At 40.8% G+C, this 144,179-nt stretch overlaps 1 protein-coding gene across 2 annotated transcripts; it reads right to left on the reverse strand.

Annotated features, from left to right (window-relative positions):
• Nucleotides 1-13,964: 13,964 nt before the first annotated feature.
• On the reverse strand, nucleotides 13,965-96,638 carry WDR11 (WD repeat domain 11). Of its 2 annotated transcripts, none has more exons than XM_045024826.1 (29): nucleotides 96,463-96,638; nucleotides 93,846-93,957; nucleotides 88,143-88,296; nucleotides 81,867-82,040; nucleotides 80,316-80,502; nucleotides 74,499-74,664; nucleotides 71,478-71,592; nucleotides 70,099-70,294; nucleotides 68,774-68,877; nucleotides 67,459-67,635; nucleotides 64,591-64,675; nucleotides 52,178-52,284; nucleotides 46,393-46,468; nucleotides 44,323-44,431; nucleotides 43,922-44,046; nucleotides 43,265-43,412; nucleotides 37,833-37,939; nucleotides 36,123-36,237; nucleotides 34,629-34,800; nucleotides 32,550-32,658; nucleotides 29,960-30,022; nucleotides 28,644-28,709; nucleotides 22,677-22,848; nucleotides 22,207-22,302; nucleotides 21,049-21,214; nucleotides 19,835-19,932; nucleotides 18,046-18,191; nucleotides 17,510-17,589; nucleotides 13,965-16,371 (listed from the first exon to the last, which is right to left on the reverse strand). In XM_045024826.1, the coding sequence occupies exons 1-29, from the start codon at nucleotides 96,546-96,548 to the stop codon at nucleotides 16,214-16,216; spliced, it is 3,669 nt and encodes a 1,222-aa protein (XP_044880761.1). In that variant the 5' UTR covers nucleotides 96,549-96,638; the 3' UTR covers nucleotides 13,965-16,213. The 2 variants fall into 2 exon arrangements, with proteins under 2 accessions (XP_044880761.1, XP_044880760.1); XM_045024825.1 differs by having other exon boundaries at nucleotides 67,459-67,638.
• Between the last annotated feature and the right edge of the window lie 47,541 nt (nucleotides 96,639-144,179).

The raw sequence follows: 144,179 nt of genomic DNA on the forward strand, positions 1-144,179 counted from the left end.
AGTCCAAATGAAGGACAGCTCCAGAGGAGTGAGGTAGATTAACATATCTGATCATCCATAACAATTCTGCAGGGTGCTACCACCCCCTTTTTATAGCTCTTCTGCCTGGAAAGCAGCACGCTGCCCTGTAACCCTTGCAAATGCAGTAATGCAATACAAACTGCTACTGACTCAGACATAAAAAAGCATGTACTGAGACACTGCCACCTTGTGGGAATTTAGACAGAACTAAACAAAACAATCACACATTAAAGAGTAACTTAAAAACAGGGCTGTGGCCAACCAGTATTCAGTAAGGAATAGAGGCACTGTCTAGATAATCATTTCTTAAGTCCTTAGGTTTTTCAGGGTGAGAGTAATATTAGGTCTATGTTTTAAAATATAACTGTTTCATAAAATTAAGGGTAACTGTGTTCAAATTTGTTAGTCTCTAAGGTGCCACAAGGATGCCTCATTGTTTTTGTGTTCAAAGAAAATCTTATATTTTACTCATCTTGATAGTTGTCACAAATCCTTGTGGTAGAATGACTTTACCTGGTATTTCCCCTTAGCCCGTTCTGTGCCTACAAATGAACAGGAGAATCACTTATATATCAAAAATTCAGAACTAGTTCTCTCTAATGCTTTTCTATAGTACCTCTGCCCAGGATATCTAAGGCCCCAATCCAGGAAAGCACTTAAACACATGCTTCACGTTAAGCACACGAGTAATCCTATTGACAGCCAACTATCTACCGTTCAGTTAAACACTGGGACTGTTCATGTGCTTAAAATGAACTATGTACTTAAGTGCTTTGCTGGATCAGGGCCTGAGCCTCTACAATGGTGAAGAATTTCACCAGTGCCTCAGTTCACAGTTAGCTAAGATTAAGTGCTCGTGTATCACAGTGAGAAGTACTGTAGGAAATAACTTCAAATGAATTGTCACCTTGTTAACCAAATCTATTTTCCATGTTGACTTTTACAGTTGAAAGTGCAGAGGATCATTTACTATAATGTGCTAAAGCTGTTCTTCCTATATCCTCCTAGGGGTTCCAAATAATTTCACACAGGGCTTTAAATTATACAACATGCATAGACATTTCAATGAGGAGGGGATTTTGGTCTGGGCGCCTCCTCAAAAGAAACATAAACTGTGCAGCCAACACAGCATGTTTACCATGTGATGCAAGAGTCAGCATGTTTAAGAAACCTGAACTTGAAGATTAATTGAGCAAATAGATTGTCCAGCACTTATTGGTGCCTCTCACCTGAGGTCAGTTACACTCCCAACTTTTCACAGTTTACTTAAAGTTCTTAAACTGTAATCAGTCACCCAAACAACAATTCACTACTCATCAGTAAAACATGTAAATACATGTATTTTTGAAAACTGACACAGAAAGTCCTTCCTGTCATAAATTTTCAGTGCCCCTGTCTTCCTCCTACACACATATAATTAACTTCTGTAATCTATGCTTGTACATACGAATGTTGTCCTGACATTTTAAGGTGCGTTATCTGATCTCAGTGTACTCCAGTCCAATATGTAAATGATGTAATGGTTTGCTTCAATTCAAGACATATTTGCTGCAATTCATGCTTAGATGAGAGGGATATGTTATCTCTATTTTCTATTCTGCTGGTAATTCTTTGTAAATAAAACAAAAACAAAATCACGATTTCCAGATCAGCATAATTTGTCTGAAACTCTCCCTGTAGCTTAGAATTAAGCACAGCTAAAACCTTCTATGCTACCAATAATGAATAGAGATATCCTTCCTTTATGAATGATGCTTTAGGTATAGAAGACAAACATCTGACTTTTATAATAAATAATGACTACTGAAAAGAACCTTTCAGCAGAGGGATAAAATGAGCTAGAGTTGACCATGATGAGCTAGAAGATTTGAAAACACATCTTTGCTCTGTCTGCATAAGGTGTGTTTAAAATCTTGACTTATTTTCCCAGCCTAGACAAATTCCAAGTTAATTGCGGCCTCGTCTTTGCATACAACCAGTCAATCCCTACTTCTAATTCCTTTTTATGGGGAGGGTTAGTGTAAGACACCAACATGATATCCTCCTTTCCTCCCCAGACAGTTATAAATTAAACTGAATTTCATAATTATTAAGGAAATAGCTACTGCTTGGCTAGTTGTTGCCTTGGAGCTGCCACATTATTTAAAGTAGATTAGGGAGTATATACATGTGGGTGGTTGATCGTCAAAATAACTTCATTTCATACTATTCCACTGTACAGTAGCTAGTTCGTCTCCTCTTCCCAGTCCACTCTATTCCCTGATCTCTGCTGCCCTCTTCTGCATGAAGCAACATTCTCTGCTTGCTATTAATGAAAAATGACACATGGTTAATATTAGCTGGGTAAGAAAACTGACAACCAGGGGGAAGGAACACAAGCCAGAATAGGAGGGGGGGAAGTGGTTCAAGTATATTTAGAAAAGTTAGATGTATTCAAGTCATCAGGTCCTGATGACATTCACCCTAGGTTACTTAAAGAACCAGCTGACACAATCTTGGAACCATAAGCAATTATTTTGGAGAACTCATGGAGGATGGATGAGGTGCAAGAGAACAGAAGGGGAAACATAGCACCTACCTTTAAATGAGGTCTACTAGCTCTAATCTCTTTTCTGGCTCCCCCCTACAGAGTGCTGGTTTCTAGCCTCCCATTTCTCTTCCCATCTGTCCACAATGTCTTGACTCCCTAACATGGAGGAGAGGGAGAATAAGAGCTACATACTTTACTTCAATTACCAGGCCGTCCTGAGATTATGAATTTGTCAGTATAATGGAGATTTAAATTTTCCCCTAGGTTCAGCAGGTGGCATCACATGAAGAAATGTCATAAGCCGCTCGAAGTGCATCAGGCACACATACCAGAAGGGAAAACAGTATTCTTTACAAGTAATTGCCTTAGAGTCTGTGGGGGATGACATAGAAATAGCTAGACAGGACAAATGAGTCAATGAGGTTTAGTTAAAAGATGTGTTGACTTTTTGATGAATGGCTTAGATTCCACTTTAAGCAAGATATTTGTGGTAAAAACAACAACATGCAAAAGTCTTATTATTGGCCTGACAGTAACAAAATAGTGAAAGGCCCTACTGGGATTAAAACTGGTACCAGAAAACAACACACACAGGACAAAGCTTTCAATGACAAATTACCTTCCGGCTTTCTCTTCATATAACAAGTGCTGGGTTTTTCTTCCTGCAATGAACTCATGTGTCTTTCAGTTTGCTTTTAATTGAAAACAGGCTTATTTTACAGCATGGGAAAAGCAACCAGACCAGTGGTAAACCGCAAAATAGAGCAAGGAGCAAGAGTCAAAATAGAAAGTCATTTTGATTTGTTAAATACTATTTAGGAATGGTTATTTTTCTCAAAAGATAGAGGGTAAAGAAAAATATTCCACTCTATTCTATACCACACCCATTTAGGGCGGAAAGATGGTCTCATGGTTAAAGACCTGGACCGGGACTCAGGAAATCTTCAGTCAATTTTGAGTGCTGCCACAGACTCTGGGACCTTGCCACTAAGATGCTCTGTCCCTCAATTCCCCATCTGTGAAATGTGGATAATCCTTTCTTCCCATGTCTAATAAAATCTGAGAGCTTGAGACTGTCACCTACTATGTGTTTGTACAGTGCCAAGCATGTTGCAGCCTCTTCTATTATAGTAATACAAACAACATAACTAGTTACTGAAATACGAGGGAAAAAATCCATTATAACTAATAGATGTTGTTCAAGTGAAAAGTAAAACTGGTACTAAAAGTTATTTTTCTGGATATTCAGAAGCGATATTATGGAAGCAACTGGAGGATGCAATATAGAACTTCCTGTTGAGAAAATTAGCAGCGAAACTCTCAGAGAAGGTAAAATAATTGTATAAAGGATGTTGAAAGCTTCATTACCACAGTAGAACATTGCATAAGGCTGATGTATAGCTGCTGTTGACCGTGCACAAAATCCACATAATATGCATTCCCAATGGTTTGGCTAGTGTATCCAAATCATTATGAAAATTCAATTTATCTGAAACTTTAAAGAAATAAAGTTCAGCTTAACCACTTATATACATGAGAAGAGTTGGTTCTCTTTTATCCTCAGATACTTGAATAAACCAGTTGAACTAGATGAGCCTATTCTATAATACCCCCTCTATTCATTGATCCTGCGACTGTAGGTTTTAATTTTAAAAGCAGAGGCCATAAACCATCAGGTACTTCCATATGTGATGTGAAAATGTATTCAGAATGTTGAGAGAACTAGCCAAAAGGAATGGATTTTTATTGGCTGGTGGTTTATCATCATCATTATCATTGGTCTGTTTAAAACAGGCCTGGCAAGTTTTACTGAATGAGTACAGACTGACTTTCTAGGCAAAGCTAACACATACAAGAGAACATAAGAATGGCCATACTGGGTCAGACCAATGGTCCATCTAGCTCAGGAGCCTGTCTTCGAATAATGGCCAATGCCTGATGCTTCAGAGGCAATGAACAGAACAGGGCAATTATCACATGATCCATCCCTTGTTGTCTAGTCCTAGCTTCTGGCAGTCAGAGGCTAAGGGATACCCAGAGCATGGGGTTGAATCCCCAACCATCTTGGCTAATAGCCTGTCCTCCATGAACTTATCTAGTTCTTTTCTGAACCCAGTTATACTTTTTTGGCCTTCACTGCATCCCCTGGCAATTCATTCCACAGGTGACTATGCACTGTGAGGTACTTCCTTTTGTGTTTTTAAAACCTGATGCTTATTAATTTCATTGGATGACCCTTGGTTCTTGGGTTACATGAAAGAGTAAATAATACTTTCTTATTCACTTTCTTCACACCATTCATGATTTTATAGACCTCTATCATATCTGCCTTTAGTCATCTCTTTTCTGAGCTGAACAGGCCCAGTCTTTTTAATCTCTCCTCATATAGAAGCTGTTCATAACAACAATTTTTGTTTCCCTTCTCTGTATATTTTCCAATTCTGACACATCTTTTTTGAGATGGGGTGACCAAAACTGCACAGAGTATTCAAGATGTGGGCATACTATGGGTTTGTATAGTGGCATTAGGATATTTTCTGTCTTATCTAGCCTTTTCCTAATGGTTCCTAACAGTTAGCTTTTTTGACTGCCACTGCACATTGAGCAGATGTTTTCCCCAATGACTCCAAAATCTCTTTCTTGAGTGGTAACAGCTAATTTAGGCCCCGTCATTTTGTATGTATAGTTGGGGTTACGTTTTCCAATGTGCACAACTTTGCATTTATGAACATTGAAATTCATCTGCCAATTCATTACCCAATGACCCAGTTTAGTGAGATCCCTTTGTAACTCTTTGTAGTCAGCTTTGAACGTAATATATCTTGAGTAATTTTGTACCATCTACAAACTTTGCCACCTCACTGTTGACTCCTTTTTTCAAGATAATTATTGAATATGTTGAACAGCATTGATCCCAAGTGCTGAACACAGACAGTTTATTCCTACCTTTTGTTTCCGGTCATTTAATCAGTTACTGATCCAGAAACTACAAACTAATGACAACAAGAACTCTTGGCCTGACTGGGATTAGACAATGTATGTCAAAACTCTTTTTCTGCACACAAGTTCTGTTTTGGGGAATCAGACTACTACTCTGATCAGTACAATTCCACAGACTTGATGGCTAGACACAAGGTCCTGTCAAGACAAATTCCCCTTCAGGCCAGGGAGCATGCAGAAATTGGGAGTGGCATAAAAAAATGGGAGTAGGCTATAAGATTTGTGCTGATTCCCATCAATTTCACACTGTGGAACCAAGCACTCTGGATGCAGTAGTAGGGGGAGGTGCTAGGGACTGCTGAACACTAATCAGAAAACACTGACTTATAGTAGTATTAGAGAGACAGGCTAAAAAAAATAAAATAAATAAGCTCCTGAATCTTGTCAGTTAGTGAAAGCCAAAAATAATCCAGAAGCCATAAAATATGTTTATGATTAATAGAAAAGACTGTCTCATCCTTGAAAAGTCTACTTGAACTTATGTTCACTTACAAATATTCGAAACCCTACTCCAGTTACAAAGCTACTTTTGGCAGTACTGAATGTAGAAATCTTAAAGTAAAGGGGAATAGGGTTGTTGAATTCGTATTTGCATAACATTACCCAGTATGCCTTTCTAAGTCACAGATTCCTGGTGTTCGAAATCTGGGGGAAAGGTTTAAGGTTTGTTATGATGACCTGTTTGCAAAGTTTTATCTAAGGCAACTGAGTTTTATAAAACTTTTAATATTTTACATTTAAACTGTGCTTTATATCTCCAAAGCTCCCAAACAGCTTTACAAACCATGGGTATATTTCTTCCCTGGTATCTCCATGAAACTCCCATTTGGCACTCCGGCCATAGCTCCTTCTGAGACAGAAAGTATCCAACAACCTAGAATATAGAACAAGAATATTTCTGGGTGCTATGGAGGCAGGGATAGTGAGCTAATCTCTATTTTTAACAAAAGCGCCAAAGGGACTTATAAAGTAGCACAGAGCAAATAAGAGCCTGAGACTGAAAAGTCTCATTTGAAAAACCTAGATGCAGTAAATTGTATGGGACACCTCTGCCTTGGAAAGAAGAAGGAATAAATCCACCTGTGTTTCTGGGAAGTCTATGCATTTGATAACTGAAGTTTAGAATACAAGCCATCACCTGCATTCATGCTTAAAACATTCCACAGGTGCTTTAAGGAATGGGCCAAATTAATCCCTGGTCATTAGACTGATAGATTTGATCCAATGTTTTGGATACTATTAGAGCAATGTCCATGTAGATAAATATGGCAGCTATTTTAAATTCAGCAACAGTTCATAACTCTGCACACTGGAACTGACTGAGAGATGGAGTCCTAGTCAAAGGACCAGGGTCAGCTGCTGTTTCTGAAAAGTGTCTTGGAATCTTTAACTCACACCTGGAGAGTTCAGGATAAAAGTTTAAGTCCCCATCCAAATGAGACATTTTCTATTTTATGTTTTTTTCCTTTAAGGAGCAAAGTAAATACAAAACCAAAGAGCACAAAATAAAATGAAAATCAGAATTAACTGGAACAAAATACGATTAGTAGACAGTTTTATAGGTTCTTGTGGAGGCTTTGAATACCTAGGTACATGACATTTTGTAATTGAGAAGTTGTTTTTAATTCACGCAATATTCAGAATTTTTAAAAAAGTGTATTCTGAAAAACTGGCATCAGCGATTGCAATAATTTGTTTAAGTGTTAGGAATGCACAAATGAGCCGTCCAAGAACTTATTCAGCCCTGCCCTTATAGAGGCTGCCAATTCCTTGGCAAAAACATAAATCAAAAACCCTTCTACTGCAGCAGCATCTTTCAGTAACTCAGTCATTTGCCTGTCTCTAGGGTCTCTAGGATTTGCACTTCCATAAATATCGCTGGGGTGTGTTTTGTACAGAAAGCACAGATTTGACCTGGAGTAATTTTAGAACGTGAAGTGCCAGATTATAAAACAACTCTTACTGGGGTGTGTATACTTCCCCATAGAACTTCCTGTCCTCCCTGAAATACACACCTTCCCTTCCCCCGTCAAAAAACAAAGGCTCTAGGGTTTCTGTTTTGTGGAAGATAAACATAGTTTGGGCTGATCAAGCCTAAAAAAAGCAGTGCATTTTAAACACTGAAATCAACAATGTAAGGCAGCTCTGGAATATTTTGGACAAAGCTCTTCTATTTCCTTGCTTATGTATAAAGGATGGTAAGATAATTAGGGGGTGAACTCTAGAGTTAACAATGACACTTTAAGTATCAGCATTAACTTTTTCATTGGTGACCATTTTAATAAATGGAATAGGTAAGGGAGTTCTAACTTCAAAATAAAACGGTAACTGGACCACACTTAGCAAGTGAAATTAGCCAGTGAGTCAAAAATGGCCAAGGCAATATCCTAATTTATGTTCAGTTGAGATATCACGTTATTAAATTGGCTAAAAATATGTACCTGACTGAAGTGGGTGTATAATTTGATGACTGACCCACAAACTTGACCCATAGAAAGGAATTACTTTCCCTTTGGAAAGAACAACAGGGCTCAGGTCAGTTCGCCAAGCACCAAAATTCACTCAAGTGGACTTGCTGCCAACGATGAAAAACCAGGGAAGTTAGATAATACGGTCCACTTACTTCAGCAAAGAAAATCTGGCTTCTCATCTCTAACCCAAACCACTACATTATCACCGTGACAACATTATTCATAACTGAGATCTAGATTACCTTGTTGCAAACCCCATAGTGACTGAACTGTTCAGTTGCAGAGTGTATTCCCTGCAAAATGTGGCTCTGTGAAATGCCTATTAATACGAATATGTCCTCAAGAGTGAGACACTATGAAGCAGACCAGCTCTTCACAGTTAAGCCTGGGGATTTCAGTTTCACTCTGGTGAATTGTGGTAGTTCAGGAAATGTTACCGGCAAATCTCTTCATTAAAAGTCTGTATTGCTATTAAAAAGTATAATAGGTTAAATCAAAACTCTGATACACATTGGCTTCTATTAGAACAGGCACATGCCCAGCATTAAATTCATTAGTGGTCTTGTTCACTCCAAAAGAATTCAGACCAGTTTTTCTATACAGTTGGCACATTAGTTCCATGTTAAAATGTAAAGGATAAAGCATCCCCAAATATTGTTTTTCTTTAGTTGTGACTCTACTTAACACAAACATATAACTGAACCAAAATCCAACATATTTTGGAGTATGAGGAGGGGGGGAGGCAAGAATTTGAATAAAACAATTGTTTAAAGAGAACCATTTTATACTCTTCCAGGAGATACAATTTCCATTTAGAAATTGAGCACTACATTTTTATCAATACCTACAAGTAAGATATTATGAGACACAACTGCCTAATCAGGAACATAGTAACAGAGCCATCTGAAATGTTAGTGGAAATTAAAGAGACTAAGGTGGGTGAAGTAATATCTTTTATTGGACCAACTTTGTTTCCCCAGCTGCAGACAGGAATCCGCTCCCCCTCCCCACCCAGAAGCAGATTCCTGCTCGCAGCTGGGGAAACAAAGTTGGTCCTGTAAAAGATATTACCTCATCCACCTTGTCTCTCTAATATCCTGGGACCAACACGGCTACACCACCACTGCATACGACAGTGGAGGCTAAGTCACACAACACAGGATTAATTTCCTGCTTGTATACAACAACACTGCGACTGACAGAAACTAAAAGGTAAAAAACTAGATGTGTCCAAATGGCAGACAGATGTGAGTAAGGAAATTACAGAGAAAGCACGGGCACAAATACAGGATCATCATCCTCAATGTGGAGAACAACTAGGGAAAACTGTTATAAAATCCTGTTCTGGTGGTACACTCCACTAGATTCTGATTAGTCTATAAAACTGGCTTGGGGAAGTGCTAGATCGTGTGGAGATTCTGTGTGGATTTAATGGGCATATCCTAACATTTAAGTATTGGGCTGCTGTTAAGAGAGCAAGTGTGTTTGATAACTTCCTCCAATCTCCCAGATGGCCCAACAGCTATATTAGAAGAGGAAATGATCCTACCTCTAGACTGCAGTCAAGTGATCTTACACCTGTATTATTAAGAGCAACAAGATTGGTCTTGCCATGCTGGAAACAAAATGACCTCTCAACAATTACCCATTAGTATGGCATGGTCTGGGCATCCCACCATCCCAGCCACCGATGCAGTGGGGCCCCCAAGCTGGTGGGGGCTGATTTATCCAGGGCCCCTCACCCCCCCTAGGGATGGCCCTGCATATGTGAATTAAGTTACATTGCCTAGAGTAAACTATAATTGAAAAGACATGAGACACAAGACACTTGTGACCTATATAAACAAAAATCAAACTTGGGAGGAGGAGCAAAGGAGAAAAACATCCATGAAAACTTAATCAACAAAACGGTTACTCACCTTCTCGTAACTGTTGTTCTTCGAGATGCGTTGCTCATGTCCATTCCAATTAGGCGCTTGCACACCTAATTGGGAATCACCTATTGGGATGGACATGAGCAATCACTTGAAGAACCTCACTTTCTCACATCTCCCACCTAGAACCACTTACAAATCACTGCTGGAGCAGCTCATAGAACCCACTCTAAAAGCAAAGGAACTTTCTTAAATACTTAGATTAAGACACTCGTTTTTAAAGATCATATATAAATAAATTGGAAGAGCTCTTTCATTTTGATCACTGATACAAGAATCTATTCAAAACTAAGTATTGTTACCCATAAAAGACATAAAAAAAACCAAGAACCTTACTCTTGGACTTTAAGTCTCTCAATATCATTGTTACATTTGGTCAACTTGATCATACATGCAAATAAGCAATGTTTTGATTAAGTAAGCTCCTTGCTTTGTTATTCTGATCCAGTAGACAAATGAAGGCAAAGTTCTTCCTGGTCTGCACTGTAAATCTCCACTGTATATTTTGCACTTGCTCTGCGCACGTTTACATTGTGAATTAGGTGTGATGTACGAGTGAACAATCGTAGAGATAGAGAAGAGCTTTTAGCTCATCTATCATCCTTCTACCAGTGATGGATTGCTCCCTATAGTACTGTTTGTCAGAATTTTGTCCAGTCTCTAATGAAGTGTTCCAATAAACAGGACTCTCACCAGTTATAACTTGGTGGAGTATCCCAAAGTTTAAGGTTGCCCTATGTCTTTAAAACAAAATGGAAATATCTTATGTTATTAGATATATTAACTGAAATTATCCACTTCAGAAATTACATTGTTGAGATATGTCAGCTACAGATGAGCTCCAATGCGGCTAAATTTAATAGATTAAGTAGTTTCTGGTTTGTGTGTGATAACTGAGGTTTAGATGCTTTCGTTAGATACAGACATCTTCCTCATACATTATTACATCATAAAAATATGGAAAGTTTTTTGGATACAAAAATTAATTTGTGCATATAGCAGCACCAAGAAATCGTATAGCAAGCTAGGCCACATTGAAAAGTGCTGGCATGCAAACAGTTTTCTTCTGTGCCTTAGTTCATTCCTTTTTGACTCTGCTTAAATAGGCACTCTGCCGTCCAGCACTACTCGCTAAGAATGAAATAACGGTTGCTCATATCAGACTTCGGCAACAGTTTCTACTTAACCCCTTTGCACCAGCCATCCCAATAAACACATTAAGAGGTCAATATCACCATGACTAAAACGCATTTAGTGCCTTGATATGAGTTCATAGGTGCTCCTTGATAAACAGGTGCCATAAGGTTGATTACCTCCCATTCCAGACTCCTTAAAGGATTCCATTCTCCAGCAGGACTCATTCTAGTAACAGTATTTTCCTGAATTCTAATCTGAAGATAAGTATTTATAAAAAAACCCCAAAACATTAAATCTTTGCCAGATTGTAATTATTCTTTTACACTCCAAATGAATTGCTAGCTGAATCCTTACTGCATTGCATTTAGCTGCAGCTAGTGATCATCCAGACTAAACAATTCATTGTTCAAGGGTCATGAATGTTCTCTTCTCTCTGTCCCCCGGGTCAACTCGTGCAAAACAACTAAGATCCTAGACTAGTTACTCAGGCATTGATCACATCATCATCCTGGATTGGATTTTCTGGATGTATAATAATATATGTCTTTATCTGGTTGCAAAGTCTCTAGATTGGCACACTCTCAAAGACGTTTTAAATTTCAATAAATTTAATAAATGATTCATTTGCAATATAGTACTAATCATTTTTGTACTGCTATAAATCCTAATAGTCTGTCATTTTCCACAGATATATGCCCATCATATATATATATATATATATGGCTTTAGAGTTGATTTATAAAATATTACGTTGCAATTAAGGTAGTCTGTAAATTGACAATTACATGCATTAAGTGTCTAAAATTGGGTAGCCATCTGAAATACTTTGATGTGTATACTATATATATATATATAGTATACATATATATATATATATATATATATATATATATATATGGCTTTAGAGTTGATTTATAAATATAGTATACACATCAAAGTATTTCAGATGGCTACCCAATTTTAGACACTTAATGCATGTAATTGTCAATTTACAGACTACCTTAATTGCAACGTAATATTTTATAAATCAACTCTAAAGCCTTGCTTATATTAAAACACAGTTGTTAAAGTACGTGCTGTACTTTCATTTAATCTTAAAACAAGATCATCATTAATATAGGAGCCATTTTTTAAATAGTTTGAACTTCATTTGTTTTATCACAGGATCTGGAGATCAGACAAAATAGTTTCAAATTAAAATCTTACTACAGAAGTCCCACATTTATGCAAACCTTTCTCTGATTCCGAAAACAGTAGCTGGGACTGAATGAGCTTCATATAACAGCTGCACAAATTTAAAAATGCATCCCAGGGATGGAAAAAAGCTTATGTAGAGTCATACACAAGTAATTCAAAGAGCTAGAAAAATAGACAATTCTTCATCCTATGAGACTAAAGGCTGTCTTCAATGGGTGAGAAAGAAGGGATCACTACTGTAAGCCTGCTTGTGTTCTAAAAAGTGTATTTTGCAGGCTCCCCATCAAGACACCCAAACAGCTTGGTCAGAGTCTCCTTAATTAGAGGCAGGGGTTGTGGTCCTTCTGAAGTAAATTTCAAAACTGGCCAACGGCATGTTCAGAAAACCAACAGCAACCTTGATTTGATATAAAAAAGCTGCTAGTTATATAGATATTCTAAGAATTATGGAGCATATTGGTTTGCAGACTTAATTCCTATATGGTTTCTTCACTGTTACTATGGTGCAACAGCATCATACTTAAGGTTGTGTTAGAGAGTTCAGTTTTGATGGGTGCTTTAAATCTTTATTTTGTAAAAATTTCATTGAAATGACAAAAACCAAAACCACAGAATGTAGATAGCAAACACCATTTGAAATTCTTCATGGAGGTTTGATGATAAAAGAAATAAAAAGAAACAAGATACATGAAACAAGAGTTTAAAAGTCACCCATTTTGGCAATTATTTCATTGGACAATCTTGCTTTTATTTGCACCATTTTACAAGAAAACTCACATACTCTAGGACCTGTCCTTTGGCCACATTTTGCTCGTGCTGATTTGCAGAATTTCAGTTATACATCGGGAATACCTGTCTACAACGTATTTTACATTATTTTAGCCATAATGGCAAGTTTGTTCACCAAAATGAACTCACAGATTTTTAGTTTGATAAAGAATCTGCTGAGTTCTGAATGCTGTCACTCACTCATGAGGGGGAGACACAGCACACCAGAGCGAGAGTCCTTCACTCAATACCCCTGCAGCCTAGACAAAAGTTCTCTGAGCTGAGAAAGAAGAGACTAGGAGCTTAGTGACAGAGACCTCAGAGTGTTATGGCAAGGTAACTTCTCAAATGCATGAAATGTATGACAGTCAGATGTGCTGATATGTTGATATAATTGGTATCAAGGCACATAGTCATCATTAAGCTTTCGTGTTAGAGTGCAAATTTTGAGGAAGCTGAGGTACATAATGCTTTCTGATATCGATTGGAGATGGAAATAAAAGCCTTATGGAGCGTTTGAGTGTAGACAACAGAAAGGTGTAAAGGAATACACATGTCCTCCTAACTTCTTTCCATGCTTTTAAGGTTTTGAGTGTATGGGGCTGTGTCGTACTGTAATTTTAACTGCCACTAAATTTAGGCTTTTTTTTCCTTTTGCTAATAAAAGAGTAAATTTATGAATACCAAAAGTAAAATTTTCAGTCATAATGTGACATATGCAGGAAGCTGAACTTTATTTTCCCTCACCAAAACCGGTCCTGATCAGTAATCCACCTTAGATGGCTTTATAATAAAATAAAAATAAAATAATAATAATAATAATGAAGAAAAAGAAAAAGGAGACAGTCAGCATTTGGCTAAGTATAGTGATTGCAATATTTTTTAATTAAATCAAACACACCACAGTGGTTTTCAGAGTATTTTTTAATTACATTCTGTGACTGTGTTCATATCCAAATGGATTTTAGGAATGATTTTTACATTGTCCATAATTTGTGCAAAAGATAACAGAAATCAGATAACATTGTGCAAGATGCACAACCTTCATACTTAAAAATGAAGCACACAGAAACACATCCAGCAGGAAGAAAGCCTTTTCAATAAGTTTTTTTTTCATAACGTCAAATCACAGATTTAAAACTGTACACTAAAGCATATGCAGAATTTTTTCAGACTTACTGAGAAATACCTATAGGGATTTGTCTAAGGACAGATTCTGATACACTTACTAACACTGAAAAGAACATGAGTAATTTTGGATATACTCCGTGTAAGTAAAGGTGCCAGAATTTAGTCCTTAGTAGTTACATTAACTTTTATTCAACTACGAGTTAGGCAAAATAAATGCTTAAGGCAAATTTTGTTGTATATATTTTTCGAAGCTAACATAATTATATGTGCTTTGTTTATAATACACTAAAGGAATGTACATTATGGTATGTGGAACATGTGGCAGGAAGAAATCAGATACATTATAGTTAAAACATTCAGTTTCCTGTTTACAGAAATGAAACTCAGATTTTCTGTTTGTATAAAACCCACGCTGTATTGAAATTTTATCATAAATGCAACTTGCACTTACAGTTAAAAACATTTCTGGAGTTAGAGATGTAAACAAATATGGAGACATATGGGGAAATTTTATGTTCTGTTACTTTTAGTGTGTAACGCATGAAGTCAAAACAACAGCTGAGCTACCACTTTGAAGATGTAAGTGATATGCTTCTTTACGATATCACATATTAAATTAGTTAGCAACAGTAACTTAATTTTAAGTGATTTTTAAAAGTAGCGGTTCCTTAGCTGACATAGGTTCAGTATCCTTTACCTTCATTTTGTGAGTGCAATGTCACAATCCAGGCAAATTGTATTTCAGCAGACATTCCTTTCTTGTAAAATGTTTCTTAATCAATGCAACCGTAAAATAGACACATCTGCCACATGCAATAGTAATGCAAAGAACACAGTCAAACAAGAAGCTAGGATGCTATGGAAACTACCCAATGCTTAGGCTCAAATACTGTATGGCTGGCACAGCAATCAGGAGCAGAGATGCTTCCAGAGGCATTATCTGTTACATAAGTCCGGTCAACCAGGGGAGCCCTCCTCACAGTAAGGGAATGACATACTGAAGTCTATACTTCGTTATTCTGTAAAATGCTTTCTCTACCAACTGATGATGGCAGCACATTCAACAGCTAACTATGCCACAATAGCTCCTGAACTGCAGAAGAGGTGCAAGAGCAAGCATGTTAGCAGCCCTTTCTCTTAGTGACCTTGAATGCTGTGGAGAGATCCTGCCCTGCAGCTTGTGTGGTAGGCTCTTTTGATCTTAAGGACTGACCAGTACAGTGCAATGCAGCATTTAGTCGTTAAGGTGTGGAGGTTCACATTTAAAATGATATGGAATGGAACGTCTTTAAAATTATAACCACACTAAAACGCTGAAGAAAACACTTTTTGATGGGTTTTGAAAACTTAAAAAGGAGAAATTTGTAAGTACTTTTTAAGGATTTCTTGTACTTAAAGCTTTCAAAGGTAATATTCACAGCTAACTTCAAGAATGTCAAAACACGCTGGACTTAGCCAAAATAATTATGGGTCTTGGGCAAAACATATGGCTTTCATGGCCATATGCATGTTTTTGTGATCTACGTTTATTCCTTAACTAATTTTTCTTAATAATGTACAGAATCCATAATATATGCATATAAACTCACCTATGATGAATTCCAAATGTCTATAAAGGTCTCTTAAAAAAGTAAAAGTAGCCCTCCCTCAAACTTAACAAATCTTTTAGCAAATTCTGGAACCTTGATCTCTATGCCTAGGATCAAAAAGTTAAAAGCATTTCCAGTTCTATGAATTTTCAGATGTTTCTGTGCCTCTTCTCAGAAGTGAGGATAATTTAAAAAAAAAAAAATCTGAGATAACTTAAAACTAAGTTCTGTCTTAACTAGTTATTATCATTGTCTCCACATATATCTTTTTTTAAAAAGTCTTGTCCAAATGAAACATCTTATATATATGATCCCCAATGTAATGGTCCAAGAGAAAGGATATTTTCATACAATGGAATCTCATCAACCTTGGAAATGTAACTAACAAATACCCCATCTAATGGAAATCTTATATTTTTATGACAAATGAAGTTGTCACTCTTCAGTCACTTCCTCTTTAGGTTGTTTAAGCTCATTCAATAAATCTTTACCAGCTGCTCCTGCTTTTGAAGCAAACAGAATAGCACCCTGCTTAAAACCCAATGTCTTCAAGCTTCTGGCATAATCCGCAAATACCATGTGGATTAGTTTATGTAAATGATGGTTAAGGAAAACAGAAGTGAGAGATAATGGAGAAGGCTCAGAACCAGGCTTCTCTTATACCCACCCATGTCTAAGCAGGAAATGCTGAACACTGCTGTTAATCACTTGTTCACTACTGGAACAAGATACCAAGTATAATCTAAAAGCAACCTCTAAGCACAAATTATGGCAAAAATCCTAATGCAAATGATTTTACAAATAGCTGCTCAGCACCATTATTTCAGATCACCTAATGGCAGCAACAAATTAAATACAGCAACATTTTGATGAGGGTCTATGGAAATTAATTTGAACACCAAGATACAACAATACAAATGTAATATCTTATCTTGACATATATTCGTTTTCTAATGGTACAAAGGTCCCACTTTTAGCAAACAGACTACAAGATATTGGCAATAAAATAATTGGGATGATCTATAGGACTCATTTGTGGCTTTGCCAGCTGGGAGCACCCAGGTCATCCCAAAATTCATGTAAAGAAAAATCTTTATAATGGTTACAATTTTCAAGATTCAACACATTAGCAGAAGTGTACACTGGATGAAACAAGTTCTCAGGTGGCTTTTTTATTGTTAAGCTTTCATCTCACCTACACTTCAATCTATAACTTACATAATTCTTACAAGCTCAAAACTGATGATCCTTTCAGTAAAGGAAAAAAAATCTTGCTAGCACACACTGCAGGGGAGTGTGCCAAGAGACCTGAAATTTAATGTACATTGTGGTGTTCAATTTTTAAAAAGATAACTGCCTCATTAACCTAGTTAGCTTAACCTAGCTATGTGCCCAGCAGTAACCAGCAATTTAGCCCAAGTTTCATCAGCACCAACATTCTGCCATCTGCTCCCAAATTTAAAGGTGTGAATTTAGGTAGTAGCATGCACAGGTTTGCTCTTATTCTTGCTCCCTTGTTTGTTTCCCAGTGCCACTGATTTAACAGAATACAGGAAGAGGCTGGTATTGTGATTTGGGTGTATATTTTCTCTCCACTCATTTCCTTATTCTGTTCCTTCAAGAAGTGCAGTACACACCCTAAGGGACATAATTATTAGGAGTTTCTTTTCCTGTACAGACTAGCTAATTTTATATATATATACACACCATATGTCTTTAGGAAAAGGATATTTGTATCTTCATTAACTTCAATTGTGCCATACTTCAGACACACCTCAACAAATAAGGCAGCTCTATCAAAATACCTCATGCTGTTGAAAAGAAAAAAACAAACAAACTTGTTAGGACAGGAAGATTTAAAAGTTCTTCAAAACATTTTGATCTGGCTTACATAACTCTAATTCAAGAGTATTCAATGAGTTGATCTTTGATGCTAAAGTTTTGAAAGGACAAGGTTCAATTTACTAGCTCTGAGTAACAGCTGTTATAAAATGTTAGCACTGGTTTAGATGCTGGCACCTTTAAAAGCTGCTGAAAATTTAAAATGCCAGCATTTTTCTTTGAAATTACAGAAAAAGCATCAGTACAAGCACATAGACAAGGATGACATGCTGTTGAGGTAACTGTCAACTAAAGGAAACAGAATGAATTGTTCAAAAACCGAATTAAATGTAAGAAGTTCACAGAAAAACACACATTTCCTGAGCATACATTCAGGTGACAATTTTGGACAAAGCAGTGTAGAGAATGTGCTCATTCAGCTCTACCTGTGCAGCATCTCTGCAACCCTTGTAAAACATCCTAGTGATAAGAGGACAAGGATGGCCTTGGATTTCTGGTTGACTTGGGGAGAGCAAAGGTGATCAACCCAACGTTTCAAGACATCACCACACTCCTCTGAATTCAAACGAACCTTTGGGAGATAAAGAAGGCCCAAGTCTGAATGCACCAATTGCTATATAACTAAAGAAAACATTTCTGTGACAAGCCAAGTACAAGTTTCCTACAAGATTGTATCTGATTATAACTTCATTACAACTCAGCAGATTCTTACTCAGAGTTTATCTCAAGTTACCACTTCCGAGATCCCAAATGCATTGGTCCCTACACTGATAATAACGAGGAAAATGAGAAACACAAAAAAGTTCTCAGATCACTTAAACCTTGACATAGGAAATCAGGCTTGCTTGCTATGCATTCCACTACACGTACTCCTGACAGTATGCAGAAGTCTTCCAGGGGGTACCTCAACTCATCTAGATATTTGCCTAGTTTTACAACAGGCTACATAAAGAGCACTAGTGAAATCATTACCAACTAAAATTTCATACGACTTGTTTATACTGCTCTATATTCTGTACACTGTAATGTAAGTGCAATATTTATATTCCAATCGATTTATTTTATAATTACATGGTCAAACTAAGAAAGTAAGCACTTTTTCAGTAACAGCGTGCTAGGACACTTTTGTATTTTTATGACTGATTTTGTAAGCAAGTAGTTTTTAAGTGAGCTGAATCTTGGGGATATGCAAGATAAATCAGCCTCCTGTAAGGGGTACAGTAGTCCAGAAAGGCTGAGAGCCACTGCACTAACAGGCTTCACTGCAATCAAAAGTGTCAAGGAATTAAATACAATAGGAGAAATCTCAACTTCTCCTGAAGATCTAAAAAACCAAAACGGGCAAATAAAAAATAGGACTCATCTATTTGGAAAAATCTATATTGCCCCTTTCCCTTACCTCTTCCAGTGAAATAGCTAAACAGATAGAAATTTTTATTACTTTAGGATAGACACCTGTGAAAGTGAATTATAGCATCTTTTTATTATTTTATTTTTTTTCCAGACATTAGGGATATACATTTTTGCAAAAGAAAAATGTAAATAATCAGAACAGGTTATTAAAATGACAAATCTTTGGTCACAAACTAGAAAACTGGGAATTCTGACCATGGTTAGTCCCCAATCCTATAATCTGATCCATGCAGGTGGGCCTCTGTACGCATGTGGAGACCTTCTGGTATTCCCTGTGGGAGAAGGAGTCTGCCTGCAATGATCCAGTTGCAGGGTTGGGACATTATAGCTTAATGCATTGGAAAGAACTTTTCTCATTGATATGTTTCTGAATTGATACTGTAAATTCTTCAAGTCTGAAGAACCTCAAAATCCACACTAATTTCTATAAATATACATCTTGAGGCAGGCCTTTTATGTTCAAAGTTAAATTTATGCTTATTTTATTTCCAATGTTCTGCAAGCAGTTAAGGTAAAGAAAATGTCTTTTACAACTAAGTAAAAGACATAGGATACAAGATATCTTTTGCAATTTTAGTTACAGGTGGCATTTTTGACAGGGTCATGAGAAAAAATGTAGACAATAACCAATCAATAGAATATCAATGGAACAAAATCATCAGTGTATTTTAGTTGCAAGCTAACTGAATCATTGACAGTATATAAACAAAACCAAATGCCACTGGAGTTTAAAATAAGCCAAAAATTGATGCAGGGCTTCTTTGTACTATGGGTAATAATCTGGATTGAGCAATTACATACTTTTGCCAGCCATGCTGCACGGTTCCATTCTCCGTAGGTTTGCAAATAACGACACGCATCAGCAGCTTTATCTATTAGACTGAGCAACTGCACTCCCTCTGGAAAATAAAAGTAGATTACCTAAAACTTGACTCTCAACTAAGGGAAAAAAAAGTTGCTATTTAAATGCAACAGATACCCCCCAGAAAAGGGTCCCTTGCTGCCTTTTGGGATACAGGAGCTCCACAAAGTCCACCTCTTCATGCATTGTAGAGCTTTGGAGCTCTGAAGGTGATCCCTTTGCCTTACATGACATCTGCAGAGCTTAGAAATGCTCCACAAGGTCCTAACCTCTTCTCTGCTTCTCTTTGCCTCAGACAGACATGCTAAGGAGATCATTGGACCATGTAGACTTAATCAGTGTCACAGAATTATACCAAACAACAAGCCCGATTTCTACAAATCATCCTTTAACTTTTTTTCCCCAAAAAGTAGCCTAGGCCATAAAATAAAAAAAAATATATTAACAAAACAGAGTAATACGCTTAAGAAATGCCTAATCACCTATAAACTTCAGAAATTCCAGTCAGTCACCTTACAACAAGCATCTATTACATTAGGTAGAAAAACACAAAAATATAGTTCTAAGAGCCCATTTATATATTAATGGGTTTGAAACAAACTGAAATATAGAAGGACTTTCATTTCCAACCTGTGTGTTTTAATTTTATCCAATAAATATGATGTTGTTTTCATTAGGAATGTGGCAGCAGTCTTCTTTGATATTAGCAATAAATTGCAAACAGGCTCATTTCAGGAATATGGTTTGTAATAAAAAAATACACCGACTTGTTCAGTCTTCATATCAAGTACTTACGATTATGTCTAATGCTTTTTGTACATCTGCAAACCCTATAAAACAAGCACCCTATATGGTAATAGGTAATAACTGGAGATATACCAATCTCCTAGAACTGGAAGGGACCTTGAAAGGTGATCAAATCCAGCCCCCTGCCTTCACTAGCAGGACCAATTTTTGCCCCAGATCCCTAAGTGGCCCCCTCAAGGATTGAACTCACAACCCTGGGTTTAGCAGGCCAATGCTCAAACCACTGAGCTATCCCTCCCCCCTATATGGTTTACTGTAAAAAGAGGTTTTTTGTCTAACTGTATTAATTTCCATAACAATTATCAGTGTTAATTGCTTACAAACAAAAGGAAAACACACATTTTACCTGCTAGCTTTCCATTTGCTATCATGTTGGTTGCTACCAGTTTAATGGTGCTTTGAGAAGGACCTGAAGAAGTGACGGTAGTGACCAAACATGCCTTGAGTGAATCACAGTAGTAATGCGGGTTTTCTGCACTTGTCTCTAATAATAGTTGTACTGCTCTGTCAGTCTGGTGAGAAAAAATAAAATTAGATCTTAAAAATCCCCCACTTTTGTTTGGATGTTTTAACCTTTAAAAAAAAAAAAAAACCTCAACGAACAGTTATAGTAACAGAGATAAGAGGGAAAAAATCTATTTTTTCAAGTTTGTTTACTAACTGCTTATGGTCCCAATTCAAGAATGCATTTTATTCAGGACACTTCTTAAGAACATATGCTCTGAATAGGGATAGGGTTAAAGCACATGCTTAAGTGCTTTCCAGAAAGAGGGCCTATAGAGTGGAATCAGTAAACTGAGTATGCAGTTTTCCCTGTTTGTGTGGTCCTTCAGAGGAATAGACGACAGAAAAGCAACTTAAAAAGTAGGAGTGAAATAAGATCGTATAAGCAAGGGAACTGGTCAGAGGTTGGTACCTGCAATAACCTAGCACAATTTTTTTGAAATTCACTATATTTAAAGTTGATAGGTTAACTAATTATGGAGAAATATGAAAGGCATTATATATACTTAGTAAAATCTGATTTTAGGCTGCACAGGTTGTGTTGGTATATCTCTTTATTCATGGCAAATCTTTTAGATCTGACAGGCATCATTGACGCCACTATGTTGTCTTGTCAACTTGCAAACCAATACTAGCAGTTTTTCCCTGCAAATACTAAGCTATCTGAGCAGCTTGATTATTTTCTTTCAGAGAACTCAAAGGGTAGTATCTGTTTGGTCATCTGACTGAAGAAAGACCCACGTGGAGTTCCAAAAGAAGGATGTGTGTTGAGGTGCTTTTCATATTTGGATGACACTTAACTCTGTTTCCATTTCATTGGGCCCAGATGGTGCAGTGGAACAACATACCCAACTGTCTAGCCAAAACTGGGTCTTGGCTGTAGGCTAGCTTGAAGAAACTCAGCCCAGATAAGACAGATATAATGTTGTCTGGATAGAGGAACACACAAAACCTACAGAAACAGGTAAGGACATTACAAATAAACAAGCCACTCACAAACCTGCCCCAAGAGAAGAAGTTGGTCAGCACATTTCCTGGTGTGGTCATAGGTTGATCTTTTAACCTCCTGTAGATGTACCCTTTCAAGCTGAAATTTCTGCAGAGAAAAATTAAAATGATTACAAATCTGAAAATAAACTAGCTAATATAATATGAATTCGAAACATCTGCAAAAATACGTGAGCTTAAAAATATATATAAATGTGAAGGACATATGAATGATCTTCTATTATTTATTTATTAAACTACAAAAAAGCCCAGCCTTTAAATAGTACTGAATGCTTTAAGTTCACAATAACAAATACACTGAGTTAAGGGTAAAACTTCATTATTAAAACACAGTCATACACCTTTTAATTTGAAATAAAAGTGAGGCACTTATATGTAGGAGCTTTAAAATCAGAAGGGAAGAAATGCTCATTTTGTTGATTTAGTACCTACTAAATACTATTTATAAACAGTTTTCAATACCTGGAAGTAGGAATTTTCACACAGTATGTCATAGCATATATCCAATGGGTTGATTAATTTTTCTTGAAGACTATCTGTAGTTTTTGCAGTTAGTGCTTTTTCCTGAGAGAAACTGTGCAAATAATGGGAAGCAACACTCCAAAAATGCAGTTCTGATTCATCCCCATAGAGTCTGAGAAGTCAAAAATCAAAATGAAGCAAACCCTACCATTATACATTATAGCTACAACATGAGACTAGTTTATTCCCAAACCCCCAATACTTGTAGCCATAATACTGATTCATTGTAGATTTCCCCCCCGCCACATACTACTAGTAATTGTTCTGTATTTTAAAATAATTTCTTTATTCAGAGAATAAAGGTACATTCTTTTTGGAATCACAAATATTGTGGGTTACCAATAAAACTTCTTATATATGACATCACAATGATCTCTTTTGAAATATGTTTGACAAATTAAGAAGTAGCAAGTTGGAGGAAAGACTTTTACAAGGTTAGTTAAGGCTCAGTAAATCTCTCCACAAACTAGTTTAGCAAAGGCATTCAGCACTTAATCTATCCTTAACTTAATTTTCTGGATTGCTTTATGCTTCACCATTAAGACACCTTTTCAACTTTAGGGAAAAATCAATCATAAAAGCTTGGAAGCAACTAAAAAATGCAGAACAGGTTAAAAATTGTTATGATTTGGGCAGAATAACAACATGACAGTGGTCATGGAATTAAAAAAGAGCCCACTTTCTCTTTTTCTTTGCTTGCATATGGGCCTAGGTCTTAGGTTATACCGGTAAGCTCTTTGGGAGAGAGACTGGACTCTATATTCTAGTAAAGTACCAAATACACTTTTGGGCATTGTACGAGTAACTACTACTATTTCAGCGTAGGCATGGTAGTTTCTTACACCTTTCTAAAATTCAATTCTGTTCAACCACATTAAAGAAGTCTTTTGATTGTAATATAAAACTCAGTGCAAATATAAATACTTCACTAAGGCCTGGTCTACACTAGGACTTTAAATCGAATTTAGCAGCGTTAATTCGAATTAACCGCTCAACCGTCCACACCAGGAAGCCGTTTAATTCGACCTAGAGGGCTCTTTAGTTCGAATTCGGTACTCCACCCCGACGAGGGGAGTAGCGCTAAATTCGACATGGCTATCTCGAATTAGGCTAGGTGTGGATGCAAATCGAACTTACTAGCTCCGGGAGCTATCCCACAGTGCACCACTCTGTTGACGCTCTGGACAGCAGTCCAAGCTTGGATTCTCTGACCAGCCACACAGGAAACGACCCGGGAAAATTTGAATTCCTTTTCCTGTCTGGGCACTTTGAATCTGATGTCCTGGTTGGACATCGGGGCGAGCTCAGCAGCACCTGCAACGATGCAGAGCTCTCCAGCAGAGGAGTCCATGCAATCCCAGAATAGAAAGAGGTCCCCAGCATGGACAGACCGTGAAGTCCTGGATCTGATCGCTGTGTGGGGCGATGAGTCTGTGCTTTCGGAGCTGCGCTCCAACAAACGGAATGCAAAGACCTACGAGAAGGTCTCCAAAGCCATGGCACTCAGAGGATACAGCCGGGATACAACGCAGTGCCGCGTGAAAAGCAAGGACCTGAGACAAGGCTACCAAAAAGTCAGAGCGGCAAACGGACGCTCCGGAGCCCAGCCCCAGACATGCCGCTTCTACGAGGCACTGCATGCCATTCTAGGTGGGTCTGCCACCACTGCCCCACCAGTGACCGTGGACTCTGAGTATGGGATAGTGTCGAGGGGCAGTTCCTCGGCGATGTTCGCCGATGGGGAAGATGAGGAAGGGTTTGTGGAGGACGACGCAGGCGACAGCGCTTACAATACCGCTTTCCCCGACAGCCAGGATCTCTTCATCACCCTCACAGAGATCCCCTACCAACCCTCCCCAGCCGTTAACCCGGACTCAGAATCAGGGGAAGGATCAGTCGGTAAGTGCTATAAACATGGAAACATTTATTTTTTAAAAAACAGGAATAAAAAATATGTAAAAACTACATAAAAACTTTTCCATAAAAAACTATATAAAGAGAAGGTCCACACATATAGGGATGGAACAGAAATCCTCCTGGGACACTTCCACGAAGCTCTCGGAGAGCAGCTCGAAAAGTCTCCGCAGGAGGTTCCTGGGGAGAGGTGCCTTATTTGGTGCTCCGTGGAAGCACACTCTTCCGCGCCAGGCCATCCTAATGTACAGCGGAATCATTGCCTCGACCAGCATGGCAGCATACGGTCCTGGTCTGTGCAGGGATTCTAGCAGCATCCTCTCTCTCTCTCTCTCTCTCTCCGAGTGACCCACCTCAGGGTAATCTCGTTCGGCGACTGCTGCATCTAATTAGGGCAATTAGTGTACTGTTACTATTGTGAATGCTTGACTTTTACTTTGCATAGCAATGACCTTCGTTTAACAGCCACGTGTTGGAGGCCGCAGAGGAAAAGCATACAGTGATCTTTCCCGGGCACAGCCGCGAGGGGCTGGAACAGGGTCAGACTTTATGCTTTACAGATTGCCTTCAACGGGAGGGCACAGCTATCCATTAACTGTTAAGCAGCCTATAGTGTAGTGCTTACCAGGCCTGGCTGCTACACGGATTCAGCTGTACCGCCCCGCTTGTCCGATCTCCTGTGCAAGACCGCAGCCAATGAAAGCGTATTCCGAAATCTCGAACTTGTCCTGAGAGCTCGTGAGACTAGGTGCCCTGTATGGTCTTGTTCACAGAAACTGACTAGACTGTGTTCAGTGTTCGCAAACATGTATCTTTTCACGGAAATCACTTCCTTTTTCCCATCACACAGCTGCGGCTCTTTCACGAACTGCCCCGGCATCCCCCTCACAGAGGCTGGCGCAGATTAGGCGGCGAAAGAAAAAGACTAGGGACGACGTGTTCTCGGAATTGATGGCTTGCTCCAGAGCCGAGGCGGCCGAGCAGAGACAGTGGAGGGAGACCCTATGTCAGCACCAGCGCTCACACAGCGAACGGGAGGACAGCTGGCGGCAGGAAGACCAGCAGGCGACTCAAACGCTGCTTGGGCTAATGAGGGAGCAAACGGACACGCTCCGGCGCCTTGTAGATGTTCTGCAGGACCGCAGGCAGGAGCAGAGAGCCCCCCTGAACTGTATCTGTAACCGCCTTCCCCCGCCACAAAGTCCTGTCCCCTCCTCACCCAAAATCACAAGAAGGAAGGGCGCTAGGGGCCGTGAAAACTGTCACTCCACCCCAGCAGAGCGCTCATGTACCAAACAGCTCTCATTCCCTAAAGTATGAGAAGTGCTTCCCTTCCTGGATCACCCAGTCCCAAATCCAAGTTTCATCCCCCACTGTGTAGTTGAGTATTAAAAGTAGTTTGTTGTTATTCACTGTTTCCGTCACGTTTTCCTTGTCAGAAGACTTTGTGTGAAGGGGGGGGGGAGGGGTTTTTTAATTGCATAGGACAGCCTCCATTACCAGGGTACAGACTTGGGGGCAGGATCAACAGCAGGACACACACAGACTGCAGTCACTAGGCACTAGGGTCAGTCTGTGAGGTGTATGCTGCCCCAGGGTCCTAGCGCCTGACATCCACAAATGGCAAGGCAGGCTGCCCTTACCATGCCCTTCCACCCTAGCCACGAGCCTCTCCGATGCCCTGAGCCCCAGCAAGAGCCCTCATCCACGGACACATACTCACCCTTCCCACACACCCCTCACCCCTTCCTACGCCCCAACCCCCAGCCCAGAGCCTGCATCCAAACTCCGTCCCAAAGACGGCACCCCTCACCCCTTCCTGCAAACCCACCCCTTCCTGCACACCCACCTGCAACCGCCCTCCCCCCAGAGACCGCTGTAGGAGCAGGAGCCTGTCATTCCTCTAGTGTAGAAGCAGTCTGTACATCAGTGCACACCGTACCCACCACAGTCCGCGTCCATGTTTCAACCCTTGAACAGGAATTCATTATTAAAGAAAACTTTATTAATAATCAGTGTTCCATTAAAATTATTTTAAAACGTGTGTTGGAAGGGGGGAAACCTGGAGAACGGGGTATGTAACCGCAGATCGAAGTCAACAGTCCCTGAAACAGGCTCAGGTTCAGCTTCTCTGTAAATCAACTGGAGAGTCATAGGTTACCCTGCTCTTCGAGGAACCTATCTTTCAAAGCCTCCCGGATGCACAGCGCTTCCCGCTGGGATCTTCTATCAGCACGGCTGTCTGGCTGAGCATAATCAGCAGCCAGGCGATTGGCCTCAACCTGCCATCCCGCCATAAAGGTCTCCCCCTTGCTCTCACAGAGATTGTGGAGCACACAGCAAGCAGCAATAACAATGGGGATATTTTTTTCGCTGAGGTCCGAGCGAGTGGGTAAGCTCCGCCATCTCCCCTTGAGACGTCCGAAAGCACACTCCACCACCATTCTGCACTTGCTCAGCCGGTAGTTGAAGAGCTCCTTCTCACTGTCCAAGGCGCCTGTATAGGGCTTCATGAGCCAGGGCATTAGCGGGTAGGCTGGGTCCCCGAGGATCACTGTAGGCATCTGCACATCCCCAACCGTTATTTTGTGGTCCGGGAAGAAACTACCTGCCTGGAGGCGTTTAAACAGACCAGAGTTCCTGAACACACGCGCGTCATGAACCTTGCCCGGCCACCCGACGTAGATGTTGGTAAAACGTCCCCTATGGTCCACCAGTGCTTGCAGCACCATAGAAAAGTAGCCCTTTCGGTTAATGTACTCGCTGGCCTGGTGGGCTGGTCCCAGGATAGGGATGTGAGTCCCATCTATAGCCCCACCGCAGTTTGGGAATCCCATCGCGCCGAAGCCATCTATGACGACCTGGACGTTTCCCAGGGTCACTACCTTTGAGAACAGTTGCTCAACGATTGCATGGGCTACTTGAATCACAGCAAGCCCTACGGTAGATTTGCCCACGCCAAAGTGGTTCGCTACTGACCGGTAGCTGTCTGGCGTTGCAAGTTTCCAGAGGGCTATGGCCACTCGCTTCTGCACAGTCAGGGCTGCTCGCATCCGGGTGTCCTGGCGCTTCAGGGCAGGGGACAGCAAGTCACAGAGTTCAAGGAAAGTGCCCTTACGCATCCTGAAGTTTCGCAGCCATTGTGATTCATCCCAGACCTGCAGCACTATGCGGTCCCACCAGTCCGTGCTTGTTTCCCGGGCCCAGAATCGCCGTTCCACACCATGAACTTGACCCATTGCCACCATGATCTCCACTGCGCGGCATACCCTGCTTTGTGAGAGGTCTGCGCCACTCTGTGACTTCCTGTCCTCACCGCGCTGACGGAGCCTCCTCGCCCAATTTCTCAGCAGCTGACTGTGGAAGAGGTGTTCGATAAGGTGCGAGGAGTTGACAACGGCCATAAGTGCAGCGATGATCGCAGCGGGCTCCATGCTCGCAGTGCTGTGGCGTCCGAGCTGTAACCGACCAGAGAAGGGCGCGAACAGATTTCCCGCCGGCGCTTTCAAGGAGAGAGGGCGGGAGTGACGGTTCAATGACAACAGTTACCCAAAACCACCCTCGACACATTTTTTCCCCCAGCAGGCATTGGGGGCTCTACCCAGCATTTCACTGGGCAGCGGGGACTGCGGGAACTGTGGGATAGCTTCCCACAGTGCACTGCTTCCAAAGTCGACGCTGGCCCCGTTACTGTGGACTCAGACAGTCGAATTAGTGTTTTTAGTGTGGATACACAAATTCGACTTCATAAGGTCGATTCCACAAATTCGAATTAAGTAGATTCGAAATAGTCTTGTAGTGTAGACGTACCCTTAGATAGTAACTTAGACCCCATCCTTGAAATACATACACATTCTTAACTTTATGTACATCATTAGTGTCATTCTTTTTAATAATACTACATACATGCTTAAAGTTAAAACACATTTGTAAGTGCTGACAGGGTCAGGATTATTTAGAAAAAGCTTTTGACTTTATCTGAATCTCTGTTACCTTGCAACCAGTAAACATCTCTGCAATAGAGCAAATTCAGGATCAAGCACAAGTTTCTTGATGTCACTGCAAAAACAGAAAGTCACATCTGATCTATAATATGCTGGGAAAGATTTTTAAAAAACAAGTACTACACATTACATCTAGGATACATCTAAAATTTAAAAATGAAAACAAGCCTTTTATATCTTCTTGTCAGACAAGGAAAGTAGAAGTTTATCTCATGCTGACCTGAACAAGGCCTCCATGAAATAATATTTAATCATAGCAATAGGAACTATACAAGTTTATGTATGCCTAAACCTTTACAGGAGCAATTCACTGTTTATCAGTTTTAATAGTTAAAATCAGTCTGTCAAGAATGCCTTCTGACTTACATGTATTGCAGAGTATACCAGAATAGTATACCTGAAGCTGTAATATTGGTTTGCAGCAATTCTATATATTATAAAATTAAATTAATAATCATGTCATAATTATGTAAATATAATCTGGATGGTGTCACTGGACAACAAATACATGTATTATAAATCTATGAATTCAGGTTTTGCATGCATTTTTCTACATACAGAAGAAAATTAGTTTTTTTTTTTTTTGCATGTAGGGGAGGAAAGGGGAAGTGCTTCCAGTTTCTTCGCTGCAAAGACTGCCTTAATAGTTTAAATGAATGTACTGCCATCTGTTGGCTATGCAACCAGGGAGACTGATGTAATATCGCCAGAAGTATGAACTTCACCCATGAAAGGGTAGGATTTTCAAAAGTGCCAGTGTGATATTTTTCTGGTCGGGGTTTAAAATTCTGCATAATGTTTTAAATTATACATTTTTTTTTAATAGGCTGCACTTGTTTGGTCCTGGCAGCACTCTGAGGAGCAGACATGTTGAGAAACATTTGCCAATAAACTGTGAATGCCGTTTGAATTTAAATGCTGAATATTCCTGGGCCTCCTGCTGGCAGCCACCATCTTCTGTGGCATCAACAATATGACAAATTAGACACGAGTTTCATCCCACTTTAATGTTTAATACAGTAAATTATTCTGTCAAGTCAATATTAAACAATGTATTTTAAGAAAGATTTCCGATTTGGGAAGAATGCTACCATTCACTTTTCATTAGACAAAGCAGGTCATGAAGTAAGTTAAGTACTTGTTACAATAAATGAAATTTATCTTTAAACACAGAAAAATGTTTTAATACAAAAATAAAATTATTCCAGATTGGCTGCTAAATGAAAAACCAATCATTGAAACTTTTGCTGCTGCAATCTCATTCAAAGCAGTATTTTGTTAAAACATTAATAAAATGGTTCTTACTTGGATAATGAATTCAGCTGTTTTTGAAGCAGATTTTTAATATTGTCATTCTCTGGATAATCACTGCAAAGAAAACATTTGATTTAACAGGAATATATATTCTAAGAATTTTATATTTCCTCATAACTAAATTGGCAATATTATCTGAAGTGGCGGAAGAGTGATGGCTATGTACAACACAACGCATGGAGGAAGCAAACTTAATGTTCTCATGTCCTTAATAAAAAAAAGAGTTTAGACAGAAAATCTTGGACATCAATTACTATTTCCCAAGTACTAATCTTGGCTAATCTTCACTCCTGCTCACCCTCATTACTCTCACTTCTTTGTTATTGTCTCTCTTCTCTTCGCATTTCCTTCTTACCCACTCACCTTTAGGTCTCCCTCTTTTTCATGTTGCCTGCCCATTGCTAATCCTCAATTCCACTTGTCTCACAAGTTCTTTTCTTATCTCCACTTCTTTCTCTATTGCTTACTCCTGCTTATATTCAGCAACAATAAATCCAAGCTTGACCATCCTCTTATTCTTATCCTTTATGCCCAACTGTCACCATGGCTTTCCCACACTGGTCCCTCACTCATCAATCTCACCCCCATTTCAACTACAGTAGAACCTCAGAGTTACAAACACCAGAGAGACGAACTGACCAGTCAATCACACACCTCATTTGGAATCGGAAGTATGCAATCAGGCAGCAGACACGGGGGAGGGGGGGGGAAGCAAATGCCGTACAGTACAGTACAGTGTTAAATGTAAACTACAAAAATATAAAGGGAAAGTTAAAAAAAGATTTGACAAGGTAAGGAAACTGTTTCTGTCCTTGTTTAATTTAAATCAAGATGGATAAAAGCAGCATTTTTCTTCTGCATAGTAAAGTTTAAAAGCTGTATTAAGTCAATGTTCAGTTGTAAACTTCTGAAAGAACCACCAGGTTTTGTTCAGAGTTATGACCAGCCTCCATTCCAGAGGTGTTTAGAACTCTGAGATTCTACTGTATTCTAGAATCCCCGCTTTCATAAAAAAAATCCCCAATCTCTTCACCCCTCACTCCCCTTCCATCTCCTTGAACTCATAGAAACCCAGATTTCCCCTTACAACATTGTAGCCTTAATTTTCAGAAGTGGTTCATGATATTGGGTGCCCTACTTTTTAGGTGCCCAACTTGAGAAACCTGAAAGGGGTGGGTGCTAGTTTTCAGAGGGTGGGTACTCAGTACTTCTGAAAACCACTCCCGTTTAAGGAGTCTCCAGTTAGGTATCCAAAAATAGAGGCCCTCAAAATCACTACCCACTTTAGAAAATGCAGGCCAGCATGTTTGCAGCTGTTTTTTCTTATGGCAGTCTTTACTTCTCTCACATCCTCCCAACTGAGGGGTTGCCCACACAAACACTTAGTTGGCAGCAAGCTGGTGTGTGAATCTACCCCATACTGGCCTGCTGTACTGTAAGTGTCTGTGTTGACCCTGCTGCTGTGCACTAAAAATTCCCAAGTGAGCTTTAATGTACTCTGTTTCAAAGCACCATAGATCAAAGCCTACAAGGGAATTTTTAGAGCATGGCAGCACAGTCCACATGGACACTTAGAGCACGGCATGCTAGTGAAAGGTATAGCTAGTCACACTCCAGCTAGCCATGAACTAAGTGTCCATGTAGACAAGCCCTGAGATGGCTCCCAAAGGCTGCAGTGGAAGTGTCTATCTTCTCTTCTCTTTTGCTGTTTGCAGCCCCTTCCTCTTTCTCACTCCATTTCCAATCAATACCCCATTCAACTCCCTATTCCCTTCCTTTCAAAGCTGAAATCATCTGCTCCCCAATGGACTCACTGCTCTCCATCTCATCACAAACCATCATGCTTCTCTTTGGAGAGCTCAACTTTCATGATGGTGTCCTGCATAACCCCTTTAGCTTCCACCTCCTTACCATCTCATTTGACTTATGTACTTCATATTTCATTTGCATAAAGGCCATAATAATATATATCATGCAAATAATACTGCCTATATTGACCATATCATTTTGCACATTGATTATCGTCTTAGATTGTACACTCTTTAAGGCAAGGAGTGAATCTTCCTATGGTCTGTATGTTGCCCTGAACAATCCTCCTGGGGTCTAAGCTATTGACCTATAAATAATAAATGTTACATCCTGATGAGGTGCTCCATTCTGATAGGAATCTGCACCACTAAAGAGGAAACATGATCACTAGTGTAGGGGAAGGGACACTTGGAATTACTCTCTTGTGGCCACCTCTAACTTTGAAATCACCTGCTTTTAGAATGAAAACATTTTTGGTTTTTGATGCAATACGTTGCATGAGTTTCTAATTCTGACTACAGACAATTGCTATTGTCTTAAAAACTTAAGGTCTGTTTTCAAAGATGAAGGTAGGTTGATGCCACTTGAAATAAAACAAATCTTTGACCTCACATCCCTCTTGGTTGATTACAGAGAAGTACTGCCCTCCATTCCGACTGCTCCTTAAGTGCTGAAGTTCATCCATTTAACAACCTTCTCCCAAATAATACATAGGAGATCTGCATGCGATAATAGTTAAAAGTTTGAACAGAAAATGAGAACAAAGCCTTACATGTGTAAAATATCTAGAGTATATTTATCATTCCATGGCTGATGCAGCAAGAAGGCTTTTAAAGCTAATGAGGCCCTTGGAACAAGGAGATAAGGGCACCACACAGGCTCTGAAAAAGAAGAAAGGAAGTGAGGAGGGAAATGAGTCATAGTCAAGATCTATGAGTAGCTACCCTCTAATGACATAGCCTTTAACAACTATAAAATGTATTGGTAACTGCCTGTGCGAGAAGAAAAAATATTAGATGTTGGGACAGATTGTAATCCCAGATGTACAGCATGGATCATTGCACATGAAAGTCTGCTGCTACACCTGAGCAAAAACATTTTCTAGGACATACAGTTAGTCACTATACATTTACAATCAGAACCTGGTCTCCTCTTTCTTTGGCTTTTAGTTTGGTTAAAATCTGGTTGCAGATGAATTTGCAAAGTAAAAGTGAAATTTGAGTTAAGCAGAGATGTATGTGGCGGAATGCTTCTATAAAGCAGATTTGAAAAAAATTCACACAAGATATGCCAGAATGCCTCATCCTTACACATCACAATTACTATGTACTCCAGAGATACTGAGTCTTTATCACAGTATTCAGGAATATCTGCAGTGAAAACAGGAAGCATCAATATGGTTTTATAGGGAGGGAATTAAGCTAAACATATATCTATCCTGAATGCCTCAAAAGTCTGATCAGTAGGGATACGTGTGCCTAACTATTGCCATAATGAATCCAATTGGTGGTCCATCTAGTCTGGTATCTAGTCTCTGACACTAGTAAGATGCTCCAGAGGAAGGGGTTAGATTCCCTGTCCTAGAAAATTATTGAATTACTATTACTGAAATTATTGAATTATTGCTCCTATGGGAAGTTTCTTTCTAACCTCCACCTGTTAGTGGTTGGCTTAAACACAAAACTATGACAACTTTTATTTCTTATATTTTCTATCTTATCTCATGTAACCTGTGAGTGTTTTCATTATTGCTATAAATGTCTAATCCTTTTTTGAATCACACTAAATTCTTGGACTCAGTGATACCTTGTCCTTTAAGCACCACAGGTTAATGACATAAATATGCATTTACAGTTTAATTTTCAGGTCTCAAAAGATAATTTATGGTAACTAAACTTCAGTGATGCTGATCGCACTGTTACTTGTCTTTCGTCAAAACTATAGCCTTCATAATAGGAAAAAACAATCCATTTTTATTGTAGACAAAGTAAGCGAAGTACTGTATATTAAATCAGAATATGTATCAAACACAGCATCAAATGATGATACCCTTACTCTCACAAGTATCAGAGGGGTAGCCGTGTTAGTCTGGTTCTGTAAAAGCAGCAAAGAATCCTGTGGCACCTTATAGACTAATGCTGCAAAACGTCTGTTAGTCTATAAGGTGCCACAGGATTCTTTGCTGCTCTTACTCTCACAGGTAGTCCCAATGATTTTAATGGGATTGGTCCAGAATTTGAAAAATCTGGATCATCTTCAACTCACGATTTAATGTATTAATCATTTTAGCTGCACAGTTCACCCCAAAGATGAAATAATGTAAAAGCATTTTTATAAGAACTTATGCTAGCTAAAAACATTGTAAAAAGTCAGATAATAAGGCTTTCACAAACTGACGCACTTCTACAATTTCATGGAAACATCCACTTTGGCCATCCATTGAACCAGTCAATGACTAGGATTCAAATTCTGGAAATATACAGCAGTATAACAAAAGCAATTTTTCATGTATCACAAACATGACTAAAACTCATGCTGTGTTTGTGAATGACTGTTCTGATGCAATGAATTTATACATTCATTTGCTGCATATTTATGCAGATAAAACTAAAAAAGCAAAACATGAGTTATTTAGAAATATCAAAAGCTGTATAACCTATTATAAAATTGATTCACTTTCCCAAAGTTTCTGGTTTTCGGAGCTACTTCATCTTCTGGGTTAGACTGATGTCAATTTTAAACAGTAAAGACTACTTTGCACACCTTTCGAAATGAAATATACTATGGTCTGTAGCAAAAGGGAAACAATTCAAAGCACATGAGCATTAGGTGCTGTTGAGATCTCTCAGACCTGTTAATACTTGTTCATCCATTCTAAAACATGTTGACTTCATAGTTGTCTCTAGAACTCTGATGCATCCATCATCTGATGCCAGGATCACTTTGTCTGAGGTACAGCAATCCACATCCAGTATTCGGAAGTTGACATTTCTTCCACTTCTTAAACTGCTTACCATCTGCACCTTGAAATATTAAGACATTTTCACTTTTAGTAATGCTGTTAATTACACTGGTCAAGATTCTGTGTTGTGCCTCTCAGAGGCGTTTCACAGAACTCGCAAGACAGGTGGAGCTGGAAGGGCTAAGGTGGCATCTTTGTACTCTCCTGATTCTGGAATGCTCTGTGGGCTGGAAAGGCCTCAGTATAATTTAGAGAGCTGTAAGGGCCAGCCCAAGTTAGAGTAGGCTGCCCTATGGGCCACGGCGCTCTCTGCAGTGCTGCATTCTGAGGTCCTGCTCTGATACATGCACCCTGTCCCCACTCCCAACCTTGCCCCAAGGGCTTGGGAAAGGGACTTTAGAGAGCAGCTTAATTCTGCAGTGCCTGCACTAGATATAGTGCTTTTCAGACACCCTTTACACTGGTCCAGTATACTAGAGTGGCTTGCAGTGAAGCAGTAGCTCTGTGGCATGACACTGAAGACAATGAAGCTCCAATACAGACTTACAACGGAGTTGGAGCATCATAGATAAGGAAGAAGTTCTAGAGACAGATCTAAGGAGATGTGGCTCTCGCAAGTTGTTTTCCTGGGGACTTTGACAGATTTTCGATTGGAAGTCAATGAGCATTTTAAGGCTTCTACCTAAAAAACCTTCTTTCATGTACAAAAGGAGGGAGTGAACAGCTGCAGGGAGAAATAACCAGTAGCATCAACATTCCTCAGACATCATTCCTGGAGGAAAAGATTACAGAGTCATAGCCTTGCTCTGCCTGGGGAATCAATGGAGTTTGAATGTCTATGGACCTCTGGAGGGAGGAATGCAACTCCAACTACATAAGATGAATCCCAGAATTTTTAAGAGCAATTTCCCCTCATACAGATTTTTCTTGCAGGAGAGGAGAAGCAGGGCCAACGTTAATATCAAGTGTCTGGCCTTCTCATATCCTCTAATAAGTAAAACCAAGCTCTGAAGAGAAGATAACTTTACAATTCCATAAATGTAGATGTTCATTAAACGTTGATAAGGTTTTTGGAAGGGAGATTTTTCTCTTTCTAAGTCTGAGTTCAAAACAACATATGCAACCCAAACTCACTGGAAGAGTGGTAAAATTATATATTTCAATAGAGCATCAGCTTTCATAGTGAAAGGCACTTCTCAACTGAAAACAGATTGAAAAAACTAAAAACTAAAAGTCTTTTGTGAAAGGCTGGGTAACTATTACACAGATGTCAGCAACAGATTAAGTATTATTTTAATCAGATTGCCTGGGCACCTGACCTTCTCTAATTCAAAGCAGCATATTTTGCACACAAGTGAATACTGATAAGAAATGGATGTGTACCTCTTTTGTGTCCCAAACTTCAGCTCCATCATTGTACATTGTTATCACTTTTTGATTTCCTTTCCCAGGGGCAAAGCGTATTTTTCTCACCCAGCTTCGGTGTGTGGGGATCCCCCTGGGGACAAAAGGACAACAGGTTCAATTTCATTCTCAGGAACAGATATGCCATAAATTGTTAATATAAATTCTCCCTTAAGCATTTACACTTTGATCCTGTATAAATTTGTAGAACTAATCATCCAAGGCTATATAAATAGATTAGCAAAAAACCCACAAAATATCAAAAATTGACAGCGCTATTAAAAAAAAAGTGGTCGCGGGGAAAATGTCAGAACATTTAATACTATTAGTTGTCAAAATTTATTATGAAATAATCTTGCTTGGATTAAGCATAACAGGCAAGATCTCTGGTCGGTGTGAATGATCATCAGTTTCATTTAAGTCAGTGGAACTATACCAGTTTACACCAGTGAGAACATTCTATATCACAGAACCAGAAATTAATGGTGAGTTTGGTACAAGTGATCATGACTTGATCACACTCATCATGTCCAGAACAGTGATGTATATACTTGGTGCTTTAAAAGGGTCAATTTCACAAAGCTGAAACCAATTATGAGCCAGATCAGCCGGGAAGAAGAATTTAATCAGAAAAATGTGAATGATAATGGGGAATTGTCTAAGGAAACTTTACTAGATGCCCCAAAAGCCACATTCCCACACTGAGGAAGACAGTCATATTGGTTAAAAAAAATACCTGGTTTAGGGGGTAAGTGAAGGCAGCTATAAAAAAAATAATCATATAACAGATAGAAAAAAGGAGTGACTTGATTACAGTCTAGAAGTACCTACATGGAGAACAAATATTTGATAATAGGCTCTTCACTCTAGCAGAGAAAGGAACAACAAGATCCAATAGCTAGCTATTGAAGCAACACAAATACAGACTAGAAATAAGGTATAAATTTTAAAGAGTGAGGGTAAATAAACATAGGAGCAATTTATCAAGGGTCATGGTGAATTCTCCATCACTGGCCATTTTAAAATCAAGATTGAATGCTTTTCTAAAAGATGTGATCTAGAGCAGTGGTTCTCAAACTAAGGCCGCTGCTTGTGCAGGGAAAGCCCCTGGCGGGCCGGGCCGGTTTGTTTACCTGCCACATCCGCAGGTTTGGCTGACTATGACTCCCACTGGTCGCGTTTCGCCACTCCAGGCCAATGGGTGCTGCAGGAAGGGCAGCCAGCACATCCCTTAACCCACGCCACTTCCTGAGGCCCCCATTGGCCTGGAGTGGCAAACCGCAGCCATTGGGAGCTGCAATCAGCCGAACCTGTGGACGCGGCAGGTAAACAAACCGGCCTGGCCCACCAGGGGCTTTCCCTGAACAAGCGGCGGCCCTAGTTTGAGAACCACTGATCTAGGAATTATTTTAGGGGTAGTTTTATGGACCGTGTTATACAGGTCAGACTAGATGATCACAATGGTACCTTCTGGCACGGGAGTTATAAATTTATTAACATGGCCCAATATCTCTCTGGTTAATCACTCTCTGCTAGGACATGACTGAGAATTTTCTTTTTAAAAATACAATCTTGCATAGTTATCTCAGACAATACACAATATCTACTAAAGAGAAAAAAAAAGAATAAAAAATGATTTACCTTTCCTTCATTTTATCTGAATTAGTAAGATTTTATTCACACTCATACCTGGATACTCTTGCTTTCAAATCCCAGAAGTTTAAGTTTCCATCAACATCTCCGAGAACCAATGTATCTCCTTTCCATGCAATACAAGTAATGCTACCCATGCTTCCCTGCAAGTATTTAAGAAGAAAAATGAAACTGTGTAATTAATAATAGCATACATTGGAATAAACATATCAGTACTGATATTTCCTCTTTTTCCACAATAGGTAAATCTAATGGGCCAAATTCTTCTCTGGTACAACAAAGCAATTCAGCTGAATTTAATGGAGTTGTTCTGGGTCAGAGGACAGAATCTGCCACATTATATTTTTGAAGACTTTTTGTCCTGAATGAAGTGTTTTGTATTATCACCTTTGGGGTTTTAAAGCAATGAAAGATTTGGGGTTTTAAAGCAATGAAAAGCTTTTGTGTCTCTAGGTGTATGTAAACCCCAAGTGACAGGACTCAATTATCAAACACTCACAGGACCAACAAACAATACTAGGAAACAGAAATAAGAGGATTCCAAATTGATAGATACATTTATCTGAGCCTTCATGTTTGATGCAGGAAAGCGGCGGAACTTCAGAGAAGCAAAAAATTGTTAAAAGGTCACAAAATGAGAGCTCTGACCCATTACAAATCTGCAGACACCCAAGCCCTTTCTGTTCAATTCATGATTTGATGCCATTACAAAAGAAATTACAGCTGAACAAACGACTAACTTAAGAGAAACTCACACGAGGGTTAATTATTAGAATGCAACATTCAGTTTTTGAACACTGAAATACAACATGAAATTTTAATCTAAAATGACAAAAGCTATAATTAGTCTGCACCTAGATATTAATATTTCTTGTTCTACAAATTGGTATCAAGCTTTCTTTTTTTTTTTTCCAGGTCACAATATAAAAACGGTGATTGAAACAAAGTGTTATGTGTAGCTCAGATAATGCATTTTCCAGCCAATAATTCTGTTGTGCCTCAGAAGAAGGAAAAATGATGATCTAGTAGACAGGCCACCAGACTTGAACTCAGGAGACCTCAGTTCAATTCCTAGCTCAGTAAAGGCTGCCTGTGTGATCTTGGGCAAATCACTTACTCTGCCTATGTATCAGGTGGGAATCGCAGGGGTGATGTGAAGACAAAATTTATTAGTGACTGTGAGGTGCTCAGATTCTATGGTGACGAGGTCCATGTAAGTACCTAGATAAATAGTTATGTTTTCCACAAATTTACTGATATAAAAACAACCCATCATATCAACATGAAAAGTGACATCCTCCAAACTTATGACTAAAAAGTGTCTGCAAACATTTTTCTCCTTGTTTGACAGGTTATAATGTATTATTTACCTTTAAAACTGTCTCTGAAAAAAATCCATTGTCTGGCACAGACAGTGCCAATGCTTAAAGATTCCTGCCTCACTGTGGGTAGTAGCCATAAGCAAGAGACACACAGAGCTATGCGTAGTGTGTTACAGTCTCCAATGAGCTTTTTTCACTACAACCATAATAGAGTCAGGGAACCTATATTCTAATTTGATTGTTATAACCTCTGTAAAGTGAAAGTGAGAACTAACAGTCATTTAATCTTCTAAAATAGGGGTTGTCAAGCATTTTCATAATTTGGACTGCATCTTAAACTGTGTCAGAGGAAAGAATGTGGGCCCATAACAATTATATGGAAAAGTAATTTTAGAAAAATATTTAAAATAGTTATAGCTTCTTTTAATAAAATTTAGAAGCTGAAAACAAGGAGATTCAGCACCATACATCCAGTCAACTCTGCGTGCACCATCAGCAAGGGTTCCATTTACCACTGTCTGTCATGAACCATAGCTTAGGGTCATTATTCAAAAATGATGAAGAGCTGGCCAAAACCAAGACCATGCATCAGAACTTTGGACTGTCTGAAACCCAAATTTTGTGGCTTAAGCACACCTCTAGAAACAGGTAAGGTATTTGTGTGTATTTAAGTACCTTTATCCCAATATTTTGTATTTGCTTTACTCCTGAACATTTACTCTGTTGGGAAATATTAATTAAGAGAAAAATAATTCTCAAGAGACATCTGGCCTGGAATACTTTTATGTTACAGGATTATGCTGAACAAACTTTATAGATTTTTTAGTGAACTATTTTTCTCTTAAGCTAAAACTCAAAGTATATGAAGAACATCTACAAAATTGTTCTGTCCAACTTGTAATGCTCAGATATATTTTAAAATTTCTGTCTAAACTACCAGACATAAATATCATACAATATCTGTATGGTTAAATGGGTAACTTTTGTATTGTTAATGGTATATTCACACAGTATACATAAATTAAAAAAATATTTCAGTAGACCTCTGTCTTTAAAAAAAGCTTTGGTTATGTAACAGCAGGTAAACACTCACTACCTTTTTCCTAAATTCTGCAAATGTACTCTTGGAAATACATAATTTTTCACTAAATCCCGGGGGAGTGGGGGAAAAAAAATCACACAATAAAACAGCATTTTTTCCATTACATGTGTTTTTCTCTCCCCTGTGCCCAAGTCTGCTCTAAATTATTTACTGAAGCCATCAGAGACTGGATCCTTAATACCTGGTCTCTCTTTGTGAAAGCCACCATTATCTCTGAAAACAGACAACCTGTCACATGGAACAGAAGGAGTTTTGCAATATTTGACTGCTGGCCTAAACAAGGAGAATGGGATAATAAAATAAGCAACATTTAACAATGTTACTTAAATGTTTTTAAATGTATGGGGTAAGAGGAGTCAAATGGAGAAATATTCGGGTTTCTAATGTTGCAACATGTGTATTTTTAAGAAGCAGTCTGAAGACAAACAGCTTTTTTAAATAGATAGGGGTATAAGTACCTGCAGGGCAAGCTCCATTAACTGTTCAACAAGGAAGACTTCATCTTTCCTAGAGCAAACCGATTACTTTAGGAGTCACAGGAAGCGTGATCTTGGGTTTCAATCCGTTTCAGAGTATATATTACCAATTATGCCATAAAATGTTTTCTAGTAAGACTGACTACTAGCCACTGGGGGCTAACCTGAGAATGTCACATGTCACTTATAGTTATGAGGGGTTATAGGGATCATTGGTTTAGCCACTAAATCACTGCATAACGATTGTACATAAACTGTATTTTTTCTGTCCCATGAAGAAATAATAGGAGGGAGGGATAGCTCAGTGGTTTGAGCATTGGCCTGCTAGCCCCAGGGTTGTGAGTTCAAGCCTTGAGGGGGCCACCTAGGGATATGGGCCAAAAATCAGTACTTGGTCCTCCTAGTGAAGACAGGGGGCTGGAATTGATGACCTTTTGGGGTCCCTTCCAATTCTATGAGATAGGTATATCTCCATATATTATTTTCATTTAAGAAAAAAATTAAGACTTGGCTATTGAACTGTAGGATATTATTCTGTACTCCTTACTACAGCAAATTTGCATTCACTTCATTAATAAGCCCTTAAGTAAGTAGAACTGCACATGCTATTAGCAAACAGAGCAACTGAACAGAACATCTGCAGCTTAAAGTATCTTAAGAATGAAAATAAAAATAAATGGAAATCCACTCCGACTACAGATCTCTGATTCAAATACATAACTATGACCAGTAACAACATTCTGTACTTAGGCATGCCACTATAAGCTAAATTCAATCAAGTCTTCCTTCAAGGTACAAGTTAAAGCTCAAACATTTCCCCTATCTTAAATCCAATCACATGCATTTAACATGCAGCATTGCACAACTGTTTAGCAGCATGTGATAGTGTTTTGGGCAAAAGGTAGGCTTCACTTTCTTGTGAAGGAATAGTCACTGGCCACTACCAGAGGCACACTACCAGAACTGATCGACGAGTAACCTGATCTAGTGTTGCAAATCTTGTATTCCAGGGCTATGACTGATGTACTGGTCCCCGCTGAAAATGAGAAAACAGACTTAGACCCCAATCCCACAAACACTTACATAGGTGCTTACATTTTTACATATGTGAATAGTTCCGCTGAGCAAAACAGGGCTGTTAATACATGTAAAGTTATTCATATGTGTGTTTGCAGAAACAAGTCTAAATATGTTTATATTAAATGCAATTAACCATTTAGTGAAACGTTAAGGATGAATGGTTAAATCACAAGTCACACAATGCATAAACTAAGGCTCCGGCAGAAATATCAACCTGTTCATTTTGAACATCTTGTATATTTACTGGCATGCATCTTATGACATATATAATGTACACATTTAAACAGAAAAACAGGAATACTACATGTCTAAGTCAACTTTGCTGTTGGAATATTAGAATCATAGTCAGGAAGTGTAAATATTAATGATGCAGCCTTTAATGTTACATAAGTATTTTTTTTAACCTTTGTTTTCCTTGTGATTTTCAAAAGTAATAGAAAGATTTTTCATGCTTAAGAGTCAACATTTCAAAGTTGACACATCATCACCCTGGTCAGGTCTTATGGGAAAAGTGTGCAATTATATCACAAAATGGGCAGGGCTTCATTAGGCTCAATTTAAAAAAATCCAGATGACCAAAGATGCCCAACACCCCCTACATACATCCCACTCTATCCAAAAAACCACAAATATTCTCTGAAATACTTTTTATAAACACACACTATTTTAAAAGTGTCTCCACCCCCAAACGAAGCAAAGGCGCTAGTGCTCACTGAGGACCACGGTTACACCACATTTGAAATTTAATTTCAGCTGTTTTTGTTGTCTTGCCTGAAAGAATATACCCCCATTTCCCCACAAAACAGTGGGATAAAGTATCTGCAAAATCAAAATATGTTAATTGGGCAAACTATGGAAATAGTTTTCCTACGTACAGTAGTTGCTACCAGATGCCTACTATATGCTCAACTTGGTTAATGCCTGGTCTCAACATACATAGGTGAAACTACTGTTTTCTTAAACTGAGTATGATAGTGTATCTTAGACTTCTGTACAGGTATAAAGACAAAGACACAAAAAACATTCTACAGCTAGCATAAATGGAGTGTTTTCCTTTTTTCAAATGCTGTATTTACTATTTCCATAAGGATTAAGACACCTTCAACATCTGCATACAGCTTCCCTCATTTATGTATTATGCAAAATAGGGACACAATGAAAAAAAATCCTCCATTGTTCTTTCCAAGTAAATATAGTGATCACACATATAACAAACTAATGTGCTCTTGTAAATAAGAGCACTGTTTGAATATTTACATAAAATTATATATTCCTACACAATTTTAAGTGTCCTTTTTTTAAAAAACAGTAATTTTAGTTTATGTTTTACATCTTATATTTTTGGTTTCATGTTTCCAATTATTGATTTCTGGTAACTATTTGCCATTAAAATGCATATCTCTATGAATATTAATGGCATGCTGTTTTCTGCAGCAGTAGCTATGAAAACAAATTACAGCATTGATGATACAAAAATACTGAACTCACATCAGGCGGAATTCTTGCACTGTCTTTTACCGAATTTCCCTCCACTGTGAGATGATAAACCTGCCCATCGGTATCTGTAAACACAAAGTGCTCTCTGGCAGAAATGTTCTGACTCAGCTCAGATTTACTTTCGGCCTCCTGTAATAAGCTTTAAGAGAAAGATAATTAGACAACGGTGGCCTTTTTTTCCCCTTGAAATGGATATAAGAGGTCATCACCCCAAACAACAAATACATAAAAATAGACAGTAGATCGGAAGTGAGTGTTTCCCCTGAGAACGGTCTGAATAAGTCCTGAAATAACAAATTGGTTTACACACTTATGACAGTGCATAAGTGGCAAATTAAAATTTTACTTCAAGGAATAGGCCGCTAAAGTCTGTTGAGATAACTTTTCCTGCTCAGCAGTCAAATCAAGGGACCATGTTCAAGTGCTAGACTCTGGCCCATTCTTCGGCTCCTTTGTGCTGTTCAAATGGCACAAAGGAGCCTGCAAAGTTGCTTTAACAGGACAGCTGAGAGTACCTCCATCATGGGAGAGCATCTGCATGGCATGTACCAAACAGCACTATTAACGAGCAACAATCTCGAGTAAGAAAACTCATCTGAAGAATAACTGATGCATCACTATATCATATGAGACAGTGATGGGCAATACCTGATCACAGAAGATTCTACACTGCTAAGTTCTGTATCAGACACAACCGTCTGCCGGGCCATGGCTTCACGGGCTGCAAGCTGTTTCTTTCTCAAGCTCTTCAAATTATGAGTAGGTGACCATTCCTGTGAGAAATTTTAATTAGGAAAATGGAAAATACGTCCCTTTTACTTCCTAGTTTTATTGATTAATAATGATGATGTCCACTACAGATTTAGTTTTATGAAAAAAGCCCCAAACCCCTATGTTTTAACAGGCTATTTTGTGAGAGAAGAGTAGGGGAGACAAGTCAGACTGTGTTTGTAGACTAGAGAAATTTTAAAAAAATCAATTATTTCAAGATATACAAATTTAATAACCATTTACATTTCAAATGAGAATCAACAGATTGGATTCCTTACCAAAGCAGTCACGGTAGGGAAGTTTTTTGACATTTCTCTAAGAAGAGTACACGTCCTGACATCCCAGAGTTCCAGAGGCTTGTCTTTAAATACTACAGCTAAGTACTGCCTGAAATAAATGAGACCTTTACTACATCCCAGTTTGTGTGGTGGTATTTTTTGTTTCTTTGTTTTAAGTAGAGGGCAAAAAAGACACTGAACAAATTTAGTCTGGCCGTGATCTTGCAACAAGTTTTGTGGAACTGGACTGCTGCACCCATTCAGAATCCCCCTGACTTTCCTCACGGGAACAAACATCTACAGTTCATTGCAGAATTAGGAACTAAATGATCCAAAACTTCTGGTCACTATCATAATTTAGTTGAGCATGGTATGTGTGGAATTACTTTTGAAAACTGTTGCAAAAACTGATACGTAAACTCTTATTAGCATATTTCCTGATATACAAACATCCATAAGCCACAATTAATTAAAAAAACACCATTGTTATCATAAGGTTCCTGACAGATATGGAGACTAATGAGAAGAAGAAAATTTGAATTAAAATGTGAATTTGTTAAACTTGATGCTGTTGCAACAATCTCTTACCCAGCCAATTTAGGATCTATACTACACAGTAAATATCGGGTTTTTTAGATTTAAATGAAAGAACTTTTCATTTCTAAATCTGTCTGCTAAAGCAAAGAGCTGATAATATATACTGATTTGACAAAAACTCATTTACCGGAGATAAATGTTTAGCAGACTCTCATTGTACAAATATTAATACAAGAAAACATAGCTGGTTTTTTTTTGTTTTTTTTGTTTTTTACAGATTAGCTATTTCAATGGGCTTTTAAAAAATACTTATTCTGCTACTCTGATTTTGTTCTACCATAATAAAATGAGGATAATCTGATCTCAAGATTGCCTAGCTATAGAATTTATGCTCTCTACCTCTATTGAAGATAATATCCTGCTGAGAACAAGGCTAGATTGGTAAGCTCTCCTTATTCGAATGCTTATTATTATATAACAAAAGTTGCCTGCTATATTAAACAAAAAAATTACAATAAGATCTTTTATAGAATTATATTGAATCCAATATTGTTTAAATTATATTTACTAAGAACCAAAAAATTAGAAGACTTCACACGATAGTCCTGTAGTGAATGGATATGAAATCCTCTTACTACTAATTCATTTGCCACTTTTGCCTTCCAAAACGTTATTCTTAAGGAATTTCCTGCCTTCATCCTGTGGAGAATTACTACCCTGCAGTCTCTAGTCCAGGATCTCTGCCTTCCCATAAGGGCATGTGCAAATGCAGAGAACCCCTCCTAGAGTTGACTCCCTGTTTTCTATCACACCACAGTTTGCAATGGACTTTTGCAAAGTAACTTTTTATGACTTGGATACAAACTGTTTCCTTGTTTTTTCATACTGAATGTTTTAAAAGTAAAATTCACACTTTAATATTGTGTAAGCTATCAACTCTACCTTCTCCCTAAAATTGAAGGCAAAATAGCCTCTTTCCTAACCCATCTTAATCTCTAGCCAATCAAACTGTTCCTTTCTTGTTCTCACCTAATAATCGTCTATCTCTTCAGACTGAACCTACTGATTTGTAACTGTGGTGGCAATCAGGGCCTAACTGTGTTAAGTGCTGTGCAAAACACAGAGAGACACTGATGTGCAATCCTGACCTTCTGATTTTATTTAAAGTTTGGATTCTAAAAAAACCTTGAAACTCATGGAGAAACCCAAACTCTGCAAAAAATTTCATAACAACCATTCTCTAGTGGCCCTGGACATCAAAATACAACTATCAGACTAACATCCTCCTTAATTATTCTAGCCACCCAGTGGGATTTTGAAGTTTGTGAAAACGTCCATTACATAAACATTCACATTTTCATAAAAGCCTATAGTAACAAAGATATGTAAAAACAGATTATTTCTTTGATTAATTTGCATATTCTTTTCCACCTTCTCCTTGTGCAGAATCTTTCCTCAATACCAATTTACTTCTGTTTGTTACTGAAAATTCAATACTAGATAACACAAGCTTTACAAGCCTAATCTACTTACTTCAAATGAGACACCTTTATCATTTCAATGGCTGGTTCATCATTGCCTCGTTCCCCACGAAATGCAATGCTCCTGCCTAGAATACAGAAGTTATAAGGGGGGAAAAAAAAGAGGGAATATAAAATAGTAACCCCTCAGAAGTAAAACACCTGTAATTGACCTGTCATACCCCTGCTTCTCTATTCACAGTTATTCAACTTTTTACTTGCTTTCTAGACACTAAAACATAATATCGTCTCTACTGCCTGAGAAAATACCCCATAACAATCTCACTTCCAGATGTCAGTATTTGCGTAATGCCAATCATGCATTAATTCCAGTAGTGCTGATTGGCATTACGCAAATACTGACATCTAAGCGAGTTATTTGAGTTGTGGCTCACAGACAATATTTCATATCTACTTATTGACTGCTCCAGAAGGAAACCTTGAATGGATTTCAATTTTCATACCAGAAACATATTCTCCCTTCGTATTTTAACTCCTTTTGACTATAAGAAATGTATAAGTATTTCTCCAATGAAGTATTAACTCATTCTGCACTCACGGAATCACTGCATTACTGTACTTGTAAACTGTAACTTTCAAAACGGAACTGATCACTGCTGAATACCAATAATAAAACTTACTGTTCTTTCTCACTGAAGCTTTATATTACCTATACAACTGTTATTACTCAAAATTCCATATTAATATGCCTAGTAAAGAATCTGTCAAAAAACATTTCCTGAATCTTTTTTGTTGCTGACAGGTATTTTGAAATAAATGTCCAAAATAATTAACACAATATAATCATGCTGGTTTCATTTTGACAAATAAAATATGCAGAATTTTAAAATATTGTGCACAGAATTTTTAATTTTTTGGCACAGAATTCCCCCAAGAGTACTTTTCCTATGGCTGCAGACTTCCTGCTTAGTGGAAATAGCCCAGCATGGATGGGGTATATGAAGTCAGCAGTGAATCATAAGCACTAGAGCAAAAAGTCTGCCTGTGTGGAAAATTAAAGTTTGTTTTCTTCTTAACTGAGAAAATACCTTCAGGGTCTCTTAACATTCATTATTTATATACTAAAGGTATAATGGAAACTTTAGCAAAAGGCACAACTGGGCTAAATTTTTTCAATCCTACATGCAGACTCTTTTTCTAGCACTTACAGTACTACTGATAAAATAGTAAATTGGGAAGTCCATAACAGCTACTATAGGAAACCACTAAAGGGACGAAAGGGGAAGGTTAGTCATTGTCAACATCTGATAAAAATCACAGCTAATTCAGTTTACTTGAGAACATAGCTGAACATTTTCTGTTACTTTTTTTTTTTTTTTTTTAAAGTTGCTGTTACTATTAGGAATTTCTATAGAATAAAGTTTAGTGGAAACCAAATTTCTTTTAACTATAATGTCACAAATATGTTTTCCACTTCTTTTCTCCTTACTGCTCATTTGGTTTTATAAAAGATTTAAAAAAAAATGCAATAGGAAAGTTAGATTAACAGTTATTTTGTGCAATGCCTTAGAAGTGCTCATAAAATTAGAAAAGTTCTTTTATATCATTTTAAAAGTTGTTGCATGCCACATAAAGTAATTTAGAATTATTAGTGTGTTACTAGATTCAGGGTCTTCATTAAATGGTTCTGGGTTTATACATTTTAAAACAATTTAAAATTAGTGAAAGTGCTTCCCATTCCTAGGATCTCTCTAATCTTCCAAATTAAATTTCTCTGTAAGAGAAAGATCACAGATGAGCTTTTCACCCAGCTTAACCCCAGATGTTTGAGAGATTGACACCTAGGCCAAAGAGCTTTCCACAGACAATTTACTAACAAGTTGATTATAAAGAACTTGCAACGCATAGTTTGAAACTGTCTCAACTTTCCACAACTTATTGTTAAAATATCTATTACATATATGCAGCAAGTTTATTTTCAAAAACTATTTTAAAATAATTTTATATTAAAACCAAGAATGAACATTGATTTCAGTAGAATATCAGCTTATAATGTAGCATCATACATGTGTCACAAACTAGATTCTAACTTTAAAGTATAGCTATACCATAAAACATGACATTTTGGGGTATCATTTGTTTTCCCAGTAACTTTTATATCAAGCATGCTTAGTTTGTAAGTAGGAAGTTAATGGGGGAGGGATCTTCAATGGACTGCAGCGGATGTTCACAGTGCTGAGGGGAGGGGTGGATACAAGAGCCCCTGCATGGCTGCAGCGGCTTCCCTCTCTATTCCCAGCTCCACTGTCTTGCCACTGACTGACAAACCAACTAGCCAATTGGCTCTTTTGGGCCACCACTTGCCTATTTAAAGCCTCTTGTGCCTGCCGGTGACCATGATCATTGCTGGCCTGAATGGATAAGGTAAAAGGGACCAACTCTCAGAGTTAAAGGAGATCCAGGACGTTTCTGGTTGTCATTTTGCCTATGGGAAAAAGGAGAGACCTGAAGTCATAGAATCATAGAAGTCTTTGCAGACTGAGGCCCTCTCTTGGTAACCTCTACCACCCCACATGTGGCAGGAGGTAGAAGGGATTCAGAAGTGAGCTGAGTCCTAAGGGTGAGCCTAAGTGGGTCTACTCTGAGTTACTGGTTATATGTAGGGCTGTTGATTAATCGCAGTTAACTCGCGCGATTAACGCGAAAAAATTAACTGTGATTAAAAAAATTAATCATGATTAATTGCACTGTTAACAATACCAATTGAAATTTATTAAATATTTTGGATGCTTTTCTACATTTTCAAATATTTTGATTTCTATAACAACACAGAATACAAAGTGTACACTGGTCACTTTATATATATATTTTTATTACAAATATTTGTAATTATAAACAAAAGAAATAGTATTTTTCAATTCACCTCATACAAGTACTGTAATCTCTTTATCATGAAAGTATAACTTACAAATGTAGATTTTTTTTTGTTACATAACTGCACTCGAAAACAAAGCAATGTAAAACTTTAGAGCCTACAAGTCCACTCAGTCCTACTTCTTGTTCAGCCAATTGCTAAGACAAACAAGTTTGTTTACATTTACAGGAGATAATGCTGACTGCTTCTTATTTACAATGTCACCCAAAAGTCAGAACAGGCCTTCACATGGCACTTTTGTAGATGGTGTTTCAAGGTATTTATGTTCCAGATATGCTAAACATTCATATGTCCCTTTATGCTTCGGCCACCAATTCAGAGGACATGCTTCCATGCTAATGATGCTTGTTAAAAAAATAGTGTTAATTAAATTTCAGACTGAACTCCTTGGGGGAGAATTGTATGTCTCCTGCTCTGTTTTACACACATTCTGCCATATATTTCATGTTATAGCAGTCTCGGATGATGACCCAACACATGTTCGTTTTAAGAACACTTTCATGACAGATTTGACAAAACGCAAAGAAGGTACCAGTGTGAGATTTCTAAGGATAGCTACAGAACTTGTTTAAGATCCAATGTTTAAGAATCTGAAGTGCCTTCCAAAATCTGAGTGGGATGAGGCGTGGAGAATGTTTTCAGATGTCTTAGAAGAGCAACACTCCGATGCAGAAACTACAGAACCTGAACCACCAAAAAAGAAAAACAACCTTCTGCTGGTGGCATCTGACTCAGATGATGAAAATGAACATGCGTCAGTCCGCACTGCTTTGGATCGTTATCGAACAGAACCCATCACCAGCATGGACGCATGTCTTCTAGAATGGTGGTTAAAGCATGAAGGGACATATGAATCTTTAGTGCATATCTTGCGATGCCAGCTACAACAGTGCCATGAGAACACCTGTTCTCACTTTCAGGTGACATTGTAAACAAGACGTGGGCAGCATTATCTCCTGCAAATTGTAACCAAACTTGTTTGTCTGAGCGATTGGCTGAAGTAGAACTGAGTGGACTTATAGGTTCTAAAGTTTTACATTGTTTTATTTTTGAATGCAGTTATTTTTTATATAATTCTATATCTGTAAGTTCAGCTTTCATTATAAAGACATTGCACTACTAGGTGAATTGAAATATACTATTTCTTTCATTTTTTACAATGCAAATATTTATAATAAAAATAAATATAAAGTGAGCACTGTACACTTTGTATGCTGTGTTGTAATTGAAATAAATATATTTTAAAATATAGAAAACATACAAAAATATTTAAATAAATGGTATTCTATTATTGTTTAACAATGCAACTAATCACAATTTTTTTAATTGCTTGCCATCCCTAGTTATATGGTATGGGAACCATTAAGAAAGGGATAGATAATAAGACAGAAAATATCATACTGCCTCTATATAAATCCATGGTACACCCACATCTTGAATACTGCGTGCAGATGTGGTTGCCCCGTCTCAGAAAAGATATATTGAATTGGAAAAAGTTCAGAAAAGGGCAACAAAAATTATTAGGGGTATGGAATGGCTGCCATATGAAGAGAGATTAATACAACTGGGACTTTTCAGTTTGGAAAAGAGATGACTAAGGGAGGATATGACAGAGGTCCATAAAATCATGACTGGTGTGGAGAAAGTAAATAAGGAAGTGTTATTTACTCCTCCTCATAACACAAGAACTAGGGGCCACCAAATGAAATTAATAGGCAGCAGGTTTTTAACAAACAAAAGGAAGTATTTTTTTCACACAGCACAGAGTCAACCAGTGGAACTCCTTGCCAGAGGATGTTGGGAAGGCCAAGACTATATAACAGGGTTCAAAAAAGATCCTTCATGAATTTATCTAGATAAGTCCACAAATGGCTATTAGGCAGGATGGGCAGAGATGGGGTCCCTAGTCTCCATTTGCCAGAAGCTGGGAATGGGCAACAGGGAGCAGATCACTTGATGATTACCTGTTCTGTTCATTCCCTCTGGGGCACCTGGCATTGGCCATTGTCGGAAGACAGGATACTGGGCTGGATGGACCTTTGGTCTGACCCAGTATAGCCATTCTTATGTATGGTAGGAGCCCTGTAAGCCTCCACTAGACTCAGTTAAATGTCTAATATGTGACAGCAGGGGTTGGGATACATAAGGCCTCCCTCCACTGTTAAAATAATAAAGTTGTGGTCTTTTGTTTAAAATCTATTCTCTGTGTCTGTTGTTTATGTGCCTGTGTTTCCTGATCAAATAACTTTTTTGTTTATAAACCAATAGCTCTATATACTCAGATTGGGATCTGAAAGTTGAGTTCTGCTCTTTCAAATAAGGTCACAGGCTCTTTAGGCCAAATTCTGCTCTCAGTGGCCAGGTGTGTAGTACAATAATTATGCATTTGCTGATGTGTATCATTAAAGGGTTCAGCACCATTTCAGCTGCACATAGCATAAATGCAAATTTAGATCAAGACAAACCACTTTCAGCACCATTTCAGAAATCTGTGGATAAAATACATCTGGAGACAGTCATACATAAGAACTGGTGCTGAACATGTTTTGTCTTGGCCTTCATGTGGAGTTAATTAAGCAGGAAGTTGCTGAAACGGTGCTGACTCTGTTGCTGATAAGTGGTAATTCTTCTAAGTTGGACCAAACCAGAGATATTTGTGCAAACCTCTTACCTTCAGTAAGTTTGCACAGATCTAACAGGCACTTATTCCTATGGTTGGACAAGGAAGAACAGAATCAGCTCAATTCCTTTTAGTTATGTTATTTCCGCCATGACAACAGGATAAAGCATAATTTATTTTGGCACTGAAGTCAGATACGAATCTGGGTATGCCCCAACAAGCAGTTCTGTCACAGCCCCTTTCCCAAGCGTAATCTATACAGATGTCACAAGAGACACTAACCTGTTGGAAGATCAACCAGCTGCAGTTCATTCCTTACCAATCCCAAATTGTTGGGCGTTGATGTGGCAAAGGAAAGAAAACCAGTCAAGCTTGTCCACTCAATGCCCCTGTCATCAGAATAGAATACATGGAGCATATTAGCAGAAATTTTTCAGAGCCTAGAAAATGTTCTAGACTAGTGCAGAATTACTCTATAGCTTCTTCTACACTTTGAAACAAATACATAGCGCTTTTTTAATATATTTTATAGAAACATTTTCTTTATTTAAACAAAAATGTGAAAAGCCGGATACATGTATGATAAAAATAAAGATGTAGTTATCAAGTGATATTAATGCAAGATCTTTATTTTCAAACTGCATTAGACATGATTTGGGTCAAGAAGAAGTTTTGATTGAGGAACAGTAGGAAAGTTTTGCCCAAAATCTCAGGCACAGACATAGCTTACAGGGAGCAGAATATGTTCACCACAGTGTAAAAGTGGGCCATAAATGTAGGCCATATGAAACCCAGAGGTTTGATATTAGAGCACCCTGTTCGATCTGGCACACAAAGTTGTGAGGTAAACAAATCAGTCCAGAGTAGCCAGGATGCATTTGCATGCTTCTAAGCAGCCAGGAATTAGTAGAGGTGGTAATAAGAAGACACATTCCCTTCCTATCAACATCAAGGACAAAGGAAGAGGGAGGAGAGCGTGAATAACCAAACAGATTTGAAAAATGCCCCACACAACGGGTGCCTGATGACCTGACATTATACGACAATGAAACTCCAGTCTCACGTAAACATGCAACATTTTATGTTTGTATATCAGCAGTTAGTATATTATAGGGAATATCCTGAAATGTCTGGGAGATGGATTAGGAAGCCCAACAAATCTTTGTCGTTGCCAGATTCTATTCTATGATTTAATTTAATTGTATTATTTCTGCAAAGTTGTTGTACATTATAGAAACACCACAGATCAATTATAATTCATTATTATTCCCAGTAGCCATTTCCAGTCCTCTTTAAAAGAACAGAAGCATGTTCTAGATTTTTAGTCATCAACTCAGACTATCAAATAAGGATTAGTAATACTGCTGTTCCCTTTGATGCCATTTGGCCATCTGTCCATGTTAATAATGATCTATTGCATCCCAGGACACCCAGATTAACTAAGAATTTCTCTCCCATTGTAAATGCTTGCACTGCTGAAGCAATATAATTATTTGTTACTGTCATATGCATATATTAACCAATCTGGAAGAAACTAATAATTCATTGCACTAATTAAGACAACTGTTCTAGTTTTAATATAGCAAATGAGTAATGACTTCTCTTTTGCTGGAATATTTCCTTTCTACAAAACTTTGTCATAAAACTACTATCAATTTATCTGATGTAATTAAGAGTTACACTAAGCTGGTTTTGTAGCCTACATCTATTTGTTAAAATGTAAGGTTCATGGATTCACAGCACTTTTTAGAAGCTATTTTACCATTAAAGTCCATAGCTCTGATCAATGTGCACTTTTCAGGGAAATGAAGATTTTGATTAAGAACTTTTAACTCCATTACAGTTTTTAAATCCTCAGGTGGATAACAAGCTGAATCTAGCCAGGGAAGGAATCTTGTCACTTTACAATAGACTTATGGAAGAAAGCACAGAAAATTAACTATGACAAAGAGGAAAAAAAGCCAAAATTAATGTGATTTTCAACCCCAAATTTGTATTCTTTCCACACACTTTGATTTTAATTCAGAAGTACTTTATTGTATTTAAAGAAAAATCAGTTTGCACATTTAAGGTGCCAAAATGTAAGAATCTAAGTACTGGTAACAAAATATTTTGAGGAAGGTTAATAAAGAGAAGCTAAAATGGCACTGAATTTGGTATGTCCCAGACACTTTCAGCAGAAATGTGTCCAGTACCTTGTATATAGACAAGGCATCTTCCTGCCTTTTTTCACAGGTATTTGACCATTATGAGAGAGAATGGACACAATGTGTTTTTTTTTAAATGGGTATCTAAAATTAAGTTATCAATTTTGCATCAGAACATAATTAAAGTATTTCATCAATTTTATCTTTATATCGTTTAAAAATAAATTCTTCACTAAAATTCAACATTTGAGTTCAGAATTAGTATTGTTACCCAGGAGTAATAAAATGCTAATGCATTAACTCAAAATTTATTATAGTATATCATGTATTACATATAAGTGAGTCATTGGAAAGAATGGCTCTTGCTTTTCTAAATTCAAATATGGCAAAGTGAAAGCTCCACATTGGTAATTGAAACCAATACATAATATGCCAATTCTGGTTATTCGGAGCATAACTGTCCAACATGAAACTAGCAGTTTGACATTGTCCAACAGCACCTCAGCAAAATATTTCTAGAAATCCATGGACAAGCTGTTGGAAATTAAGATGTCCAAGTAGAAATATATAATTTTCGTAATTGTGACAGAATTCTCCCTTCTGAAAGGTGTCAAACACCTGAATAGAATACTAGTTAGGCTTCAATGCCAGGAACCAGGGAAGAACACAGTATGTTTCTATGCACCACTGCTTGCCAATTTTCATGCAATGTAAGCTAGGTATAGAGAGAGGAGTAAAATACCATCCTCAAAGACCCACTGTTTCTCCAATGACAAGCAGACGATCACTATACAAGTTGTTTGCCCACACCAATATAAGTTGCCCTCCAGTTTATTCTCTAATCCAACATTAAAAACCCAGTATACAATAGTGTCATGTTTGAGGAAGCAGTATCACCTTTTTGCTTCATCTGACTGGGGAAGGTTTTCACAGGCTGCAAGTCTCCACATCTCTTTCCTATGGCATGCTCACATAAAAAAACCCTCAGAAAATAGTTTCCCACATAGCTTATTGTCATTGCTGGTATGATTTTTTCCCCTTTATTCCTTGCCACATGGCAGGGAGCACAGTATTATGTGCAAATTCCTGGTAGATAGATAGATTTGAATTTAAACTCACAGGTCCTTAAAGTACATCAGAATGAGTCATGAAACAGAGCTCATTTTGAAAAACTGGAGATGATTTCAGGACAGCTTTAAAAACACTCTCCAGCAAGAGCCAAGGGTCACTCAGGCCACGAAAACTTTTTTGCATTATTTAGGTCCTCAGGATTTCCTCGTACAGTTTGCTGAGTCGCTGCAGACATAAATATACTAATGTTTTGGGCACATTTATGTAAAACTTTCTGAAGCAGTTGTAAGAAAACGCAGTTGCAACAGCACTGCAAGATTCAATCTCAAGGCCCATCATGATTTCATGTATCTGTTAACCATGCATTTTGTCTACAAAAGTAAAAGAACCACTTTTGCCAGATCCCATGTATAAGACATTTCAGTTATTGCATCAATAATGTTCTCAAAACCATCATAATAGAGCTCTAGTAGATACATTTGTCTCAGTGTAAGGAAATTTTCTGGCAGTTGGAGCACATTTGTGAAACAGCTCCCTAAAGGAGCAATCAGCCTATGTTAGACTCACTCTTAAACCGAGGCTCTAGTGAATTCATATTCTCTCTATCAATCTTTTCACTTGAGAGAGAACTAAGAGTAAGAGGAATCTGGAATGAACCAGTTTCATTAAACAATGGGACCGAAATGGCAGTCAAAACCTCAATGCATTAGTAGTATGAATAATAAATAATTGTTCAATACAGATTAGTTTAATTACATGCCTTGAATAAAATACACTCAGAGATTTTAGCTAGCAGTCTTTCCACAAAAAACATATATATTTGCAAAATTAAAACCCAAAGGGTATTTACATGCATATGTTCTATAAGAACACTTCCGTCCTCAGAGAATTTAATCATTATTATTTGTATTGCAGTATCACCTAGAGACCAGAGTTGGCATCAGGCCCCCATCGTGTTAGCACAGTACAGATGTAAAAGAAAGACAGTTCCTACCCCAAAATGCTCCCACTTTAATTCAGCTACTGTTCTAGAGGGCACTGTGAGCTTAGTTGTCACTTAGCTGCATGCTAAGTTTATTTTAACTGTATATTTTCAGTTAAAATAAAAAAATCAGAAACCTTTACCTATATTTTAGAGATGAAGTAAGAGTTCATACTAAAGGAAAATTTGCTGTATTCCAGGCATTTTAATTAATTGCAAAGATTAATGTGCAATATCCTACATTGCTTAATCATTCCCTTGAAGTTGTTAGAATTGGATAGGAAACATCTCCTAGATTATTAAGAATTAAATCAGGAGATTGAAGCTAGTCTCTTAGAGATCTGCCTACACAATAAATGATGCCTATCACCATTAAGTAACATTTATGATAGTTTTAGTTCAATTCAAAAACATACTGAGCAAAAAGAAGTCAACAGAAAAATGTTACTTATCAAACTTCTAACAAGAAGTTTGCAGTGCTAAAAGCCCTTGCCAGTGATCATTTAAGTCTCCATAAAATTAAAACAATTTAAATAAAAATAAAAAATACACATTGATGTAATATATAAAAAAGAATTCTAAAAAAAAAAAAAGTGTAATTCCTCTGCCATCCATCTCCATATCTTCGGTAGTCCAATGTGGATTAATGGTTTCTTTATCTTTTACATTAAATTTTCCCAATTAGGCATCTCTCATAATGTTGTTTACTTTATAAATATGATTAAATATCTTTTCAAAAGATGCAATATTAATCATACCTACGTCTGAATCTTTTATAACTATAACAGAAGCACTTCCAATTTTCTAAAGCTTCTACCAACCCTTTTAAGAATATTTTTGTAGTTCCAAATTTTATTGAAGTGTCATTCAAACAAATACAGCTAACGTTCAAGTGGTAGTATAAAATTTCATATTAGATGGATAAATTGATTTTTTTTCTATTTATGATACAAAAGCACTAAGGATTAAGAAAACCCCAGCACTAGTATCAATTATTAATGGAAGAAAAGATGAAAATAACTTTTCTGAAAGTTATGCTTTCAACATCCATAAAAAATTGTATAATACATTGGTTTAGCTTTAATGAGAAGCCTTTTAAAATGTTTTTTAAAACCATATCTGTGATGTTAGCAATGCTTTTTAATTTTAAATGCTATAATCACGTTAATGAAAAATAAAAAAGCAGGATTTAATAACCTCTTGGGTTACATAACAAAATATTAAATGAGAATAATTTCAAAACCAGTTAATAGTAGGAAAAAAAGAAAAATCAAATGAAGATTAAAACAGATATGATGTCCCTGTAATGTCTACTAATCACACCACAAGTTCATTGGTGGAAGAGCCAAAGCAGGGTTATTGAATAGCAGCTAGTATTCCTTCTGTTACTCATATTTTTCTTATGTGTTTGTACAATGAAGGGGCCAATCCTGATTAGGGCCTCTGGACACTACTGTGGTTTTCAATGTGGGGTCCGCAGACTAAGATTTCCCAATGGATCTGCAACTCCATTTGAAAATTTTTAGGGGTTCTCAAATGTGGTCTAAATAATCCATAGTAATAATAAATATTTTATTCCCTTCACTAGTATGGACCTTGAATTTGATATTCAGAAACAGCTCTCTGATTATGTTCTCAAATTGAAGTGCGGGAGATCTTGGTTGGATATTAGGAAAAACTATTTCTCTAGGAGGGTGGTGAAGCACTGGAATGGGTTAACTAGGGAGGTGGTGTAATCTCCATCCTTAGAGGTTTTTAAGGCCCGGCTTGACAAAGCCCTGGCTGGAATGATTTAGCTGCGGTTGGGTCCTGCTTAGAGCAGGAGGTTGGACTAGATAACCTCTTGAGGTCTCTTCCAACTCTAATCTTCTATGATTCTATGATTACTCTTCTCCATGTGCCATATATAAACATGGCACTATATATCTATAAATAAATGATGTCAGCTCTTTAGATTTATGTATGCTCCTTATTAAAAATATCTAAATATTACATGCACTGTGTCTTACAATTTTTTAAGATCAACTGCTTTTAATTCAGTTTGTACTAAAATTCTATCATCAGCAGTTTCAGCTTAATATGAATGTGAAAAAAAAAAACCCTGTTATTTACCTTTCTGTAACTGTTGTTTTTTGAGATGTGTTGCTCAGATCTATTCCAGTTAGGTGTGTGCGTGCGCCGCGTGCACGGAAGTCAGAAACATTTTCCCTAGTAGCTACCCGTTAGGCCGGCTGGGGAGCCCCCTGGAGTGGCGCCGATATGACGTTCTATATAAGACCCTGTCAGCCCGACCTCACTTCAGTTCCTTCTTGCCGGCTACTCCAACAGAGGGGAAGGTGGAGGGGAATGGAACAGATATGAGCAACACATCTCGAAGAACAACAGTTACAGAAAGGTAAGTAACCATTTTTTCTTCTTCGAGTGATTGCTCATATCAATTCCAGTTAGGTGACTCCCAAGCCTTACCTCAGAGTCAAGGAACTGCAGATTGATGAATCGCTCTGCCAAAGGCCGCATCATCCCGAGAGTGCTGAACGATGGCATAATGGGACGTGAAGGTGTGCCACCGAGGCCCACATTGCAGCCCTGTAGATTTCCTGGAGGGGAACGTGTACCAGAAAGGCTGCTGACAATGCCTGAGCTCTTGTGGAGTGAGCCATGACAGCAGGAGGAGGGACGTTTGCCAAGTTGTAGCAAGTACGAATACTTGCTCCACGAAGATATTCGCTGAGAGGAAACCGGAGTGCCTTTCATCCGCTCCGCAATGGCGGCAAATAACTGGGTTGTTATACTGAAGGGCTTTTTTCGGTCTATATAGAAGGAGAGCGCCCTTCTAATATCCAGAGAATGGAGGTGCTGTTCCCAAAGGTCAGCATGCGGTTTTGGGTAGAAAACTGGCAGGAAGATATCCTGACTCACATGGAAACGGGACACCACTTTTGGCAGAAAAGCTGGTGAGGTCTTAGTTGAACTTTATCTTTATGAAAAATGGTAGTTCGGACACCCGACGTGAAGAAGTGATGGCCGCTAGGAAGACGACTTTCCAGGAGAGATAGAGGAGTGAGCAGGAGGTCAACGGCTCGAAATGGGGACCCATAAGGCAGGAGAAGACCAAGTTAAGGTCCCATGCAGGCACAGGCAGCTTCATTGTAGGGTGGATTTTTTCCAAGCCTTTGAGAAAATACCGCATGACTGGGTACGCAAACACTGAGCGCCTGGCCACGCCTGGGTGGAATGGAGAGATGGCTGTGAGGTGAACCTTAAGGGATCCAAAGGCTAGGTGCTGGTCCTTCAAGAACATCAGTTAGTCCAAGATGCACGGGATCGAAGCCTGGAGCGGGGGCACCTGCCGCTGAGCACACCAGCAGGAAAACCTCTTCCACTTAGCCTCATAGGTTAGCCTAGTCGACAGCTTGCGACTTTCCAGGAGCACCAGCCTTACCAGGCCATGAGGTGGAGCGACTGAAGGTCCGGGTGTAGGAGACGATCGTGGTTCTGTCAGATGAGGTTGGGGCTGAGAGGTAGGCATAGGGGAGCTCGAATTGACAGGTCCAGCAGAACCAGGTACCAACAATGGCACGGCCAGGCAGACGCCACCAGTATAACGTCTGCCTTGTCACGGTGGACCTTGAGGAGCACCTTGTGGACCAGCGGGAATGATGGGAAGGCGTAAAGCAGTTGGTCCGACCACGTGATCAGGAAGGCGTCCGCTATCAAGCCTGGGCTGTGACCCCAGAAGGAACAGAAGGCTGGGCCCTTCCTGTTGGTCCGTGAAGCAAACAAATCGACTTGGGGAAACCCCTAGATGTAGAAAACAGAGTGAATGATGTCCCAGAGGATCGACCATTCGTGTGTGAGGAAACGTCTGCTCAAGCTGTCCGCCAGTACGTTTTGGACACCTGGCAGCTACGAGGCCTGAAGGGTGATGGAGTGGGTAAACAGAAGGAGGGCTTCTTGGCAGAACGGTGATGACTGGGCTCCGCCTTGTTTGTTCAGATATAATATGGATGTGGTGTTGTCCGTTAGGACTGCTACGCAGTGGCCTTGTAAGTGGGGAAGGAACGCTTGGCACGCAAGGCGAATTGCCCTGAGCTCTTTGATATTGATGTGTATTGGCAGCTTGCTTTCGTGCCATAAGCCCTACGTTGTCAGGCTCCTGAGTGGGCCCCCCATCCCAGGGCGGATGTGTCTGTAATCAGGGTCAGAGTGGGTTGAGGGGGATGGAACCCCGGCACCCACTATACAGGGATCCAGCCACCAGCGCAGGGAGTCAAGTATGCTTTGGGACTGTGAGCACCATATCTAGACTATCGCTGCCTGGTCGATAAGCTGATACCAACCATGTCTGTAGAGGCCTGAGTCATAACCTGGCGTGTTGCACCACGTAGGTACAGGATGTCATGTGACCCAGCAACCTGAGACACTGCCTTGCTGTGGTGGTGGTAAACTTGCAGAGGTTGGTAATTATGCTTACTATAGCCAGGTGCTGGGCCTCCGGGAGGAAAGCCCTCGCTTGGTTTGCATCCAGGATTGCCTTGATGAACTCTATTGTTTGAATAGGGGAGAGGACAGACTTGCTGACGTTCAGCATGACGCCCAAGCAACTGAACGTGTCCATGACCAGTTGTACTTGAGACCGGACTTGTTGGTGAGACCGGCCCTGTATAAGCCAGTCATCGAGGTACAGGAAGATGTGCACGTGGGGTTGGCGAAGAAAAGCTGCCACGACCACCATACACTTGGTAAAGATGCGAGGGGCTGTGCACAAGCCGAATGGGAGGGCTGTGAACTGATAGTGCATCATATTCACCACGAAACGGAGTAAACGTCTGTGAGGCGGAGTAATTGAAATATGAAAGTACGTGTCTTTCATACCAAGGGCGGCATACCAGTCTCCCAGATCCAGTGAGGGAATAATAGTGACTAAGGAGACCATGCGGAACTTCAGGTTGACGATGTGCTTGTTGGGCTCCCTGAGGTCCAGAATGGGTCTTAGGCCTCCCTTTGCCTTGGGGACAAGGAAATAACGGGAGTAGAAACGCTTGCCCCTGAGCGCCTAAGGCACTTCCTCCACTGCCCCTAGGCAAGGAGGGATTGTACCTCCTGGGCGAGGAGCTGCTTGTGAGAAGGGTCCCTGAAGAGGGTGGGATGGAGCAGAAATGGATAGACTATCCTGTCTGCACCATGCGGAGGACCCAATGGTCCAATGTAATACGGGACCAGGCATGGTAGAAATGGGATAGATGGTTCAGCAAGGGATAATTGTCCGGGGTGTGAACTGGTAGTTCGTCCTTGAACGCACATTCAAAATAGACGCTTAGGGCCCGGGGATGGCTTGGATTGTCCTTGACTCTGTCCAGAGAGGGGACGTGACAATCTACGTCGAGAGTACCTGCTTCTCCGACGGGAGAAGTCCTGCCTGGGTCTAGGTGGGAAGGGACGTTGCTAGGTGGTCTGGGGTTTAAATGGCTTTCTTTGGTTAGCCAGAGTATGCATAACCAAGAATTTAATAGAGTTTCTTGTGTCCTTTAAGGTATGTAGGAGGGAATCAGTTTGCTCTGCAAACAGGCCCTGACCATCAAAGGGGAGATCTTGGATAGTGTGCTGCACCTCAGCCGGAAGTCCCGAAGACTGGAGCCAGGCGTTCCACCACATGGCGATGCCGGATGCCAGAGTGCGTGCAGCCGCATCCGCAGCATCACCTGAACCCTGAAGGGAGGTTCGAGCTACCAATTTTCCCTCCTCAGCAATGGCCCCCAGTTCCATACGAGCCTCTGCTGGGAGAAGGTCTTGGAACTTAAGGACCGCAGACCAGGAATTAAAATTGCATCTACTGAGGATCGCCAGCTGGTTCGCGATCCGTAGCGAGAGATCACCAGTAGAATAAACTTTTATTCCGAAAAGGTACAGCCTTTTGGCGTCCTTTGATTTGGGAGCGGGCCCTTGTTGGCCTTGTCTTTCTTTTGCATTCACCGTGTCCACTACAAGCGAGCATGGGGCAGGGTGGGTGAAAAAGTATTCATATCCCCTAGTGGGGACAAAGTATTTTCTTTTCACCCCTTTGGCTGTGGAGGGAATGGAAGCTGGGGCTTGCCAGAGTTTTGGCATTGGTTTGAATAGTTTTATTCATGGGGAGGGCCACCCTGGAAGGCCCTTCTGGGCCTAAAATGTCCACTATAGAATCCTCCTCCTCCACAACCTCCTCAACTTGGAGGCTCATATTAAGGGCTATGCACCTAAGTAGTTCTTGTAGGACTCTAAAGTCCATCAGAGGTGGACCAGATGAGGATGTGCCGGCCACAGCCTCATCAGGGGAGGATGAAGACGACTCCACTGGGAGAGCAGGGAGGGAGGTGGCTCCTTGGTCAGATGTGGGTAGTTCTTCCTGGACGCCTGGGGTAGCTCCTACCACGGGTGCTGATTCCACGGGTTGCTCCAGGTCTGGAGAGGGGCAACTGAGGGTTGCCTCAGGAGGCCGGGTGTCTGAGCGCGACGACAGCTGGGCAACTGGGGAGGTGGCACCCTGGGCCTGATGATATGCTCAAGGGGTCCAAAGTTGCCACTGGGGTTGCTAGCTGGGCGCTGGGGGGTCATGACCGAGGCCTCCCAGGCCTGACTGGGGAATGTCCGAAATCCCTGAAGCTCTCCCCGATCTGCAGGAGGGGATTGGGATTGCAAAGGCCAAGGAGGAGCAGTGCGCAAATGGAGCAAGGGGGGCACCGAGTCCCTTGACAGACGAGGGTCATACGGAGATCGGTGTCATAGAGCTGATCGTGACTGCGACCAATGCCGCGATGAAGAGCGGTGCCGTGCCGGGGAGCGGCAACAAGTCACGGGCCGGTGCCAAACAGCATCGGTCCGAACGGTGCCGCGAGGATGATGAACCTGGACTTCGAGCAGGACCATGTTCCAGGAGTTGACAGCGACCTCGAGCGTGAACGGCTCCGAGGGTCGGGACTGTGGGACCAGCGCTGCAAGTCTAACTGGTGCCATGAGTCAGACCAGTACCTGGAGTGGTGCCGGGACTCCGAATGACGCCGGGACTCAGAGTGGCGTGGAGATGCTGGTCTGAGGGCTAACAGTCTGAACATCGCCGGTCTGCCCTTGGACGGTACCGGGACTCAGGCCGGAGCTGGTGCTTGGATCGGGGACACCGGTGCTGTCATTTCGATGAGTCCTCTGGTGGGCTCAAAGGTATCTGGAGTGGAAGGCAATGTAACCTCTTCCACTTGCGCGGTCCCTTGCACATGGCTGCCATGAAGAGACCAGGGCCTAGTGGTCTTGTCAGAGGCCTGGTCCGAAGCTTGCTTGGTTGGAGTCAGGGTGACCGCTTCAGGCCTACTAGAGGGTCCTCCCAAGGCTTGCTTTTTTCGAGCAACTGGGGAGTGGGAACAGTGCCGGGACGGGCATCTCTGGGCCCCGAGAGATTATCGGTCCCGAGGCAGGCACGGGATCTTCTGTGGTGCCGCGGCCAGTACCGCTGGGGGAGCAGTGCACACCGAGGCACTCGGTCCCGCATCTTGAAAGGGATGCAATGCGGACTCCATGGGGAGTTGCTTGAGTTGGATTTCCCCCTCTTTTCTTGTTTGGAGCTTGAACGCCTTACAGATTTTACACCTGTCAGCTTGATGGCCCTCCCCCAGATACCTAAGGCAGGAGTTGTGGGGATCGCCCGTAGGCATGGGCTTGTTGCAAGAAGTGCACGGTTTGGAGCCCTGGGACGGCGTGCCCCAGAGCCCCACAGGGCACTCATTGAATGCTTAACTGCCCTCAACTACTAAACTACACTTAACACTACAGTAACACTTAACACTAAGATAACTATCAACAATTAACTAACAAAGGTAACTACTAAGAAAAAGCTAGGGATTAGTGGAGCACTTGACAAACAAGAGATCACTGTTCCAACAACCATCATGGGCGGTAAGAAGAAACTGAAGTGGGGTCGGGCCGGCAGGGTCTTATATAGAATGCCATATCGGCGCCACTCCAGGGGGCTCCTCAGCCAGCCCGACGGGTAGCTACTAGGGGAAAAGTTTCCGACTTCCATGTATGCGGCGCGCACACACACCTAACTGGAACAGATATGAGCAATCACTCGAAGAACAAAATAAACCTTAACAAATGGAGTGGAATTAGTTCCAATGAGAGAAGGAACATGATTAGTAAGAGCCATATAAATCAGACATTGTAATAAAGTTTATCATGTTAGAAAGAATTCTCTGTCCTCCAATGTTCTAGAGAATATGCAAACAGCTAACGTTCATCCTAGGTCAAGAGGCACATTAGTTACCAATTCAAATATTTATAGTTCAATGCAATTTCCAATCTAATTTTCACAAAGAGGTATTGGTTTTGCAGAGCAAAGATACTAGGGCAGAAAATTCAACAGGGTAATTTTCTTGTGTGTCAAAATGACTGCATTGCGTATGGAATACTAAATACTATAATTCTCATCCCCCCAAACGATTAGCAAGAATTAAAAACAAACTCACTTGACTTCGCAGGAATGGATGCTTAACTCCTTGTGTAAAAGTCCACTGGTAAGATTATACACTAAGACTGAGCCATTGCTTGTACCTATAGGAAGTCATTTGTATTTTATAAAAAAAATATATGCAGAGCAGCTTTTGAAGTAATTTTTAAAAATGAAAACACAAGAGTCACAACTACTCCAAATGATTTAATCTATAAATAAGTCACACTTCCAGCACAAAGTGGGCACTTTGATTTCTAAAGGATTAAAGTTTAAATCCTACTTCAAAGATTATAAGGTTCAGTTTATGCCAGGAAACATTCATGTACCTGTTAGGGCTTCCAACTTTTAAAATTTGCTGAAGATTTGGGAACAAAAGTGGGTTGGTTTTTTTAAATTACAGAAAAGCATGTTCACTAGATACTAAAGTACCAGGTAGTTTTACTTTTATTACACAAGTAGAATTGCTGAATCATATGTGAAGATAATAAATTGGTTTCCTCAATAATCCAGAAGGAGCAACATGGCAAATTTTCATAAATCAATATTTACAATTCTGCTTTCTCTTCTTTGGAAAAAAAAACATTTCTTTTTTAAACTACAAACCAATAAATGTATTAAGAGCTTCTAGCTTAAACCAATTAGATCAAAAAACGTCATGGATAATGAAGTTTATATATTTTTTTCTTAATAGTAAACCCAGTAGAAATAGTGCACTTTTCCCCTCTAACAAATTGTTATGGGTATAGATATGGAAATGACTGTCTAAAGCCGTGGTTCTCAACCATGTACCCCAGGGGATATGCAAAGATCTTCCAGGGGGTATGTCTTCTTATTTAGATCAGTATTTCCCAACCTGGAGGTTGCAGGCCCCATCAGGCTCACAAGATGGGTGTAGGGCAGTGGTGGGCAACCTGTGGCCTGCGGGCCACACGCAGCCCGTCAGGGTAATCCACTGGTAATCCGTATGTGCCCCATCAATGTAAATAAATTGTTTTGCAGTCTGCCAGCAGATTACCCTGACGGGCTGCGTGCGGCCCGCGGGCTGCAGGATGCCCACCACTGTTTTACGGGGATTGCAAGTACAAGGAATTGTCTAAGGCCCCATGCCACAGGGGCTCCCATGAAGCTAAGTTACATGCTTCATCCCCGTTGCTTGGGCTCAGGCTTCAGGGAAGGCTCAAAAGTGAAAAACAGGCTCAAATATTACACTGAAATATAAGTACAATATTTATATTCCAATTGATTTATTATAATATGGCAAAAATGAGAAAGTAAGCAATTTTTCAGCAATAGTGACACTTTTTAATTTTTTGATGTCTGATTTTGAAAGTAAGTAGTTTTTAAGTAAGGTGAAATTTGAGGTACACAAGACAAATCAGACTCCTGAAAGGGGTACGGTAGCCTGGAAAGGTTGAGAACCACTGATCTAAAGAACGGGATAAAAGACTGGTGCTTAAAGAACACATTCTCGGTATACAGCAAATATTATCCTATAGTGCTGAAAGCATTTTATAGCTACATATTGGTTTCTTAATCTTCATATTTCATTCTTGGAACAAATACTAAGGCAACAGCTATAGTGGAAGGATTAGATATTTGTCAGTAAACGGTGATTTTGCTATATACTAGAAATTTACAGGTAGGAACAGACAAAAATTCTGCTTGAGAACTAGAGTTTGATGTAAGGATATTTACAATGTATATTTTTGGCATGTGATGTTGATAATTTGTGTTTTAATCGTAATAAAGCTTTAACTTTTTTAATCTCAAAAAGTCTACTGTCATTAAATAATTATTGGATGACATTATTTGCAATAGTACTGACTGACTAAAACAGGATTTATTAGGAGGATTTACAAATTCCCAGAGTGAAATCCTGTGTACGAGAACTGGAATGTGTAAATGGCTCCCAAAACACCCAGCTGTGGCCACAGGAGGATTCCCCAGCACAGACATTGTGATAGACAACTATAAGATGCCTTCTGAAGGTCCCCTTGCAATCCCTGGTAAAGGGAGTAGAAAGGGGATGTTGGTGGCTAGACTCCAGCATGCCATGTTGCAGAGATTCCAGACAGTGCTGAAGCCCATACGTGTAGTCTGGGGAGGTTGCTGTAATTTAGCCAGGCTCCAAGGGTTTTCCAAAGTGAGGTGAGTCACTTCAGCCCCAGGAGAAGTAAAGAATCAGGGTCCAGTCTTGCAAACATTACAGTGTGTCCCAGGCCCCAGTCCTGCAACTGGCTCCACTCAGGTAGATGCCTGAGCCTGGCTGGAATCCCAGTGAAGTCACTGGTGCTATGCACTAGCACGGGGGGTCTTGCCAATCTGGAGCCAGTTGCAGGATCAGAGTCTAAATAGCAAGGGTTTGCAAGATCAGGCCCTCAATGCCAATCACAGTAGTATCAAGATGCTTTAGGTCAGAATCAAATATGGCAAGGAAAAATTACACGGTTAAAATTAATCACATGGTTAAAATTAAGTATATGCTTAGTTACTCAGTTGAATCGGGGCCTTAAGGCACGTATTGAGATCATTAATTCGTTTTGGGCAAGTGGCATACAGAAGTGAATTTCTAGGAGGGTTTGGAATGAGGAGCGACCACTGCCTTACAGAACAGGTTTTGGTAAAGTATTCCATGAACAGAGTGCAACATGGAAGACAGAAATACCAACAAAATACCTGTTTCTAAGCACAAGACAGCCAAACCACCTAAATTTACAAGCTGCACCACATATGCCCAAAGCTGCTGGCAGCAAAACTACGCAAAAAATATTTCTAATGAAAGTTACTAAAATGGCCACCGCTTTGGACAGTATTAAAAATAGACTGAAATTATCCTTGGTTTTGTACAACCTTCACACACAAGTACAACATTCAGAGTACTTACCAACAGCTAAGAGAGGCTGATACTGTTTTATGTTTTTTGTGGTTAGAGGTGGACACATACGGATAGCAAATGGAGGTAAAGGAAGTCCTGAGAGAAGCCCGGTCAGCAGGAATTTGAGGTGCACTTCTTGAAAGAAAGAATTTTTTAACTGTTCTTCACCAGTAACTGCACCTTGTCCTGCTTTATATTAAAACAACGAAGCTTCTGTAAGCATTGCATTTTAATCTGACAGTAGATATATACTTACCAGCTGCAAGGCCTTATAAAATAAGGCAATTAATTACCAATAAATGTATGCAGTAGTAACTTGTATTTAAAGAGGCATTCAACATTGTTGCAATAGATACAGGCAGAACTATCTTCAGGAGACTTACATTTCAGCTGATAATTGCTTAAATCTCAAACCCCTTGCCTCCACCTGCCCCCATTTTTATCTTTAGGAATACAAATATGTACATTTTGTAGATTCTGATTTATTTCCATAAACTCAGAAGTGGCTTCATTTTTGTCTTTTACAGTTCCAAAGTGTTTTGTAGTCTATTTGGAGGGGAAAAGAAGGGACAATTCTGGAAAGTTAATATGGTATATACTCCACTTCTAGACATTAAGTGCACTTGCACAGCAGTTATAAAGACAGAAGAAAAATAGAGCCTGATTCTCTGGTGCCCTATGCTTTGCACAGCCATTTACACCAATGCAAAGAAGTTGTAAAAAAGGTACCAAATCAGAATGGCACTGGTGTAAATGACTACACAATTTGCAGGTAATGGAGAATCAGGTCCTAAGTGTCCCTCGTTAATGCTCCAAATCATATCAAGTTATCGAAAAGAAGGGTTTTTTGAACAGTAGTCTGCTGAGGGTGAAAATTCATTCAAGTGCAGTATATCTTTACACCATGTCGGGAACAGGTAAGCTTAGCCTGACTGTGAGATGTGACCTATCTCTGCATTGGATTTGAATAGGCTAGTGCAGAAAAGACCCTTACTCAAATGCAGTGAACCCAAATTCTCAAACAGGTGGTTCACAGGAACTGTTACCATTATTCCCACATTTACAGAGGTTCTCCTGCTATTGCAATGTTGATTATTTTCCCAACATTACTTTTTTAAGAGGAGCAAACACAAGGTATATTGTCTTCATGTCATAGAAATATTAACTGAATATTTTCTTTAAAAAACAGAAATGCTGTTCAGGTTTGCAACATTACAACTCAAACTCAATCTAGCTTCAGTATTTACATAGAGTCCATAAAATCATAAGATTTTCTCTTTAGTTTTAAAAGTCTAGCTGTAAAATTATTATTTGTAACTCTTACCTATCATGTTATCCAATGAAAGATCTGGAAGTTTATTTTGGAATGCTCCTACAGGAATTCCACAGAAAGCAACAGGTGAATACAACGGTGATGCACTTGAATTGCTTTAAAGGAAGAAAAAATAAGTTGTGAATGCAAAAGGGCACGGCTGCTTGCTTGATGCACTCGGTTCTAATTTTTCCAGAACTGTTCTTTCCAATGTCACTTAAACCCACTGCTACTTATTATCTGCAACATTATTTTGGTGAGTTTCCATATATAATCTCACAATATAAGGCAATCATCATGCTAACTCAAAGCAATTCTCATCTTCCCTATACACATTTTCTAAGCAATCCTCTTTGCTTTGCATTTGTGACAAGTTACCCCAATGTAGTTCTTGTTCTGAACTGACATCCAAAATTTTATACGTGCATTTTTCCTTTACTATTCCTATTTTAACACCAAATTAATCAGTGCAGTAGCCACAGACCTCATATCTAGAAAAGTATTAATATACAGTTTAGAACATTATAGCTACATTATTTTAGAACCTGGTTACATCAGAACATTCCCTGTCCCAACCCCTTTTTAACTGACTCAATATTCAAATGCCTTATAGCAATGGATCAAATTCAGCAAAATAGATAAACAGGGGTGTAAAAATCACCCTCCTTAAGCCATCTAAGGACTTGTCTATGCAAACATTTAGTTTGCAACAAACTGGAGCTTGAATCTACCACTAGCCCGAGTAGATTAATAAACCAGACCTAAGGAGGGATGTTGTTACCGGACTTGTAAATGCCTCTTTTTTTAGTTTAATGAGGAACCAAGAGGGAAAACTATGGTGAGGGGGGCTTGTAGGGCTGCTCCAGGCCATGGGGGATCCGGGGAGGAGGACATTCACTGACACCTACTAAAAAGTGTTCTAATTTCCAGACTATTTTGGCAGCCCTTTCTCCATCCAATCAAAACACATAGGTCTTTTCTTCAGGAGAATGGTTTTGTCTGAAGAAAGCTGAATGACCATGCTCAGGGTCAGAAGGAGGGATAAAGCTGAAGGAAAATTTTCCTTGAAAAAAATGTTAATGTTGGTCTCTACTGTATTTTTGGATAAATGTTAAAAAAGTGGGAGGGAGGAGGGAATAAAATCCCTTCCCCAAAACACAAATGAAATCTAAAGCCCTTTAGTTAATTATAACTATTTTAATCCTCCTACTGCACATAAGTTTGCCGTATTTTCAAGAAGTATGACTCACACTGTTACCTTTATGTTATCACATAATGTGATTAAGTGCTTCGTGTAAATACAATTAAACACCAATGTAACAGAAACATAAAATTACCTGTTACGTAAATTTCTGCCAGAAATGGTAGACTTCAGTTCCCATATCATTACTCTGCCATCACTGACTATGAGAGCAGCAGAGTTCTCATTCACTGGGCAGCTCACCATACTGAATGGGCGAACCGTCTTTGTCACCCTGATTGCATCAGACTGACTTCGTAAGTCATAAATCAGCTCCTGAACTGGATCTGGATCTGTAATATCAAAGTACCAAGTATAAGATACATAAAATTCAGACCCCAAAATAGGATAATATTCTTGGAGGGTAATATGGTTAAATGGGAAGAACAATTTACTTTTTTGTTAAGATGCATAGAATGTTCATATGAAAACAAGTTTTTATGAAAGAAAATTAGAAATTAAACACATTTTCACTTTTAACTTATACAACAGGTGGTCTTAAATTCTACTGTGGGTATCCTTTTACCTTGAAAATGGGTAATTCCATTACAATTTTTCAAACATAAACATGACTTCTCTATTTCCAAAACTTCTCTTCAAAATAAGTGAAAGAAAGGTATCCTCTAGATTAGTAAGCAGATAGTGAAATAAAATCTCCAAAATATGCTAACTCAAAAGCCAATTTGCCTTGGGACATCCTCTTCTCTGCTTAATCTAAAATACATTTCTGACATGCTTGTAAAATTGGAACACGGGAACATGATGCCTATAGTAGCTCACTAAAAATACACAAACCACAAATGCCTATTGAAAGACCTTATCAGAACCACCACTTATTCCCAGCGGATTTTAAAATTTACAGGCTTAAGCATGTATATAGAGTTAGCTTATGTCCTTTACTCCCTGTTTAATTTAATTAAAACATTTAACTGAGTAATATTCTGTTACACAACCAATGACAGAAGTTTAGTAACTTAGAACTGGAATTACAGTACTATATTAGTTGACCCTAATTTACATTAAATTCTTCAGAGCAAATTGTTTCCAAAAACTTGTGTATACATATAATAATGTATTTAGAAACATAAGCATCTTTTGCTTTGTCCAATGACACGGTAGAACAAATTAAATACCATTTATTGGGATTTTCCCTACAGATTTGATTATTAAGATGATTCATAATTTAAAAAGATTATTTATTCAGCAATTAAAGGATATTCAGGCTCTTATCTTGCATTTAAAGCCAAGGGAATGTAGAATTAAGTTGGAGAAAACAGTGGAAATTCAATTAATTTAGTGAAGAAAACTCATGACCAACCATCACAACAAAAAGCAAATACAATTTATTGTAAGACCAGGTTTTAATGTTTTGCAGAAAAAGTGTTTGTATTTGAAAAAAATAAATTAAAATTTAGGCCAGAGGAGCTGATTCTGACATCATACTCAGTTTTGATCATTTGTTGGCACTAAACTCACCTGGGTCCTCATTTGGTGTACCAGTTATACTAATGTTAGATCTGCGAACTCTTAAAGTTATACAACCATTCTCGTGTAGGCAAAACAAAGCATCACGCTGAAAGCATGGAATTACCTGTATAAACAGATGTCAAAAAGCACTGCATTAAACACAAGATCACAGTGTGCAATTTATGTTAATATGCATCAGAGGGTGCATGCTCATTTATACTGAAGGAGTTACTAAAGAATATACCACTAAGGAACTACTTAAACCAATGTATCTAGTTATATTATCTGTAAAAAGGCATTGTAATGGAGATTTTGGTCCACTGTGCAAAAAGCCCAGGAACTCATTTAAGCAAACTCAGTGGCAGTCTTTAGTTTAAAAAAAAATAGTAAAAATCTGGGTATCACATATTAACAATGAGATTTTCAGCATAGGTTTTCTTTTAAACCATGTTATAAAATTATTCAGCATAGGAACTTTATTTTTAGAGCTATCTGAATAGTTATATTATACAAATATTTGTGAATAAAACCTCAGTTCCTTGTAATTCGGGATTACATATTATTCATGAGTAGTCAGACAACTGCTGGGTATTCACAGAAATGTCTGCAATGCCTAAGAATTTCAAGAGTTTAAGCACCAAATGGAGTAATTGGAATGCCTTTTAATATAAATTTAGCAGTTAAAAATAAGGAGTCATCATGTGAACAATCAGCTCTGCTAAGACCACGGTTTGAGAACCTCTCTTTAATAGCATCATCAATATCTTTGGAACTAAATTGGAAAATCAATTGATGGTTCAAATGATACTGGTACAGGTGAAATCAGTCGGCTTATGAGGAACTTGATGTTTTCCTTTTTAGGGGGATGGGAGGACATTCTTTCCACGTGTACATACACAATTGCACTCACATTTGTTGTAGCTGTGATATTTTGCTCTACTTTTTCTCTAGTCCCAGGAATTCATGATTCCATAAGAACAAACAGATTTCAATAAGACCATGGACTTGATTTAGCTACCCAATCAAGCAAAGACAGATACTCAGAAAAGTGCATGTAATCTTGTGTGTAAAAAGCTAAACACAGAAAATGAAATCTCCTTTTTCTACAGAATTGTTTCCACACTGGTAGCTTTTATATCACCACAAAAAGGCTGGATATGCAGTAGGCCTCTGTGAGCTTAATTAAACAATGCCTGCTGCATCAGGGGCCAGCTTTTCCCCTATCTAGTTTATTTCTTTTCACTGTCTGTTACTCATCCAAAGAAACTGTCAGTGGGTGAGGAACTTACGGATGCCACATTGCTTCTAATGGCCACGCACTTCTCCCACTCTTGCCCAACTAGCCTCCCCACCCTTTACCAGGAAGCACTTAAAAATTAATTTAAAAATGGAACTTGCAAATATTTTCACCCTGACATGAGTTTAGAATGAACATAATTCACAGTTTTCAATCTTTTCATTTTTTCCCTGCCCACACAAATGTAAACTATTTGGAAAATGCAACTGTTATGTTGAATGATTACACCCTGCTGCATGAATATCTCAACAGCATGTCAGTATTCCAAATGGAATCTTGATCAGACAAACTAAATGACTAAGGATTCACAAAAAACAGGAAAGATTAAATGTGGAGATAGTTTATGAAAAGAAGCCAGTTTACCTTTCCTAAAGCTACTGACCTAGGCCCTGCTCCAAGTTACACTGGTGTAAGTGAGAACAAAACTTAACCATTGCAATTGAGATACCACAACTTCATGATTTTTCAGAATCATGTGTTAGAAATAATATAAACAAAATCAGTTTCCACACTTATCTCCAGCAACTAAGCTACATCATATTTTTTTTAAAAATTGAGCAGGGCATGCAGGAGAATGAAACAGATACAGAGATATATTTTAAATTGGCAGACTGCAACTTTATTAATTTTAATGGGGAGAGGTACTTCAGTCTGTGAAGACATGTTCTCCCCTCCTTCCTAAAGCTACATCCATCTCCCAGCTTGTTTATTCATGTTTACATTTGGGAGTTGATATCTTTCAGCCTCTCATCTGCACTGGCCACAGGTTGTGATGAAGTTACCAACTTCACTTATTAAACTTACAGCTTTTAAATACCTTTCCTTATTAGCCTCTAACCGGGTCTCCAGGATGCTATGGGAAAGTAAACTCCCCCAGACACTACATGAATCTTCCCCCGAGGGAAAAATTCCTTCTTGATTCCAAAACTGGTGATCTGGTCAGATGCACAGAATCTTGAAAATACAGTTCAAATTATACCTCCATTTTTCCAATAGGGACAGTACAGCAGTAATCATGCCAGAATGGCTTATGCAGGCATGCCAGTGAAGCTTTATATGCAGCAAGGAGATGGGAGGGATGGGAGAGCCAATCATCTCTCTCTCTCTCTCTCTTCCAAGGGCCAATGGATGGCAGGGGGAGGCAGAGGCACCTCTTCTCTACCTCTGCCCAGGAAAAATCTTTACTTGCAATGGGGTTGGGGTGGAAGAAAAAGGCTGTGGAGCGCTCAAGCCTACTCCACCCAGTCTATCCCCTGCCAGTCTGATCAACAACTGTTCTTGCTGAGATGGAGGGGGCAATTTTGTGATCATACCATGGTTTGAACAAACCATTCCATGTGTCATGGAACCCTAGTTCTAAATTCAAGATTCCTTTATAGATGTAAAAGTAGCTTTTTCTCATAGCACATAGTAAAATAATTCACATGCATACAGTGTTATGCAGTACAGAATATATGGTAGCTCAGTAGTATTTCTCAGATATTAGAGTACATTAAGCGCTCTTCACACTCTAAATTAAAGTTTTCCTTGGGTTTTATAGACTAAAAACCCCAGCCTAAACATCTCTTTGCTGACAGCCACACAGGAAACATAACTTTAGAAAGACAGAATCATATTTTTGATATTTATAAAAATCAATAAATGTTTGTAAATAGAATTCAGTAAGGACTGGTTTTAATTGCAAAGAATGTTACATGAAATCAGCATAGGCAGAAACAAACTGGATATGTTACCTGTAGAAAAGGTATGCCTGTTCTTTCAATAGCTACTACACCTACTGTCTGGTTCACTTCAAGGTCAAGAATCAAAATTTCTCTGGGATAGAGTAGTAACATGTAGTTTCTTTTGGAAGGTAGATATGACAACTGAAGACACTCATTCAGCGTTACAGATTCAGCACTGAAATACACCAAATACACTTCTATTAAGCAGTTTTTACATAAAACAGTAAGCTGGAGCAGCTTTAAAGAGGTTTTGATATTAGCATATTTCAAACTCACTACAATTAATAGCTGCATGGCAATACTTTGCAGGCAGCCACAAAGGCCAATTTCCAAAGACTGCCCACTTCAACAGCTAAGATAGTAATAGATACCCCATTTGATCCATCACAATTAAAAATACACCTCTTGAAATTAAAATCAAACTGAAAAGCCTTGGAAAATGAATAAGTTTTTGATGCTAGGGAAATAAATGTAATGTAATGGCTTCACATTTCAAGAAAAAGGCAATCCAACTGTGAATAGTGTTAGCAGTTGAAGCATCTATTGGTATTCATGAGAAATAAGCCTAACTCATGGGGCTCACTGCAATTTGCATATCGCTGTGCATAATGTTTTATTTTGTAATTAACTAAAACTAGACTCACCGCCAGAAAGTATGTTAAAGTTGAGAGAAAGAAGTTGAGAATGCACAAACACTATTAACAGTCAAATGAAATGTATCTAAACAAGAGAGGGGCTGTGAAACAAAGGACATTCTTGAGAATATACATTTAATGTAATAATTAGTCTGTAAGTTTGTCATAGAGTCGTGAAGGGCATCTGCATCACACGTAAATTCTTCATACTATTGAAATGTATGTACTATTGTTAATGTATTGTTACTATACCTGTGTGTGTATATATCTACAGATAGACAGATATACACACACATACACGTTGCAGCAGCACATTCGCTCTCCTTGACATTTTTTTTCAAGTCAAGTATTCTAGCTGATGCAGCACAAGCAGATCATGATAGAGTAATATAAAAAGACAATGTCACACACTTTAACTTAAAAGTATAAAGATCACAGTTACTTAAATGATTACAAAATGAGATGCCACTAAGTCTTCTGTTCTATTTGCAATTTAAACAGCTTATTAAAATGAAGTCCAAACTTTTAATCTGCACTAAAATTTGGCGTTAAGCGCTGATTGACAATACAGTCTGATTAGTTTGTTCACACAATCACTGCCAGATTGGAAGGTATTTTTTAATAAGTAAAAAAGAAAAAAAAAATCACAACATATAAAAATGGAAGTTGGCTGATTTCTAGAATAACTTAAAATGCAGCAATTTTAGCTTTTAAAATACTGAAGTTGAACTTACAGGTTTAAATTCTGATTTTATTTATGTTATTTATTTATAAATCATCTATCGTTAATTGCTAGGTGCAGGATAAAAAGAAATTAAGAGTTACTCTTAAACACAAAATTAATGGCTCACTTTACTGCTGCTATTATTTAGGGTACGTCTACACTACGGGATTATTCCGAATTTACATAAACCGGTTTAACAAAACAGATTGTATAAAATCGAGTGTGCGCGGCCACACTAAACACATTAAATCGGTGGTGTGCGTCCACGGTCCGAGGCTAGCGTCGATTTCTGGAGCATTGCACTGTGTGTAGCTATTCCGTAGCTATCCCATAGTTCCCGCAGCCTCCCCCACCCCTTTGAATTTCCGGGTTGAAATCCCAGTGCCTGATGCGGCAAAAATCATTGTCGCGGGTGGTTCTGGGTAAATGTCGTCAGTCACTCCTTCCGCTGGGAAAGCAACGGCAGACAAGCATTTCATGCCTTTTTTCCCTGGATTGCCCTGGAAGATGCCATAGCATGGCAATCATGGAGCCTGTTTCGCCTTTTGTGACTGTCACCGTATGTGTACTAGATGCCGCTCACAGAGGCGATTCAGCAGCGCTACACAGCAGCATGCTTTTGCTTTTGCATGATAGCAGAGATGGTTATCAGCCATATTGTACCATCTACCATACCATAAATTGGTAATAAGATGATCGTGGCTACCAGTCCTTTTGCACTGTGCCATTTGCTGCTGTCATAAGTGCCCCTGGCTGCTCTTAGCCAGGGGCGCAAAAGCCAAAATTGGGAATGACTCTCTGAGTCAATCCCTCCTTTTTGGTATCTAAAAATAGAATCAGTCCTGCCTAGAATATGGGCAAGTGTACTAGAGAACCACTGTATCAGAGAACCAGAGAGCACAGCTGCTCTGTGTCAGATCCTGCAGAAATTATGAGCTGTATTCTATTCACAGGGGGTGCTCCTGCAACAACCCCACCTGTTGATTCCGTTCTTCCCTCAGCCTTCCTGGGCTACCGTAGCATTGTCCCGCCACTTGTGTGATGAAGTAATAAAGAATGCAGGAATAAGACACAGTGACTTGTTAGTGAGATATGAGTGGAAGGCAGCCTCCAGCTGCTATGATAGTCCAGACAGGACAGTAAGGAGTGTGTAGGAGAGGAGCCCAGCATCCCTCTGCTAGTTCAGGGGCAATTGAATCTTTTCTTTACACATGAAGGGTGGGGGCTGATGGAGCTCAGCCCCCTGTTGCTATGATGACGATGGTTATCAGCCATATTGTACCATCTACCAGGAAAAATTAGGGCCAGGCGCCCTTGATCGACCTAACAGATGCTAGTCAGCATGGTTACCAGTCCTTTTGCACTGCCCCATGTGCCAATAGGATGATGATGAGGACGGATACCAGTCGTTTTGTACCATCAGGCATCCATAGCGTGGGGGGAGCAAGGATGTTGGTGTTGAGTGCTGCACCATCGCGTCTATCTGCAGCATTCAGTAAAGATAGGGTGACATGTAAAAGAGTCAAGAGAGGATTGTTTTCCCTTTCACTTCTGGGGGTGGGTGGGGTGTGCGTAAATTGCCTAGCTATGCCCTGACCCACCGCGGACACTGTTTTTGACCCTAGAAGCATTTGGAGCTCAGCCAAGAATGCAAATGCTTTTCAGAGACTGCAGGAACTGTGGGATAGCTTGAGTCCTCCAGTCCATGAGCGTCCATTTGATTCTTTGGCTTTCCGTTACGCTTGTCACGCAGCAGTGCGCTGAGTCCCTGCTATGGCATCTGTCTGGAGATATTTAATAAATGATTTTGAGCGCTGATAGAACAGATTTGCCTGCCCTTACAGCAATCACGTCCGCATCGTCCATGCGGGAGCTCTTTCTTTATTTTGATTTTTAACTGCATCACCACCCGTGCTGATCGGAGCTCCACGCTGGGCAAACAGGAAATATTCAAAAGTTTGCGGGGCTTTTCCTGTCTACCTGGCCACTGCATCCGAGTTCAGATTGTTGTCCAGAGCGGTCAGTGGTGCACTGTGGGATACCGCCCGGAGGCCAATACTGTCGATCTGCGGCCACACTAACCCCAATCCGATATGGTAATACCGATATTAGCGCTACTCCTCTCGTTAGGGAGGAGTACAGAAACCGGTTTAAAGAGCCCTTTATACTGATATAAAGGGCCTCTTAGTGTGGACGGGTGTGGCGTTAAATCGGTTTTACGCTCCTAAAACCGGTTTAAACGCGTAGTGTAGACCAGGCTTTAGAGATTGCTGATTTTCCTTTATTATTTGCTCTCCCAACCCCATATTCCGTGGGAAATTATATCAGGCCCTTCTCAGCCTTCATTATTAAAGGAAGGCTTTTCCAAAAAAAGTGGGGGTTGGTTTGAAAATAGTCAGTCTTGGATTTATGGGAATCTCTTTTAATAAACTGTTCAACTGTCATAGATTGCCCACTGAGCACACTATGCCATCTATCCCGCCATAATATGCTTGACACAGAGATTCTAAGGTTCTGTCCACACTATAGTGGCATGTAGAATACAGACACTGCATGCCGCCCCCTAGCCTGAGTATAAAGAGCAGTGTGGATGGTGAGGCATTGCTTAGGTGAGTAAAGACACACCAGAACCTTAGGGTATGTACTGTGCACAGCTGCCTATACACCCAAGCAGTGCCTGTCCCATCTATACTGCTATTCCTAGCAGTGTAGTATCCTGCTGCTGGAGTCTTTCCCAGCCTCAGTGAAAGACTCCAGAAGCAGGGAAAGGCTGCAGATGGGGGAAAGCTTTTCATCACCACATATAGCTACTCACTGCAGTTTGGACGCAGCCAACTTTTCACTGAGGCATGTAGCTACACGTACTCTATACGCCAGTGCCTGTGTAGACAATGACTCTGGGTGGAATTGGAGAGGTAATCTCTGATAGTCTTTACAGATTTTAAGAATAATCTTTAAGGTTTTACAGACTGGGACTAGAACCTCTAATCAAATAGGGAAAATGGGTATGATATGCTTGCCATGGTTTTTCTTACTCAGAAAGCAGGTGAGTCAATGTGGCTTTAACTTAGACAGTTGTACCTCACATTAAGTTGGAGGTAACAGAAGCATTGTTCACAGTTAAATCTTGAAAAGGACTAGGTACAGAATCCTGGCAAACTGGAGACAGGAAAAGGTATGAATAATTGGTATTTTCTTAAATGCATTATACTTCAGTCTTAGAATGAGTAGAATGCAATCCTAATCGGAGTTTACAACACAAAATTAAGAAATGGGCATTATTAGGTACACATCATCTTCCAAAGTTTGAAGAAATACATTTAAAAACTGAGACTACCTCATTTCAGAAGATACTGACAATAACAAACTAAAAATTATTAGATATTTGAAAAATAATCATGCATTATGTGCACCCTCTGAGCAAGTTCCTTGAAGGAATGCAGATAAAGCCAGGCAGTTGTACTTATTAGGGTTAGCAGATCACTAATAAAGTGCAATCTGTTTACTATGTGGTAAATTCTGATAATGATTTAAGTAATTTTGCTCAAATGCTGAAACAAAGTGCAATTTATTAAGGAAAAGTTATTCTAAAAATGGCATTGCGGTTCAGTATTCATTGTCTCAATGTTTTCTGTATCATTTTGATCATTTGTTCACTTTAGAAATAAAAAGATTTGTTCCTATCTACCAGGCTTACAAACTCAGCTGAGATCTGAAAGTCAAGCTGTGTTCTTTTCTGTTTCTTCAACATCACTATTCATCAGAATGCAGACCTTTACCTATACCATTTGATGCCATTGAAGACAATAGATTTCTACAGTTGTATATTAGGACAAAACTGGGCCCTTCAGTTGGGATGTATTTAACAATTCAGCTGATGATGCAGGAGAAGGAATAAAATCCAAATCTGTCTTTCAGGACTATTGGCTCTGAAAGGATAGGGTCGGAGTTAGCAAAACGTATTTATCGATAATGTAAGCACGTGACTCCAAAAACACACAGAGAGCAGATTTGTTGAATGGGAAAGTGTTCTTTGTTCACAAACTTTTTAGAATGTATCTCTTCCCTTCAACAATCAAACATCAGAAGTAATTACTAAAAAGGGGCTCAATTAAACCTTATCCAGGCAATCAAAATTAAAAGGAAACAGATGCATGCAGGAATTAATAAAAGTAGATGCCTGAGATCATGTTCTTCACGTTTCATAATCACAGGGCCAGATGCCCTTTAGTTTCACTGTTACAGTGGAGAAGAAGATTAGAGATGCTAGGACGTGGAGAAAAAAATAATTCTGCAATATTTCCCTGTCCCTCAAAGATTTATTAGCAAATATTATATCATAAATCAATCCAACTAGTATTTACAGGATTTATAATATGACATACACACACACACATCTATATACATACACACACACACACACACAGAAAAAGTTCTGTGAGGACAGGAGAAACACTTGCAACTTACCTTGGTTTTTCATTAGTGATTAAAATTTTGACCTTATCAAGGGCCTTTTTGGCCCCTGTAGCAGCAACCAGCTTGTTATGTGAAGGACTAGAATGTGGACTGGAGATGTAAACTTTTTTTCCCGAGCTGGCAGGAGCCTTGGAAGGAGAGAAGTCTGAGATGAACACTATACCCTCACTGGTGAGCACTGTACCAAGAAAAACATTTTTTTATTATAGCAAACTATTATGTGCAATTTTATTATGGTGTTTTATTTTTAATGTAGCTTTTGGGCAGAAAAACGGTAATAGTTTTAATGATATTGAACTGGCTGGGAAATTCATAATTCTAGCTAACAGGAATCTTCTAGTGAAAGAGCAAGAAATGGTCCATTACAATTCATTAGAGGCCACAAAACTCAAGTTTTTCAAAATTAAGTCTGTATATTACAACATACTGTACAGATTATTGGCAGAAAGTTCTTGTTTGTCCTTTCACATTAGTTCCGTACACTGATTTTCAGTCATCAACTATTCCTCATTAAGTTTTACAGTGTAAAAAGAAAGCAGGGTTACCCACAAGAATAAGTCCCCATTGCCATTCTCATGCAGTGTTGTTCTCTCAGAACCTCTAATTATAACATTTACATGATTGCATAACCCAGCTCAACCTTAACTGTGGAGCCATGATGGACATCTCCATAATTTGATATTATGTATGCATACATATATACACCCAAAACTCCTTCCTTCAGTTTGATTTGCATAGAGGGAAGCAAGAAAAATACAGAAACTGTACCCAATCTCATTAGGGAGAAAAGAGTAGTGATGGAGCTAAATTCAGAAATGGAAATGGTGATTTCATTATTCTTCTTTTGCTATTTCAACTAAATTGTGCACAAATCTATACTTTATCTCCTTTGACATTTTGGCTGCTTTTGACACTGCTGATCAGATGATCCCCATCTTGAAAACCCTCCTTTCCGAGGCCCCATTCATTCCTGGTTTCCTTCTACTTCTCTAGTCATAACCTCAGCAGCTCTTTTAGTGGGCCTTCTTCCCTCCACCCCACCTCGCTTTCAGAGGGGCTCCCATAAGGCTCTGATGTTAGATCACTTTTGCTCTTCCTCTTCAGCTTTTCTTGAAGTAATTCAATTACTGCTTAAGGCTATTTCAGGTTCTTTACTAATTCAGGAACAATGCTGGATCCTTCATCTTACCCTACCAACAACAGGCAACCTCAACACTGGTTCCCTTTCTCATACACAGTTATGTAGCTTACATATGGAATGATCTCCCAGTACGCCAAGTTACCACCCACACAATCAAATCCATTTAAGATTCACTTCCACAATGCTCGTGAGTTAGTAAGTAATGATACTAGACAAATGTCTACGGTATTATCCCCTCCGAATTTCTCAGTGCATCCTGCCTTCTAAATGAGGGACACATTGATTCTAAACTTCTTGGGGCAGGGACTCTTTACCTGTATTTTGTACTATCCCAAGTATACTGTCAGCACGAAACAAACATCATAAAAATAAGAAATTCCTTTTGTATAATAAAAGCTTACAAGTTAAATGTGAAGGATCAAAGGGGTCAAATGAAAAAGAAAGGATGTTTTCTGCATAACTCTTCTTCCAAAGTTTAGTCCCTGTATCTGCATTCCAGAGTACAATGTAGTTTGGTGGATGAACTGCAAGTAATAAATCTCGAGAAGCATCTTGATTCCACAGCCACTGCATGTCTGTCAAAAGAAAGAAGCAAGAAGTAGCCAAACTTGAAGTTAGTGTTAAAAATATTCATTTCATTTTAAACCTACTCTGCTTCTAAGTACTTGGCCTTATTAGGCTGAAAAAGTGACTTCTTAGAAGCAACACACTAAATATTTCACGATTTTAAAAAAATTCCTTTTATTACCTCAAGTTTTTATTTACGGTATACATTGATGACATCTGCTCTTAGTCCTGATCAACTGATGTATACATATTTGAAACTATTTATTTGAGTTTACAATAACATATCCTAGACATTGGTTTCACAATGAATGAGTTCAAAGAACCAAGAAATGCATAAACCCATTTACTAATGCACGCACTGCTATTAAAAAAAACTAAAATAGTGGCAATACCATATCTTAAAATAATATAAAGGACTTCTGTGTTTCAAATTCCCCTTTTGGAATAGAGTCCTGAGCTCAGGAATAACTTCAAATTATCATTCTATACTATGTATCCAAAAGAATAACAATACCTCTAAAGTGATATGACTAGTCACAAGAGAGAGGATGCCAACCATATAATTCTTTGACATAACGTAACAAATTATTCACAATGTGGTCTTGTAACAGTAGGTGAAGTTAGCTAGCAGGGATGGGAGAAGGGGATGGGCCACAGAACAATGGAGTGGGCAAATGTTTATACATGACTGTAAAATGCAAAGCTCCCTTCAGTAGAAGCTGTATTTATTTGTTTTCACCCACTCTCTTTCACCCACTTCCATTCAAATTTCCTTTTCAGATCTAAATAAAATCTCAATCACCCTTGGAAAAAAACATTTTAATCCAGACAAATAAAAATAAGGAGGGAAATCTGCACTGCCAAACCAAAATGGAATCTGCAGACTACTCTGAAGTTCTGTAACATAGTACCTAAATCCCTCAGAACACAAATGCAATGTCTCTAATACCAAACGTAGGATGAAAACAACAAAAAAGTTCTGAGCTCTCAATTTTTCTTTCCATTAATTTTTAATTTGATAGCTAACTTTAACAAATGACACTTTTTTATGTGCCAGATCCAACACTAAAGTTAATACAAAAATGCTGTAAGAATGTGCACAAATCATTTGTGTGAAATATCGAATTACTTTGATGTGTTTATAAGCTGGCAAGAAGAGCTCATTATCCAAATCTTTTCAAAGGATGGTTTTCAATATATAATTTCCCTCTTTTCTTTCCAAAAGAAAAAAAGAGATGGATAACTTCCAATGACATTGAGAATATACTTTGAATCTATCCTGCTGGAGAATGCAGTGTGTCATTATATACTCAGTTGAGCGAGAAGGACACTTTAAAAAAGCCAAGTACCAATATACAGACTCAGCTAAAATAATGTAATGTATGTGTATACATATATAAAAATAATGCACTTGAATTTTCAAAAACACTCAGCGCTGGCCTAACTCTGTTTTCCCACTGAAGTCAATGGTAAGACTTCACTGACCTCAGTAATAATGTAGTTAAAGCCAACTCATAGTGCTTTTTTTAAATAATTGCACTGATCATGAAATAAAAGATATTGTGTATATATATATATATATATACACACACACACACACACACACACACACACACACACGGGAAGAAAATTAAGGTTAACATGGGGAGGAAGGTTATGTGACTGGACTGAGACTCCGGAGATCTGGACTTAATACCTTAATACCTTTGCCACAGATGGGTGTGACCCTGGCAAGTCACAATTTCTCTCTACCTCAGTTCCCTATTCATAAAATGGGGCTAATACGTCCTACCCCCCTTCCTTTGTGTTTTGCCTATTCAAGTTCTTCAGGGAAGAAGGGTTATTAACTGGAGAAAAACGTGCCTGGTTCCCATCAAGCTGACATTGTTTACTCTTCCTCAGGCCGAAAGCCTAGGACCAAAGAAAATCCTAAACCTTAAAGAAGATAGGCTGAATGGGCTGTTACCAGCAGTTACCAGCAGTGGCAAAAGATGAGTCTCTGTCAGACAGACATAGGAACTGCAATAAGTAGGCTGGATTTCCCAACAAGAGAGGGAATACGCTGGGTCTACCTGACCACTGGATAGAGAGGCTAAGCTTTAAGGAAATATGCATACAGAACTCAGCTGTTTTATTAACCCATTTTATAGATGCTATGTTTCTTTTGGCTAACAAATGCCACTTTGTTTGAAGATACTGTTTTTCGGTTACTTTAATGAGCTGCTGTCACAAATTCCTGGGGAAAAGAGCTTACAGGTGCCAACCCCAGTTTGGCCTGTCGGCTTAACAAGGTAGGTAAAAAGGTGGACTGCAGCCCAGAGATCCCAGTCCAAGAGTGCTAGGACCACCTGGTTTCATCCAGAGAGGGGCTATATAGAGAAACCTGTCAAAGAGGTGCCCTCAAAGAGGACAAAGAGAGGTCTAAGGTGCAGTTTGCACAGTAACAGTGACATGCTATATTAAAAACAGCCCAGTGCAAATTGCTGCATTGGTTGTATTGGACTCTGGACAAAACATATAAAATAAAATATAAAAGGACATTTTGTACATTTTATATCAGCAACTCCCAAATTGTCATCTGTGAAGCACTTGCTAATGGTGCATAGAGAACTGGCAGGTCACACTGGTGCTCATTTCCAATGACTGAAAATAGGAGCCTGGAGGTCTGTAGAAGCAGATGGAAAGAAGGAGCCAACTAAAGAACAAAAGAATATAAGAGCAGCCATACTGAGTCAGACCAATGGTCCATACAGCCCAGTAATCTGGGTTTCAATGGTAGCCAATGACAAATGCTGAACAGGACAGGCAATCATCAAGTGCTCCATCCCCTGTCATCCACATCCACTCCCAGAGGGTAGGGACACAGAGAGCATGAGGCTGAATCCCTGATCATCTTGGCTAATAGCCACTAATGAATCTATCCTCCAGGAACGTATCTGGGGTTTTTCTGAACCCCGTTAGTTTTAGCCTTCATAACATTCCCAACTGCCTGTCTCTCTTATGGGAAACTGGTGCACAAGATGAGAAGGAAAGAAAAAAGGAGCATCTTTTAGGGACCAGAACAACCAGCAGGTGAAATTGTCACCTACCAGCAGGAGAGAAAGTCCAGAGGGAAAAGAGAACTGAGTGGCTAGATAGCACCAGAAACAGAAAAGCACATACAAGGAGCATAGGAAGAAAGGAACAGAACACGAGAGAAAAGAGCATCAACAGAAGACTGATTTTAAAAAAAAAGGATAATACTCGTTACACTAAGACTGAAAATTACAATAAACTTTCTCAATATTATTTTTCTGTGTAAGTAATTGATGTAACCACCAAAGGAATGTTATGTCATGATAGGAGGGGAGATGATCTGAGAGATAATCTCTTTATTAAGATGCGGTTCACACTATGAAAACTTTGTGAGTACCCTGTTCTAGATGGTGGCTCGGAGATGTTTTTTATTACAATGGAGACGATATTCAAGAGTGCTGGTGGGAGGTGCTTGTATTGCAAAACACTTTAAAAAAATGGATAAAAAGTTAATCAAATCTTAAAAATAACTCCACCAGTTTCACACCGTAAACAGAAAAAGAATGGATAACCTTGCTTACAAACACAGCAATGTAAAGCAGGACGATGTTCTAAAAATACACTTAAATATGAATTTACGGTGAGGACAGGAATGAAATTTTTTTGATTTTGTCCCCCATTAACTTTTCTGCCATTCATCAGAACAACAGGGATAATGATTTCCTTGGGTACAAGCTATACACTGTTGGGAGTCGATGGCTATACAACTGGAAAATGGCTTTAAGCAACATGTAAAAAGCCACACTAATCGTTCAGTAACTCAGTATCATCATCTTAGAAAAAACCTGTAACACTAGAGAAAAAACAAAGCTAACTGAATTAACTGAAGCCAACAAAAGCTGGCTGCTGTATTTTATCCACTTTATTTTATGCTTCTGTTTTATAAACCTTGCTAAAGAAACAAAAATCTAATTTAAGTGGCTTTTCAGATAATACAGTTAAAGATAAAAACAGGAGTCAGGCTGGTGTCAGAGAGAGAGTTTGGAAGAGGGGAGGGAGGGGGGGAGAGCTGGAACTATTAACTATTCTCAGAAATGTACCATGAAAATTTCATTGCACAACAAAACGTCATTTCTGAGTTTTACTTCAGAAATAAAACAACCTATAAAGTGATGCTAATAAGGATGTGGGTAGCTATAAAAGAAAGATATTTACTCAGGATTTGGTTTGATTTAAAAGATGCCAAAAAGTGTTTGCACTGATACTTGTTTACTGAAAAATTCCCAAGAAAATAAAACTGCACGTTTCTTTTAGCAACCAGAATCTCACACACAAGAGGAGATCTTGTAAGTCCCCACTACCAATAATTATAAAGTAGTTTTTATCCAAGATCCTCAACCATGGGAAGGTAGTATTATTCCCATTTTACAGATGGGGAAATATGCAGAGAGAGAGAGATTAAGTGACATGTGTCTAAGCTCATTCAGCAAATCTGTGGTGGAAGCAGAACAGTTTAATGTTTAAGCACCTGTTCTAACCATCAGACTAAGACTTCTTCACTGGAGGCATTTGCTGGATGGTAACCTGCTGACTGACAACAAAATAAACAGAAGCCAGGTAAAAGGAAGGTTGCTTACCGTGCCCTCTCTCCTGCTGCTCTTTGTTCCACTCCACCACTAAGTCCTAGAGCAGCTCTTCAGTCCTCCTACCTATCCACCAGATCTACTAGTATGACAATGAGCTCTGGGGCAAGCAGCACTTCCACAGACTATCAGGCTGGCTTCCACAACCTCCAGAGCTAAGTAGTTTGCTGAGGGAAGACATCACCAGTAATTGCCACTACACCAGGCCCGACTAGCATCAGGAGCCTGCTATCCAGCACAATCAAGCAAACCAAACACACCTACAGTTTCGTACTCATTATAGCCCACAAATTTTTGTGGCCAGAAAGGCCTGTGAAATGTAGGTACTTTGCATTAAGAAATTGGAGGGTTTCTAGGTTGTGGGTGGAAAAAGATTGAGAACCACTGTATTAATCTATGCTCCTTTTTAATTTTTTTAATAGGAGCACAACAAAGAACATTCCAAGCAAGAAGGATTATTTATGTATGGCTTTGTGAGTATTTTCTATAGCTTCCTGTTGAAGTGTTGCAACATGCAGATGTATACAGATATGACAATAAAAAGCAAATGCCTCCCCGATGTATCTCGTCAACTTTAACCAAAAATCAACAATCATCCAAAAATTCCTTCCTCTCCTGCAAGTTCTATGTCAAGCCCTCTCTCACCAGTCTCTCCACTGACTCCTTCAACATTAAATTCAAATACTGCAGTCTCAACTTCAAGACTCTACCTAGTTAAACCCAAGCACATATCAGCTTTAGTTTCATCTTACAGCCCACTCATTTGCTGCCATTTGCCTGCTCCTTAATGCTCCCTTTGTTTCCTTTTCCAATCCATTTTATTGCTTTTTCTATACCAGCTCCTATACATAAAATAGCCTTCCTGTTCCTGTGTGCCAAGGAAGACGGATATAGATATTCAAAGGAATCTGGGGCATAATGGTTTAAAATAACAAAGAAACCTTTATTCCTTAGGAATACACAATCCAATTTTAACTTGTCATATTAGTATGCTTGCACTGTAGTGGCTAAATAAAATGCACTGTAAATAAGAATACAGTCAAATCCATGATTAACAGCTCCGTAATTCTGTACAAGTATTATTACAATGTAGACTGCAAGCTGCATTAAATCCCCAACTCAAAAACAAGGAGGTTTATTTAGTGTTTTGTGTGAACATTTATCAATAATAAAATACTTCTTAACTTATAGCATTTTTTATCAGAAGATCTCAGAACATTTTATAGGCATTAAACAAACCCCATAGCAGCCCTGCTGGGAGATGAACATTATACCTATGTTAAAGGTGGGTAAACGGGCGCACAGAGTGATGTACTCAAAGTCAGAGTAAGTCAATGGCAGGCCTGTGAATAGAATTTATGAGTCCTGGCCTCCAATCACCACTATAACTAGTAGATAATACTGTCTCTTACAATACAACTTATTTATACAAATAGCATACACCTTCCTTACCTTGGATTGGTTTTGTATGCTCCTGTATTTCACAGCGAACCGTTCCCGTTGCCACATCCCAAACAATTATCTTTCCAGTAGCATCAGCAGAAGCTAAGCGCAAAGAATATGGAGAACCAATATTGTGATGGTAGTTTTCTTTAGCCCATTTAACCTGAAGGTATGAATGAAACCAGTTAAAATAGAGTTATGTATAATCAAGACAAGTATTTAATACTTTTTAGTTTGACACCACTAAATGGGATACAAACTATATGAAACACAGCACCAGAAGATTATGCAATAGTTAGTGACATGCATGTGAAATGACTACAGTTTAATAAATAGAGACAAACTTGCACAGCAGTTGCCAGTTTAAGTTTATCCTATATATATTACCAGCCTGTAATTGCCAGGCTAGCCTCAGGAGCCTTTTTAATAAAAATCGGTACTGCATTAACTATCCTCCAGTCATCTAGTACAGAGGCTGATTTAAGTGATAGATCACATAGCACAGTTAGTAGCTGTGCAATTTTATATTTCAGAACACTTGGGTGCATAGCAGCTGGTCCTGGTGAGTTATTATGGTTTATCAATTTGTTCCAAAACCTCCTCTAGTGACACCTCCATCTAGGACAGTTCCTCAGATTTGTCACCTAAAAAGAATGGCTCGGGTTTAAGAATCTCCCTCACATCCTTTGCAGTGAAGACCAAAGCAAAGAATTTGTTCAGCTTCTCCACAACAGTCTTGTCTTCCTTGAGTGCTCCTTTAGCACCTCGTTTGTTCAGCAGCCCTGTGACTGGCAGGCTTCCTGCTTCTCATGTACTTAAAAAAAATTGCTGTTAGTTTGTGTTTCTTTTGCTAGTTGCTCTTCAATTTTATTTTTATTTATTTATTTTTTTTGGCCTGCCTAATTATACTTTTATATTTGACTTGCCAGACTTTATGCTGCTTTCTATTTTCCTCCCTAGGATTTGACTTCCAATTTTGAAAAAATGTCTTTTTCAATCTAATCACTTATTTTACTCTGTTGTTTAGCCATGGTGGCATTTTCTTTTGGTCTTCTTACTGTTTGTTTGTTTTTTATTTGAGGGTTTACATTTAGAGCTTGTCTCCTCTTACCGGGGGATCAACATGTGGCGATCGATCCACCAGGGACTGATTTAACAGATCTAGTGAAGACCCACTAAATCAACCACCGATCGCTCTCCCATTGGCTCCGGTACTCCACCAGAATGAAAAGCATAAGGTAAATTCAACAGGAGTGTTTCTCACGTTGACCCAGTGCAATGTAGACACTGTAATAAGTCGACCTAAGGTATGTAGCTGGAGCTGCGTAACTTAGGTCAACTTAGATCCGTAGTGTAGACCTGCCCTTAGTTTGAGCCTCTACTATGGTGATTTTTTTTAAAGTTTTCAAGCAGCTTGCAGGCATTTCACTCTCATGACTGATCCTTTTAATTTCTGCATAACTAGCTTCCTCATTTTTCTGTAGTTCCCCTTTCTGAAGTAAATGCTACTGTGGTGGGTTTCTTTAGTATTTTCCCATTACAAGGATGTTAAATTTAATTACACTGTGGTCACTATTACCAAGTAGTTCAGCTATATTTAATTTCTGAACCAGATCCTGTGCCCCACTTAGGATAAAATCAAGAATTGCCTCTCCCCTTGTGGGTTCCAGGACTAGCTGCTCCAAGAAGCAGTCATTAATGATGTCTAGAAATTTTCTCTCTGCATCCTGTCCTGAAGTGACATGTACCCAGTCAGTATGGGGACAGTCATAATCCCCCCTTATTATTGTATTTTCTGTTTATGTAGCCTCTCTAATATCCCTGAACATTTCACAATCACTGTCACCACCCTGGTCAGGTGGTTGATGGTATATTACTACTGCTATACTCTTATCATTCAAGAATGGAATTTCTATGCATCGAGATTTTATGGTACTGTTTGATTCACTTAAAATTTTTACTATATGGGATTATGTTTGCTTTTACATATAGTTCCACTTCTCTACCAGTGTGACCTATTCTATCATTCCTATATATTTTGTACCCTGGTATTACCATGTCCCATTGATTACCATCATTCCAGCAAGTTTCTGGGATGCCCATTATATCAATATTCTCATTTAATACCAGGAACTCAAGTATACCCATGTTTGTATTTAGACTTCTTGCATTTGTATACAAGCACTTTTAAAATTTGACAGTATTTAGTTGTCTGCCTTCATGTGATGTAACTGAACACGACTCTTTGTTTGTCTGACTGTTTCTCTTCAGTTCTTACATATACTTTACTCAAAGAAATATATCAGGTGCTGCTTCTTCAATTATGCTACAGTCATCTAGAACCTCTCTTTCCATCCAAAGAACCACCATGCTATACACACAAACTGCTCTCCTAGCCTGGTTTAAGCAGAGTTATGAGGTGTCTGGATGGCCAAGAAGGAAGTGTATGTGTGAGCGAGTCCAGTGCTTTGCACAAAGGCACTTGGCACATCAAGGGCTCTTTAGCATTGTGGCTTCAACTCCTGGGGTGCAGCAGACCTTAGGCTCCACCACCGCAAGTTCACAGCCACATCCCTGTGTCCCTCAAACCAAAACCCTCTTACCACTTCCTCAATCATTCCCTGTAACTCTGCCACTACATCCCTGTTCCCCTTTTCCCAGTTCTCCCAGAAAATTGAGCTGAACTGGGAAAGGGGGGTGAAAGATCTTTGCAACATCAGTTACTTCTTTCCACCATCCACAGCCCACACATATCACCCCCACCTTAACAACTAAAGGGCAAGCTTGAGTATGACCAATAATATAATATGTGAATGCATACACAAATGTAGATTTCAAACCTGTAATTACTATATAAAAAAGCCACATGAACTTCAGAACCGTCACTAGCTACATTGATCTCCCATGCACAACTGTTTAAACATTACAGACAAACATCTGGTAATCATTATTTGCAATATGACATTACACACCAATAAAAAAAACCCTATAGATATAATATAGATATTATTAAAGCCACACAAAATCTATATTACTCATTAGGACAAAGGGAGTAAATATATAAAGTAAACATGGCTGGACTTTAAGGATAACCATTAATAGTTCAACGTGAAGGTAGAAATGTGTGCAAAAGATAGAAGGTTTTTAAGGTTAAAAAGAGGATATGTTTAATAGATTGCAGACAGTGTGTTGAAATACTTAATTGCTTATTTCTTGGCTTTTAACAGCGTTAACTGAGGTATGCAGTCCAGTAACATAATGTAAACAAGATTTTTAGGTGAAAATTCCTTGTAAATGGAACCAGTCCATGTTATTTTCTTTGTAATAATGGACTCAGAATAGGTTTCTTATGTCACTTGCAACTGTAATAGTTCTTTTAAAAAGGAATGTGGTAAGCAGACTTCTTAAATATTAAGCTCAGGAACTGAAGAAAATTATTTATGATTACATCTAGAGGATTGTGGAAAGATCTTGGCCAGTATAATAATTTCTAATATGATGTCCACTGATCTTTAGAGCAGAAAAGAAAAGAATTCCACTCCTCTCTTTTTCCTCATAAATTAGTCATTTTCCTGGGTCTGCTCCAGTTAATAAATGAGACGGTGGTTTTGAAAAATAATCTAATAAATTATATAAAGACTGTAGGGACCTTAACATTTAGCTTACTGTTGAAATAGGATAGCATCACAAAATTAGCTGGAAAATATAGCTATCCTGATGCAGTTACAATGCTATCATTATAAGGCAGCAGAACTGAATGTTATAATTTATTAACTAACCTATGTGCAACTTTTAAACTAAGCTATTAATATTGCTGCTGTCCTGTTCCATTGTGTGATTAATTTGCTGTTTGGACACTATTTTAGGTATTGGTATTTACCTATATCTCATGACCAGTTCTGAGGACAGCCCGGCACATCAGGGGTGGAGGAGGCTAAGACGACAACCTGCTCATACAGAGTGGGTATCATTCATTGTAATGACAGAGTATATAATTTTCAAATATGTTGTAAAGAATGATTTGATATATTTTCTTTTACAGTATCTTGCCTTAAGAGAGCAAAGGCATTAAAAAGTGTTTTAATATACTTGATAATATATCCAAAATATCCATGTGGATTGGCCAATAGGTATATTTTTGTTTCCTTTCTCTTCAGTCTCCATTTTCATTTTGTGACCAACTACAGGACCACGTCTAACCAACAGAAGTAATACCTAAATATTATGTTCAATTTAGAACAATTATGATGCTGATTAACTATTTGTATGGTTATTTGCCAACCTCTTGCATGTGTCCATATCACTTATTGCTCCATCCACTATCTAGGATAATATAAGTTATTGTTCAAATTTTGGCCACATATTACTTTGACAATCTCCACACATGTAATAAAACAGAAAGGTTTTAATCAAAATGTGTTGTTGTATATGGAGATCCGACATGGCATACAACTTATATAGCTGTTCCAGATGTTTACATTTTAAAAATACTCTTATCAATAAAACAAAAATCTCTATATATATTAATCAATAGGCAAGTCAGAGAGACAGACTAGCAGTGTCAGAAAAATGATAGATCTAAAATTATGTAGAAAATTCAGTTGCTCTCTGGCATGTTATTGCTCCAAATCTGGAGACTAAATTCAATCATTAAAATGTGACTAGAGGGATTCTTGTCCTGATTTAGATACAAATCTGAATAGCTTGTACCATGCTCTGAAGGTTGGCACAGTCAAGCCCTAACAAACTATATGATAGAGTTCTGAGCTGAGGAATCTCCACAGAAAACATTCTTCACTCCTTGCCCAAGACTAGAGAATCCACAGATAGGCAGATTATCACTAAAAAGAGCTCAGAATTTTTCATCTTTTTACAGTTGTCGTAATTATTGATAATCATGATGAACTGATGACTTAAGAATGTCAGCACAGTCTCGTTTTCTCAGAAAAATAGGAATCCAAAAAGAAAATACTAAGGAATTAAACACACACAAATACGCACAAGCAGTATTTCCTAGGAGATAAATGTTGCAAAATGAAATTGAGGGCACTTAACTCAGCTAGTTAGGTGTTAAGGACTGATGCTGCACAACCAGCTATCACATGGTTGCCAAAAGTAGCACTATAAGAACACCAATGACAGATGCAGACTGAACACTGAGCCAGACTTAGCTCAAAAACAATCGGGTAGTGCTTGATCTGCAAGGAGGCTGTGTCTCTTTGGCATGTGCCATGATGATGAACTCAGCTAACTAACTATCAGGAAAAGCCTTCCCAGTGAGTCATTACTGCTATTACATTAAGCCATAAAAATATTTCTATGATTCAAAAATAATAGGAAAACAGCAAAAATATTTTTATGGATTGTAAAGTTAGTAGAAGTGCAGCAGAACTTCAGTGTTTATTAGGTGTATAATAATTGTTTTTTCAAGGAGCGTTTCTGTTTTGACCATATCTATATCATTAACACACAAACAGATGTTTCTCCATACATCTGAAAATATAATGGTACCATAGATGCCTGTTCAATTTCAACAAATGATTGGATCTTAACCATCAAAGAGGTCATTTTATTCCTTAAAGATTAATGTCATATACCAGATTTGATGTGAAAGTCAAATTAGATAAAATGGTAGTTATTTACACTGAAATTTAGAAAAAAACAACACACACAAAAGAATCACACGAAACAACCTGAAACAGATAAACTCACCTTGACAACAGTAGTTTTGTGTCTTTCCAAAACTTGTACAGTCTGGGCAGTGTTGGAATCAATAACTAGCACCAGGGACTGACACCCATATGCAATCAAACCTTGCCAGCCCCTGGAAAAATAGCAATGTTACTATCAAACAAGGAAAGGAACAAATGTCCAGACCATCAATAGGTGTGCTTGGATTTCATGAGATTTTTTTAGCTATAAAGTCAAACTGGAGTAGCAATGATCTGTACTTCATTAGAGTTTCTGTAGCTGGATTATCAACAAAACTGATATTGTGCATAATAAGTAATAAAATAAAGCTGAACTGCAACTACAGCAGCATGGTTAATTTATTTGTGAATGCTTCTATATCATATCATTAAAACATTGTGTTTATTATGAATAGAGGGCCAATGTTAACTGTTTGTCATCTCCCTCTCCCCTACACTCTGCCTCTCTGATCATTTTTAAAATTAAAATCATTTGGGGGAAAGAAGTGTGCCACTCGTTCGTACATCAAGCATGTTGTGTGCATGCTACTGGAAACAAATAAAAATAGAAATACACCTCTACTCCAATATAAAGCGACCCGATATAACACGAATTTGGATACAATGCGGTAAAGCAGTGCTCCCGGGGGGTGAGGCTATGCTCTCCGGTGGATATATATAGTTCAATATAACGCGATAAGATTTTTTGGCTTCCAAGGACAGTGTTATATTGAGGTAGAGGCGTATCTACCCAACAAAATAAAACCTGAAAACATACAAAACTCAGTTCCAGCACTCTACAGGGAGCAATTTTTCAATGCAAGGCTAATTTATGTCAGAGGCTATTTAAATGCTAAAAGAGCAGGCTAAAACCTTACATAGTTTAAACCACCTGCATCAGTAAATGGCATGTTCCTTTATAAGATACGAGAAGATTCACATGGTTGGGAAATGGGTTGGTTGGCTTTTGCAGGGAAGGGGAGAACTGAAGGAGAGTGAGTTTAGTAGTAGTCAAAAGTTTCAACCTATTTGACCTTAGAGAAGAGGTTGACATTGCCAAAGAGGAGAACCACAAAAATATGGGGTTCAGTTAAATGGTTGGGGACAAACAAGAATAGGACTGGAGTCAAGGGGTTGAAGCAAGGAATCCAAGCACAGAACCCCAGATAACGTCTACTGCTCTGAGAAAATATCAAGAGAATCAATGGAGGGGAAGGTGTTGTCTTGACTTGACAGATCTGGAAGCACAAGTCCTCAGACAGAGGGTTGGTTCAGTTATTTAAGCCTGGGACTGAAAATCAGGCAGTCTGTTCAGCTTTACCAACTGCAAAATAGGTATAATTTTAGCCTCCCTAACAGAGCAGTTGTTTGGATTAGTTGGAGGGCATACAGGGCATTGAACATAAACATACACACACACTTTTATACATATATATACACATACACACATACATATATATATATATATAAATATTGCTTTTTATCTGCCATATCATAGGTAGATAGATGTATCATATCTACAACAGATAGCAGAAGGTTTCTACCATTTATGTTTGTACCATATGTGGCTTGTCACATCAATAAAGGAGGCTGCAGAGAGCCAAGCTCAGCCAGTCCCGCAGCACAGGAGCTGCCTCTGCTGAATGAGTGTCGGGTAGGACCCGACCAAAACTACCCCAGAACCTCCACCCCTAGACTATTTGCTGGATCACAACAGATCATAAACATTTACAAATGGGTCCTGGGCCAAAAAAGCTTGAGAACCACTGCTTTTGATCCTACACCAATATAAATATTTAACGGACAAAAACAGAAACAGTCGTCGATGCACAGAAATTTAACGTAACTGAATTTGTCAAGAGCACGTTTTCATTTGAGGAAGTTAAACTGATCAGATCCTCCAAACTCAGTGCTGACAATTCTCACAATTATATAGCAAACCCCAAAATATTTGGTGTCTGATTTAATGTTTCAGCTTCTGCAGACAAGTGATTATGTGGGAATCTCAACTTTATTTTTTCCTAGACCTTCCAGTTGTGGAAAGAAACTGAAAACATGATTTTGGTGTTCTCTATACCAAGCAAAGTCTCAGAAACCTAAACATAAACCAGAAGGCATATAAAAGAACACCTGCATTTTTAAAACATGTTTAAAACTCAGGTTTTCAGTGTTTGAGGCTGCCTTTGCTGTACTTTTAGAAAAGTGAGTAACCTCCTTCCCAGTCACCGAGAAAGTGGGTTAGGCGCAGTCCCTCGTTGACAGCTGTCTCTGAGCGGCTGAAGGAGGAGGGAGGGCATAGTTCGCTCCCCACTCCAAAGACTTTGGTCTTCTAACTCTCTAGTGCCCAGCCTCTCCCTGAAAGGCCTCTCCCCCGGCACCACCTGGGCAGGGCTTCCTCCTCCACGTAGGGGCAGGAGAGCCTCGCTCCCCCACCACCCTCCCTTCCTCCTCTGGGGCTCCAAGGCCTCCCTTCCTATTGATTCATCAACCAACTCTAACCCATAAGCCGCCGCCACCCACCAGGTCCGCCAGGGCCCCCCGCCCTCTATCCCCACCCGGGGCCTCCACACTCTCTCTCTCTCACACACACACACCCGAGCCAGGGCCCTTCACGCCCCGCAGCCCGGCCCCGCACTCACCAGTCCACCGCCCCCTTGTTCTGCGCGCTCAGGGCTCCGGTGAGGGTCCGGGCCGACAGCCTGATGTTCACCGTGTAGGGCAACATACTGCGCAAGGGGAGCCCGGCAGCGGCGCGCTGGACCCCGGGCGGCGGCGGCCCCTGGCTCTGCGGGGGGTAGCCGGGATCTCCGCAGTAGCCGGGAAGCCTCAGCCCGGCGCCGGAGCGGGAAGCGCCGCGGAGGAGTGCGCTGCCGATCCCGTTCCCCAGCCGTCCGGGCTGCCCCAGCGCCCGAGGCGCTTTGGTTCCGCCGCGGCAGGGAGTCGCCGAGCGGCGGGACGCGGCGGCTCCAGCCCGTTGCGGAGCCCGAGCAGCGCCCCCTTTCGTGCCGTCAGATTAAACAACAGCTTCCGCCTCCCCAACCCACCTGCCGCGCTACCCCGGGGCCAGGCCCTCCCTGCTCAGCTCCTCAATGGAGCACCGCACCGGGGAGCCCATTGTGCCGCCCCAGAAACCCAACCTCCCCTCCCCGTGCAGCGCTGCCCAGCAGCCGCATCCAGCCGCATTTTGGCAGCAATCGGTCACCCAGATTCCACCCAATGAACCCGTTCCCCTGGCTGGACAGCACCAAAAAACGGGGATCCAGCGCCAGGGAGCCGTCCGATTAGTAACAAATTGGGGGCCCCAAACCTCAGAGTGTACAAGCTAAATTGGAAACGAGTGTGGCCACTCCTATGTCAGTGGGACTATCTGGATCTTGAGCCATCCTTGAAAAAGACTTATCTGTCATTTGGATCTTGACAATTTTTAGCCCCAATACCCCAGCTCTATTGTTTCAGCACCGACTACACCCAAACAGCCAGCCTGTGTTGCAAACTGGTACAGCAGCACTGTAAAAAATAGTTATCCAGCAGCTAAATCCAACCATTTTGGGGGGGGGGGGGATCCTTATCCCCGAAATCTTACCAGCTACATGGAAGCTGTTCCAATTACACTACAATAATCCAGATCGCCATACAGCTCTCCTCACAAGGAGCATAAAAGCAGGTATCCTGCACTTGGAGCCTACTGTTTGGTGCGAGGGGTGCAGGTGGGGATGTGTGAGGGTGGTGGTGCAAGAGTCAGGGTGGGCAGGAGGCTGGGGGTTTGAGAGGGTGCAGGAGTCAGGGCAGGGAGTGTGGGGGTCCAGGAGTCAGGGGGGCTGGGGTTTTGTGGGGGGTGCAGGAGTCAGGGCTGGAGGTGTGGGCTGAGGTCATGGGGGTGCTCTCAGTCCCCTGCCCTGCCCCACCCCACCCCAGCCCCTTGCCCTGAGCGGCTCATGGCAGGGCGCTGATGTGTAGGGGAGTACAGAGGCTGCGCCTTTGTTCCGCACTGCCCCGATTCCACCCCCTTCCCCAAGACCCTGCCCTCGCCTCTTCCTTGCCTCCTACCCCAAGCACACTGTGGTCCTGCCCCTCCTCCGCCCCGAGCACCCTGAGCGCTGGCAAACAGCTGTTCAGCGGCGGGGGCAGCACTGGGGGGGGGAGAGGGAGGGGCGGGAACGTGGCCCGCTCTGGGGAAGAGGTGGAGGAGGGGGGAGCTTGGCTGCCGGTGGTTGCAGAGCCTGCAGCAGGAGCCCCAGGAGCTGGCAGGACCAAGCTTCTGCCCCCACAGCTGCCTGGCCCTGGGGTCCCCTGTTGTTGGAGGGGCAGGTGCCAGGGCACCCTGTGTTTCACTGTAAATCTGCCTCTGGACCTGATCTGGAATACTGTGTACAGTTTTGGTCACCCATATTCAAGAAAGATGAATACATACTGGAACATGTGCAGAGAAGAGATGACTGCTCCCAATAAATACACTGGGCAGCAAACACCAGGGAGGTAGAAGAGCTATTTAAAGTAAAGGGCAATATTGACCCAAAAAAAGGGTTTCCATTGGCCATGAATACATTTAGGCTAGAAATGAGAATTAGGTTTCTAACCATCAGAGGAGTGATGTTCTGGAACAGCCTTCCAATAGGAACAGTGGGGGCTAAACAGCCTAACTAGTTTTAAGATGGAGCTTGATACATTTGTGAACAGTAGTACATGATAAGGTTGCCTGTGATAGAAGGAGATTGCACTCAATGACCTTGTCAGTCCCATCCAGCCCTATGTCCTATTATGTGCTTAAATTCCATTGACTTCAGGGCACTGTGATATGGTGTTGCTTGCCATTCAGCCTACAAAATACTGGAGATTGGCCCAGTCCCATCTCTGCCATGAATAGTAACAGAAACAATGAGCCTCAGTACAAATGTCCTAGTTTTCCCCAGATAGCCCAATTTCCATGGGATTTCCCCACTGACCTTGGAATAGCTGCAGGAATGGAGAGGTCATGCACCCTGTCAAGTAAACAGGGAGGAAAAGCCACTTGTACTTCCTAAAAGTAACCTTTGGTTGAAAGTGCATACCCTCAAGGTTACAGAGTTTTCTGCTTACCCTAAGCCTTCAGGCAGCTTTTTTTTCACAGAAGAGTATCATAGAATCATAGACGTGTAGGACTGGAAGAGAACTCAATAGGTCATTTAGTCCAGTCCCCTGCACTCATAAGTAATAGCTAGACCATTCCTGACAGGTGTTTGTCTATCCTGTTCTTAAAAACCTCCAGTGACAGAGATTCTGCAGTTTGTTCCAGTGCTTGACTACCCTGACAGCTAGGAAGTTTTTCTAATGTCCAACCTAAACCTCCCTTGCTGCAATTTAAGCCTCTTGCTTCTTGTCCTATCCTCAGAGATTAAAAAGAACAAATTTTCACCTTCCTCCTTGTATCAACCTTTCATGTATCTGAAAACTATTATCATGTTTTCTCTCAGTCTTCTCTTGTCCAGAGTAAACAAACCCAATTTTTCCAATCTTTCCTCATTTTTTTAGACCTTTAATCATTTTGTTGCTCTCTTCAGGACTTTCTCCAATTTATCCACATCGTTCCTGAAATGTAGCATCTAGAATTGGACACAATACACCAGATGAGGCCTTATCTGTCTGGAGTAGACTGGAAGAATAACATCTTAAGTCATGTAGTTGTGGCTAAGTGGTTAAAGTGATAGACTAAAAATCCATCGGGGTCTCTCTGTAGGTTCAAATCCTGTCAACTACAGAGGAACTTGTGTTTTGTTTACAACACTTCTGCTGATACCCTATTACACTGTTGACTCATATTTAGCTTGTGATACACAATAACTCCCATATCCCTTTCCGCAGTACTTCTCCTTAGGCAGTCTATTTTGTATGCGTGCAGTAGTAGTTCCTTCCTAAGTGGTGTACTTTGCATTTGTCCTTATTGAATTTCATCCTGTTTACTTCAGACCATTTTTCCAGTTTCTCCAGATCATTTTAAATCATAATCCTATCCTCCAAAGCACTTGCAAACCGCTCTCCCCTCAGCTTGGTATCATCCACAAACTATATAAGTGTACTCTCTATGCCATTATCTAAATCATTTATGAAGGTATTGAACCAAACGAGGCTCAGGAGGACCGATCTCTGCAGGATCCCACTCACTATGCCCTTCCAGCTTGATTGTGAACCACTGATAATTATTTGCTGAAAACATTTTTCCAACCAGTTATGCACCCACCTACTAGTAGCTCCATCCAGGCTATATTTCCTAAGTTTGTTTATGAGAAGGACATGCAAGATAGTGTCAAAAGCCTTATAAAGTCAAGATATACCACATCTACTGCTTTCCTCCTTTCCACAAGGCTTGTTATATTGTAAGAGAATGCTCAGAGGAAAACTGTAATCTTACAGTTCCTCACTGTACATGTGCTTAATTATTCCACTGAGCAGAGACATCAGAGTAATGTGTGTCTGAAGAAAACTGGAACAAGGCTGGGCTCTGGTCAATATGAGAGCAGCTTGGTATGACAGAGCAGAGAATGAGTTTCCTCCTGCTTTATTGCTCTTGGCTGTGTGTGACCTGTGCTGTCTATAATAACTGGAGGTTTGCAATTATGAACTATTGCATTGTGCCCTTTTCTGTTCTGTCTGGCTTGGACAGACTTCTGTGGAGGAAAAGTCAACAACTACTAAGGATTTGGAGTCATACACTATAATGATGTTGGACAGACTGCAATAATGGGTCAGTTTAATCTTGTGGATGAGGGATAAAACTAACCATAAAAAAGATAAAAAGCTTTGGAAAACAGAATAATCCTCTTTCCCAGGCAACATAGTCTCTTTCAGCTAATACTATGATGAAATAATTAACAGTAATATAGATATATTTGCAGAGGTAAATTACTGCTGCATCTACCCTGTAGATACTAAATAGGATATATTAGTCTGTTAAACACTCAAATACTGTGGCAGACAAAGTCACAAATGAGATGAAGGGGGGTCTTGTGGATACAGTTATGGGACTGGGATTCTGGAGAATTGGGTTCAATTATTACTTCTGCTACAAATTTCCTGTGTGACTGGGCAAGTTACTCAATCCCTTTAGGTCAAATTCTGCAATCCTTACTCATGCTGAATAGTGGCTCCCAGCCCTAAACAACCCATTTTGCACCCCATCCCCTCCCTCCCCGCAGCCCTCCTCTCTATGACAGGCCTTGTGATGGGTTCTTGGAAGGCAGCCTGACATCTGTCTTTCCCAGAGCCTGCAGCAGAGAGATCAACTCCTAGTTTGAAACTGGGCGTTTCAGGTCCTTTTATAACACACCCATCCTTCTACCTAGCATAAGGAGGCCAGAGTGAGGATGAGGACCTCACCCGAGCTGTTTGTAGATTCTAGATGCCAAGGCCAGAAGGGATCATTGTGATCATCTAGTCTGGTCTCTTGCATAACACAGGCCATAAAATTTCCCCAAAATAATTTCCAGAGCATACCTTGTAGAAAAACATCCATTCTTGATTTAAAAATTGTCAGTGGATGGAGAATCCAGCACAACCCTTGGTAAATTGTTCCAATGGTTATTTAGTTTCACTGTTAAAAATGTACGCCTTATTTCAAATCTGAATTTGTTTAGCTTCAGCTTCCAGCCATTGGGTGTTGTTATACCTTTCACTGCTAGATTGAAGAGCCCATTATTAAATATTTGTTCCCCCTGTAGATACTTGTAGATTGTAATCAAGTCACCCCTTAACCTTCTCTTTCTTAAATTACATACATTCAGCTCTTTGAGTATATCACTGTAAGGCATATTTTGTAATCTCTTAATCATTCTCATGGCTCTTCTCTAAACCCTCATCTGGACCTGCTGATTTAGAAATGTCTACCTTTTGTAGCTTCTGTTTAACATCCTTCAAAGATGCTAGTAGAATGAAAAGAGTGTTATCCCCATGTGATATCATATGGGTATATCATCTGTTTTTTCCCCAAATACAGAATAAAAATTTATTTAACACATTCGTCTTTTCTGCATTATTATTAATAATTCTACCATTTCCATCTAGTAATGGACCAATATCATTGTCAGGATTCTTTTTGTCTCTAATGTATTTAAAAAACCTCCTTTTTTGTCCTTAAGTCTGCTGTCCATAGATTTTGCCTTGTGTCCCTTTGCTTCCCTTATAAATTTTCTACAATTCCTACCATCTGATTTATATTAATTACAATCAAATTCCCCTTTATTCTGTTGTTTTATATGTTTACCCTTTACTTCCCTTCTAAACTAGGCTGTTTTTTAAAAAATCCACACAGCCTTCTTCCTCAGTTTTGGGACTGTAGGTTTGGGGGAATCTAGTAAGGTGTTCTTAAATTATTCCTAATTATCTTTCACAGTTTTCTGATAAAGTTCTTTCTCCCAACTGATTTGGCCCATAATTGTTTTCAGCTTTGTGAAACTGGCCCTATTAAAGCACCGAGTATATACATTACTAATATGGACTTTATTCTGCTTGCACATTATAAGTGTGATCAAGTCATGATCATGTGCACCTAAGCTACCATTAATTTTTAATTCTGTTATCAGTCCCTCTTTATCTGTTAAGACCAGTTATAAGAAAAATTCCCCCATGTTGGCTGCAATACTTTTTGAGTTAGAAAGTGGTCAACTGTAATGCTCAGGAGTTCCAAGGGTGTTTTTGTACTGGCAACATGGGACCTCCAGCATATGTCACTCAACTTGAAGTCCCCCATGATCATGCAGCTTTTTTCTCCCTACACATTATAGATATGTGCATAAGGAGGTGGTTATCCTGTTCCCTGGCTGATTTGGTGGTCTGTAGCAGACATCAACCAATACCCCCATATTGTGCTTTATCTGTTAGAATGTTGATCCATAAGCATTCAAGATCATTTTCTTCTGAGTGATCAGTGACTCAGGAACAGGTAATGCAATTTTTGACATAAAGGGCCACCTCTTCCCTTTTTGCCCACTCAATCCTCCCTAAAAATTAATAGTTATAACTTATTTAACATTCCAATCATGCAAATCATCCCATGAGGTTTCACTAATACTAACTAGATTGAATTTATGCATGAACAATTGCAAATGAGCATTTCCAATTCCTCGTTTGTTACCCAGATTCCTAGCAATAGCTGCAGTGCAAGTTTGTTTGGGTGTTTGTTAAGTGTGTTTATAATTGTCTAAAAGAGGCAGGGCTGACTCTGGCTTTTTTGCCGCCCCACGCAAAAAAAAAAAAAAAAAAAAAAAAAGGGTGCAGGGAGGCTGGGGAAACAAACCAAAAAAAAAAAAAACAGGGTCCAAACTTTCCATGCCACTTACTTGGCGGCTCGCGTCTGCCTTCCCCGGCTGTAGTGGCGAGCCTCTGGGCGGGCAGTGGCTGCACTCTGGCTAGTGGGACTGCCTGCGCTGCAGACATGCCCCCGGCAACGGAGTGTGCGTCCCGGCTAGCAGGGGGAGGGAGTGGGGGGAGAGAGAGAAGGGGGGCAGCCAGGGGTTCCTTCAGCTGGGGCACTCGCCACTCGGCCCCTCCCGCTGCACTGCTTGCCAGGAGGGCTCCGCGCTGCTCCTGCCTGCAGGTGAATTGAAAGTCGTCAGTCAGCGGGGAGGGAAGGACGCGGGCTGCCAGGCTTGCTGCAGACCTGGCACTGGCTGGGGCAGACGGAGCGCGCAGCCCGCTCCCTGCAGGGCGCTCCCCTCCTTCGCACTGCCGCCCCCTACAGTGGAGCACTGAATGTCATTGGCAAAACAAAATAAAAATAAACAAAAAAACCCACCAGGGCACAGGGCAGCCGGAGAGGCGGAAAAAAAAAAAAAAGGCGGCCATGCCACCCTAGGATTGGATGGAATGCCGTCCCTTAGAATCTGCCACCCCAAGCATGAGCTTGCTCAGCTGGTGCCTGGAGCCGACCCTGAAAAGAGGAAAATCATGTTTTTGTCACCCTTGACTAATTTGGATATAAACTGAGACTGTTTCTCTCTTTGTATGAAATTAAAGTTTCATGCTGTGATTTAAAATGGTTTGCACTTGTCCTGACCTTTTCCTATTTATTCAGTGATGACGTAGGGTGACCAGATGTCCCGATTTTATAGGGACAGTCCCGATGTTTGGGTCTTTTTCTTATATAGGCTCCTATTACCCCCCACCCCCGTCCCGATTTTTCACATTTGCTGTTTGGTCACCCTAAGTGATGTTCTGTTGTGTGGCTTGCAGGTTGTTTACTGATTGGCTCCATTCATCTAACTATGTCCAATGGCCCTGACATATATAATATGAAAAGTGCACCATGGAGGTGGTATAGGCCCATCTCTAATTCTTCTGTTCATGGTTCTGTATATAAGGTAACATTAAGTAATATCCACAGTTTTAAAAAAAAACAAATGATGTTCTCTTACTGCAGCTTAGAATCACTGATCTTATTAATGTACATAACTTCTGTTGTGGATAGATTAATCTTAGTACAAATTCTATATTGCTAATAAAATATCTGACATGAACTCTTACCCGAGAAGATTTTATTTGTGTGTCCCATAAAGTAGGAAACCAGTGCTTTCTTGAATCATAGATTAAATGTCATAGATAACGACTGCCAGATTGGCCTTTACAGTCACCCTACCCAGCAATTGCTCAGACTCATCAATTTGGGACTATCTTAAGTATGAAAGGAACTGTATAAAAACAAAATCTGTGGTACTCTACTCATGCGTACTGTAACTCTGCCAGCAGTCAAAAGAATTTCTACCAGGAAAAAAAATGCTAGTAATAATTTTTCACTAGATACTAAACTAGACCAACAATTGAATGGGAAAGAAATTTCTCCCAGTCTCACAGACGTTTTCATTTTAAATTATTTTTAGTGATGTTTCATTAATTCCAATAATTGATTATCTCAAAATGTTCCAGTATAAAGACTGCTTCTAGAAGGAAGAGTATTCTGTTGGCTAAGTCACTGGACTGGGATATGGGAAACCTGCATTCAGTTCCTACTGTAGCCACAAGCTTCCCATGTGACTTTGGACAAATCACTTAATCGACATTGTACCTCAGTTCCCCATCTGTAAAATGGGGATAATGTTTTTCTTAATCCTTTTGTGATTGTGCAGTGCTCTGATATGGTGATGAGGGCTATATAAATACCTATCCAGAGAGATGGATTTCTACTCTTATCTGTTGGGGACAATTTCTCCTTATTTAGTACAGTGTAGTCACTGGTATAATCTGCCCCTTCCTATCTCATCTGTAACACTTGGCATGTACATAGTGCTTTACATCTAGGCATACCACAGACTGTGAACATAAGAATGGCCCTACTGGGTCAGACCAAAGGTCCATAAAGCCCAGTATTCTGTCTTCTGACAGTGGCGAGTGCCAGGTTCCCCAGAGGAAATTAACGGAACAGGTTATCATCAAGTGATCCATCCCCTGTCGCTCATTCCCAGCTTCTGACAAACAGAGTCTAGGGACACCATCCCTGTCCATCCTGGCTAATAGTCATCGATGGACCTATCCTCCATGAATGTATCTAGTTCTGCTTTGAGAGACACCATCACTATAAACAAACACAACCCCCACAATGGACTTCTGTCAGAAGTTCTTTTATCTACTATTGCTATAGGTAACTGTTAAGATTATTGTAAGTGAAATATAGAGAAAAAACAACAACTTTTTACTGCATAATTTACCCTGTATTATCAGTTGCTTAGTTTCCCTGGTGCTTGGGTGGGTCTTTAAAACACTTTTTAATATTTGGAAATGTGATTTTAAATAGAAATCAGCTAGGGGAATCAAGGGCAAGGGAAGTATTTGAAATTACTTTGAGCTATTTTTTTAAAATTCAGAAATTTTTTAATTGATGGTCCAAATACTACCCCTATGAGTCAGAATAATCAGTCCCATTTTACAGATGAGAATACAGATAATTTAAGTGACTTGGGCCAAGGAAACATAAGTCAGTGGTGAAATGGATTTCAGGTGGTGTGGGTATGACAGACATGAATTGTTATGTATGGCTGTTGCTCACGTGAAATTTTTCAAGTTGCTTAATATGTCTGCAGTAAACCATCCGTGTTTCACACCCATATTCAAAAGGGATGCTACCTCTCCTTCAACATCCCAGACATCCTCTGATTATGTCACAATGTGAATACTGAGATGTAACCATTTTGTGAACATTGTATGTGACCTGCATAAAGTTACTGTATAATTGGAGTGGGTTATTAGAATTTTCTGTATTGATTTAACTTATATTGGGGGTAGTATATTATTATAATGCTCAAATTCAATAGGGTCTGTATTGGGAAGGTGACACAGTGGCTTCCCAGATAAAAGACGCCCAAGGACACACTTGATAGACAATAGTATCCTTCCAGGCTCTAGGCTAAAGTGACAATTGTTTTTCCAGAACGATAGGCTAGAGATTTAAAGGGATATAAACAGTTAAAAAATGTCTTGATCCCTACAAAGGGGGAGGGAGGGTGTGAATAAGTAGAGGATGTCCAGGTTGTTGTCAGTGGACTCTGACAGGGAGACAAGCTGACAGAGAGTGGGGATCTGCAGAAGAGTCTATCAGGAGCTGGTCATACTAGGGTCCCCAGGTGAAAGATGGTCGACACCTCATAAGCTAGTTGTGTGTAGTGTGATATGTTGATTTTTTAAGATCGCTTTCTCTGAAATGCTTTTGTTCTAAATAATAAATGAGCCTCCTAAACACAAAGTCTGATTGGTTACAGTATTAACCCTGCCATTGCTCCTGGAGAAGTAGAACTGCAAGGTCTGAGCTTAAATCAGGCCTGCTGAGGTATTCAGTTAGTACCAGGGACTACAACCCAGAGCTTGGTCTGAGAGTGGGTGAATTACATGATTCTGCCTGGCGCCAGGTGACAGCTAGAGGCTTGGGACCTAGAGGGGGTACTTTCAGAGAGATAAAGATGGGTCAGAGTTACAGTTGGCCCATCAACTGTGACAGCGGGGTACTTCATTTTGGCCCTGATCCTAAAATGAGCTTTGCATTGGTGGACCCCTGCATTTGAGCAGCATTCACTGAAGGATCAGAGCAGTAGAAATGTCATTTGATGGCAATTTTAGGAACTTAAACACACTTGAGCCCAATCTTGGCTCATCCCTGTTCCTGCAAAGTAGTCCTAACTCTTGTGAGTGGTCTCATTCACGTGACTCCTCAGGAAATTCTAATAACACACTCTAGTTATACAGACACACACTAGCCTGTTTGGGGTTGATCACTCCCTCAGCAGCACACAAGTAATTGTTAAAGTCATTTGGCCTGTGGCTTCCCTACCCCACAGCTCGATCCAGGAGGGTGAGTAGGGCAGAGGCTCATGCACTGGCCCTCCACACTACTGGTTAATGTCACCAGTAACGCATACAGAACTCTTATTGCTGTCCATGGTAGTTTTGTGTCTGGGTCTCTTAAATAATATAAAATGCACATTCGTGGTGTTAAATGACCCATAGGGTGGAGAGGAAAAGAGATACTCTTCCTAAGTGAGCTTCTATTGGTGTATCTCAGAGCTGTGAAATGGACCTTTAGCAGTAATTCAAGAAAGCATTTATTTTCTTCTTTATTAGACATGTACAGAAAGCAAAAATTGCTGTAGGTAATAAGCTACCAGCAGATACTTTATTAGCACTGGAGCATTTTCCTTTAGACTCATTTATCTAGAGAAGTAGTTACCGAGCACACTAATTTAAAGTTGAGTGATTCAAAGAGGCTGCTTCAAAACATCTATTTTTTAACATTGGGGAGTTGAGATATATGTGAAGTAATGTAGGATACTAAGAAATTGTTAAATCAGTTAGTGTTTTTGACAGTCCAGTTTTTCCTTGGCGTAGATGTTTAAGGGAAAAGCAATCACTAAAAAAAGTTTTTTCATGAAATAATCATGTAAAACAAATCTGAGCCAAGACTGATTTTAAAAACCATATTCAATTTCATGGTTATAGCTAAGGAAAATGTGAGCACATATGAACTTACTGAGCTTGATAAAGTGCAGATTAAAAAAATAAAATAAAATGCTCTCATATATACTGTATATTAAAAGTTTTTTCTCTTTTAATCTACATTGTCAAGATTTTATATGCACTAAAATCAGGAAATTCAGAATTATGGAAGCAATGGTAACAATATTTCTACTCCTCTGCACATACCTAGTAAAGTACTTTCTATTGCTGTATGTGATAACTTTTATGCCTTAATATATAGGTGGAATGTAGCCAAAAGTGGTTCTTGGGAGAGCATTAACCTTGAATTACCTGAACTATTTGTGCCCTTAAAACTTTAACCACACTTTCACATTAATGTGGTATTTCCACTTAATGTCTTCATTTTTAAAGAAAAATAACAATGAAGGTTTTGATTGATCACCATGGTTTATTGGATTTGGCAAACTGACTCAATGGAATTACACACGTGTAAAACTAGATTAAGATAGTGGTGAATCAGGTCCCCTTGTGTTTATTTCAGTGTTATGCATACCACTTGTGTGATCTCACAAACTAAGTAGGGTCCTACTTTGCCAGTAGCTGGAGGGGAGACTTCCAGGGAATACTTCAGGGTGGCGCTGAGAATAGTAATGATGATCATTCAGAAAGCGACAGTCTTTCCTGTGAATAATAAGGCAAGAAATATCTTTGCATATCTTATAAAAATACATGATTGTTCCTTTCCTGGCATGAAATGAGGGGGCTCCGCATCACTGAACTTCTCTTAAGCCAAGGGGAAATTAGGATTATAAACACCTCATAGGACAATGCTCTAAATACAGCTGCCACTTCAAATAGGAGGTTAAGGTGGGCTGTGTGGAAGAAAGCCCTTGTTTAAGCACAAATAGCTTTGGTGAAGAGATAATATGTGAACAAAAATGTGTTTGGACAATGGGACCCCCACTCCTTGCTTGGGCTTTGGGGCACTGTGGCAATACAAAAAATTAACATTAATGAGACAAATTCCACTGTGAGTTACAGACACAACCCTGTTGATTTAATTTAGAACATTAAGTACCACGGCAAATTCCTCTAACTGGTGTTGATGGCTCAAAGCCACACAGTTTTAAGTGGCACTACTGCTGCACTATAACCCTGCTCAGCTGTTGGGAGGTTACTCATATTCATCTTATGCCAAGGTCACTGGGGAGTGCCACTAAGTGATGTGCTACAGCTTCTGTGTTCTTCAATGATTTTCAGGTGCCCTCGGTAGAATCCTGCTGCTCGTTTTGATCCCCCCGTACTAGAAATCAACCTGAACAGTCAGAGGCTGACGCTGCCACTCATGAATCTATTATCTGAAGGACCAAGGCCTTGGACCCAAACAAGAGCAACCACCAGGAGAGTTTCAGAAGGAGGGAAAAGAAGAGAGGGTCTGAGGAATAGCAGTTATAACCTGCAGTCAAAGTGCCATGTTTTCTTTCCTGCCTAAGACTTCTTCTGTCTGAAGTTCAAGTCAGTAATTGTGCTGGAAGAAAAGATTTGTGATTTGGAAGGACAAGTATTTACACTACAGAACATCAGAGAGGCTGAAGAATTTTTGGACAACCAGGTTTGGGAAGCATCTCCAACCCCAATTCAAGAAAGAAATGAACTAGAGACAAAGGAAACAGAATGAGTGGAAACCAGACAAGGATTGTTTGTTCAGAAATAGAAGCAAGAGATTGAGGTGGCATTCTACATGAAGAGAAGCGGATGAGCATGGGCTGGTTATGACCCAAAGAGTAAGGATCAGGAAGAATTCACACAGCTAGAAATTTCCAATAGATACCAGGTCCTCAGCATGGAAACTGCAGACAAATCTCTGAAGAGCAAGCTGGTCAAATAGAATGGAGAACTGTATGGGGCATACCTGTGGATGACTGCTCAGCCCAACCAACAAGACAATCAAGTATTCCCACAAAGGGATTTCCAGCAGATACTAGATCGACAGGTCATACTGGTAGTACTGTGTCCCTACCGAGCGGGGTGAAAAGAGTGAGAGGAGCCCAACAGCAAAAGTTAGGATGTTTGTTCACCAATGCGAGAAGCTTAGGTAATAAAATGGAGGAACTGGAGCTCCTGGTCCGAGAATTGAAACCGGATATCGTAGGAATAACCGAAACATGGTGGAACGATAGCCATGACTGGAGTACAGGTATGGAAGGGTATGTGCTGTTTAGAAAAGACCGATGCAAAGGTAAAGGTGGGGGAGTAGCATTGTATATCAATAATGAGGTGAAATGTAATGAAATAACTAGCAATGCAATGGATAATACGGAGTCTGTGTGGGCAATGGTCACATTGGGGAAGAAAACTACCAGAGCCTCACCCGGGATAGTGATTGGGGTGTGCTATAGACCGCCGGGATCTAGCTTGGAGACGGATAGAGAGCTCTTTAATGTTTTTAAGGAGGTAAACACTAATAGGAACTGCTTGATCATGGGAGACTTTAACTTCCCAGATATAGATTGGGAAACAAATGCTAGTAATAACAATAGGGCTCAGCTTTTCCTAGACGTAATAGCTGATGAATTCCTCCATCAAATAGTTGCTGAACCGATGAGGGGGGATGCCATTTTAGATCTGATTTTGGTGAGTAATGAGGACCTTGTTGAGGAAATAGTTGTAGGGGACAACCTTGGCTCGAGTGATCATGAGCTAATTCGTTTCAAAATTAATGAGAGGATAATCAATATTGCATCTGAGACTAGGGTTTACGATTTCAAAAGGGCTAACTTTACTAAATTAAGGCGACTAGTTAGGGAAGTGGACTGGACCAACATATTTAGGAATCTAAAGGCAGATGACGCCTGGGGTTACTTCAGGTTGAAATTGCAGGAGTTGTCAGAGGCATGTATCCCGAGAAAGGGAAAACGGCTCGTAGGTAGCAGTTTTAGACCGAGCTGGATGACCAAGCGTCTTAGAGGGGTCATTAAGAAAAAACAGAAAGCATACCAGGAGTGGAAAATGGGAGGGATCAGCAAAGAAACCTACCTTATTGAGGTCAGAGGGTGTAGGGATGCAGTGAGAAAGGCAAAGCGACGGGTGGAGATGGACCTAGCGAAGGGGATTAAAACCAATAGCAAAAGGTTTTTTAGCCATATAAATGGGAAGAAAACCAAGAAGGAAGAAGTGGGACCGCTTAAAACTTTAAACGGAGTGGAGATTAGGGATAATCTTGGAATGGCACAATATCTGAATGAATATTTTGCCTCGGTCTTTAATGAGGCTAATGAAGGGCTAAGGAATAGTGATAGAGGGACCGATGGGAATGAAGATATGGGGGTAGACATTATGGTATCTGAGGTGGAGGCCAAACTTGAACAGCTTAACGGAAGTAAATCGGGGGGCCCGGATAATCTTCATCCTAGAATATTAAGGGAATTGGCGAGTGATATTGCTAGCCCGTTAGCGATGATTTTTAATAAATCTCTAAATTCGGGGATTGTACCGTTTGACTGGAGATTAGCTAATGTAGTTCCTATATTCAAGAAGGGGAAAAAAAGTGACCCGGGTAACTACAGGCCTGTTAGTTTAACATCTGTAGTATGCAAAGTAATGGAAAAAAATTTAAAAGAGAGAGTGGTTACGGAGCAGGAGGCCGATGGCAACTGGGATAGATTACAGCATGGATTTATGAAAGGTAGATCGTGCCAAACCAATCTGATCTCCTTCTTTGAGAAAGTAACAGATTTTTTAGACAAGGGAAATGCGGTGGATCTAATATATCTGGATTTCAGTAAGGCGTTTGATACGGTACCGCATGAGGAATTATTGGTTAAATTGGAAAAGATGGGGATCGAAATGAAAATCCAGAGGTGGATAAGGAGCTGGTTAAAGGGGAGACTGCAGAGGGTAGTACTGAAAGGGGAACTGTCGGGTTGGAGGGGGGTTACCAGTGGAGTTCCTCAAGGTTCGGTTTTGGGTCCTATTTTATTCAATCTATTTATTGCTGACCTGGGAACCAAGAGTAGGAGTGGGCTGATAAAGTTTGCGGATGACACCAAGTTGGGAGGTATTGCCAATTCGGAGAAGGATCGGGATATCCTCCAGGGAGATTTGGATGACCTTGTAAACTGGAGTATTAGTAACAGGATGAAATTCAATAGTGAGAAGTGTAAGGTTATGCATTTAGGGATGACTAACAAGAATTTTAGTTATAAGCTAGGGACGCACCAGTTGGAAGTAACGGAGGAGGAGAAGGACCTGGGAGTCCTGGTTGATCGTAGGATGACTATGAGTAGGCAATGTGATGTGGCCGTTAAAAAAGCTAATGCGGTGTTGGGTTGCATTAGGCGAGGTATTTCTAGTAGGGATAAGGAAGTGCTAGTCCCGTTATATAAGGCGTTGGTGAGACCTCATTTGGAGTATTGTGTGCAGTTTTGGTCTCCCATGTTTAAGAAGGATGAGTTAAAACTGGAACGGGTACAAAGAAGGGCCACTAGAATGATCCGAGGAATGGAAGGCCTGTCGTATGAAAGGAGACTTGAGGAGCTCGGTTTGTTTTCCTTAACCAAAAGAAGGATAAGGGGAGATATGATTGCACTCTTTAAATATATCAGAGGGATAAATACCAGGGAAGGAGAGGAATTATTTCAGCTCAGTGCTAATGTAGACACGAGGACAAACGGATATAAATTGTCAGTCAGAAAATTTAGGCTTGAAATTAGACGAAGGTTTCTAACCATCAGGGGAGTGCAATACTGGAACAGCCTACCGAGGGAAACAGTAGGGGCGAAGGACCTCCATGACTTTAAGATTAAGCTAGATAAGTTTATGGAGGAGATGGTATAATAGGATAACGGGCTTAGTCAATAGGTCAATTAAGTGCCAATCTGGTAAATAGTACAATGGGTCAATGATATGATATTCTTAACCTTTTTCCAGAGGGTATGGCTGGAGAGTTTTGCCCGCATGCTCGGGGTTCAGCTGACCGCCATATTTGGGGTCGGGAAGGAATTTTCCTCCAGGGCAGATTGGCAGTGTCCCTGGAGGTTTTTCGCCTTCCTCCGAAGCATGGGGCAGGGGTCGCTTGCTAAAGGAGGGGGTAGATCGGCTTATGTGGCCTGCATCTTGCAGGAGGTCAGACTAGATGATCATAATGGTCCCTTCTGATCTTGAATTCTATGATTCAATCTAAGGAGGACAATCACTGCTACAGATTCTATACTAAGAAGTACAGAAATAACTTTCTGCAATGGATAATAAATCTGTGTTCTTTCTTTCTGAAATCAAGGTACAAGATGTAACTGTAGGACTGGATAGACTTCTGGCCAAGGATACACTAGTGAGGTACATACTAATGACACTACATCATGGGACACCTCACAGCTTACAGACAACTTCAGGGAACTCAGCAGGATGATGGAGAAATATGTCCAAGTGATCTTTTCAGAGATTGTTCCTGCCCTGCAAGCAAGGACAGAAGGCAGAAAATTCTGGACGTGAACTGCTAGTGTAAGGTAGGTAGTTTTGTGGAAAAGTGGTCCACTGTCTCTGGAGAGGGAGCTATATGGTTTGGAATGCTCCATCTCAGTAGGACAATGAAGTTTCTCTGGGTCAGACTGGCTAAATTACTCAGGAATAGAGCTGGACAGAAACAAATTTTCACATCTCACAAAACTTTTCAAGATGTAAAATATTTTTCCTGTTCTACATACGAGCAAAAATTAAAACTAGTTGGTTTTACTGAAACCTGAAGAAAAGGTTTGTATGACTGGATGTTAAAAAAAAATCTAATAAATGGTTACAACCTATTTAGGAAGGATTGGGTGGGCAAAAAGGAAGGGGGACTAGTACTGTATGTCAAAAATGACAACCTGTTTCTGAGCTCCTGACAAATAACAGAAAGATGATCTTGAATGCCTCTAGGTCAATATTCTAACAAATAAAACAAAAGTTGGAGTAAAAGTTGGTGTCTGCTACAGACCACTAAATGACGCTAGCAGATAGGATGACCAGCTCCTTAGGCAACTATCTATAACATGTAGGGAAAAAGGCTACGTTATCAGTCTGAGTAATACATGTTGGAGGTATTATGCTGCAATACTAAAATGTCCTTGGAATTTCTAAAGATAGAGATCACAATTTTCTAACTCAAAAAGTGTTAATGTGGGAGAATTTGATGTTGGATCTCAAAAGAAATTGTATACAGAACTAAAATTTTCTGGTTGCTTTAATACAAGTGGCCATGATTATCATTTTGTATGCATACAACAAATGTAAACAAGTCCAAACTAGTAATATATATAATGCTTTTTAAAAGGGTCAGTTTCACAAAGCTGAGCTTTGAGCCAAAGCATCTGGGGGAAAGAGAATTTTAACATGAAAAAGTGAGCAATTTGGAAATGCTTAAGAACCTTTTACTATATGCTCAAAAGTCACAGTTCCACAATTGAGAAAGACAGCTACACTGGTGGAAAAAAACAGCCTTGCAGAGAGGGGAATGGAAAGCAGCTATAAAAATAACAAATCAAGCATAGCAAATGGAAAGAGGGAAAAGGGGAAGTTGATACTTACGAATATAAATTGGAAACTAACAACTGTACAAAAATGGATAAAGATAGCAAAATCACACAAGGAGATATCTATGGACAGCAGAATTAAGGCCTGTAAGGAGATTTTAAAATAGTATATACAGAACAAATGAGTCCTAACAATGAGATTGGTCTATTACTAGAAAGAAATGGTAGAACTGTCAATAATGCAGAAAAGGCAGAAGTGTTCAATAAATACATCTGTTTTTAATTTGGGGAAAGGAGAGAGGATATGATGAGATAAAATACTTTCCATTCCAACAGTAACTCAGGAAGATGTTAAACAGCACCTTCTAAAGGTAGATATTCTTAAATCAGGAGGTTCGGATAACTTGCACCCAAGAGTTTTAAATGAGATGGCCAAGGAGCTCTCAGGACCATTAGTGTTGATTTTGAATAAGTATTGGAATGCTGAAGAAGTTCCAGAGGACTGGAAGAAAGCTAATGTGAAAATATTTTAAGAGGATAAACAGCTTGACCCAGATAATTCCTGGCCTGTCAGCCTGAAATTGATGCGAGGCAAAATAAATGAATGGCTGATATGAGACTTTGATTAATAAAGAATTAAGGAAGGGTAGTGTAATTAGTGCCACTCAACATATATTTATGGGAAATAGATCTTATCAAGTTAGATATTTTTTGATGAGATTACAAGTTTGGTTGATAAAAGGTAATAGTGTTTATGTAACATACTTAGACTTGTGTCAGGCATTTGTCTTAGTACTGCACCACATTTTGATTAAGGAGCTAGAATGATACAAAATCAACATCAAACACACAAATGGATTCAAAGTTGGATAACAGATTTATCTCAAAATGTAATACCAAGTAGGGAATCTTCATCAAGCAGCTGTGTTTTTAGTGGCATTGTACACAGATCAGTTCTTGGTCCAACACTACTTAACATTTTTATCGATAATTTGGAAGAAAATCACTGATCAAGTTTACGGATGACACAAAAATTGAGGCTGATGGTAAATAATACAGAGTGATCTGGATTGCTCAGTAAACTAGGCACAAGCAATAGATGTTTCCATATGGCCAAACGCTAAGTCATACATCTAGGAACAAAGGATGCAGGATACTTACAGGATGGGATACTCTATCATGGGAAGCAATGGCTGAAAAAACCCAAACCTTATGGGGTCATGCTCAATAATCAGCCGAATATGAGCGCCAAATGCAATGCTGTGGCCAAAAGAACTAACACGATCATTGGATACATGAACAGGCAAATTTCAAGTAGAAATTAAATTCAATTAAGTATATTTTGATTTTTTCATTTTTCTGAATGAGAGTCAATACCCCAATTTCAAGTCCATGTGACCCACCACCATACATTGTTGCTTAACTTACATTTCAGGGATTTTTATTTATGTACCATTGCATAGGTATAGCCAATAAAGGAGTGATACAATGGTGCCAGTTCAATATGAAACTCATAACAAGTAGTCTTTAAATGTTGTTGGAGCACTGCCTAGCAACACCGTGCTACAGGACTTCTTGACAAAATACTCCAACCAATTGTCAAGACGGCATTAGAAATTTGAGGTAATTTATCTAGTAATAGATAGCTACTATATTTATAGTAAAATTAGAGCAAATCTTGTTGCCCTAGTAACTATTCTCCACCTCATAATGGATAATAATCTGTCACACCATTGTGGTATCACTAGAGCAGGCCAAGTTCTCTCATATTGCCTGTCAGAGAAAGACAAGAGGTAGATAAAGAAACAGATGGAAGCAGCATTGTTAGAGAGGGGCCTACACAGGAAATAAGAATCCAAATCCTACTGAATTTTTGGAAAGCCTGGAGCTGAACTTCACTGGTTGAGTCCATTTCTGGGGCTTCTACAGCAAAGCCAGAGCAGAGTATGGAGCAAAAGAGTTAGCTACTCCCTAGGAGAAAGTTTTGCTCTTTACTTTTTCCTACTTTTGTGGTGACTTTGACATGTACATGTATAAGCTCCCCATCTCTTCTGGCCAGCAGTCCCTCCCTTCTTTTCTTTCTTCACTCTGCTTGTTGCTGCCTAACCTGTGTGCTGCACTTACATGTGGGTGAGTGATGACCTACCATTTTATTATTAGATTCTTTATCTCAGTTTCTATTTACAACCTTTGCCCCTTCTACTTGGATCCAGGAATGATTGAGGACATCTGTTGCAGACTTCGGCAACAAGGGAGCTGACTAGGGATGCTGTCTGACTGAGCCACTGCCATAAATAAATTACATTTCCTTTTTCTTATCCATATTGCCTCCACCATGTCTCCAGAGTCCTCCTCACCCTAGTGATGTACGCTTCATGGCCATAGTTCTAGTGCAGATAAGGTTTCTTCATCTTTAAGAGGATAAGCGTTCTCCACTTCAGAGAGGTATTAGGTTTAATCCATTAAGCATTTGTGAAGCGTGTGAGATTCTTTGCTTTGCATTATAGAAGTTCAAAGTTTTGTCACCAATTCTGGTTTCCGATCAGCAGGGCCAAATGAGCTTGGCTTTAAAAAGCTGTTTCAGAGTATGCTTAGGAGAGAACCTGCTGGTTCATCAAGTTGCAATGCTGAGCTTTGCACCATTCTGGCACCCTTGAGGTTAATCGCTGCAGTGACTGGTAGAAGCCATTTTTACACTTTAAACTGCTTTCTAGTTTGGCATGAAGTGCCTGAAAGACAGCAAATAGGTTTTTTGGTATTTGTCCTATCCTGGTCCATTACTGTTCAGTTATCAGATTTTGAGGCACTTAAGTAAATGTTTTATGCAAACACACTCCTTATTTCATCCGACTTTAATATAGTGCTGAAAAAACAAGTTTTATGACCACTGATACAGTTAATGTAGAAATAAACAACCTCACAAGAGCTACCGTGTTTGATATAAAAGTGTCTCAGATTTACAAATGACTGTAGGGTAGAAAACTGTAGCACAGTGTGGCCACCACCCACACCCCCTCTTGTGACTAGAGGTTGTTCCATAGTCTACCCTCCCCCCGCCCCCCAAAAAATCTTCAGAGCCCTTTAAGAAGTCAATTGAAACAATCCCCACAAGGGGTTCCATTTATTTAATCCACTAGGTACACCCAGACCCTCCAGGCCCCAACCCTGGTTCAGTGCCACTTGCCCTGTAGTCAAAAACAGTCTCTGAAAATAAAACACAAGTTTCAGTCATTATCCCAGTTTTAGATGGGCACAGCCCCTCCATCCTGAGGGTCTGTGCTTCCCTGTACCTTCTGTTGGGTGTTTGGCATTCTCCACAGGCCTTTCCAGTCTCTCCTCTGTTTGGGCAGCATCTCTCTAGGACCCTTGCTAGGAGAGCTCTGTCTCCCCATGGCTTTTCAGGCCCTGCAGGAGCCTTCTTGCTCCCTGCAGTATCTACAGCCATTGCTGCAGTCTCCTGGGCTTCCTTTTTAATCCTGGGACTACGTGATTCAGTGCTGCTGTAATCAGGGCTGGCTTAGCCCCAGGAGCTCTAGACTACATGCAAGTGACCCTTATACAAGAACTTTGCTGAAGTTCAGTATCTACTAATAGATTAACAAAGAAAATATTATCCTTCATCAAGAAGGTAGCTGAAAAAAGTTAGAGCTCAGGCACCTGCACCATTGGTTATGGATTTCTTAGTATGTAACTATTTCAGGGAGTCTTGTTTGAGTTGTGTATTTCATCTTTCCATTCTATGTCAGCAGCAGTATTCAATTTTTCTCCCTCTTCAATGAAAATACTGGATAGAGAATTGGCTTTTCTATTAGAAGCAGCATTCGAAGAAGTGAGCTGTAGCTCACGACAGCTCATGCTGAAATAAATCTGTTCGTCTCTATGGTGCCACAAGTACTCCTGTTCTTTTTGCAGATACAGACTAACACGGCTGCTACTCTGAAACCTGTTCTATTAGAGTTTTTCCTAAAATAATCACATCATCTTTTTTAAAGCAAGTTCCTGGAAGGGCAATGGAGTTCTCCCAAAATACAGTGAGAGTTCTCCCATCAACAACAGTTGCAGTTGCAGTGTACTCTCAACTGCATACAGTGGTTCTAATGTTAGTGTGATAAATTGACTATAGTCCCTAGACACAGTGATAGTATTCCTATTCTTAGTTTTATTTACAATGTTTCCATTTTTGATCATTCCATTTTTCAGCATGGAGGAAAAATAAAAGCAGATATCAAAATCGGCCTTCAGGGGTGGGCCCTTAGAGTTTCAGCAGTTGGTGACATCTCCTTCCCTCCATCAAAGTGTTGTCTCCTTGGCTTGGGAATTATAATGTTTAAAGTGTTCTCAGAAATGAGGACTTCCACAAGGAAACATGCTGGTGTTTCACTCTTTTAATAAGTTCCCCTAAAATGACTCACCCTGTCTTGAAGAAGTGCTTTCAAACACAATTCTGTAGGGGGAAAAAGTTGAGAAGAGCTGGGTGAAAGAACAGAAGTACAGTATATTGAATTTATCCTGGAAATCTGCTAATATGTAAATTAATTCTAGCTAGGTGACTGGACATACAAGTATCAGGACCAGACTTCAAAGAGAAACTGCTGAGCTTCAGTTCATCTGCAAATTTGACACCATCAGCTCAGGATTAAACAAAGACTGTGAATGGCTTGCCAACTACAAAACCAGTTTCTCCTCTCTTGGTTTTCACACTTCAGCTGCTAGAAGAGGGCCTCATCCTCCCTGATTGAACTAACCTCGTTATCTCTAGCCTGCTTCTTGCTTGTGTATATATACCTGCCCCTGGAAATTTCCACTACATGCATCCAACGAAGTGGGTATTCACCCACGAAAGCTCATGCTCCAACACGTCTGTTAGTCTATAAGGTGCCACAAGACTCTTTGGTGCTTTTGGACATACAAGGATATTATACATATAGTACATGTTGACTAACAAAAATGCAGATGTTAATAAAAAAGCATTTATTTTGTTATTTTCCTCTCTTCCCTCACTTGTCATCTTAAATTCTGAGATCTTCTTATGTTTTTGGTCAACACCTGTAGCACCTACTCTTGACAGGGGCTTCTGGAAAATGCCACTCTGTGTGCACACATTTTCCATCTCCTCACCTTTGATTTAGCAGATTGGGAAAGACCTGGGTATTTATCAGAAGGGGATTAGACTGGAAGATGTTTTCCATCTTGGCTGTATCTACAGCACTACACATGGCATAATCTGTGTTCACACTGCAAGCCACCCTGTGAGATGGTAACTTCATGCTTTCCCATTGTGATTCCACAAACTCAATATATTTCCATAGAAGGCATAATAAGGCGGCTATTTTTGTTCTAATTTTATATATTAAGTATACTAAGCACAGTGTAGCTGCTGTACAGATGTAATTACTATAGCATAACATCAGAGCACACCTTCGATAGCAACAGCTGCATCTTTAATGCAATCTAAATAGGAAAATGAAATGTCAATATTTTAATTAAATCTACACCCATTACAATGAGCCACAATGCATCACGGAAAGTTACTGTACCCTAACTACAGTCACATAGAACTAGTCTCACTCAACAGGTTTTCACTTCAAGCTCTTCTGGTCCACCAGCCAAATCGGAGGCCAAGTGATATTATACTACCAACTCTTCTCCAGTCTTCCAAAAAACATCCTGAAAGAACAGATGTTTTATTTGGGCTTACCAACCTGGGAAAGCCATTCATAGGAAAATGTATCATGCTGTATCTGTATTTACCTGGAAGTTTCCTTTCTTCCGGGAATAAGGTCTACCAATCTGTTACAATGGATACTTCAGCCTGCCTGCAGCTTGCAGGTAGAACCAATTAAGTGCTTCCCCACAACGCCCGTCACTAGCTAATACGGCCATCCAACATCTTGACAGATGAAAGGAAACACAGCAAAGTCAGTCTGTCAATGGTGCTTGACAGTAGTGTGGGAGAAGACCCCGATGCACGAATGGCAGACCTTTCCACAGTGGCTACAGGTCCACTCGCCAGATGGAGGTTGAAACATACTTGCAATGACTGCACCAGCCTTGACCTGGCTTCTCCAGACTGAGCAATTGCGGGCAGGGTTCTCCCAGTTGTCAGTGGGAATGCTGAATTTCTTGAGACCTTGCTTGACCTTGTTGCTGTATCGGAGCTTTGAACTTCCTCTGTGTTGCAGACAGTTCTTGAGTTGGCCATAGAATACAGCCTTTGTCAGACGATCTTGATGCATATGTAACCCACACACCTTCTGGGTGTGGAGTGTCCCATCTAGTGGCACTATGACAACATAGAGAGAGATAAAATGAGTCTGCTCTACAGCCTTAGCTAACAGCCAGTTGGCTTTTAGCTCATGCAGTAGAGACTCATGCACTAAGCTCCAGAAGTCCCCGGTTTGATCCTGCCCACCAACGACTGGTGTCTGTTGGCATTACACATACACTTCACATGCCGTAGCCAGCGAAGCTTGTGAGCATCCAACATAGTCTGCATAGACTGTAAGGCTGGTTCTCCCAAGGACCTTGTTGTTAGTGAGCCATTGGTGCCAAGTGACTCCAAGATTTTTTCTGAGCCAGCCAAAGTGGAAGTTGTTCAATCTCCGCTCCTGCTTGGAGTACATGACCCATCTTTCATAGCCATAAAAGAGGGTACTTAGCACACAAGCCTGAAAAATTGACACCTTTGTGTTCAGGGTTTGCATCTTGTTCCAGAAATGTGACATTAATTTTACCAAAGGTGACAGGCTTTGGCAATTCTCACATCAAGTTCTCTAACAAGGCTAAAGGGGACTGGTTAGAATTGAGCCAAGATAGCAGAAGCAATCCATATTGTCCAGCGCTTCGTTGATGTAGATTTCAGGTGGGATGTTGGTGCCCTGTGACTTGACACCTGTTTTCTTGATACTAATTATCATGGCAAACTTAATACATGCATCAGGGAAACTTATTCATCCTGATCTGCAATTTATCAGGTTAGTTAGAGACAAATGTAGCATCATGTGCGAAAGAGCAGATCCTGAATAGCGAGCTGGTGACATGCCTTTTGCTTGAAATTGGCTGATGTTGAACAAGCTGCCGTCTGTCCTTGATTCAGTTAATACGCCAGACTGATCATTTCCAAAAGCATACTTAAGAAGATGCCAAAGCTAGTAGGTGCTAAGACGTAGCCTTGCTTCATACCAGTATCAGTGCTAAAACGCAGATGTTTCATTTTCATACTGGATAGTTGCCTTTATTCCCTCATGGAACTCCTTAAATAGGGAGAGCACTTTTTGTGGACAGCCAATTTTCGACATGATCTTGTATTTGCCATTCCTGCTAACTGTATCAAAAACCTTTTGTAGGACAATGAATGCTACATAGAGAGGTGCCTGTTGTTCATGGCTTTTTTCTTGCAACAAGCACATTGTGAAGGACGTCAATAATGGAGTATCCAGCTCTGAACCCACACTGGCTCTCAGGATAAATTCTCTCAGCAAGGACTTGGAGTCCTTTCAGCGGGAACCTTGCACTTTACCAGCACCTTGCTGACCATGCTGAGCAGAGATATCCCTCGGTAGTTGTTGCAGTCTGCTCTATCCCCTTTATTTTTGTATAAAGTAATTATGTATAAGTCTATCAGATCCTGGCTTTCTTCCCATCGGGTGCAGAGAAGTGTGTGGATGTCACTTGCCAACTCTCTCCACGCTGCCTTTAGGATATTTGATTTGCCTGCTGCTTTCCCGGGCACAATCTCTTTGATAGCTTTCTCTACATCTTCAAGAGTTGGTGTTTGGTCCAGCACCTGTATTGTCAGAAGCTGGGAAATGGCAGCTAAGGCAATATCAAAGATAATGGCATCCTCTGAATAGAGGTTTTTGCAATGCTCAGTCCACCAGCTTGTCTGTCAGTCATAATAGTACCATCTTTTGCTTTCAGGTTTGCAGTCTTCTTACAAATTGGACCAAGTGCCTCTTTGATTCCACCATAGGTACCACAAAGATCCCCTCTTTCAAAGCAGGTCTGAATCGTTTTGCACAGGTCTTGCCAATACTTCTGGGCACATTTTCTGATGGCTTTCTGGACCGCATCCTTAGCCTCTTTGAAATTAAGAGTTCTGGACTTAGGCAAGCTTGCTTTTTCTTTTCTATGAGTGGAAAGAGTAGGAGTTCAGATGCTGTGAACCAGTCAGGTTGTTTTTTCCTTGTTGTTCCAAAGAAATCCTTGGCAGTAGCGAGTATATTATTCTTGAAATTTTCCCATAAGGTGTTAGAATCAGGGGAATCAAATTGATCATTTTTAGAGACACACTCAAGCACACATTCAAACTTTGCACAAGTGTCAGAGTCCTTCATGTTAGTGATGTTGAGGTAAGGTTTGTCTTTTGGCTTCGCATGATGGATCTTTTTAAGATGTAATCTTGGCCCTGACAAGCTTGACCCTGACAAGAGCATGGTCAGTGTTGCAATCTGAACTATGCATTGATCGAGCATCACAAAATGTTTCTGTGACAGATCAGGATGAGGTCAAGCTGATGCCAGTGTTCTGGGTAGGGGAGCCTCCATGTGACCTTGCTACTGCTGCTACCAGCAAAATAGGTATTCAAGATCACAAGGTCACAAGAGGTGCAAAGCTCAAGGACATGCTGGCCATTTTCATTGGACTACCTATGCTGTGTTGGACAATGATGTGTCCAAAATGCTCCCAGTCCTTTCCCACACTGGCACTGAAATCACCAAGAACCACAAGTCTGTTCCTTATGGGGACATTTTTGATTATTTGTTCCAGCTGAGACTAGAACCCATTTTTTTTGCTGTTTGGAGTAGTCAAGTGTTGGTCCATAAATGGACAGAAGAGTCAGGGTTCCCAAATTCATATTCATATCCAGCCACATGATCCTCTCCTTGATAAATGCCAGAGGAGTACATGCATTGAGGATAGACTTCTTGACAGCAGATCTGACACCATATACCCTTGGTTCATTTTCAGGTTTCCCAGGCCAGCAAAAGTGGTGGTTTACTTCATCTAGTGCTCCAGTTTCTGAAAGTCATCTCACTGAGGGATGCAACATCGACCCCTATTTGATGTAGTTTTCTGTCAGTTATGGCTGTTTTTCGAAGTTCATGATCTTTCAGTTCAAGTCCAGTTAATACAGTGTGAACATTCCAACAAGCAATGATTAGCTTACAGCCAGGAAAAAAGAAGTTGGAAGGGAGCTGTTTTAGCTCACCTTTTCAAGGGCCTTCCCCAAATTGGGGCAAATAGGCCACCCCTAAATAGGGCTGCTTGGACAACTGGGCAGGTTGCCGAATGCCTGGGTCCTTCCCTTCCAGGACGAGTGGCCATCCAGCACAGACCTTCGACATGTATGCCTGCAGACTGTGTATACACTGGAGTGGAGAACTAATATTAATGAGAAACAAGCTAACGTGGAAGGATCACATTGAAAATATTGCAGATAAATGATAGTGAAGGAAAGAGATCTTAACTGTGGAATGGGGAAACGTGGAGAATTGAATTTTCAATTTCCAAAACTAAAGGAATGATAAGAAAAAGAATCTGTCTTAAAAGGAGCCAACATGGACCTTCCCAGTGTTATCTCCTACACGTAATATCAATTCGTGTCATGACTGTCTTAATATTCCTCTGAGATTTTAGTGGTGGGAGCTTTCAAAACTCCAGATGTTACATTTGGAGAGGTAAAAATCAAGTTTTACAATACATGTATTCATCCTACAGTTCATATCAGGAGTCTTTTCAACTGTCTTGAGGCTTTCTACAATACTACAGCCATAAATGAAGTTGAAACCATCCAGATTAACTGCCTGCTTTTTTCCCCTCTGTTAAAGGTTCCTGCTTGTTTTTACACCACTGACTATACATTCCAGTAAAGTGGTGCTGTGCCCATCCCAATAGCTGGATCCTGCAGGGGCATCCTTCTCTACTGCATATGGCCAAAACAGCAGAAATGCTCTCTGTCTGTTGTGTTAGTGGTCTAAGGTTCAAAGAGAATGTGCAAAGAGGCTGAAGAAGGCATTCAGAGTGGCATCTCCAACCCTTTGATGGTCATTTGATGATCACCACCTACAGATATTGCAAATTATTTTTGTACGATGCAGATAAAAATCCAGTATCCTTGTGACTAGCTTTAGCAGTTCTATCTATCCACAGGCCTGGGGCAAGAACATTTGTTCAGAGGAGCGAGTGGGTTTTTTTCCCTTACAGCAAAGGTAGAGCAGCTATTTTGCTGCTCTAAAATAGCTCATCGTGGGAATTCCACTGTTTAACTCAGCAGTAGAATGAAAGTTTCAGAGACAGCCATAGCTTCCTAGCTCTTGTGCCAGGACTGGAGAAGAGATCCCCCCCCCTGTCCAGGCTGTGTTTTCTTTGGTCTAGTGAAGAATGAAATCAAGCCCCCGGGAGAAGCTACATCTACTGTATCTAGCCCATAGGAGGTGACTAGGAAAGTGAGTGTTTTGTCACTCCTCCTTGCTCCACAGCAATGAATTTGTGGACAGTGGCTGTGACAGAGTCACAAGTGATGAACACAGAAGTGATGATGGCAAGCAACAGGGTGGGTAGATGAGTAAAAGGATCTGGCTAGTTTGGTCAGGACTAGCTCATAGGTTTTTGCCTCTCTGTAAGATTTCTTGACAGTTTTGAGGGGCCACTTGTGACCACTATTATGTGAACCCAAGACTCTACCAACAAACAGCTAAAGAATTCAGGCAATATAAAACCAGTGTTCTTGTCACATTTTCTTTCTTGGACCCAAAAAAGGCCTCCAAGTCTGTTTTACAAAGTGTTGCATTTTTTAAGCAGGAGGAACAGGCTTAAATTTGAGAGCATAAACTAAATATGTTGATTAAAGTAGCCCTTATGAGAGGGATCCGATCTCGTATATTTAAAATGGCTAGTCAGTCTAGTCTTATCATTCCATATTTTTCTCTATCAGATCAAGTCCCTATCCTATAGAAACAAACAGATGGGTTATTAAGTTACTGAACAGCAGAATTTAAAAGATTCTAATTTAGTGACCTCAGTCTCTGATCTGTATTTACTCATTATGTGAAAGGTTATTTCATAATTAATATTCTGTTTCCCACCATGTAGATTTACACCAAGAGAGTCAACTGTTAGACAGAATATCATTAACTTCCACTAAAGTACTTTCTAAAAATAAGCTAATCTCTGCTTAATTTATTAAAGGCATTTATATATCCATATTATTTAATAGACAAATTGCTAAACTCTTTGCTTCTTGGTTGGATACATGCATTGTTAATTGGCTTATGTCATATTAAATGTACAGCCTTTAGGCAAACTTATCCTCTCATACACATGGTGGATATTGATTCTGATATTCTTCTGTCCCCAGTGTACACATGAAAAACTTCCATTAAGATCTATGCATTTAAGAGAAGATCAACACTGAGATCCTCTGTGCACATTGGATGAATAATTTTACTCCTATATTTACAAAGATAATGTCCATCTTTGGCCATTCTAAATGGCATTTCAGTTAGTTCTAGTTGTAAAACTCTGCACTGTATATGGTCAGATTTTCTGAAGTGAACCAATAATTCTGAACCTAATTCTTATGCACAGCGTGGAAGTGGAAAAAGGGATAGTTGTGATAATGCATGTATAAATTTGAAAATTAAGTCTGAATATTCACAGTATTAAACTACTTTAGTCAAATAGTCATAAAAAACCTCCAAAGCCTGCAACTCCATCTATCCCCACACCCCAAAAAACCCTTCAGAATTGTTTGTAAACTTATTTGCACATAGAAAACCTATACCTGTGAATGCAAATTAGGTAGACAGATGCACTTGTCTGACATGCAAGCCCAGATACAGGGATTGCATGCACAGTTTTGTGGAAGCAGAATTTTTGGAAAATTTTGTTTTGCAATCATTTTTAAAGTTAATTAAAAAACATACTGCATTTAATCTTGGGACTTGATTTTCATGGGATCTCAACAAACAACACTAGTCCATTGCTTTATGCTCTAAAGGAGATTTGCTGATTTAAAAAAAAAAGAGAGAGAGAGAGAAAAGAAAAACAATGTACCTAGTCTTTTTTCCCTTCTCTTCAATAGTTTGTTCTTTTTTCCATGTTCTTGTGCTTTTAAATCTCTGGAGTGATAGCTGCACTCCTCTCTGGTAATGACTTTTACAACAGACTAGATCAGTGGTTCTCAACCTGCAGGCCGCTTGCGGCCCAATCAACACATAGCTGCAGCCCACGTGACTAGCCTACAGTGATTATCTGAGTCCACATTTACCAAACACTGGTATCCAAATACTGAAGTATTTCCCCATTTTGAGAATAGGAGGTAACTATGCTCCTTTAGATAGTCTGGTATGGTAACTGTTGATTTTGTTAGCTTGATTTTTGTAGTTTGTACAGTAGCACATTCAAGTATGGGGCAGACTGCAAGAACTATTGCAGTCCATTGGTTTTTGCTGCAATTGTCACATTTAACTGGTGGAACCAGAAATCCTATAGGCAATCCAAGGTCTGGGCTTGTTTCTTCACCTCACTCCAGAAACAAACTGAAACACCATAACCTTACATAAGTGAAAGCCATCTGGCTTACTGAATGGCAAAAGGAACATGGGAGAGCCCAGTGTTGGTGGCACCAGGCATGACCCAGTGTTGACAGAAGGGTGGAAAATGACAGTGCCAATGAAGGCTCCCTGTATTAGGCCTCTGCTTGTCTGAACCGCTTCCATGTTTAAACTTTAATTAACCCCACAGGCTAGATGGAAAGAATGGAATGTGTGGCAACTAGTTATCAGTACCAGGAGGCAATTATACAGCCTGCTTGCACCTGGCTAAAGGGAGTGAAACAGAATGACCGGTCAAGAAAAGTTACTAATGAGATAATATGTTTTTGCCAAGTATGATCTAACCTGTTTAAAGTAATTGCTGCTTCATAATGTATTTGCTGTATGGGAACTGAAAAGGAGGGAGAAGAGGGGGGCGGAGGGGGGAGCTGGGCATTGGGGGTAATAGACATGCTTAGCTAAGATCATGTATAAAGACAGAGAGCTGTTTGTCTAGGGTGTGCTTGATCTGAGGTGTGTTCCTCCGAGCACGCGCTTTGAGATCTCAAATAAACTTTTTTTTGCTTCTCCACCCTGGTGTGTCTAATTGGAGCGAGGCACTCCGGGCAACGAATCACTGTTTGCTGCCTCAGGCCTTTTGGGCCGGCAACACCAGTCTCTATAAGTATTTATAGCCTTTGTGCAGGAGTTCCCAGAACTCTTCAGCAGATCGGGCAGAATTTGAGTAAAATTCATGTTTTTAAGCACTCCAGATGTTTCACACACAAAGTGGAGGAGGAGAAGCAGCAAAAGACATGTGCCTTTACAAAAAAACCCTATATTCTAAAACTTGAAATAAATACCTAGGTTTTTGGTACTTTTCATTCATTGATCTCAACATGCTTTACAAAGGAGGCATCTCACTACTCCTATTTTACAGAAGGAGATATTGTCACACACAAAGATTTGTCTGAAACCCTCCAGTAGGTCAGTGGCAGAACCGGAAATAGAACTCAGGTCAGCCCAGTCCCAAATAAAAGAAATCAAGTCCATGGAGGAAACCTCAGGAAAGCTTTGCCTTAGCTAACGATCAGTCAGTTATGTGGATTTTATATGGATTTTTCTGTGAATGTTAATGTTGAGTTATAAAAAGCCCTGAACATTTCCCATAGAAACACCACATTGTAAAATCATGCAGCCACTGGGATACAAAGCTCATTTGTGAGATAAAGTCTTCATGGACACAGATTGAGAATTTTGGCTCTACTATAGAGTATCTTAAAATCTAATGTACAAACACGTGTCACTTTGTGACAACTTTGCCTCTCTCAAAACAAACTGGAGCAAGTATCCTTGGTATCATGCCTCTGAATTCAATGGTATTACATCAGAGATATTAGGTCCATTATTCCATCTTTCAACATGTCCTTGAAGAAAAAGCAGGTGACTTACCACATGAAAAAGAAACAGTTGCACAGGACACCTGAAAGCAAAGTGCTGGTATATTTTCTGCCTGTGTTTTGCTACTGTCATGGAAATGAAAACAATGCCTTGCATTTAATGTAACATGAGCAATCCCATTGTGAACATCTGGCCAATCACTGTTAGCAAAAGGGATGCAGCCTGTAAGGTATGCTTTGATTCACTTGTGCACTTGCATAGTTGTCAGTATTTCTCATGTATGCTAACCACAGAATTATGACTATAAATGTACTGTAGGAAAACAAATTGTGCAGCAAAAATTTTGCTATGCATGTCAAATCTTCCACATTTCTACAACAACAATTAGTATTAAATTGGAAGCATTTACATTTTTAATTTCCTCTTGCCACGACTGTTGGTAATGAACAAAGACCACAGTTGCAGTGACTGGCACAGATGGAGACTACAACTAAAGAGTAGGCATGAGGTAAGATTTAAAATGTAGATTTAGGAAAAAAGACTCTAAAAATCAGACACCCCTTAAAAATGTAACTGATTACACCAAAGAGATGGCCTGTCTCCAACTCACTTAAAGGGAAGTCTAGTATCTTTGCAAGAGGTAGCCTACAATGCTAATGCAAATATTCCCCAAAGGCTCATGTGTGGTCCACGGGGATTTCCAGTTCCTGTTCTTCTCAGCAATTTAATGATTGAGTGACATTGGCTGGTTTTATGTATCTTGAAACATTTGGTCATTGTGGGGTACATTTTCAAAGCAGCATAGAAAAGGTATGGAGTAATCACAGTACTACTTTTGGAATTTCATAGCAGCATCTGAGGTTCTCTCAAGGACTTGACAATTGATAACTAATGAAAGGAACTGAGTTAAGAAGTACATCCCACCACCACCCCCAACTGGGAAAATGGATCTGGAAATATTCCCTGGAATAGGTATGGCCACAGGGACTTAAAAGCTAGTCTTATGGAGGAAGGTTGGTATTGTGCTCAAAGCACTGACATGGAATGCAGAAGATCTAGGGTCAGTTCTTGTGAGACCTATGAGACCTTTAGCAAATCTCTAAAACTGGAGAAAAGCCTGTTGAGAGTCTGGGTTAAGTTTAGAAGCGAGAGCAACAAGGGTGATGTTGTGGTGGGCGTGTGCTATAGATCACCGGACCAGGAGGATGAGGTAGACAAGGCTTTCTTTGGACAATTAACTGAAGTTTCCAGAACACAGGCCCTGGTTCAATAATCCTGGCATTTGTTGTGAGAGCAATACAGCCGTGCACAGACAATCCAGGAAGTTTTTGGAGAGTGTTGGAGACAACTTCCTGGTGAAACTACTGGCGGAACCAACCAGGGGCCATTATCCTCTTGATCTGCTGCTTACAAACAGGGAAGAATTTGTAGGGAAAGAAGAAGTGGGTTGCAACCTGGGCAGCAGTGACCATGAGATAGTTGAGTTCAGGATCCTAAGAAAAGGAAGAAAGGAGAGTAGCAAAATACAGAGCCTGGACTTCAGAAAAGCAGACTTTGACTCCCTTAGGGAACTGATGGGCAGGATCCCCTGGGAGGCTAATATGAGGGGGAAAGGAGTCCAGGAGAGCTGGCTGTATTTTAAAGACGCCTTATTAGGGCACAGGAACAAACCATCCCAATGTGCAGTAAGAATAGCAAATATGACAGTGAAATATTCGGTGAGCTTAAAAGCAAAAAGGAAGCTTACAAGAAGTGGAAACTTGGACAGATGACTAGGGAGGAGTATAAAAATATTGTTTGAGCATGCAGGGGTGTAATCAGGAAGGCCAAAACACAACTGGAGTTGTGGTTAGCAAGGGATGTGAAGGGTAACAAGAAGGGTTTCTACAGGTATGTTAGCAACAAGAAAAAAGGTCAGGGAAAGTGTAGGACCCTTCATGAACGTGGGAGGCAACCTAGTGACAGATGATGTGGAAAAAGCTGAAGTACTCAGTGCTTTTTTTGCCTCAGTCTTCGCAGATAAGGTCAGCTCCCAGACTGCTGCACTGGGCAACACAGTATGGGGAGGAGGTGAGCAGCCCTCAGTGGTGAAAGAACAGGTCAAGGTCTATTTAGAAAAGCTGGACATGCACAAGTCCATGGGTCCAGATCTAATGCATCTGAGGGTGCTGAGGGAATTGGCTCATGTGATTGCAGAGCCATTGGCCATTATCTTTGAAAACTTGTGGTGATCAGGGGAGGTCCCAGACAACTGGAAAAAGGCAAATATAGTGCCCATCTTTAAAAAAGGGAAGAAGGAGAACCCAGGGAACTACAGACTGGTCAGCCTCACCTCAGTCCATGGAAAAATCATGGAGCAGGTCCTCAAGAAATCAATTCTGATGCATTTAGAGGAGAAGAAAGTGATCAGGAACACTCAGCATAGATTCACCAAGGGCAAGTCATGCATGACCAACCTGATTGCCTTCTATGATGAGATAACTGTCTCTGTGGATATGAAGAAAGCAGTGGACATGCTATATCTTGACTTTAGCAAAGTTTTTGATACGGTTTCCCACAGTATTCTTGCCAACAAGTTAAAAAAGTATGGATTGGATGAATGGACTATATGGTGGATAGAAATCTGGCTAGTTTGTTAGGCTCAATGGGTAGTGATCAATGGCTCGAAATCTAGTTGGAAACCAGTATCAAGTGAAGTACCCCAGGGGTCGGTTTTGTTCTTATGGATGTGGATGATGGGATGGATTGCACCCTCAACAAGTTCACAGATAACACTAAGCTGGGGGGAGAGGTAGATACACTGGAGGGTAGGAACAGGGTCCAGAATGACCTAGACAAATTGGAGGATTGGGCCAAAAGAAATCTGATGAGATTCAACAAGGACAAGTGCAGAGTCCTGCACTTAAGACGGAGGAATCCCATGCACCGCTACAGGCTGGGGACCGAGTGGCTAAGCAGGAGTTCTGCAGAAAACGACCTAGGGATTACAGTGGATGAGAAGCTGGATATGAGTCAGCAGTGTGTCCTTGTTGCCAAAAAGGCTAACGGCATATTGGGCTGCATTAGTAGGAGTATTGCCAGCAGACTGAGGGAAGTGATTATTCCCCTCTATTTGGCACTGGTGAGGCCACATCTGGTATTGCGTCCAGTTTTGTGCCCCCCACTACAGAAAGGATGTGGACAAATTGGAGAGAGTCCAATTTGGAGGGCAACAAAAATGATCAGGTGGCCCATGACTTATGAGGAGAGGCGGAGGGAACTGTGCTTGTTCAGTCTGCAGAAGAGAAAAGAGTGAATGGAGATTTGATAGCAGTCTTCAACTACCTGAAGGAGGGTTCCAAAGAGGATGGAGCTTGGCTGTTCTCAGTGGTGGCAGATGACAGAACAAGGAGAAATGGTCTCAAGTTGCAGTGGGGGAAGTCTAGGTTGGATATTAGGAAACACTATTTCACTAGAAGAGTGGTAAAGCACTGGAATGGGTTACCTAGGGAGGTGGTGGAATCTCCATCCTTAGAGGTTTTTAAAGCCTGTCTTGACAAAGCCTTGGCTAGGATTATTTAGTTGGTGTTGGTCCTGCTTTGAACAGGGGGTTGGACTCGATGACCTCCTGAGGTCTCTTCCAATCATAATCTTCTATGATTCTATGCCTCAGTTACTACCAATGTATAATACTAGCATAATACTTCTCTACTTCCCAGAAGGGTTGTGAGGATAAATCCATTTATGTTTGAGAGACATTTAGATACTGTGATGCCAGTGGACATAAATCTTTAAATTAAACCAGCAACATGAGCCTGTTATTTGTAGGATTGGGGGAAAAAAGGGCAATCTTTTAAAAGAACCAATCCTTTGGATCACAGACAGCATAGAAATAAAATATAAATTAATACATAATCCCAGATGCTCACTGAATGGTTTGGTTCAATGTCTTGTCCAAACTGTTTGTCCATTGATATTTTTCCCCAACCTCTCCTTAAATTAAGTAGTTTTTTCATATTTGTTAAAATTGTCAGAATTTTTCAGGTTTTAGTCAAAAACATGAAAACCAAAAATCTGTTAGTTTTCAGAACCCAAAAGCTAAGTTATTATGGTTTAAAACTTAAAAAAAGTTTGTCTTTAAACAGGACAAAAAAACAAACCCACCAACACACCACATATTTTGATTTCCAAAACTTGAAAAAAGTATTTTTTTATGAAAACGCAAAACTTTTTTTAAAAAATTGCCTTAAATTGAAAAGGCTTTTTTCTATCAAACACATTAAAATGCAAAATATATTGCTTTCTCTACTGCCCATTATGGTAAGTTTTGCAATATTTTTAATGCATGTGTGACTCTGTTTACTTATTCAATTTGTATTGCTACCCACTGGGTGAGGGCTCTGGAGAGTCAATGGAAGCCCCAGCGATTGGCACCCAAGAGTGGAGAACATGAGGACACAGCAGGACTGCAACCTGGGACAAAAAGAGCAGGTGTGAACATGCTGAGTTTTAAGTTTTCTGCAGGCCAAGACAGAGACAAACAGGGTAAGCCTCGCCTGCCCAGGTAGCCAGACTAGTTTCAATGTGGTAAAAATGTGTTGATGTTGCAGCAGTGGGGAGGTTCAGGCTAGTCACCTGAGTTTGGACCCAGTGGTTAGGATGGGAATAGGCTTGGGTGGCTAGCCCAAGCCCCTGCTGGTGCCACAAAACCCACCCAGCTATTTTGAGTGCACAGGTATGAGTGTAAAAAGAACAGGAGCGGACATATCTATTCAAGTGACATCATCATAGGACCTAATCACATCGGCCACGCCATCAGGGGCTCGTTCACCTGCACATCTACCAATGTGATATATGCCATCATGTGCCAGCGATGCCCCTCTGCCATGTACATTGGCCAAACTGGACAGTCTCTACGCAAAAGAATAAATGGACACAAATCTGACATCAGGAATCATAACATTCAAAAACCAGAAGGAGAACACTTCAACCTCTCTGGCCACTCAGTAACAGACTTAATGGTGGCAATTTTGCAACAGAAAAGCTTCAAAAACAGACTCCAATGAGAAACTGCTGAACTTGAATTAATATGCAAACCATCAATTTAGGCTTGAATAGAGACTGGGAATGGCTGAGCCATTACACACATTGAATTTATTTCCCCATGTTAAGTATCCTCACACCTTCTTGTCAAACTGTCTGAAATGGGCCATCTTGATTATCACTACAAAAGTTTTTTTTTCTCCTGCTGATAATAGCTCATCTTAATTAATTAGCCTCCTAGAGTTGGTACGGCAACTCCCACCTTTTCATGTTCTCTGTATGTGTGTATTATATCTCCTTACTGTATGTTCCATTCTATGCATCCGATGAAGTGGGTTTTAGCCCACGAAAGCTTATGCTCAAATAAATTTGTTAGTCTCTAAGGTGCCATAAGTACTCCTGTTCTTTTTGCAGATACAGACTAACATGGCTGCTACTCTGAAACCTGATATGAGTGTGTCTTTCTGAGCTGGAGCTGCAGGATAGGCGTACTCTCAGGGTTCTGACAGAGCTGCAGGGAGATAGTTAAATCCTAAGAGGCTCTGGGAAACTGGGTAGGTAATTCTGTTACCATGGACTCTGACTTCAGTTTTGTGGCTGTTGTTCTAACCTAGACTCAAATACTGGACTATAGTTAACTAATAAATGGTGGCTTGTTTTGAAAAGATTGCCTGTGTTGCTGCAGAGGTTTACTGGCTGCACTGCTCCTTGAAAGGGAAAAGTTTCCAAGAGGTGTCTGAACTCATTTGAACTTGCTGTAGAGCCAGGGTGAGAAGCAGGTTGGGGGTGCTGGAGCCAAAGGCTCAGTCTTGGAGTTGCAAAGCCATAGGGCACACTCTTGTAGAAAAGCTAAGTCTGGCAAATAATAGGGGTACTCCCAAAGAGACTGTATAACGGGTGGGGACATCGAACACCCCAGTAAATCAGGAACACTCTTATTATTTAAGGAATGGGTGAATATTCCCAAAGAGGTGCTTTTGAACCTGCTGAACTGAACCTGAGTTTTATGAGACTGGATGGGCAGACAAAGTCTTACTACCTCCATGATGATAATATATTGTATTGTAAAGCAGTTGTGCTCCACAAGGTGACAGCTGCTTGCTCTTGTGTGGCCAGACTAGAAGATCCCCACATACCAAAGCACAAGCTGAAACAAGAAGAATGAGGCAAAGGATATTAAGTCATTTGAGTGGATGGATTTTAGATTCTCCCATCCCTAACTTTATTAGAATTACATAATGCAAGCTATGTTTCATTCCTTCCTCTTTCATGCAATTAACTGTTGTAATTGAATGCAATTAAGGCCTACCCAATGCCACAAAAAGCATGAAAGAGTCATAGCAACATGCATCCCTTATCAAGAATTTGAAAAAAGATCTATCGCCTGCTCTGGGATTTTCAGAATGAAAAGAAAGTTACTTACAAACTATGCTGTTCTAAGTGAAGAGATAAAAACGAAATATTAGCTTGGGGCACTTGAGCTATGTGATTATATTTTTAATTAATTTGCCATAATTTGTCACTGGAAGTTTAATCCAATCCTTGGCAGCTGAACATGGCCTTCAACACAGAACCCTGAACATAGCTGTGAGGGGAGGAGGGAATGAGGATGTAACTGTAATTTACATTGGTAGCATAGCACTGCACAATAATAGGTTTGTATACAGGCAATAAGAGTACATGTCACTGGTAAATCTTTTTACAAAGATTACCCACTTGTGCTGTCTGGAAGGAACCAGAAATGGGAGCTTGATGGCTTTTCATCACTGCATTAACAATTGTACTGAATTCTAAAGATAACGTAATGCGACACATATTTAATCCGATGCATTAGCTATCTTGAAAGTGATCAATTTACACCATTTAAAAGGACTGTGTGTGTTAAGAGGGATAAAAATCCACTCCTTCAAGCTGCTGTGTACTCACTAAAATAGGATGACAATGACAAGAGATATAATCTAATAATCAGAATTGCACAGCAACAGCAATACCTCATACATAGCCTTTTTTGGCTTGATCAGAGCAACGCCTGCACATGAATATCACAATTTGTTTTTCAGAATAATTTCAAGTCTGAATTTATATCAACAATTCCTTAGAACTCTTTTTGAAATAAACTAAGTAAAATAATGTCCTTGAAAATAAAGTGTTTTAAGAGATTCCTGGTGAATTCATATAGCTGCGAGAGTTGTAGTCAGAGACAAAAAACATTGTTGCCAACTCTCATAATTTTATTGCCAACCACAACATTTAGTATTTTTCTTAGAGCCCCAGCTCTTAATCTCAGCTTTAATTAAAATAATTTCTAGTCCTCACATGGGAAAGGTTACGCAATGTACCCTACAGGCTCAAAAACCAAAAGGTAAATAATACTTCCAATATTAATTTAGTTTTAAATCTCAGTTGCTTGTGGCCTGACTGGTGATTTTTCAACAGTTGGGGTTGGCAATGGTGAATCTATCAAAGCTCCCCCAAAGCACACCTATTTCACTTAGACTGGCTAACAACCAATATTTGGAGAGGAGCACTCCGATTTCAGTTTAATTAGTATAACCTGGCCCTGATGATAGTAATCATGGTCTGACTGAGTCTCAGTGAACTACAAGAGCTTTGAAATCTCTTATCTTTTACTTTCTACTATTGATGTACCCAGAGATTTTACTTACCAAATCAAAGCCGTAACAGTCTCAGGACACGTATGAGAGTCCTCTTACTTCTGCACTGCCAGCCTCCTTGCAATGCCAGCATGGCTTCTCCAGAGTTATTTTGTCCATTAAAGGATCCAGCATTATCTTACTCAGCAAATGCATGTGGATTTGAAGTGAGAGATGATTCCATGGACAGCAGCCATCCTCACCCTTCCAGACACGCTCCCAGGGTGTCCCTCAGGGTCAGGAGAACAATGCTACAGACCTAGTCCTTCCCATTTGTGCCCTACTCCAGTTCTATGCCTCTAGACCCAGATCCACAAAAATACTTAGCTGCCTACGAACAGGATTCAGGCCCAGTTTTGACTTCCCTGCAATCCACAAATCTCTTTCTGAACCCAGTGGCTAAACTTGCTTGGCTCTTAAATTTTCAGGATAAAATTTCCCTCAGCACCTAGGTTTCTGCCTATGGTCATGTACACTGCTGCCTCACTTGAGACTTCCAAATGCCCATTACCTTCCCAAGCCCCAGAGAGATTCACAAACTAGGGAGACAGATAGGCATTTGTCCACATAAATTACATGGGGGGGCTGATCCAGTAGATGTACTCAGAGGCTGCTGACTGGATTAGGTCCCATTCAAAATCCAGCTGCCACCAGAGAAGGAGGTGGTACTTACCGTATAACTTTTAGCCCAGTGGTTAGAGCACTCAGCTGGGACGTGCCAATAACTGACACAATGACTGTTCCGTTAGGTATAAATACTTAGAAAGTCATTGGGAGAGAAAGGGAGTGAAGGTAGTCCAGGGGTTAGGACACCCACCTGAGAGGTGGGACACCAGAGGTCCAGTCTCCCTGCGACAGTCACCCTTTTATTATTTATCCACCGTGAAACAGCTTTAACAGAAGGGCTTGAGGGTGCCCCACATCAGAATATCCCATAACTCAGTGATTAGAGAATATACCTATTGGGAATGCACTTGCCCACAGCTAAAGGCCACTCCCCTCAGCCTAAGGGGAGGAGCTACCAGACCCAAATCCCAAGCAATTCCGGGGGAACAACTAATGATAAAACAGGGACAGGAGTGAGAGTTACAGGGTCAAAGTAGGGAACCAGAGGACAACACTAAGCAGAGAACCCCAGACAGCACCCACTGCTCCTTGAAAGGGTCTAGGTAGAGAGCTAGTGGATCCAGCCCAGAGGAACTCTGCACAGATGTATGATCAAAGGGAGGAGCAGAAATAGGTTTCACAGTCACAGAGCCTCTCCCCATCCAGCATCCTCCTCCTGTTATGGTGGATGGCCACATTCTCCAACACCAGGAGGAGGTTGATGAGGAGGTCTCTTGACTTCATGGGGCCATGGATGGGATGTGCATAAATCAAAAGGTATGGGGAAAAATGAAGTCAGGACCTAAGGAGAAGGTTCTGGAGGAGCTGGAAAAGGGTCTCCCACACCCTGCAAAAGAGGCAGGTGTCAGGAAGGGGACTGAACAGTGCCAGGTACACACCTGTGTTCACGGTTCCATGAAGGAGTCACCAACTAGTATCTCCAGGGGTCCACAGGACTAGGGTGGAATACAGACTGGCCCACCAGGGTTCCTCACCCTCCACAGGTAATAAGAGATCCCACCAATTGGTGTTGGGGCAAGACAAGAGGGTTAGGAAATGAAAGGTGTGGCACACAAGTGCGTACAGCTGTTTCCTGGGCATGGTTCGGAAATGGACCAGCTGCAGATCATGCAGCTGGCTTGGGCTATGTGGAGGGGGCAGCCAGGGGAGCTTGAAAGTCAAGGGCCCGATGACAAGGTCTGGAAGGCCAGGGGTTAGGGCAGGTAGGGAGCACTGTCCCACGGGGCATGCTTAGGGAAAGTCCAAGAGATGGGCAATAAGGCTGCCCTCACCTCCTGAAGTACCAAATGCCCAGAGGTCTTAGGGGTGGGGAGGAGAGGTGGGAGACCAAAGGTCCTTCAGGCCTTCTGTGGGATGCACACTGAGCATTGCAATGCCTTAGTACCTTTGTAGATCTGGGCCCGCGATGTTTCTCTTTATCTAGCCTCAGCCTCTTTCACTGTAAAGTCTCAGCACTTCACAGTGGCATTGTTCTCCCCATTTTACAGTTTGGGAATTGAGGTACGGACTTACTGAAGAAATTCATTGCCAAGCCAGGAACTAAACCTAGAATTCCTAAGCCTCAGGCCAACGCCTTTGTCACACAACAATCCTTCCTTCTTGCCTCACTGCACTCATGGAAGTAGAAGGAATGACAGGCCCCCCTGGGGATTTGGCTTGGCTTGTATTAAGTGACTATGGCCGTTTATAGTTCAACTTTTCTTTTGACCTGGAAATCACTTTTCTGTTTAGAATAAGTGTCATTAAGTATGCTGGGCTCAGTGAGAGTTAAAGGGCAAACCTGTTCTGTTTAATATTATTCAGCCAGTCAGTTGTAGCTATATCTATTTTAAACTGAACTTAAAGGTATTAGGTCAACAGCAGAACACATCATGCTATTCCAACATGAAGTACACATAGTTCTGCTAGCCCCAACTCCTCAACTTTCTTTCCCACAAACAGCACCTTGTCTGATTTTACGCCTCATCAGTCCCCAAGGCTTTTTGTACTGAATTCATCTTGTAGGATTTCTCAGCTGCAAAACTACTCTCCTGATATGACAAGGATTGCTATCTGGATCGCAAGAGCTATTAACTCCAACCAAAAGTTCTGTATTCCCCATTTAGCTTCCTTTGCCTAATGTCTTTGACAACTTTATTAATTGGCAAATTGACAGCCTTTCCACAATAAACTTCTCTGCTAAAATTCCTCACACAGCCTAAACATTGACAAAACTGCAACAGCACAGATCCCTGCAATTCAGAGATAATATTGTCCTGAAGATTGCATTACTGAATTTAAATGGGGATGCTATTGTTCTACTGAAAATGGGTTTAACAGGCACAAACGGCTCTGTGGTCCTGTCTTTTCCGCTTCACAAGTGACTTGCTGTTGCATCATATGCAACAGATAGTTCAAAATACCAACTATGAAAGGAATGTCATCTTCAGTTTTTCAGAGCCCTCATCAATCTACGGGTGCCTCTGTTGTGTAATACAATTGCGATGTTAGCTTTCAGCACTAGCATCACAATTGATACAATGCACGTTCCTTTTCTCTTTGCTAATGGCCCCAGTAGCAGATGCTCCTGAGTGGAAGCCCCAAACTGCACCCAAGCACGAGAGAGCAGTGCACCCTATCCAGAGACCAAACTGTCTAGTATCCCCTATCCCCTTTCAGCTGGATTTTGCTCCCACAACTGGCTCTGTTTCAACCCAACTGGCTCCTGCTCCCTCCAGCATTGGCTAAAGGGAGGCTAGGATTTTTAAATTCAGTTTTAAAATGGAAGGCTGTATTGACCACCCTAATTGCTAATATAAGTTTGTATAGTACCTCACAAAATGAGATGCTACTCTTGATTGAAGCCACTGGGCATAGCTGTAATATAAATATAAGAATAACTGAGTCTCCAATCCCCTGAGCCCTAGAGTCAGCTGGTGACTGCCCTTCTGTTGGATGAAAGCAAGATAACTAAATACCATGGGAGGACCAGCATGCAAGTCCTAAAATGCACAATTTATGGAGGATAATGGTTATACAAGGCAAAGCTATTCTGGGTAAATGTATACTCTTACTTTTCTTCACCTTCAATAGGAAAACATATCCACCTCTTCAGGTTGCCTGAACAACACTATAGTTGTTGACTTGCTTAATCATCAACTTCCTAAACTTGAATGGACTAACTGGCCTCAACACAACCCTATCAGTGCAAGGGGTGCAAATTGCAATTCCCTTTGCAAGAGGGGAGAAGGAATTCACCTTCACAACTGGTGCCCTCCCTGGAGAGGGGGAGATCTACCTGAAGAGGGGAGATCTACCTGAAATACTGCATCCTTTGGATGGCCTGGTGTAACAGGTGGGTCCGGGGCTCAACCCTCTGAGGGGAGGAGGGGAGCCACACCGGCCCGCTTGTCTCACAGGGGTTCTGTCCTGTCTCTTTAAGGCTAGGACAGGCCCAGGCCCCCTGGTGCAGGGGCTGGGCAACAAACAGTCTAAATAGGTCTCAGGCCTTTGGTAGCAGGCTGAGCCAGTAACAAACAGTACAGGGGCTCAGGCCTTGGGTAGCAGGCTGAGCCAGTAGCAAGCAGTACAGGGGCTCAGGCCTCTTGTGGCAGGCTGAGCCAGTAGCAAGCAGTACAGGGGCTCAGGCCTCTTGTGGCAGGCTGAGCCAGTAGCAAGCAGTACAGGGGCTCAGGCCTCTTGTGGCAGGCTGAGCCAGTAGCAAACAGTACAGGGGCTCAGGCCTCTTGTGGCAGGCTGAGCCAGTAGCAAGCAGTACAGGGGCTCAGGCCTCTTGTGGCAGCAGGCTGAGCCAGTAGCAAGCAGTACAGGGGCTCAGGCCTCTTGTGGCAGGCTGAGCCAGTAGGTAGAGGGGGACGACTGCCACCCGTGAGTGGGGTGGCAGGGGGGGACACAGGCCCACCCACTCCACTGTGTCCCGGCCCGGGGCCCTAGGCAGCGGTCCTCACCGCTGCCGGTCAGTGGGGATCCTGACCGCAACACACTGACATGGGTTCAGTCTGGTCAGCAGCCTGACTGAGGTCAGCTGCCCCCGGGCCACTTCCACTATCCCCCTCTTGGCCTACCTGGTCCACGGCGTCTCGCCCCGGGAAGTCCCACTGCATGGGCTCGTCCCAACCCGGGCTGGGGGGTAGGTCTGGTAGGTCCTTAGGGAAGTCCAGCCAATCCTGCCCCGGGGGCTCCTCGGGGTAACAGCATGGCAGCTGGGGCGTTCCCCCGGGCTCCTCGTCGTAGGTGGCGCGGGGGAGTTCCGGCTGGTCTTCCCAGGAGCGAGGTAGGGTGCTCTCCGTCCAGTCCAGGCAGTCGCTCGGGGCTCCAGTGGTTCCTCCGGTAGGAGCTCCCTCAGGCAGGTCTGCTCTCCCCGGTGGCTGAGAGCTGACTGAGCTGGGAGGCCCGGCTTTTATTCTTCCGGGTCGCCGCCTGACCCTCTGAGGGGCGGGCTCACCCTGCTGTAGCCCCGCCCCTTCCTGTGTCCGGGGCTCAACCCTCTCCGGGGAGGAGGGGAGCCACACCGGCCCGCTACATTCCCCCCCCCTCAAGCCTGGCTCCCATACCTTGGGGCCAGGTCCTTCCATCTCCTCAAGGCGGGACAGGAAGTCGGCATTCGCGTGGTCCTTGCCCGCCCAATGCCGGATGGTAAAGGCATAGGGCTGTAGGGCTAGGTACCACCGCATGATCCGGGGGTTGTTATCCTTCATCCTCATTAACCATTGGAGGGGTGCATGGTCCGTGACGAGGGTGAAGGGGGCACCTAGGAGGAAGAATCGGAGGGCGTCACAGGCCCACTTCACCGCTAGGGCTTCTTTCTCGATCACGGAATAGTTGCGCTCGCGGGGGAATAGCTTCCGGCTGAGGTATATTACTGGATGGTCCCCCCCATCCGCTTCTTGCGACAGGACCGCCCCGACGCCGGTCTTAGACGCGTCTGTCTGTAGAACAAACGGCTTGTCGAAGTCCGGGCTGTACAGGACTGGTTCCTGGCAAAGGCGGTCCTTCAGGGTCTGGAAGGCCACCTCGCACTCGGCCGTCCAGCGCACCTGTCGGGGGCTATTTTTCGTGAGGAGTTCAGTTAGGGGTGCGGCAATTGATGCGAATTGCGGAATAAACCGCCGATAATACCCGGCGAGCCCCAGGAACTGCCGCACTTGGCGTTTCGTCGTGGGTGTGGGACAGTCCGCAAGGGCCTGTACCTTGCCTACCAGGGGTCTGATTCGTCCTCCTCCCACCGTGTAGCCCAGATAGGTGGTCTCCTGCCATGCGATCCTACATTTCTTAGGGTTGGCGGTCAACCCTGCCTCTCGCAAGGTTCGTAGGACCGTGGCGACCCGGTTGAGGTGATCTTCCCAGTGGCGACTGTAGATTACCACGTCATCCAAGTAGGCGGCCGCATACTCCTGATGGGGCCGCAAGAGGTGGTCCATCAACCGCTGGAAGGTCGCAGGGGCCCCATGGAGGCCGAACGGCATTCGATTAAATTGATAAAGGCCTGAGGGGGTAGCAAAGGCCGTTTTCTCTTTGGATGCTTCGTCGAGTGGGATCTGCCAATATCCTTTGCTCAGGTCCAGGGTGGTAATAAATTGGGCTTCCCCCAGGCGGCCCAGGAGTTCGTCCACCCTGGGCATTGGATAGGCGTCAAACCGCGAGATGGCGTTCACCCGACGGAAGTCTATACAAAATCGGCGCGTACCGTCCGGTTTGGGGACCAGCACCACCGGACTGCGCCATTCACTGCAGGAAGGCTCGATGACCCCCAAGGCCAACATGGTTCGGACCTCTTCTTCTACCTCCTGCCGCATCCGGTATGGCAAAGGCCGGGTGGTTTCCCTGATCGTTTTCCCTGGCTCGGTCAGAATCGTGTGACAGGCCCGGGTTGTATACCCCGGGACTGCCGTGAAGGTTTTTTGGAAAGCCTGCAGGAGACAGGTAGCCTGCTTACGCTGCTCTGCCGTGAGCGAGGGGCCTATCGGGGGTTCCTCCACACCCCTTGTCTCGGCCGTGTCCGGGCCCAGTTCGGGCTCAGGCGGGCAAGGGTCGATCAGTAGGCCCTCTCGGTCACACCATGGCTTTAGCAGGTTGATGTGGTAGACCTGGAGCTTCTTCCGTCGGTCGGGTTGGCGGATTTCGTATGTCACGGGTCCCACTTGCCGCACCATCTCATAGGGCCCCTGCCAACGGGCCAACAGCTTCGACTCGCTGGAGGGTAGAAGCAGTAGGACCCGGTCCCCAGGAGCAAACCTCCGGGCCCGGGCCTCCTGGTTATAGTTCCGCTCCTGCTTTGCCTGGGCTGCCCGCAAATTCTCCCGGGCTACTGTCCCGGCCTGAGTTAGGTATTCCCGTAACTGGTGGACGTACTGGAGGAGGCCCTGGGTTGGGGAGACCGACTCCTCCCATGTTTCCCGCATCAAATCTAGAAGTCCGCGGGGTCTCCGCCCGTACAACAGTTCAAAGGGGGAGAACTTGGTCGAGGCTTGCGGAACCTCCCGGATGGCCAGCAGCAGGGGCGGTAGGAACTGGTCCCAGTGCCGCAATTCCTCGGGGGGAAATTTTTTTAGCATGTCCTTAAGGGTGCGGTTAAACCGCTCTACCAACCCGTCGGTCTGCGGGTGGTATACCGACGTATGCAGCTGTTTCACCCCCAGGAGCTTGCAGACCTGTTGGAGCAGCCGGGACGTGAAGTTAGTGCCCTGATCCGTTAGGATCTCCCTAGGCAACCCTACTCGGGCAAAAATCTTCATCAGTTCCCCCGCAATGGTCCGGGCGGTGATGCTCCGCAGGGGAACGGCCTCGGGGAAGCGGGAGGCGTAGTCCGGCCGCGCTTCGGGGAAGCGGACCTATCAGGTCCATGGCGACCCGCTCAAAGGGGGTCTCGATGACTGGCATAGGGACTAAGGGGGCCTTGGATACCCGAGGCGGTGCGGCCAGCTGGCACTCGGGACAGGAGGTACAATATTGCTTCACCTCTTGATGGATACCGGGCCAAAAGAACCGCGCCAGGATTCGGGCGAGGGTCTTTTCTTGCCCCAGATGCCCGGCGGCAGGCACATCGTGGGCCAACTGCATCACGGCCCTGCGGTGACAACGGGGTACCAGCAACTGCGTCAAGGGTTCCCGGGTGCGTGGGTCTCGATCGATGCGGTAGAGCCGATCTCGCCGCAGCTCGAAATGAGGCCACTGCGTGGCCCGATGAGAATCCACTACGGAGCCGTCGACGGCCGCAAGTTGTTGGTAGGCCCGGCTAAGCGTTGGGTCCGACCGCTGGTCGCGGCAAAAGTCTGTATCGAAGCGAGGTGCTGAGGGAGTTGGTCCCGGCGGCCCCTGACCTTCTTGGTCTCCTCCCTCACTCTCCTCACCCGCCTGCCCCGCCTCTGGTGGAGGTCCCCGGGGTTCAGCAGCCAACCCCGGCGTTGCCCTGAGGACCTCTTCAAATGAGGGCCAATCTCGCCCCAGAATCACAGGATAGGCCAGGCCGGGCGCCAGACCGACGACTACCCGCCGGGTAATGCCTCCCACCGTTAGCTGGGCCCAGGCACTCGGGTAAGGTCGGACATCTCCATGGATGCACTGTAATTGTATCGGCGTCAGACGGGGGTCGGCCGGTGGTCCCAGAGTTTGGCGGACCAGGGTCTGGCCGCACCCTGAATCGATCAGGGCCTGTGTGGTCTGGTTCTCAACCGTCACCGGGATT

Source organism: Mauremys mutica, chromosome 7 (assembly GCF_020497125.1).
Source record: "Mauremys mutica isolate MM-2020 ecotype Southern chromosome 7, ASM2049712v1, whole genome shotgun sequence".
NCBI classification, from domain to species: Eukaryota; Metazoa; Chordata; order Testudines; family Geoemydidae; genus Mauremys; species Mauremys mutica.

Coding starts and splice junctions, on each gene's coding strand:
- WDR11 (XM_045024825.1), bottom strand. CDS start 96,548: ATGTTGCCCTACACGGTGAACATCAGGCTGTCGGCCCGGACCCTCACC. Junction 36,238..37,832: donor TTGAAAGCAAGAGTATCCAG/GTATGAGTGTGA, acceptor TTTTGTCCCCAG/GGGGATCCCCACACACCGAA. Junction 22,849..28,643: donor AGATGTTTACTGGTTGCAAG/GTAACAGAGATT, acceptor TTGACTTCTCAG/ACTCTATGGGGATGAATCAG.